Source organism: Ictidomys tridecemlineatus, chromosome 7, assembly GCF_052094955.1.
Source record: "Ictidomys tridecemlineatus isolate mIctTri1 chromosome 7, mIctTri1.hap1, whole genome shotgun sequence".
NCBI lineage: Eukaryota > Metazoa > Chordata > Mammalia > Rodentia > Sciuridae > Ictidomys > Ictidomys tridecemlineatus.
This window is the reverse complement of record NC_135483.1, coordinates 17,183,887-17,328,065: the sequence shown is the minus strand read 5'-3', so window position 1 is coordinate 17,328,065 and position 144,179 is coordinate 17,183,887. Positions and strand designations below refer to the sequence as shown.

At 43.4% G+C, this 144,179-nt stretch overlaps 1 long non-coding RNA gene across 2 annotated transcripts; it reads right to left on the bottom strand.

The window, feature by feature from the left end:
* Nucleotides 1-61,912: 61,912 nt before the first annotated feature.
* Nucleotides 61,913-131,655, bottom strand: LOC120892909 (uncharacterized). Of its 2 annotated transcripts, XR_013423830.1 has the most exons (5): nucleotides 130,924-131,655; nucleotides 125,628-125,746; nucleotides 125,027-125,216; nucleotides 123,442-123,632; nucleotides 61,913-67,281 (listed from the first exon to the last, which is right to left on the bottom strand). It is a non-coding gene; the product is annotated as an uncharacterized LOC120892909 (long non-coding RNA). The 2 variants fall into 2 exon arrangements; XR_013423831.1 differs by lacking the exon at nucleotides 125,628-125,746 and having other exon boundaries at nucleotides 130,924-131,653.
* Between the last annotated feature and the right edge of the window lie 12,524 nt (nucleotides 131,656-144,179).

Sequence of the window (144,179 nt, the reverse complement as noted above, 5' to 3'; positions counted from 1 at the left end):
CAGAACAAAAAGTTGGTTCTTTGAAAAAATAAATAAAACTGACAGACCCTTAGCCATGCTAATGAAGAGAAGGAGAGAGAAAACTCAAATTACTAATATATGTGATGAAAAAGGAAATATCACAATAGACTCTACAAGAAATACAGAAGATAATTAGAAATTATTTTGAAGTCTGGTACTACAATAAAATAGAAAATATCAAAGACACTGACAAATTTCTAGAGTCATATAATTTGCCCATTAAATCAGGATGATATACACAATTTATACAGATCAATTTCAAATGGAAAAAATAAGATCAAAAGTCTACCAATCAAGAAAAGCCCAAGACTGGATGGATACATAGCCAAGTTCTACAAGATATTTAAAGAAGAAATAATACTGATGCTCTCCAATTTATTTCGGGAAATAGAAAAAGAGGGAGCTCTTCCAAACTCATTCTATGAGGCCAACATCACCCTGATTCCAAAACCAGGCAAAGACACATCAAAAAAAGAAAACTTCAGACCAATATCTCTAAAGAACATAGGTGCAAAAATACTGGCAAAACATATCAAAAAGATCATGCACCATGATCAAGTGGGATTCATCCCAGGGATGCAAGGATGGTTCAAGATACGGAAATCAATAAATGTAATATATTACATCAATAGACTTAAAGAATCACATGATCATCTCAATAGACACAGAAAAAGCATTTGACAAAATACAGCACCCTTTTATGTTCAAAACACTAGAAAAATTAGGGATAACAGGCCTACATTATTCTAAATGGAGAAAAATTGAAGTCATTCCCTCTAAAAACTGGATCAAGACAGGGATACCTTCTTTCACCACTTCTATTTAACATAGTTCTTGAAACACTAGCCATAGCAATTAGACATATGAAAGAAATTAAATGGATATGGATAGGAAAAGAAGAACTCAAATTAGCACTATTTGCCAATGATATGATTCTATGCGTAGAAGACCCAAAAACTTCCACCAGAAAACTTCTAGAACTAGTGAATGAATTCTGCAAAGTAGCAGGATATAAAATCAACACCCATAAATCAAAGGCATTTATTTCTGTATATCAGTGTCAAATCCTCTGAAAGAAAAATGAGGGAAATTACCCCATTTACAATAGCCTCAAAAAAATGAAATACTTGGAAATCAACTTAGTGAAAGAGGTCAAAGACCTCTACAATGAAAATGACAGAATGTTAAAGAAAGAAATTAAAGAAGACCTTAGAATATGTAAAGATTTACCTTGTTCTTGGATAGGCAGAATTAAGATTGTCTAAATTACCATATTTCCAAATGCGCTATACAAATTTAATGCAATTCCAATCAAAATCCCAATGACATTCCTCATAGAAATAGAAAAAGCAGTCATGAAATGCATAGAAAAATAATAGATCCAGAATAGCTAAAGCAATCCTTATCAAGAAGAGTGCAGCAGGAAGTATCACTATACCAGAACTTAGACTATACTACAGAGCAATAGTAACAAAAACAACATGGTGTTTGCACCCAAATAAACTTGTAGACCAATAGTACAGAATAGAGGACACAGAAACAAACCCACATAATTACAGTTATCTCATTTTAGACAAAGGCACCAAAAACATATATTGGAAAAAAGATAGCCTCTTCGACAAGAGTGCTAAGAAAACTGTAAATCCATATGCAACAAAATGAAATTAAACCCTTATCTCTCACCATGCACAAAACTCAACTCAAAATGGATCAAGAACCTATGAAACCCTATTACTAATAGAAGAAAAAGTAGGCCCAAATCTTCATCATGTTGGATTAGGCCCCAACTTCCTTAATAAGACTTCTATAGCACAAGAATTCAATTAAAGAGTCAATAAGTTGGATGGAATCAAACTAAAAATTTTCTTCTAAGCAAAAGAAATAATCAGTGAGGTGAATAGAGAGTAGCTTACATAATGGGAGCAAATTTTTGCCACATTCACATCAGATAGAGCATTAATCTCTAGGATATATAAAGAACTCAAAAATTTTAACACCAAAAAAAACCCAAATAATCCAATCAATAAATAGTCCAAGGAACTGAACAAACACTTCTCAGAATAGGATATACAATCAATCAACAAATATATGAAAAAGTGTTCAACATCTCTAGCAATTAGAGAAATACAAATCAAAACTATGCAGAGATTTTATTTCACTCCATGGCAGCTATTAAGATGAACAATAATAAGTGTTGCTGAGGATGTAGGTAAAAGGGCACTCTCTTACATTGCTAGTGGGACTGCAAATTGGTGCAGCCAATCTGGAAAGCAGTATGGAGATTCCTTGGAAAACTGGGAATGGAACCACCATTTGACCCAGCTATTTCAATCCTCAGTTTATACCCATAGGACTAAAAACAGCATACTTCAGGGACACAGCCATATCAATGTTTATAGCAGCACAATTCACAATAGCTAAATTGTGGATCCAACCTAAATCCCCTTCAGTATATGAATGGAAAAAGAAAATGTGGTATGTATGCACAATGGAATATTACCCAACATTAAAAGGGAATAAAATCATGGCATTTGCAGGTAAATGGATGGAGTTGGAGAATATAATGCTAAGTGAAGTTAGCCAATCCCAAAACAAAAGCTGAATGTCTTCTCTGATATAAGGATGTTGATTCATAATGGAGATTGAGTAGGGTAGCATGGGAAGAATAGACAAACTTCAGATAGGGAAAAGGGGAGGGAGTGGAAAGGGGACATAAGGGTGTAGGAATGACGATGGAATGAGACAAATATCATTACCCCAAGTGCATGTATGAAAACACAAATGGTGTGACTCTACATTGTGTTCAACCAGAGACATGAAAAATTGTGCTCTATTTATGTAATATACACTGAATTGCATTCTGCTGTCATATATAACTAATTAGAATAAATAAATTTAAAAAAAAAGAAAAAGAAAATAACTATCTGAATGCCCTCTGAGAAATATAAATATGCTCTGCCTTGCTTCCTGCTCTTCCTGCATGCTGTTTTCTATGTCTGGTATTCCCTTCTCCTTTTCCTTTACACATTCTATACCTAACCACTTCTTACTCATCCATGAACTCTCTCCTCTGAAAAGTTTTAGGTGGGGCCAACTAAATAAAATGGCAGGTGTTACTTTGCTTTTTGTTTTTGTTGTTGTTTTGTTTTGTTTTATTCTTTGAGATAGGATCTCACTAAGTTGCCTGAGCTTGCTTCAAATTCCTAATCTTTCTCTCTCAGCCTCCCAGGTAGCTGGACTTATAGGCATGTGCCACCACACCTGGCTCCTTAAGATTTGTAATAATGACATTGCAACTACTTACCTGGTGAACAACAGAACTGAAGCCATACTTCCAGTTTCCTGATGGCTAGAGCACCTAAAATTACTGTGCCCCTCATTTTCTGTAGTATGCACCCAGCTGCATCCCCGAGGATTCCTGGTTCCACAACTTTTCTCAAGAAGGTCTTTAAAACAGTCATCTCTACCTGTGATGGACTAAATGTTTGTCTCCCCTCAAAGTTCTTTCTTCAGCCCTAATCCTCAGTGCAGCTATATTTGAAAAGGGGGACCATCAATATAATAAAGGTTAAATGAGATCATTAGAGGGCAGTCCTGTTCCAATTGAACTAATGTCCTTATGAAAAATAAAAACAGAGCTCTCTCTCACTGTCCCTCTCCATGGGCACCCAACGGGTTCGTGTGAGCACACAGAGAGATGATGCCATCGACAAGCCAGGAGGAGAGCCCTCACCAGAAACCAAGCACCCTAGCACCTTGATCTAGCACTCCAGCCTCCAGTACTGTGAGAAAATAAATTTTTGTTGTTTAAGCCCCCCAATCTGTGGTATTTAGATTTTGAAGTCTAAGTCAACCAAGTACTTCCCCAATAACTGAGAGAAATAAAAGCCCAGAGGGAATTTCTCCCCTAACAGAGGATCAACAGCTACCACCCAGACAAAGGAGCCCAGCAAAATCCGTTTTTGGCTACTCAAGCAGCCGAGTAGTGTGGGGGCAAATTACTTAGCCTTTATATGCCTCAGTTCTTGCATTTATGAAATTGGTTTCTTTTGAGAACTAAATCAGTTCATAAACAATAACTGGCTAATAAATGTTAGCTATTATTATGGATTGCTAATTGTATAATGACTAATTCTTCCAGAGAAAATCATTAACTGAACTCACAAATATAGTTAGGATTATAGCTAGGAATTCCTCTGTAGATAGGAATTCAACCCAAAAATAAAAAAGGAAGTACACACTCAATGTAAAAATCTGGTGAACTGTGAAAGCATAAACTGCACCAAGTCCAGACTCTGAAGCACAGGAGTGGGTGGTGGTGAATTGGATAATGAGATGCTGAACTTCCTCACTCTACACAGTTACAGATATTGAGGTTACAGATATTACAAAATGGTTACAAGTGGGACACCCTGCATCAATGCTTTCAGTTCTTCATTCCTTCTGTGTACTAGAATTAAACATCAGGGCCTTTTGCCCCAAGACTTCCCATGAGAGTAGAATGTTTTTCCACTCCATAGATGTGGGGTGATCAGATGACATACTTCAGTCATTGGGATGTGGGCAGAGGTGACAATGTGCCAGTCCAAGCCAAGACCTTGCGATGAGTCACACACCCTCTGGTGTTTTTGTGATCCATCCCAAGAAGTGCTCTGTCAGGTGGCTGTGACTCCCTAGCCTTAGGATGAAAAGACATGAAGCAGCTCTGGACATGACCAGATGCCAGGGTCCAGGCAGGGCAGCCAAAATTCACCTAAACCACAGTCCTCCTGCAGATCTAGGAGCTTGAGAATAAATGATTACAGTTTAAACCACCAAGATCTCCTTATTAATGCATCGGAGATCTTGCAACAGGTCACTAATTCATTCATAGTATATATTGACTTAGACTTCATACTGTTCTAGGAACTGGTGCTAAATGGGAGAACTAACCAGACAAAAATTCCCTCATGTACTTCAAATGGTAGCAGTTACGTGTGAGAAGTGTTCAGCACTCATGGATGCTCAGTCTACCTGGATAGAGAGACCAAAAAGTCTTATTTGACTGCAAAAAGGTTTTGATGCACTTTTAAAATTAATATGAGAAAATGTGTCTAGTAACTGTCCCACTAAGTTACACCCAAAGGAAATGGAATTTACAAAGACCAGGTGACCCACAGGGACACATTAAGCAGACAAACCTGAGATACCATGATAGGTTTTAAATAAAGTTCTTCATTCTGCCAGAATTACCTGGATGTTTTAGGTCCTTTCAGCTCAGGCCACAACTCATAGATTCTGGTTTAACTGGTTGAGAAATAGGAATCAGTTTGGGGTTTGTTTTTTTTCCTTAAATTTTCAGTTGATTTTAGTGGGCTGACAGACCCCAGACCTCTGTTAGATCTCTTTGTATCACAGATAGACGGCACTTAGCCAGCCACACATCAAATGCAGCCAATATGGTGGGTCTACAAATAATAGCTTAATTTGGCATGAACATCCTTTATATACAGAGTTACAAAAAAATTGTGCTGTGAGTGGATAATTATGAATGTAATTGTCATGTATGTAAGAAATAAATAAATAAAAATAAAACATATGTTGAATATATAATATACAAAATAGTGGCTTCTATCCTAGAGCAGGGAAGGCTGGGCTTCAGGATTTCCACATTCCCACCCAGGTCAGAGAGTCTACAGTCCACAGACCACTGCAGAAAGAGGACACCAAAGGAGCCAACATTGGCTCTCTTACAACTACTTAAAGTATTCCAGCTGAGGCCTCCTGTCCACAATCAAGCAGTTAAACTTTTAAATTCAGTAAATTTAAGTCATTCGTGACAGAATTGATATGAATGCTATGCCATCATTTGGGAGGGGGGTGGGATATATCTAAAGGTAGGTTCTTAAAAGCAGTGTTTCAACAAAGAAAACTTTGGTTAGGTCACAAATTTCACCAAATGCTATTAAAGTTATTTTACTAGCCTTGTTTTTTTCCCTGGAAAACAATCAAGATAAATCCTCCCATGTGCCAGGAAATGAACAATCTAATTCCAATTCTCATTGTCAGGAATAATTGTTTTCTAGTTGTGATTTGTCAACATTTCCAGGGATCAATGACTCTCTGGCAACATGGGCTAATTCGGAGGAAGAGTGGGTAGTTTTTTAATATATATTATTTCTTATCTTCTGTCAGATAATTTAGTTCGTGAGGAATAGAGCTCACAGAAAAAGATATCTGACATATTTAAGAAGAGAAGTCCTTCCTTCCATGTCTTACAACAACAGTTATGTATGTCAACCTTGCAGACAGCCGCTCTCCATCAACTGGGTGGTGGCCTGTCAGTTAGAATGCCTGGCCAGTGCAGGGTCATTGGCCCAGATCTATGAAAGTCTTCTTTATGTCTGTACACTGTTTTTTTGGAGGGGGGATTATTTAATTATATTTATCCTTTGTCTATTCCCAGATTGGATGGGACATAGTCACATAAATATAAACGAACACCACCAACACAACTTTAATTTTCTCCTGTCTTTATTACTTCCGACATCTGTATGTATTGCAGGATAGCTCTGTCCATTGCTTCATGGACAATGGAGATGGAGAAAGTCCAGAAAAAATTAAATTAATGACCAAAACATTTGGCCTGCTGCCACACAAAGACAGAGAGTCCAAAAGCAAAGACAAAGAGAAAAACAACAATAACAACTACAAAGGATGGAAAGGGATATGGTTGAAATGCATTAAACCATTACAGATGCGGACACAATAACTGACTATTGAGTTGGCAAATCTCCAATGCCAGTGCTGGAGAATACCCACCTTGAATTCCTAACAAGGAAATGTATATAGGGATTTCTGAGAGACAAAGCAATAGCCCTGTAAGACAGGAATTTCACAAGTAATGAGCCTGGAGCTAAGATTGAAGTGACTCACCCAAGGTTGCCTAACTAATTTGGAATATGTGGATATAAATAATAGCACCTAACATTTGTTAGGTTTGTACCATGTACTGGTTATTGCACTAAAGCATATTCAGGTTTTATTTTGCTTCATTAATTCTTGCAAAAACTTTTGAATTTGGTATTGTGTTATTATCTGCTTTATACAGATATGAGGAAGCCTGGACTTAAAGGACCATGGGAAATTCACAAAATTACACGGGCAGTACGTAATGAAAGGAATTTTGTAGCCAAGGCATCTGATTCCAATAGCCACACTTTTTAGGCCAACTAATTCCAAAACCCCAAGTCCATTTAACTTTTTTGTGTGTACATAATTACCTGTGTACCCAAGAAAGATTTATTACAGTAACATATACTTGGGAAATAGCAACACTAAGACTAAAATTTAAGGCTTTTGGATATAAGACTCTAGTTCTTTCCTATAAACCACAGTTACATTATTTTGGACAAACAAATAAGAATTTTTATATAGCAAACAGTATTATAAGCCTTGTTAAAACCAAAGTAATGGTTCAGGCTAAAATGCTTAGTAGTTTCTGGAAGATGATGTGAATTCATACTTGAGATAAATTATCATAAATTGGGACTTTGGAATATATCCATGACCTTTGACAGGAATGCTAAGGAAGACAGCCATGCCCACTCACTCCCCCTTGGTAGGCACAGAGGACTAGGTTGGCTTGTAGGTTCAACACCAAGAGCTGTCATGGCTCAGGGAGAAAAGAAAAGTCAAGAAAATAGAAAGATGGGCAACAGAGTTGGCTGGGTCTTTACTTGGGACCTGGTTACCAGATCACCAGGCCCAGCATTACCAAGGCACTGGATCTATGAAAATTATACAATCTTTCATTGGACTTTGGCTCTAATATTTCCCTGAGAAAGCATCAAGGAGGATTGGCCCAGTGGCCCCAGAGGGCCTGGTTCCTCAGGGCCTGCACCTGCACTTATGTTCTACTCTTGGACAGTAGCTGGTCTTACTGCATGCCTTGGCCTCTGTGGCTGGGTTGGCTCAGAGCTGCTCCCCATCTCTTGGCCTTCAGATACTGCTCTTTCTTCTTAAAGTTTCTCAGAAATTTTAATGGCTGGGCTCTGATCTTCCTTTTTCCATATCTAAAAGGACTTCAGTATTCCAAAGGACTTATGAAGCCAGAAAAATCCAATAAATACAACACCCTGAGAAAACTGAAATTCTTTCTTTGGTCACCTTGAATTGAAGGCTTATGTTGAATACAGAGTCACTTTATCCATTCGCCCTCTTAAAGCATCCCTTTTCAGAGCAAAATATTACCATTAACAAAAATATAGGGCTATGGAAGCTATTTCCTTATTTTTTTTTTAAAAAAAAAAAACCTCCTAGGGAGCTTGCATTATGTGTCATGTGCATGCCCTGAGAAAGGTATTGTGGGGAAGGTGACAATGAGAACACTTGCCAGCAAAGGAAACAGGGCTCTCCCTGCCCTAGTCACTCTAACCTGGAATCTCAAGTCCCACTGGTGACACGGTCATGCTGCTGCCTTGCTGTTGCCCTGATTAAATAAGGTAATCTATGTTAAAGTAAATGCTATGGGAGGTCAAAAAAGACACCCACTGCAAGACACAAGGACATATGCAACCCCCGTGGCAGTGAGAGTACAGGTGGGTGGGAGAGGCTTCAGGAAGCTACCTGGGATATCATCTTCTAGAATGCATCCCAGATGAAAAATGCTTATACTCTCCTAAAAATTGTCATTTCCCTACCCACACTTCTCTCCTTCTCTCCCACAGTCAGCGTGGAAGGCCCTGCTGTCTCTTAGAGATCGGGGTGCAACACAGTTAAGAACCTGTTGGATGGAAGAGGCCTAGACAATCAGGAGGCTTAACAGAGAAGGTTCATCTGAGAAGGGGCTGAAGCAGTCACTGTGGTCTGCTCAAAGATGCAGAATTTCAAGCCTTACTGCTGCTTGTAGCCCAAAGCACACAGGTCAGAAAAGAATGGTGTGTCACAAAACTCAAGCTCCTCTCAAATAAGCTCCCCCCACCACCCCAGGATCACAGCATCTTGGAACTGGTGTGAGTGAAGTAAACAAACATTATTCCATCCAGTATGTGTTTCCTCAGATCAAGTCCTGGTACCCAGAGATCTTTCAGGCTTGAAGATGCCTGGGAACCAGGCTGCTGGGTGGGGTTGGGAGAGATCAGCGAGATCTGGGCAGAGACTCAGTGCAGCCAGCCAAGAGCGGGAAATGCGTGAATGTGATTCCCACTCCCCTCCGTCTCCTCCTCCCTCTTCTGTCCATAAACAAAGTTTGGCTTTCAGTATCTAGGCAGGGGATCTGAACCAATGGGTTTGATTTGTTCTTTTTCCATATTATTTCAACACTTCTGCCTTAGAGAGAAGAGATTCTGGAGGTGGCAGTGAGTACTTCAATGGGACTTTATCTCATCAATTTATTTTGGTCCTGACAACACTCCAGCGGGACCCACTCCATGCATCCATCCCATCTTATAGATAAAGAGCTGAGGTTCACAGAGAATCAAAGACTTGCCTATGGGCTGTGGATGTGGCTCAAGCGGTAGCACGCTCGCCTGGAATGCGTGCGGCCTGGGTTCGATCTTCAGCACCACATACCAACAAAGATGTTGTGTCCACCGAAAACTAGAAAATAAATATTAAAAAATCTCTCTCTCTCTCTCTCTCTCTCTCTCTCTCTCTCTCTCTCTCTCTCTCTCTCTCAAAGACTTGCCTACTCACACCATAACAGGTCAAGTGACAATCCAAATCCTCTAACTCCAGTCCAAACAGTGCATTCCCTTTCTTCCACCTCTCTCTGAGATAGAAGAAAGGGAATGCAATGTTCAGCACAGAGACCAGCATGGTCCCAGTTGTGTGGGAAAATAAATAGAGCTAGCATGAAGACACCTCCAAAAGGTGAAAAAACTCAAAGAGCTAAAAATTTAATATTCCTTAATTTTATATCAGTCAGAAGACAGAGCCAAAGAGAGGACGGTAGGAAGCCTTTGGGTACAATCAGCTTCGAAGACTTTCAAAAAAGATATAACTGATTCTAGCTGATTTCTCCCCTCTTTCTCCTATTGCAAAGACCTGGTTTTCTCCTCAGAAATATCTGTAGTGTGCGGTGGTGGACTCCTGTCATCCAGGCTACTCAGGGGTTGAGCTGGGTGAGGCCAGCCTGGGCAACATAACAAGATACCCCTTCTCAAAAAACAAGAGAAGAGAAGGAGGGAGGAAGAAATGAGAGAAGGAAGGGAGGAAGGGGAAGAAAGGAAGGGAGGGCAAGAAAGAAAAGGAAGGAAGAGAGAGAGAGAGAGAGAGAAGACAGATTGATTTGCAGAGGAAGCACACCCAGCTCAGAAAGTCGCTGCAAGCTGACTATGCAATTCCATATTCTTCAAACGCGGTCATTACAAGATCATCCTTTACAAAAGAGGGCAGTCCTCTGCAAAGTCCCCATATCTACCTGTCCAGATCTGCCAAGAGAGAAACACAATGGCCTCCGGTGTTCTTATTGAAATTTTATTAACCAGAAAAGACCAAATTCAAATTGTAGGGAGGAAGACTGCCGTCTGTCAACACGCCTGGCCAACCCGCCACACAGCACTGTGATCTGCTGCAGTCCCACAGAAAAATCACTTAAGTCAAAGTCTGTTCCAACTTTGTGATCCAGGCCATTGTTTATTCTCGAATCCCATTAAATTCCCCTAAAAAAAACACTTACTCTTGTTAAGGTCTGTAAACAAGTCTAGATGGCGCCTGGCAAAATGCCAGAGGGAGTGGTTTGTGAAGTAACGCCAGCAAGCCATTAAGTGTGGAGATTCCTTATTGGTTGACTGCTGTATCTAGTTTATGCTAATTAAGATAAGCTGTGTGGAATGTATATATACCCCTCCTGTCCTACAATAAACGGCTCCCACTCCTGCTGTATCAATGTACACAAGTTGTTCGTCACACACACACACACACACACACATTCACACACACCGGTTATTTTGCCCAGCCAGCCAGGCTGTGGCATACTCTTCCCCAGACGTTCCCCATTCCCACAGGAAAAGAGTATGTAAGTTTTTGAATGATCCTGCGTTCCTAGGAACTCACGTTCCTCTGATTTTCACCCATGCTGTGACTTTCTCCTTCTGCCTATTAATAAATCTGCATGCCTTTTCTCCTATTTAATCTGTTATAGTTAGCCCTTTCCAATGAACCATTAGAAGGTGAAGAGAACATTTCCCTTTGCCCCTACACATGTTCATCTCTCAAGGGATCCTTACAACCTCCCTTCAGTAGGTTATCATCCAGTAAATAAAAACAAGTTTTACCAACCCCTCTTATGGGAAGTTTTGCAGACACTAAGGGGGCTGAGTCTCAATTTTTCCCAGTTTTGTATTTGAGGACGGCTTTGAAAAGTGAATAGGAGTTCATCAGGGAGAGAAGGCCATTTGACAGAGAAGAAAGATGACATTCAAATGCCGAGGGGTCAGGCTAATCCAATTCATGCATAAATGACGATCAGAATAATCACAAGGTATCAGCATAACACAGAGTTTATGGTATATTTGCAACATTCTAGACACTGTGATCACTGCCTGTATACATTATCTTATCTAGCCCCCACAATAATACTCATCTAATTATTATTATTATTTTATTTATTGCTATTCTATAAATGTGAAAACTGAGCCTCCCAAAAGTTGGCATATATCCAAAACCAGGTAGCAGAGAAGAGCTGAGTCAGAATATAAGTGCAAGTTCATCTGACCTTAGGTTCTTTTCACCTTAATATATGAAGGGGCCCCCGTGCTTGATTTTCGCCAGGCATGGGAAGTACAGGGGTCATAAATTGATGTCCTTGCCCTCAAAGTTGCACATGCCAGGTTCCAGCAAGATTTTCTTTAACATTCACCTTCCCCCATAGAAACCCAAGAAGAGACTAGAACTACTAATTCTAGCTTCTCTGTGACCTGTGTTCAAAGGATTTATCTTGTATTCCTTGGTGGCATTCCCACACACAATCAGATTCGCTGAAAAATCCTGTGGTCATAGGGGAGTGGGGTTTGCTGAGTGAAGCTGATGAGGGTGGTGGTTTAAACACTGTGTCCACCTTAGGCTTGCGGAGGACTTCTCTAGGAGTGTGCATGAGGTTTCCTGGACTCTGAAAGTCATATGAGGATGTACGAATGCCAAGACTCACAATGTTGAGAACTGCAATGCAAAGGGGAATCCCAAGGGAGGGACTTACATCTCCAAGATGATACAAAGGGAGGTGCAGGACATTTAAGAACTAGCCTTAGCTGTCCTTTGCCAACCTCTAACTTATGAGACTTCTACAAAAAGTCCTGGGCATGCAAGGAAGCAGATAGAAGAGCTCAAATTAAAGGACTCATCTGGCCTTGTCTCAGAGGGAAAAGCCTCTGACTGCTATTTCAAAGAGTGTCTTCTATTCAGTAAATATGTGCTAATTCCTAATATTATCATAAATATAAAATCATGCCATGAATGGAAAAATCTTCAGCATTATGTCACCTGAACCTGTGATTATACTATGACAACTCTCCCAATTTTCAAGATGAAGATTTAGATGAGACTCAAGATAGACAGGGAGTCACAGCTACTGAGTCTTGAATCTGGCTGATCTCCAGAACAGTACCTTTCCTGAGACTTCCTCTCCCTGTGTCTTTCCTCAAACTGGTCCCATTGGTCTCTTTGATGAGGCTTCCTATTGCCCTAATACAGGGATGGTAATGGTTAAATTTGGCAACTGAGCTCATCAGACACAATAGAATAGACTCTAGTTCTGTTTTTACTGAACTTTATAGAACAGTACAAGACACGGACTACAGGCCCAGAATCCTCAGTCCTTAGGGAAGCCAAGCTTTGTAAATACACAGCTTCTTCTGGCCCCTCACCTACAGGGATGAAACTAAGGTGTGCATGCATGACCTTGACCCAGAAAAGCCACAGTCCCTGTTTCCCATCACGTCTTTTTTCAGTCTCCTAGTTACATAGGCCCAAGGCCTGCACACCAACAGCATTCCCCAGCCCAGGTGCTGTCTCGTGAACTTGAACCGAAACACGGAGTGTAAGTCAGTTTCTCATCACTGTGACCAAACTACCTGCCCAGAACAAGTTGGAGGAGGAAAAGTTTATTTTGAGCTCAGAGTTTCATAGGTTCAATCCACGGTCAGTAAATTCCATCATTCTGAGCCCACAGTGAGGCAGGAGAACATGGCAGAAGAGTATGGTGAGGAAAGCTGCTCAGGTATGGTAGCCAAGAAGCAAGGAAAGGGGTGAGCTAGGGGACAAAATATACTCCCTAAGGGCACATCCCCAAAGATACACCTCCTCTAGCCATGTCCCACCTGCCTAGAGTTTCCACCCAGTGCAGTAGTCCTTTCAAATTACTAACCCATCGAGTGGATTAATCCACTAATTAGGTTATGGCTCTCGTAATCTAGTCATTTCTCCTCTGAACATTGCTGCCTTAATAAGAGCTTTGGGAGGACAACTATATCCAAACCATAACATACAACATTCCACATTTGCTGCAAGTCAGTAGATCCCAGTGGTACTGAGAAGATGGATTCCAAGGTCATTGTCCAAGACAGGCCTAACATTAACCCTTTACCGTAAATCTTATTAACACGGAATCTTCTCTTATCTGTAGTTGTATTCTCATCCAAACAAGATATAGGACCAAAAAGCCTGCAGATAGAGAAATAATATACTAAACACAGTCATGAACTGCAGAGGACACATAGTAATGACAGACCACATACATTATGGTGGCCCCATAAGATTATAATGGAGCTGAAAAACTCATATCACCTAGTGACATCATATTCAATGATAATATCCCAGCACAGAATGTTCCTCTGTGTTTGTGGTGATAGTGGTGTAAATAAACCTTCTGTGCTAGCACCTATACATAAGTATAGGCATACAATTATGTACAGTACCTAATACTCAATGATAATCAATGACTAAACTTTTATCATTACTTTAGCATGTGCTCCTTCCAATTATGAAAAGCTTGCTATAAAACAGTCTGCTGTTATGCCAGCAGCAGTCTCATCCACCCCATGTTTACCAGGACTGTCTTGCATCAAGAAGCCACCTGGAATGACTGGCCTATGCTACCTAGGTTGGGTAAGAACACTCTGTGATATACACAAAGTGACTAATGTGTCCCTCTCATTAAGCAAAGCAAGATGGCATTGCAGAGAGTGGCTTGTATCCATGGTCAAGAGAGTTCAAAACACCAAAATTTGGAATTAGAAAGACCTACTTAGAAGTAGCCACTGGCCAAGGCAGCTCATGGCCCAGCAGAGGCAGGACTGTCCTAGAGGAGCAGAGCAGAGGGCAGGCCTGCTCATGGGACAAGAAGGAAGGACCAATGTCCTGCTCGGCCTCCTTTGTATCAACTTAGCAGGTTAGAAATTGTGTACAAAAACAACAAATAGGTGGAAAATAATCTAAAATGATGAAAAGTAGTAAGACTGAAATAGTTTAAATATTTCTTTGTATGTGATCATTGATTCCACAGATCTTCATAGAGCATCTTCTGTCTTCCTGGCCTGGTTTTTGCATTCCTTGATTCCAGAGATCATTATGAAGCACCTACTGTTTTCTTGGCCTGGTTGAGGTGTTGCAGATACACTAGCCAACAGGATGGACAAAGTGCTTGTCCTTGTCCATCTCGCATGCCCACTAGGGAAACAGATGACTGACAGGTAACGATTGGAAGACAAACACGAGGACCTGAGTGATGAGTTAGCTGTGTGACAACACAGGGAGGGACAGAGCTGCCTTTTAGATCACATGGTCTGAGAAGGTCTCACTGAGAAGGTGACAGGTGGAGCCTCGTGCATATGCACCTGGAAGAGGACGCTTCCATGCAGAACAGGCTGGTGGATAGGTCTCTAGGGGAACACGTAGGAGCCCAGGTGGGTCTAAAAGTCCTGAATGAGGGGGAGAAGAGGAGGAAGAAGCCTGGAAAGTGGCTGTGGGAGATTCTCTGGCTGGATGGTGTTCGAGTCTTCCTGAGCTCTCTCCCAGGGCGTGTGAATTTCACTTCTGCCCCCCGCACCCCTCAGGAGGGAGAGAGACGAGGGGCTGAGGCCAACAAGCATGGGCAATCAGAACACAGGCATCTTGGATAGTCACAGCATTGCAATTTTGAAGAAAATGGATACATCATTTTTTAAAATGTCATTTAGGTGGAACTTAGAAACTGTGGATTCTTGCTGTTTGGATGTGTGATGTAATTCAGAATGGAAGAGAAAAATGACACCTCCCGGGGGTCGAGGGGAATCTGATACACATATTATTAGATGCTATTCCTGAAGTCTGAGCTACATTCTTCTTGCTGTCATTTAGGACCATTTGTTCTTGTTCTGTCCTTCAGACGCACATAAACCAGTGGATTGCTTGCAGAATAGCCCCTGAAGATCTGCATTTCCAGACTTCCACCAGGTCACATATAACAAAAGAGCAGAGCAGCCACCCAATATTCACTCCCAGATACTCACTTACTTTGTCTCTCTCTCACACACACAAATGCACACACACACACATACAGCCAACAACGTGACTACCAGGCCATCAGACTGGGTGTTAGGTTCTTCTCCCGGCAGGTTTATAACGTCATACACAGCAATCCACAAAGTGGAAATTCTCCTCCAAAACCAAGTCCCTAAACCTTTGCCTCCTGCCACCCTCCACCCGATACTGCTTCTCCAGCAACACCACCCTGCCCCAGGTCAACAGCCACATTGCTTAAGAGCTCCTGACCTCACAAACACCATCTCAGACATACACTGCACAATGAGCCAGATCACACAAGCCCTGTTGGACATTATCCAGCTCACCTGGTGCAGTTTGAAAGATTCCCAAATCTCTCCCAAGTCACACTAATGTTCACAAGTCCTGCAGAAACTAAAAAGTTGTCTTCTAACTCTAACACTTGGAGGCATTCTCTTCTCTTACTCTCTTTTCACGCCAGGTATGCTGGATAATCTTTATTTGTGCCTCCATATCCATTCCCCATCATTCTGTGTCCCACTGAGCCATCAGAGACCAGCACCCAGTCTCCTCCATTCTTTGACTTTTCATTGCTCTTTACTGAAATGGAGCTGCAGGAGGAGAGAGAGCAGAGTTCTTGCCTTGTCTGGGCCTTGCCACAACACTGAGGCTCTGATTGAGCATCCTTCTCCCATGTTCTCGTGGACTTAACACTACTTCACCCCTTCACTCCTTTGGCCCTAGGTATTAACAACTCCCACCTCTTGCTAGACTCTGTGCATCAACATCCTTCACTGATTCCCTTAACCAGCTATAGGTAGTTCCTTTATTAAAATCCCTTCAGGTACACTCTCTGAATGGAATTCTGTTTTCTTCTAGAACTTTGCTGACTTAGTCTGTTTTGTGCTGCTATAACAGAACACCTGAGAATGGATAAATTATGACAACTATGAATTTATTTTCCAGAGTTCTGGTGGCTGGGAAGTCCAAGACCAAGGTGCCAGCCTCTTGTGTCTTATGAGGACCTTCTTGCTGCATCTTCATGTGGCAGAAGGCACAGAGGCAAAAAGACACTGTCTTCATATTGCAGAACAAGAGTAGAAAACAGCAAAGCCAAGCCTGCAAACTCTTTGTGTAACATCATTCATTCATTCATCAGGGCTCCACCCTTGTAACCTAAATGTCTCCCATTAGGCTCCACCTCCCAACACTGTTGAATTGGGGATTAAATTTCCAAATCAGGAATTTTGTAGGCAACAAACCATAACATCTACTAATTAATACACCAAGCCTCATCGACATTCAGTTCCTTTTGTCTCTCAATAAATGGATCACTTTTCCTTCAGACACAAATCCAAGCACATTTGTCTCATTTTAAAATAGTTATAAGATTTACAGACACTAAGTCAATGCTCTTGAGGCTCCACCCATAGTTATTTATTTTCTTTGATCTTGACACTGAACTCCTTCCTGAGTTTCTCCAAAATTATTCGGTCATTTGTTCAAATGATATTTACTGAGGACTTCCTGATATCAGCCACCATAAAAACAAAGTGTGGGTAAAATTCAGTCCCTGGTTTTAAGTAGTGTGCTGTACAGTGAAGAAAAAAATACAACAAACTAGAAACATGTTAATAAGAGAAGAAAAGCAATGTAACTCACTATGAAGAGCAAGTCATTTAATCTCTAGGGGCCGAGAGCAGTGATGTCCAGTTGGAGATTTGAGGAATATGAATTCATGATGCAGAGAAGTGACAATGAGTGAGACGAACAGAACAGGAGAAAACGTTTGTGTGTGTAGCACAGAACCAAGTGTGGCCATCAGGGCCTTCTGAAGGACTCGGATTCTTTCCAAAGAGCACTGTGGGATCATGGAAGGGTGTGAAGCTGAGACATAGCAGAATTAGGTGTAATTCTGGGGAAGTTCAGGACAGCTGTGAAGAGGAGAAGAGTCTGAAGGGAGCAAGACCAACCCAGGCGTAAAACTGCAATGGCCTGACCTCAACCATTTCAGCCAAGACAGGAAGAGGCAGGCAGAATTAGAAAATAAATAACTGACTTTAAAAATATGCAGATGTCAGGATTAATTGGATTTGGTGACTATCCTCCGATGCAGATTTGGAGAAACCAATTGTCATGCCCAAAGCAGTTTAAGCAAGATGGTGCTGGTACCATCCACAAAGGTAGACTACACCAGAGGAGAAGGTCAAGGGTTAATACCCTTTAACCCAGCAGGTAGGAGAGGATGCCTCCACAGGCAGATGGTAGCACGCCCAGTGCCCAGGAAAGACATCTGCATAGAGTCACCCTGTTACTGGAATCTTCCCCTCTTCTATTGCCTTTCTTTGATTTGAATGTTTTTCCAGTTCCTAGCCTTCAACCTTCCAGAATGTCTAAAAATTTAACTTCTTTATAATGTCAGTTCTTGGCCTAATCAAGTTGCTTCAGTAACTCAGAATCCCTGCTCTCCTCATTCACCTCCAACCTGCTCCTCTGAGAAGACACAGAGCACCTTCCTCCCAAGTCCTCCCAGATCCCGGTATGCACGTAACTCAAGTGCAGCCCCTGACCTCAGCCAAGGTGATGACCCCCAAGTCCTCTTTAACATTTGAGTAGGGATTATTTTCATTAAGCTGCAGCCACATGAGTAAAGGATAAACATTCCCACCTGGAGGCGACATCAATCATTCATTCAGGAAGCCAGGGTCCTGCCTGGAGAGTAAAACCGTATGAAAAGAAATGGTGTCTCCTGCTAAAGAGCAGGTGTACCTAAGCTTCCAAAGCCCCCCCCACACACACCCTTTCCCCTGAGTGCAGCCCCCAGGAGCCCAGGATAAACCTAAATCAACCTTCCTCCAGCCAAAGCCAAATCTCTGCCAAAGAGTGAAAATTGTACTCACCGACCCAAGCTAAATCTTCAGCTCTGCTTTTCTCCTAGCCTACACCTGCAGCTGAGCCCTTTATCTCTCCCCAGAGACAGGAACCATTGAAGGAACACACAGGGCTCGTTAGCAACTGGACACTGGTGCTCTCCTACCCTTCCTGCCCAAAACCTCTCATTCACTTCACTTCAAGTCAACATTTATTTATTGAGCACCTGTTATGTTCAGCCTCTGTGAGTAGTAGCATTTCACTTAGTAAAACAAGTTACCATCTCTGCACATGCAGAGATTATTATTTGGAGGGGGATAAAGATATATAATGTACAATCATAATACATGTGATAAATAGTGTTTTTTAAATGCTAGGGAATGCAGGTGAGAAAGCAATAAATCCTGCTTATAATGGCAGGAGATGAGGCAGGAAGCATTTAGGGAAAAGCAAAAGGAGGAATAAAATCCATAAGATGGCAAAAATAACAAAACTAATGTGCCAAAACTGAAGCCAGGGTATATAGGGGGCTTCCTTTGCCATGGTAAGGAACATGAGCTTCTGTCTGCAAGCACTAGAAAGTGCTTCACATGCGTGCTCTCGGCATACAGTACTTGAGTTGCAGAATAGAGCTGAAGTGTGGTCCACAGACCACAGGACAAAGGCCACCAAAGCAAGGGCAAGAATTAAGATTGAGCCTTAACAAATGTGCCATCAGCATGATATGCAAGCACATGATCAGTGGGAGCATCAAGGTGCAGACAAGTTCAAATGTAGTCACATTTGTGGGGTGAGTTTATGTGCTTTGAGCTGGGGACTAGTATTGATTTGTGACCAATTGAAATTTTGAAAAAAAATAAATAAGTAAACTCATTCTTCACTGTTTATAATTCCATGAAGTACTGTTCCAGAAAGTTCTCTGTTGAACTTTAAGGTGTCCTTGGCCTTACACGTGAAAAAGAAGACCCACTGGGACACTAAGGAATAGCCTACTTAAGCAGTCAAGAGTCTCATTCCCCTGTTCAGAAGATAACATAGCTCCCCAACTACCCAGAGATCAAACCACACGGCAACAGTCATGGAAGTCCCCCTCCTGCACTGTTGGAAGATGCTCTTCTCTGGAAAGTTCTCTTTGAAAAAAACCAGACCCAGGGCTACAGATGCACCTCCATGGTAGAGCACTTCCCTAGCATGTGCAAGGCCCTGGGTCCCATCCTTGACACTGTGACAACAACAGATTGAACACTAAGAAGGAATTCAATTCAAATACTTACTGAACGTGTAGCAGTGGGCTTCACCAGAGAAGACAAAGGGGGAAGAGATGATCTGCCCCAAGAGGGTCACATTCTAATGCTGGAGCTACATTCTAACTTAGTGTTACTTAGAGGCAATCTTGCTTTGAATTTCTCCAGACAAGGACAGAGTAGTAAATAGAAGCACCAGCAGGGGAACAGAACTGTGCAATATGGAAAGGAAGGCAGGAAGGAATGGGGACATTCTCCGGGCAGTTCTCACTGAGGATAGCTATAGCTTAATCCTGCTGGGGACCCTGGAAATCAAGGTAAACCACCACTAGAGTTACCCCAACCAGGGACAAAGGTGACAGTTGTCTGCATACACCAGCTATTAGTGACATGAAGCAATTAAGGCTCCAGCCTCCAGAAAAATCCCTGAGACAGTTGAAGTCAAAGAGTCCTTCACCACAAGGTAAATTCCAAGGAGACACGGGCAGAGCACTCAGCTGCCGAATGCCCATCCATCCACCTGTTCACTTAGGGATTCAATCCTCGTGGTTCATTTAATGAGTGTCTGCTCTCCAGCAGGCACAGGCACCCACCTTTATGTGAACATATAACTTTAGAAGTGAAAGTGGACTAGGGAAAAAATCCTCTGTGAGTTGGGCACAGTGGTACCTGCTGGTAATCCCAGCAACTTGGGAAGCTGAGGCAGGAGGACCATAGCTTGGAAAGACCTTGCCTCCAAAATCAAGAAGCAAAACTACGCTGATGATGTAGCTCAGTTGCAAAGCACTGATGGGTTCAATCTCCAGGTACCACCATAAAAAAGGAAAAAGGTATCTGTGGAACTATTTAAAAATGCAGATTCTTGGGTGTAAACTGCAGAGGTTTTAATGAGAGAGATACTGAACAGGTTCCAGAAATTTGCATTTTTACCAAGTATCCCAGCAATCCTTAAACTGTATTTAACTGGAGAAATCCAGATTCTATCCAATCCTCTCAATTTATAAAGAAATGAAGACTCACATAAGATCATTATAACATGTCTACAGAGTTTTATACAGTTTTCAGGATTGTTGTGTCTTTGCTTTTCTTTCTGCCAAGGTGTCCCCTCTCTCTCTTAGCACATAGCAAGAGCTTATTCATCCTGAAAGAGCCCCCCTTAGCATCTCTACCTCTCAGGAATTTAATAAGGCATCTCTCCACAGCTGCTCACTCAAGTTGTACTCTATGGCTTTACTGTGGCTCTTCTTGTAATTATTATGACGTATTCCATGTCTCCCACTAGATTTTGTGGGTAAGATTTATGATGTAAATGCATATTTCATCTCTGATGACTTGTATAAATGCTTCCTTGATCCCAGAAAAGTAGATCTGATGAACTCACCTGGGTCCCAGGTCTCGGTGCCATCATTCCTGCCTGACTTGAATAGTATGGCCCATCCCGAGCTGGAGGCTGGGGAGAAGACACAGGCTGAACATCATCGGACTCCATGCAAGCCCCCCCACGGGAAAAGTGAAAGGCTGTCACGAGAGGACAGGGGAAATCCCGGGCACAAAAAGCTGAACCTGTTCTAAACCTCTTAAAAAATGAGATTATTGGTTTTAAAGAATTCTTCAACTCACAAATTTTTGTATATACCTATGTATCAAGCCATTTTCAATACTTTGAAAGAAACAAGACAGCATTTTAGGTATGGAGAGAACAAGGAGAGGGCTTTGGGAGTATCTGAGACACATTTTTATTTTCTTCATGGATGGAAGATTTTGATGCTTTATTGCATATCAAGGGAATCTGTAAAAATCTGGATTGGACTCCTATGACCCAACTATTAAACTGTCAACAATACTATATCATTTATACTCATTTTTGAAGTATTGGTTCTGATTGATTCTGGATTGGCCAGCTTCCTTTTAGACGACCAATTCCAAGGTTTTAGCATTTATCCTTCCGACTTGGGGCTCCTTTGGGATGTCTAACAAGTGCCATGGTGGATAAAAGCAAAACCCAGTTAATTCTCAAAAGCTTCAAAACAGGCAAAAGTCTGGATTTGGTGTTTGGCTCCCTTTCCACAAAACATATGCCTGTCATGCTCCGGCTTAGCTATCCTGGGAGGGAGGGTGGATGCCCAGACAGGCAGATCCAACACAGAGAACACTATAAAATAAACTTTCTACCTCTCTTCGCCTTTTGCAACAGTATTTTAAACAGAGAACAAGCCACTTGGTCCTGACATGTTGTTAAGCAACTTCCTGAGAACAGGGACCTTCTCTCCCTTGCTTCCTGGCATATCCCCAATTTCTTACATAGTCCCGGAAACACGGAAAACACATGTTAAACATACAAATGAAAGTAGAGATGAATGAACAGTTTCTAAAATAGTTCTACCCTCTCTTTACAAAAGCAGTAAGGATCTAAGTCATTCTACAAAGTTAACTAAATTCCAGTCACCAAGAGTAGCTATAATAGGTAAATATATTTGGCACTCTACATGTGTGTGTATTTATAGTGCATATATATGTATATGATTCAACTACAGCTCTTATCTGATGGTAGCTACTGAATGTGCGTGAAGTTCTAGGAGTAATGAAGGTGATGCCCAGGTAGGCTCCACTTGCCTCTATCCTCTAACCTTACCATATTCCTTACCCACCTGGGTACCATGCTGATTTTCACAGGCCAAGAGGGACTGGTTACTCACCAGCTTGGGTCAGAACTGATTGCTTCTATGTGCATTGATGGGACTCCCAGATTATTAGTCCCATTTCAAGTTCAATTTTGTTTCCACTTTTTATTTTGTTAACTTTTTTTTTTTGGTACCAGGGATTGTACCCAAAGCCACATCCCCAGCCACATCCACAACCCATTTTATTTTTTGACACAGGGTCTCACTTACTTGCATAGGGCTTCACTAAGTCACTGAGGCTGGTTTTGAATTTGCAATCCTTCTGCCTCAGCCTCCCAAGCCACTGGGGTTGCTGGCATGCTCCACTGCACAAAGTGCTTGTTACCTTTATGTATCTAAAAAACAAAAATAAGGTAACATACCCTCTGGGAAAAAAATCACATTCAAATTGAAGTAAGTAAGGGTAGGAAAAAAGCATTATTCTTTTGTTCTTTTTTTCTCAACCAATAATTCTGAGAGTGGTACTAAGTGCTAGGAATATAGCAGGAAATAAGTAAACTCTGCCTCTAGGGAGCTTACATCCTAGGCGACAATGGCAGAAATAAACTGATAAGTAAATCCAGGTGTAATATACAAAAGTGGTGATAAAGACTAGAACGATACTAAAATTCAAGGGGCATATGTCCCTTTAATAAACAGTTCACGGGGAGGGCCTTTCTAATCAGGTCACATGCTAGCAGAGAACTAAAGTAAGTCAGAGTGTGAACTAATTTCCAGAGAATAGCCTTTCAGCCAGTGAGAACAGCAAACACCAAAGCCCAAAGGCAGGGACATCCTTGATGACCATGGAGGAGACCAAGTGGTTAAAAGTTAGGGGCAGTGATTGAAGATCACTGAGGGGAGTTGGGGGCCTTTGGCCATTGGAAAAATTTTGGATTTTGCTGTGAGAGAGACTGAAAGTCACAGGAGGATTTGGAGACACAAAATGATTTCACTTTATCTTTAAAACAACTAATTAAAAATTGAGAAATAAGAGGTTGTAAGGGGCAAGGGCAGAGAGTCTTGGAATAGTCCAGGACCAGGGAAATACTGACTTGGACCAAGTGCATCATCAAACAGCTAAACTCGCTAATGCAGCTGAAGTGCCTGGAGCAGTGTCCAGGACCTTGAAGATCCTTGACGTCCTGCAGCTGCTGTCATTAATATTGTTAGTATTCTAATTTACCATGTGCCAAGAACTGGAGATACAAATCCTGCAGGTGGATCATTGGTTCTTTGGGGACTAAATGACCTGGCCACTTGCTGTCCCTTCTAGGATAGTTATGTATCATTTTGGTTAATTAGAAACCTTTGGGGCTGGGATTGTGGCTCAGTGGTAGAGAGCTTGCCTCGCATGTGCAAGCCCCTGGCTTCCATCCTCAGCACCGCATAACAATAAACAAATGAAATAAAGGTATTGTGTCCAACTACAACTAAAAAACAAATAAATAAATATTTTTTAAAAAAGAGAAATAAGCCTTTGTCTGATAATCCTGATTACACATTATTGAAATGGCTGCAATTGCAACTGATTAGGCCCACACCCTGAGGATCTGTGTGTGGGGGGGGGGGGTTGGTGGGGAGGGGCTGTGCATCTATACCTATGTGGGTGTGGTCTTAGATTCTCAAACTAATGTGACAAAACTCCATAGATTGGGTGTTTTAAGTAAAAGAAATTCATTTCCTCACAGCCTCAAGCCTGGAAGTCCCATTTCAGTGTGTTAATAGATTCCCTTTCTGGTGAGGACCCTTTTCCTGGCTTGCAGGAGGCTCCATTTCACTGTGTGTTCATGTGGTCCTGGTACTTTCCCACAGAAAGAGGGCATGCACACAATGCCAGCTCTCATAAGAGCACTAGTCCCATCGTGAGGGCCCCACCACCATGTCCTCATCTAAGTCTAATTATGTCCCAGAAATCTTGTCTCCAACACTGTCACAGCACGGTTGGGGAGTGCTTCAAGAGATGAATTTGGGAAGGATACAATCTGACTCTCAGCAGATGCACATGTCCAGCCAAGGATAGTGCTAATCTTCACAGAAGAAATACAAAGGGTCAACAAATACATGAAAAAAAAATATTCAACATCTCTAGAAATTAGACAAATGCAAATTAAAACAATACTGAGTTTCCATTTCATGCCAGGAAGAATGACAATAATCAAGAATGCAAGTAACAATAAATGTTGGTGAAAATGTGGGGGAAAATGTTTACATTGCTGGTGGGACTGCAAATTGGTGCAACCACTATGGAAAGCAGTAAAACTTGGAATGGAACCACCATGTGAACCAGTTATCCTACTCCTAGGTTTATACCCAAAGGACTTAAAATGAGCCTACTATGGTGAAGCTGCCACATCAAAGTTTATAGCAGCTCAATTAACAATAACTAAGCTATGGAACCAAGTTAGGTGCCTTTAACGTATGAATGGATAAAGAAAATGTGGCATATATACAGAAGGGAATATTACTCAGCCATAAAGAAGAATGAAAGTATGCCATTTGTAAATGGATGGAACTGGAGACTATCATGCTAAGTTAAATAAGGCAATCCCCAAAACCCAAAGGCAGAATATTATCTCTGATATGCAGATGCTAACACACAATAAAAGGAGTGAAGAGGGATGAGCAGAAGTTCTGTGGATTAGACAAAGAGGAATGAAGAGAAGGGAGGGAAAATGGGAAGAGAATAAATAGTAGAATGTTTCAGACAACTTTCCTATGTTCATATATGAAAACACGACCCGTGAAACTCCACATCCTGTACAACCACGAGAATGGATCCTAATTAGAATGGTATACTCCATGTGTGTATAGTATGTCAAAATATACTCTACTGTCATGTATATCTAAAAAGAACCCAGAAAAAGATACCTGTGTTTATCAAACAACTTTTAAAAAAAAAAAAAAAAGAGAGTGCCCAAACCCACCAGTGGAGAAGACCAGCTTCTAGCTGCTGTGCCTACACTGGTGCTCTCAGCATCCCTGACGTCTGTGTTCCCTTCCCACGCGTGACATTCCACAGATCTTTCCTCTTCCCCACACCTCTTTTCCCTTTGCCAGACTTTGCTAATTCAGACCCTTCTGCTGCCCTTCGCCACCTCTTGTTGATTTCTGAGTTGCTTCACAGAAGTAGGTATTGCCCCGGCATCTTCTCAGTAATTACACTCATCTCCGTGCCTTCCAAATGTTACCTCATCAATGTCAGAGAGCCCATCTGGAGCCCAGGGAAGCTCTCTGGAAGGAGGTTGCTCAACCAAATGTCATCTGCAATGAGGGAGCTGGATGACTTGCAGAAGCACTTGCTGGAAGTCCTGGGGCTGTGGCTCCGGGTGCAGCTGGAGAGGCCTGTGCCTTTTGATCCACCTATTCCCTTGTAAGGGAACTCTTTCCCCCACCCTGAACCCCACCCCTGTGAGCTTGCTCCTTTGTCTGTTTTGTGAGGGGCCTCCTGTGGAGACTTGGAGATACCTGACAGCCTGGGGATGACCTCTGAAGGGACCGACACAGAGCTAACTCTCTGAGCCCAGGTCAAGAAAGGAAGAGAAGCCAGCATCAGGGGACACCGTGAAATTGACTGACAGAATTGCAACATTCTAGCTGGGAAGTGGTGAGACGCCTCAGAATCTGAGTCAAAATGACTGAGCTGGAGTCTGGGTTTTATTCTGAGACCTGTGCAATCTGCTCAGTGCTTTGACGCTCTGAGTCTCTGCCTTCAGAGTCATCTTCGCACGGGTGTAGTGCGCTTGGGCAGGCCCATGTGCATCATGTGAGGTGACACTGCTGGGAGGCCGTGCAGTCTTATCCAAGAAGACACAGCAGCACTGGCTATCTGCCTGGACCTGGCGGGTCCCAGAGGGACATCCACATAATGCCCCACTTGGTTCTTAATGGTGACAACAATAAATTATCAAAAATATTCCCACAAGGAAAACTTCAGTTTTTATTACCAAATTCTGTCAAATACGTAGAAAAGGAAAGAAAAACATCAGTCTTGCACAACTCTTTTAGACAATGCAAAAAAAAAAAAAGAGAGAGAAATACAGCTCCAACTCATGATGTGACCTGCTACTAAAATCTGGGAAGAGTTCATCAGTAGCCATAATGCACACGGATACCCGTCATGAGCTGGCTGAACATGTTGGGGCAAAGCTGTTAAGCGCCTTCCCACCAGTGATGAAAGTGGCACTTGCAGAAGTCAAGGACACTTGCAAAGGCACAGGGTTAATATGCAGCAGACCAAGGTATAAACCCCTGCCTCTCAGACTCCAGAAATCCCCCCACCCATGTTGGTGGGGACTCCTTCTCCCCCTGAGTCCACAGGAATAGACTGTCAACAGGCAAATCTGATCTGCAGAAGGGGAGGGAGGGAGGCATTTTTAGGCTCCCAGGTGACAACCTCCCCTCCTTGAACACAGCAGCTTCCCGAGTCCTCACGCTTGGCCTCCCAGGTGGCCAAGTTCCTCTGCCTGGCCAAGACATGCTCCCCCCCAGGGAGCTACAGGCTCTGGGTTTTAAGAATGCAGTATCAGCTCAATTGAAACCACCAAAGTCACAGATGTTTAAGAATTTCAATCCCCCGGAGACACAGATGTTCTAGAAAGTCCCAGCTTGAAGCCAAATAAATACAGAGGTTGGTTTGACCCGTGGCCAGTGCATGTCTTGCTCATTAGTGAAACAGTGTCCTGGAAGCAGAGAAAATGGTTGTAGCTGAGTGGGAGCGACTAGAGTCTCATACCCAGGGCCACCTTCCCAGCCGGGCCCCACATGTACCCCTCCAGCAACCTCTCGTGGACCTCAGAGGGAGAAGGGAGGGATGGAGGCTGAGTTTGGGAGGTTCATTTTACAATGTCCATCTGTTCCAGAGCCTGTCCTGTGGTCATCGGTCCCATCATAGACCTGAGCCTGGGAAGGGAAAGACTTCGCCTCTGTCCCATCCAAGTCAGGGACAAGCCCTCCCTACTTCAGCTTCCCTCCTCCAATCCACAGAGCCTCCCTAGAGTGTGTCCGGAGTGACACCAAAGGAGCAGCCAGCTCCAAATCAGCCTCACAGTCCACCCACAGGCAGAGCTGAGAGGGCACTGTTTTTTCACCAAAACTAGGAATTACCCCTAGAAGATGAGCTGCTCTGAAATATAAAAACAGAAACAAACATCAAAACATCACTAAGTCCACAGACCAGCTTCCATGACAAACTTTTCATTCGTGTGCACATAAACATGTAGAACTAGAGACATACTGGAGCTTCTCCCAGCTCATAGTGAACCTTTGATGAATTCTTCAAAAGCACCAGTCCTCTAGGCAGGTGCAGGCCAGTGCAAGGGCTTGGCCCGTGGAGTAGGGACACACTTCAGACTACTGATGATCTCCTCCATGCCCTTCACCCCACTGCCACTCCTATGGCATCATAGGCAGATGCTTTGCTCTCTGGACACCTTATAATAGGAAGCTCCTGAGCCTAAAACAACTGAGTCAAACAACACAGGCAGAATCTCACAGGCCCAAGTTCGCATTTCAAAGCGGAAGTGCTAAGGAAGTCCAAAGAGAATGTTTTCAGATGGGAACTTAACAGAAGTACAAGGGAAGAAATAGGAACTGAACTGGTTTTGGCAACCAGCCTCCAAGAAGGCCACCAACAATGGCTCCCTCCTGGTTTCCAATGCCCTTTGTAGCCCCCTCCCACACTTCCAGGGCTAGCTTGTGTAAATAATAGACCACTGCAGTGTGTCTTCCAATGCCAGGTCATAAGGAACATTAAGGTTTCTATAAACACTTTCTTAGATCAGTCGCTCTGGGGAAGCCGGCTACCATTCCCTGAGGACAGTCCGACAGCCCTCTGGACAGGCCCTCACCGCAAGGACCTTGGGGATCCTTGTGTGAAGATTTTTTTTTCTGCATGAGAAAGGAAGAAATCTCTCATTTTCACTATAGAGAGTCTCCAACATGTTCCCATGCATCTGGTGTTTTCCAGAGATCTGCCAAGGGGCAGGAAGTAAAAAGCTGTTTGCTTCAGAATAGAAGCTTGTTTCACTGACCAAGTTCTCTGCAGGGATTTCCAAGGACCCCTCCCCAGCAGGGTTTCAACCACATCCTACAGAGCCAATGAGTAGAATCTCCTCTTATACCCACCTGGATTCCCTGGGGGCTGTGCAGAAATCACTTCTAAAGTCCTATGAAAAAGTCCTTCAAATTCCTATTTGCATATGCTTATAGTAGACCTTCAGGTGAAAGAGCTGAATTCCTTACAAAAATTGGACAGCCACAGGTGACCCTATTTAACTAAGGATAAGTACTTATGGAATTTAAGGGAAATTTGGGGATGGAAGTGATACCCTTAGGACAACTCAGATGCTCATTACCAGGAATACCGCTGACTAAAAGTGGGATCATGGATGTTCCTGTGGAACCCTGAGGGCACACAGCTCAATCTAAAACTTTCTTTTCTTTTCCTCTTTGTCCTGAGGAAGGAAGAAAGTGAGGATTCAGAGGTGGCGACTTGGAAATCCTAATATGCCATTTCCATTACAAAGTATTTGAGACACCATAATAACAAGAGGTAGTGAAGCCCCCACCCCCACCAGATACGCAAAGTACTAAGACTGAAGTGTGCCTGAATTTGTGTCCCCAAGGCACTGAGACTTTAAGAAGAATTTATGTTGACTGAACCCATCTGAGACCTAAAGTCAAGTGCATATTAGCTGAGTCCAAGAGGGAAAATGAGGTCAAGCCATCCTAGGCATCTGAATTTCTTTAAAGAATGCCTTAACCATGCACACCTTTTAAAAATGTAACTTGATATTTTATTAGTGTCAGTATTTTTAAGTTAAACTAGTCTATGTTTTGTTTTGTTTTTTTTTTTAGTTGACTATTACAGGAAGCCAGATTTCTTTGGGTCATATGTCATTGCTTCATCACCCTCGTGTCCCTGGCTGGCAACTAAGGGGGGAAATCAGGCGGAAAAGTCCAGCAACACAAATGCAAAACCTGAGAGAATGAATGAGAGTCAAAATACTGACACCTGTGTTGTAGGACGTGGGTGAGCTCTGCCCCAGCCGGCTCCTCCCCTTCCCAGATCCTTGTAAAAATAGAAAGTCCCCTTAAGACAACCATCACTCTCAGCCATCCTCTCTACCTGGAAAAGTACTGAGTAGTCCAAGAGGCCAGCAGTCAGATACCCAAATGCCCTGTGGGATAATGTGTCCTTAGGGAGACTCGGACATGGAGAAAACAGTAAGAGCAATAATTCTCTACCATCCCTCTGAAGGATCCTGTTTTAGTCAGCTGTTTCATTGCTGCAACCAAAAGACCCAACCAGAACGATTGTAGAGGAGGAAAAGTTTGTGAGCTCATGGTTTCAGAGGTGTCAGTCCACAGACAGCTGGCTCTTATTCCTCAAGGCTCAAGGTGAGGCTGAACTTCATGGCAGAAGAGTGTGGTGGAGGGAAGCAGCGCACATGATGATCAGACAGCAGAGAGTTACTCCACTTGCCAGATACAAAATATATACCCCAAAAGCATAGCTCCAATGACACACCTCCTCCAACCACATCCTATCCACCTTCAGTTACCACTCAGTAAATCTCAACAGGGATTTATACACTGGTTGGGTTAAGACTCTCATAACCCAATCATTTCTCCTCTCAATGTTCCTAATTGTCTCACACATGAGCTTTTGGAGGACACCTCACATCCAAACCATAACAGATCCCAGCGTCCAAGGCAGTTAGAAGTGACCCTCAGTTACTGGCATGTCCTCTTCATTGAATAGTTTTAGATTTATTAATATTAATTAGTTAGTGCCAGTATGTGATAATCAGAATCTTCACCGCCCCTCCCGACTGGACCCTTCTCAGTCAGAGGATTACACTGCCCACCCCAATCTTCTGCAGGCATGTGACTTGCTTTGGCCAATGAAATGCGAGAGTAAGCAATGAGACACCTGCCCCTTCTGAGCAGAATTTTCTGGTTCCACATCCCTCTCTCCCTGTGGTCAACGCCTCTCCTAGAGGTTACTCATTTGTCTACATCTCTGAGTAAACAGCTGAAACTGGTGGATATGTACAGTGAAACCAGGAATAAAACTGCAATTTCAATAGTTGGGGGGTTTTTTCAATAATTATTAATTATTTATATGTGTGATGTTATGACAATTGGTTTAGTGGAACCAAAAACTAAACAGATTTCTATCACCTAAGATTAGAGATTATACAAGCAGTATGTTGTATGTGACCTCAGTCAGAAGGCTCAGGAAATAACATCAATATAATAATGCATCTAAGAGATTTTAGGTCAAAATCATCTCATGCTATAAGCTTAATGCCAAGTTTTAAAAGACTATTATTTTATTTAAGGAAAGAACATTTTATTTAAGGAAAGAACAAGTCAGGTTATATGCCCAAGTGATACATTCTTGGCTAATTTGGAAAATAATGTTACTTTAATTTTTTTAATCTACCATATTTGCTTTGATTTTTCAATCTAAAAATCCTTAAAATGCTTTTCCATTCTGTTTTTATTATTATTATTTTATTTATATATGATATCAGAATGTAATATAATTCATATCACACATATAGAGCACAAATTTTTCATATCTCTGGTTGTACACAAAGTATATTCACACTGATTCGTGTCTTCATACATGTACTTTGGTTAATGATGTCCATCACATTCCACCCCATGCCCTCTCCTTTCCCCTCCCACCCCTCTGCCCTATCTAGAGCTCATCTATTCCTCCCATGATCCCCCTCCCTACCCCACTATGAATCAGCCTCCTTATATCAGAGAAAACATTCAGCATTTGTTTTGGGGAAAATTGGCTAACTTCACTTAGCATTGTCTTCTCTAACTCCATCCATTTACCTGAAAATGCCATGATTTTATTCTCTTTTATTGCTGAATAATATTCCATTTTGTATATATGCCACATTTTTTTATCCATGCCACATTTTTTTTATCCATTCATCTATTGAAAGGCATCTAGGTTGGTTCCACAGTTTAGCTATTGTGAATTGTGCTGCTATAAACATTGATGTGGCTGTGTCCCTGTAGTATGCTGTTTTTTTAAGTCTTTCGAGTATGGACCAAGAAGAGGCATAGCTGGGTCAAATGGTGGTTCCATTCCCAATTTTCCAAGGAATTTTCATACTGTTTTCCATATTGGCTGCACCAATTTGCAGTCCCACCAACGGTGCATGAGTGTACCCTTTCCCCACATCCTCACCAACACTTATTGTTGTTTGTATTCATAAGAGCTGCCATTCTGACTGGAGTGAGATTAAATCTTAGAGTGGTTTTGATTTGCATTTCTCTAATTGCTAGAGATGTTGAACATTTTTTCATATATTTGTTGATTGATTGTATAACCTCTTCTGACAAGTGTCTGTTCAGGTCTTTGGCCTATTTATTGATTGGGTTATTTGTGTTTTAGTGTTTAGCTTTTTGAGTTCTTTATATACCCTAGAAGATTAGTGCTCTATCTAATGTGTGAGGAATAAAAATTTGCTTCCAAGATGTAGGCTAACTATTCACCTCACAGATTAATTCTTAGGCTGAGAAGAAACTTTTTAGTTTGAATCCATCTCATTTATTGATTCTTTATTTTAATTCTTATACTATAGGGTCTTATTAAGGAAGTTGGAGCCTAATCCCACATGATGGAGATTAGAGCCTACATTTTCTTCTATTAGACGCAGGGTCTCTGGTTTTATTAGTTGTTTTTAATTGACAGATAAAAATTGTATATACGCATGTAGTACGACATGACATTTTGATATATGTATTTGCTGTGGAATGGCTAATTCAAGCTAATTAGCATATCCTCCTATCTAAAATTTGTCACGCTTTGACCAATATCACCCAAGCCCCATCTCCAACCTCACCCAATTCAGTGTCTGGTGACCCCCATTCTATTCTCACCTTGCATGAGCTTGATAAGTCACTGAGATTGGGAAGTCATTTGTTACCACAGCAAAACATAGCCTAAACTGCCTGATCTATAAACATAAATCAAACTGATTCCTGCCTTAGCAAACTAAAAAATAAATAAAAAGGAACTGAACACTTGCTACGCAAAACTTTATTAAAATATCAAACGCCTAACTCCCTCTTCAATCTTAAAACACACTGCAATGAAATACCAAGAGCTCACAGATCCCTTAGCAAATTATGCTGCATTTCCTAACCTTCAGATATTCTTTTGCAACTGGAATAATTGTTGCTATCTATATACTAACTATATATCTATTTATTTTTTTATTTACTGACAATTGTATAATATCAATTTCAAAGGAAACAAGGTAGCACTACAATCTATAAAAACCCACATCATTTATATTAGAGCTGGAAAATAAATACATATTTTTAAAGTAAATGGACCTGCATCCCATTTGGACTGTTCGCATAGTAGCCATGCAAATCTTTTGGCACTTTGGGGAACCCTGCTGCCATGGGCCAGGCACTGCAGTCAGAGCCCTGGGTACTGGCTTAAGCTGTCACACATTGTGCAAGCCTGGACAACTTCCTCTAGACCTCAGTTTTTTTCTCAACCATAGAAAGAATTGAGACTATAAGGTCCTACTGTATTCTAAAGTCATATCATCTACTATTCTGAGCTTCCTGTCCTACTCATCCTCCTGACTGTTGTGGTTAATAACCACATGCATGTGTGAAATTGCTGATAACCTCCATGAGGAAAAAAAGAAGAATTTAGCTCAACTCTAGGCTGGCTTCTATTTATGTGGTGCATACATTCCCCATCTGAAGAGATCCTATCAAATCAAGGACACATCTTATTTCATCTTCCTTTATGTTTTGCCAACAACTTCTTACTAGGAGCTGAAATTCTCTCATGATTCCAAAATGATGTTTCCTTCTCCTCCCCATGGGGTGACTTTATTTCCCACTGTGGCTTAGGAGAATAGAGGAAGGAAATCATAATTCCACCTATCAGGCCCATGCTGGCTCTGAATCAGCAATGAATTCCACATTGGTTATTCAAAGCAAAGAAGTAGCTGCCCATTTGAAGAACAGACTCTTTCTACTAATTCCAGAGCTTTAAATCCTTTCATTGCCCAAGTTCAGAGGACTGCTATTCTTTAGAAAATGAACATATGTAAAACAGGCTTACATGAAAATTATAGATTTTGGAACCTGGAAGTACCTTGCAGATCATGTTTCAGCAATGTTGTACAGATGAAGAAATTAAGTCCCCAAGCCCTGCAGCTAAGAGGTAGAGATCTGAAACACGGCACAGGCAGATCCTCAACAGACTCCAGGAGTCAGCCTCTGCCAGGTTCTGTTTGTTGGACTTCATTCAAATCAATTACCTCTCTTGGCCTCAGTTGCTCCGCCTATGAAATTGAGGATCTTATAGGGTTATTATAAGAGTCAAACTAGATAGATTGTTAAGTCTTAAACTGAAAGGTTCAAATGAATCCCCACATTGTGATTCAGTAGTTCCAGGGCAGGAGAGGCGAGCAGGACACAAGTCTGCATTTCTAATAAACCTCCCATGTGGTGCCACCTCTTTAAGTAAACAATCATGGCCTCAAAGCAATTCGACAGTAAGGACCACAAATTCATGGTCCTGATGGGATTACTATAGCTGCTGCAGAATGGGGCCAGGGCTGGGGATAGAGAATGCACAGTGGCATCATTGGAGCCTGTAGTGGTAACCCAGCCTTTGCAATGAGGAGCACTCTTCAATTCAGGCTCCAACAGGAGAGGACTCTTCCACTGATGGGGGGTATAATACATCCTGGGCTCCACATTGACAGTTACTAGCCAGATGATAGAGGAAAAAAACATGAAAATACAGAAGACTCAAGTGAGGAGGAGGACAGAACTGAGTGTAGCAACTTGCATTCAATTATCACTGCCTAAGAAGCAGCAGCCACCATTCTGCAGAGGAGCATTACGATAGGGGGATAGAGGCACATATTTGAGGCCACCCCCCAATTCATATGATGTAGCCCTAACCCCAAGGTGATGGTATTAGGAAGTGAAGATTTGGGGAGGTGATTAGATTCATATGAGGTCAAGTGGGTGGGGCCCTCCTGATGGAGTTAGTGCCCTTACAAAAAGAGACATGGGGGAGTTCTCTCCCTGCCTCCCCTTCTCTCTCATATATATATTTTTTTCTCCCACCCACTCCACAGGACACAGCAAGAAACAGCTATCTGCAAATCAGGAAGCAGTCCCTCACCAGATACCAAATCTGCAGGAACTTGATCTTGGACTTCCTAGTCCTTGGAATTGTTAAAAAGTAAACAGCTGTGGTTGAAGCCATCAGTCCCTGGCACTGGTCACAGCATACTGAACTGAAGAAAACAGGAAAATATTTCTCAAGCCATGAACTGTATAGAGATTTGGGTCTTCATCTATGCTGTGGGCACGGGAGCACCAAGCTAACCATAATCTCCATGTCAGTGCACTCAGTCCAGGGATATGCTTGAGAGAGAAAGAGGTGCTATTCAATAATTACATGGCCACAGTGGGCATGAACCAGCACAGCCTGGGCCAACCAGGTCCCCTGTCATTTCAAACAAAGAATGCAGCTGGGAAGAGGACAGGACTTGTGGACTTTGTGAAGAAGCAGGAAGGTTTTATAAGTACCAACAGTAAAGTACCTCTGTAGCTGTCAGGTATGAACTATAATCTGAAATGGGCATGACATCCACCAGCAGGCCACATGACTTAACTTAACCAGCAGAGTCAATCAACAAGCTTTTCCTGCAAAGAGCCACATAATAAGTATTTTAGGATTTGCAGGCCAAATACAGAAACTGTCATATATTCTTTTTATTGTTTTTGAAGGAAATATTAAAGCCATTCTCAATTCCAAAGCCATACAAAACTACACTGCAGGCTGGATTTGACCCTGAGCTAATCGCAGGAAAATCTGTACAACTGCATGAATTTGAATCCTGGCTCCATTGAGCACTTATCAACTGAGTAATCTGGAGTAAGTCACTTAATTCCTCCAGACTCAGTTTCCTCATCTAGAACAGGTCTATGGTGATAATAATGGCTACCTCACTGGGTTTCAGGAAAAAAAAAATGAATGTAGGTAAAGTGTTAAAACAGTGCCTAGCACATGTGTAGATATGTTACTGTTGTTGTTTACATTTGGGAACATGTTGTTTTTTACTAAATGTGTGCTTATAGATACTACATATAGATACATATAAATATAAACATTCAGGGAGACTGAACAATGACTTCCAGCTCCTCTCCTCAGGTGGTACTGTGCTTCTAAGAGAAAGGAAGTTGTACTTTTATGTCATACAGACCCTTTCTGGAAAGATCTGAAGATCCTCGCCTGACATGCCCTGTAGAACCATAGTCCTCCCCATATAATCAACAAGTGAGATGACAGACAGGATATTGCTGATGCGTGCATGAAATGAGCTAATGTAAAGCAAGATGGGTTTCCATGTGTAGCTTTAATAAGCAAGTTGTGCCACAAATTCATCATACCCTATCTTGTATATGTAATTAAATAAAAACATCGTGTGAGTAAATGAGGGCAAGATTTTAATCAAATGAGTACATCGTGAAGGAAAGGAAGCATTGCATTGTTTTGTTTTGTTTTGTTTACTTTAATTCCATTAATAGATGGCTTCAGGCCACACAGTGAACCCAATGGCCTATGTCAGGCCTGGCTGCTGGTCCAATGCATGTCTTCCATCTAAAAAGACAAAAGAGAGGAGATGTAGAGATTGACTTGTACCTAAGCTTAAATCTGTGCATCCATCCACAAAATACCAGTTCAGGCAATCTCTCAGACAAAAACCCCAGCTTCTGACAATGTCATTTTTCAAGATAAACCAAATCACCAAGGAATTTGAGATAAGTACACCACGATTTCTACCACCCCCTAAGACTGGATGATACCAATCACTTCAGGAATGGGTCATATGGAGCACCTGATTTGACACTATGGCCCCTATGGTGAATAACTAGAGGACCAATAAGGGCCCAGAGGTGGGGTAGGAGGCTACAATGTCCACTTCCCACATCTCACAAGTCTCTGACATCACTCACAGGACCCAAAATCAGAAACAGCCTCACCCTTACCATTCATTTTGAGTTGCCAAATGAATCTGATGATTATTAAGAACTTACTTATGTGCCTGGCACCATGCTAGCTATCCTTCATATATTAACTCAGCACACATGCAATGACCTGGCATGGCGATGCTATCCTCTGTTTTGCAGATTGTAAGTTAGACCCAGAGACATTAAACAGTGTTCGAGGTCTGCTGGATTTTGGATGAAGTTCAAATGTGGTTTCTTCCCACCAGTTCATGCATAAGAGGCTTGAACCTCAGTGTGGTGGTGATGAGCTCCAGGGTTCTATAAGAGATTGGATCCAGTGGGAGGTCCTTGGGTCCCTGGGAGAGCTGCTCTCAGAATGCACTGAGGGAGCTCTCATGGGACCTCTGAGCTCTCCAAGAGCAGACTATCATCAGGATGAGCATGACTCCTGAATTGCTCTCTGGCTTTCCTGCTTTGGGATGTGCTCCTGCACACACTCCTGCCGTCTGCCATGGGCCCCTATCCAGAGCTGGAACTATGCTCTTTGAACTTTCAATCTCTAAAACTGTAGTTTAAAAAAATACATGTAAACTTCTTTTCTTTGTCAAGTGAGCCTGCCTTCATTATTTCATTAAATTTAATAAAAATAAATTAAGGGCTAATACAAGGTCCTACAACTACATGTCGTGGAAAAAGGATTTAAGCTCAGGCCCTCTCTCTCTCTCTTTCCACTCCAGCCTGCTGCAATTCTGAGTATTTTCTGTGCATCCATCCACTGAGGGTGCAGAACTCTGGGTGAAGAACAGAGGAGCATCAGTATGTAACAGTGAGCCGGTTTTCAAGAATTTTTATTCATTACAAGATAGGAAATCAAGTATGCAATTAAATGAAATTAATTGTTTTACTTTCCACAGTGATAAAAGACAGAATAGTTCAGTGTCCTTTTATCAGTTACATGTCCCAGATGTGTTTTAGGAAATGTGGTCAGCATAAGCATCTGCCCCTAAGAGGTTTTTCATTTGCCTGTCATGTGTGTGCAAACAGGCAAGAAAGCCTAGACATTCCACAGCAGCAGCAGAATGGTTTCAGTTAAGGACTGGTTGGTTCAGAGACATTGAGATTAGACTAGTTTACACTAGATCAACTGAAAGAATTAGCTAGGACTGCTGGATCACAGACCAATCACAGCTCTCCTCAAATTGTCTCAGGTGTGTTCTCAATCACCTCCTGCAGGTGTGCTCTGCCTATTAAGGAGGTTGCCTTGCTTGACTATAGTGCCTTTATAAAAAGACTTTATAAAGCAGATTTTAGTACATACACAACTCACCTTGGGACCTTGTTAAAAAAAAAAATAGAACCTGATTCAGAAGGTCCTGGATAGGGCCTGAGAATTTTCGTTTCCAAGAAGCTTACAAACAAAGCCAACACGACTGGTCTGTGGACCACACTTGGACCAGCAAGGATCCACTGACAGCTTGCTGCTACAAATAAATAAATAAATAAATAAATAAATAAATAAATAAATAAATAAATAAATAAATAAATAAAATCTATTGTCTCACTTGTGATAAATCTTCTCACTGTAGTAATGTTTTTCATAAAAAAAGTTATCTTATGCATATTTCTCTCCTGAGAAAAAAACGATGCATCTTTACAGAAACTTGCTTTTTCATGTATTTCGGTAGCCTGGAAATTTTCCCAGTCAAACATAAAAAGCTTTATGCATTACCATTCACTGGTCCATTCAACTAACAAATATTTCAGTGAGTGTCTACAATGTATCAGGTAATGAACTAGATGCTAAGGATACAATATGGGCAAAAACTCAATATTCTAGTAGGAGAGACAGAAATCAAATAAGCATAAAAATAAAATTGTAAATACCATGAAGGAGGGACTCTAAATATAAAAGAAAAAAAATTCCAGAAAAAGAGATGGTTGGGCTACCCTCTAAAGAATGAGAAGCACATAATAAAATGAAAAAGAGATCTAGGGTAGGGACTACAAGAGAGAGGTTCTAGAAAGAATTATGTGAAAAAGTCTGATGGTAAAAGGGAGAGTAGAAAACCACAGGACTTGAGTGGGAAACAGGGGAAAGTGGTATAAATCCAGGCTGGACTGAGAGGCAGGACCAAAACACTGTACAGAGCCTCGTCAGCCAGGTTAAATTTCCCCAATGTCTACAAATGGAGATATGGGAACCTCTGAATTGTTCTTAACATGGGCAGATTTTTGTCTGCCCAATAAATCTGGCTTCTGTGCAGAGTTTATTGGAGTCACTAGTGCTGGTCCTAAATACACATCCTAGTTCTACATCTTCAAAAAACACTAAATTGCAAATATTTTCCATAGAATGATAGCATGTTACCCTAATATACTTGTGCCAATTGCCCATTTATTACCTCTCACCTCCAAATCTACTCTTCATGATCTTCTCTGAAATAATGAAGATGGACCCTTGAATCATTTCCTTTGCAAGAGCAGAATGGCATGCTCTGTCAGTACGGGTCACTTGAGGGACATTGCAGAAGGAGAGGCTTCCTTCCAAATCGGATTCATCCATGTAGGCTCTTGCAGTATGCAGTTTTTTGCTGTAATGCCCAGAATTCAAGAGGACATGGCATCATCCCATGGGCTGTTTCCTCCACAACCCCACCAAGTGCAGCACCTCCCAGGTGGAAAGCTTCCCCAATGCCCCAGAGACAGGCTTCCAGAAAGTGTTGCCAGCAGAACCCTCAGCAAACTGCTCCACCATCTGTGAACTACAACCACATCATCTCCAGCTGGCTCTGGATCTCATCCATAAGGGGAGACCACAATCCACTAGCCAAAATAGTGTAACTAACAATCACATGCAGGAAACTGAGGGTCAAAGAGATTGTGGCACCTGTTGAGGATAATAAGAACTGTATGAAGCAGAACTAGAAGTTATGTCACTATCTGATGCTGCCTTGTCCCTCACATCCCACGTAGCTTTAATGTGTTTGTTTATATACTATCTTTAATATTTGAAAATACAAAGTTTTGTTTACCCCTGTAACTGCCACAGCACTTAGCAGTATTGATAGAGTCAACACAGAACTATGAACACACACACACACATACACACACACACACACACACATACACACACACACACATCCCTTCATCTGGCTCTGTCCTCAGATTCCACATCAACCATTACTTCCTCAGGTAAGCCAACAACCTCATTCAGCACTGTTTTTCATACATACATCCAACATCAATCTTTTGAGCACCTACATCATAATTTCCACACTTTATAACGCCTAATACATGTGTATGATTATTTGATTTGTAGCTGTCCTTTTGCTTTATTTATTTTCTTTTACATATTTATGTTATGCCATCAGTAGTCCCATATAGAAAAGATGATAATGCACAGAGGTGAAGCTGGTGACTCATTAGTCATTCTTCAATTCAACACCCAGCCCTCGTCTGCCCTGTGCTGAGAGGTTAGGTGTGCAGCTATGATAAAGGCAGACAGGGTCCCCACTCTCATGGAGCTTTCAAACCAACCGGAAAGACTGACTCTGTGAAGGCTATCACTTGTGAAATAGAGGTAAGAAAACATATAAACATAAAGTTGAAATGATGGTGGGGAAAAAAAGCAAACATTTTTTGGGCATAGAGTCTATTTCTGAACAGGATCTTCTAGACAAAGTGCTCTATGAGTGTGATGTCTACTGTTAAGTCATTCTACTGGAAGAGTCCACGCTGTCTTGTTAGGTTCCAGGCTCCCACCTCCCATGACCAGTGGAATCCCTGGAGACTGTAGGTCTCCCTTCTAACCCACTCCCAGGTCTAGAGAAGAGCAGAGTTACCTTACCTGTGTTTCCCAGGTTCTTGACACTGTTTCTATCACCAGCTCCCTAAATGCCAAAAGTCTCTCTGCCTGCTTGGGGGTTAATAAGAAGCAAGAGTCTTGGACAAGCAAGTCACATGACCAAATACAGAGTCAATATCAGATAGTAAGGATGTAGGGAGGTGTGGAAAAATTGAGAAGCATCCTGCAGCAAGTGTGAGACCAGAAAAGAGGTGCATCGCCCACCTAGGGAGGACAGCCTTTCAAGTATAACCTGAAGAATGAATGGGAATTAATCCCACAGAACAGATATTCCTAATGAATAGGAATTATTTTGATCATCTATGAGTAGAGAAAAAAAGGAAAATATTCATGGCATAATCAGGTTTTAAAGTTAGGGAGTGAGGTAAGAAATCTATGAAAGGAAAATGAAGATGCTAATACTAAAGAGTAATAGAGTAAAAGGTAGAAGCTGATAAGAATAAAACTGGAAAGATTTTTAAAAGGGACCAAATTATAAAGGACATTATAAGTCATCTTAAAGAGTTTGAGTTTTATCGCATGTGTAACATCATCATATTTATATTCTAGAAAGATCTTCATTGTTTCAATGTGAGGTGGGAAACCTATGAGAAGGTATTTTAATTCAAAAGAAAGCTAATAATACCCTCACCAAGAATAATAGCAGTAAAGATGAGAAGTATCCAGATTTTAGATAAGAAGTGAAATTAATAGCACTTGATAAGAGAATGTGTGTGGAAAAATGGGAGTCAAAAGATTAATTTGGGGGGCTGGGGATGTGGCTCAAGCGGTAGCGTGCTCGCCTGGCATGCGTGCAGCCCGGGTTCAATCCTCAGCACCACATAACAGAGATGTTGTGTCCACCGAAGACTAAAAAATAAATATTAAAATTCTCTCTCTCTCTCTCTCTCTCTCTCTCTCTCTCTCTCTCTCTCTCTCTCTCTCTCTCTGTCTCTCTCTCTCTCTCTCAAAAAAAAAAGAAAAAGAAAACATATCTTAAAAAAAAAGAGATTAATTTGGCTTTCCACTTTGGGAACAAGAGGAACATTTATGGCTAAAGGTAGCATGATAAAGGTACAACACTTGGGATGGGAGATAAGTATGATTTGAAATAGTTTGAATTGGAATTCTCCAAGAAATGATTGTATATTTTTTAAGAAAGTTCGACATCTAGGGCTGAATCTCATCAGAGACATATGGGCTGGGGGTACATGAATGTTTGACACACACTGGCAACGGCAGCCATCAGAGGCCATGGGCTCAACAAATGCTTTTTTGTTTAAACAGAGAAGGATCAGATACAAGCCCGGAAACATACTAGTCTCTGAGGTATAAGACGAATAAGATGAGTCAATCAAGGAGACTGCCTTTGCCTAAAAGGTGGTAAGAAGCCAGAGGAAGCCCAGGCATGAATAACAGAATGCTCCGAGGGCGTGATGGTTTGGATGTGAGGTTCCCCCAAAAGCTCACATGTGAGACAATGCAAGAAGGTTCAGAGGAGAAATGACTGGGTTATGAGAGCTTCACTCCACCAGTAAACTAATCCCTGATGAGATTAACTGAGTGGTAACTGGAGGCAGCTGGGTGTGGCTGGAGGAAGTGGGCTATTGGGGGTGTGGCTTTGGGTACCTATTTGTATCAGATGAGTGGAGTCTCTCTCTGCTTCCTGATCATCATGTGAGCTACTTCCCTGGGCCACACTCTTCCACCACGACGTCCCGCCTCACCTCCAGCCCTAAGGAATGAAGCCTGCTATCTATGAACTGACACCTCTGAAACCATGAGAAGTGTCATAAATAAAATCTTCCTCCTCTACAATTGTGCCGGTCGGGTCTTTTAGTCACAGCAGTGAAAAAGCTGACTGAGACAGAGGGTGTGGGCAGCCGCCGCCAATAAGGCTCAGTGGTCCTGTAAGGTTAGGACCAGAAGGAAAACTCCTAGCGACAGAGCTTGGTAAGTCCACCTAGGGTGGACATTTAGCAATACAGGCAGATTGGAGTGGCTGTGGAGGGAACGAGAGTGTAAAATATAAAAGCAAAATTACAGAACTATTTAAACAAATTTGGTTGGGAAGGTCAAAAGAGAGATGTGGAACAAGAAGAAAGGAATAGAAGATTAAAGGAAGGTTGATTTTTTTTCTTAAAGACCTGAGCCTGTTTAAATGCTGATGAGAAAAAGAAGCAAAGTATAAGACAGAGAAGAGGAAATAGGGAAAGTTTAAAAAATAATAATAATAACTGTCTTAGACTTGCTCCCTTCTGGGACCTTCTCTTCTGGACTCCATCTCCACCAGTCTCAGGCACTTTGCCTGATCTCCCCGGGGGGCTTCCCTGGGCAGAGTGACCACATGCTAAGGCCACACATTCCAGGACTGTCTGGCCCAGACGGCCCCACCCCAGCCATTGGCCGCTCACTCACTTCCCTGAGCTCATTGATCATGTCTTTCCCATTCTGCTTCATAGGAAGGGCTATTTATCACTTTGGACCTTACAATGTGAACTTGAAGAGAACAGCTTTCTGACAATTGGCCCAAGGAGCAGCACCACCCAAGGAAACAAACAGCCCCTTGGCTCCCAGGACCTCCCACCCCTCCACGACATCTCCCGTTTTCATCACTCGAAGGCAGCCCCGCAGAAACCACGCGACGGCATTAAAGAGCTGGACAAAAACATTTTGTTGTAAACAGGCTACAGATGCCAAAATGCATTAACCCTCCCTCTTTGTATGTCATGAACGGAGACCAGGAACAGCCGTGGCTGTGGCCTCTGAGCATGCAGGGCAAAGACAAGGAAGGAAGAGGGAAAGGCTCTTCCCAACACCCATTTGGAGTGGAGTGAGGGTCATGGTTGTTTCTCATTCTGGTTGTTTATGAAGAATAGTGATCTTGATTTCCTTAAAGATGAGCTGAACAAAATGACACATCTTGAAATGATCACTCATTCTGCAGGAAGGGAACATGATAGAAACCCAAAAGCCTGTTCAGCTTTTATTCCAACCTCCTTTTGTATTTATAGTATTTGCCAAAACATATTTAATCCTATAAAGCCCAAGATGTACATTTTTTTTGGCTCGCTCCTAGACAGCCTTAGTCTATTGGAAAAAGATGTTGTATGTCTTCCACTTCTAAAGCGAGCGTCTCAGAATGGCCTGGCTGGGGAGGGCCAGAGAAAACCTACAGAGGAGAGTCCAGGGATCTGGACCCGATGGCCCGATCACACAGGGCATGGCCCGAGAAAGGGCCACAGGAAACTGAAAGAAATCCTGGAGAATGGCAGCCAGGGGAAGGGGCCATGTTAGCATGACTGCCACGGGCCCCACCCAAGGAGATGGGAGCTCCAGGCAGAACTCCACATCCTGAGCCGCAACCTGAGTCCCAGGAATGAGGAGCCTTGCCTCGAGAAGGCCTCTGCACACTCACATGGACCTGCCACCACCCCACAGGGACGATTCCTTAGGCTAATTAACCCTGCACAGGTTCACCCAGACCAATCAACAGAAGCTCTGCACGGCTGCCATTCCAAATCCTGACCTGCAAAGAAATACTATAAGGTCTCTCCACAAAGCTAGTAGAAAGCAGGACTCGGCTCAAACCCTGCTGAGTCTCTCTGGGAATTCATTTCTCTTTCCTATTTATTTATTTATTTGTATGTTTGTTTGTTTGTTTGTTTTTAATCTAATGTTTTCACTGTTCAGTGATTTGAGAGTCCACCTGCCAATGCCAGGGTGGCCTTGGGCTGTAGCACCCTTCCTTCCCTCATCTCCACATGTACACCTTTTCACCCCGCTTCCTCTGTGTCTCAAATTCCTCATCTGTAAAATGGGAGAATAATACTCCCTACCTCACCAGATTGTGGTCAGGTTTAAAGGAAGTCATGCCTCTAAGTCACTTAGCACAATAACTGACCTCCAACTCCACAAATATTAGTAGCTATTGCCCTTCTGGTTATTTTTGTTCATGTTGATATTTTTGTTATTTTCCTCGGTGATCCTCAATCCCAATGAAGGCAGGCATTGATTGTCCTTTGTCTATCTCCACAGTAATGAGAAAAATATCTCATGGATTCACTTTCAATAAAAAATTGTAGAAAAAAAAGGAGAAGAAGGATTGAGGGGAGGGGAAGAAAGGAAGAGGGGAAGGGAAAGAAAAGGGAGGAAGGAAAGAGTGGGCCATGAAGTCAGCTCCTGGGTGTACTGGGGAGAGCAATAAGGAGAACAAACCCACGTAGATACACCGAAGTAGAAAATAATCAACAAAACTAACAGGACAAAGTTACACATGGAATGCAGGCATACTGGAGACAGAAATGCTCAGCTGGTCTATGCCACTCGCCAACTGGGCAAACTTCGCCAAGTCCCTTGACTTCTCTGGATGTTAGGGCCCATCTCTAAGTAGAGACTAGGAGATCAAGAGGATCGAAGCTGGTTTGGGGGGCATGATGGGTTGGAGGGCATGGTGTCTAAGATTTTTCCCATCTGTGAATATCTACACTTTAAGGTCACTGTGACCTTGGAAGCAGGCCATGAACCTAGCAGAGAATCCTGTGGCTAGCTGGCGCTCCATGGGAAGGACTGTGAGGCGGGAACAGGATGGGAGAAATGGGGGTGATGGCAAGAAGGCAGGAGAGAGGACAGGGAGTATGACACAGAGGAGAGTCAACCCATCGAGGAGAAAAGCAGACCTGAAACAGCCCTGAGCATGTTCCAGGCATCAGGCAAGATGCCTTCATGTGTACTTTCTAGAACATTAGACTGGGGGCGGGGAGGCTCATATGAGAAAGAGGATGGAAGGGCCCAGCCAATGTTTCAAAATCTGCAACTCACATGGGGAAGAAATAGAAAATGGGAACTAGGAATTCAAACATTATTGACACCTTGGAGATGTAGGGAAAAGCAGCTGCTATAGAGAAAACTATCATGGAATCATATGCACATAATGGCAAGGGGGGCCTGATAAGGTAAATTATGGAGCTTGAACACTTTATAAAAAAGAGCTATTGATAAGGCTTTGAAGACCAGAGTCGAGAAGAATTAAAGAGATTCATTGCTAAAGCTGTTTTCTTCCAAGAAAATTCTGATTATAAGTCAAGTCTGGCCTTCAGAGTAGAATTTAACATCTTCCTACCCTCCTTAACCCTTCTGGGGCTAAATGCACCCTGGAAGATACATGAACATGCCCATCTCTGGATTTTGGAATTTTGCCAGTCCTGGTCACCCCCTCCTTTGCCTTTAGAACTGTGTTCCCATCACTATTCCTCAACACCTTCCCTGCCTCTTCAAACTGAAGATTGACTTGAACAGTCTGTCAGAGACCACCTGGGGAAATGACCTGGGGACATCACCTGTAGCCAATCCACATGTCCACCTCAATCTCCTACAAAACTCCTCACCACCTGAGGCTCCGTGCCCCAGACTCCTACCAGGTAGAAGAGTGTTTCACAAACCCTTCTCATCCATACAGGCCTCCAGTCTGGGAGCAGGAATGCGAAATGAATGGGATGAACTGGGTCAGCAAATCCTCACCTGGTTTTCCAGAATCATCACCAACAGCAGGAGCAAGGGGGCAGAATTTCCAAGGATTGCTTGGAGAGGGATAACTGAGAAAGGAGGTGTGCTTTGATCCCACTGATTTTCTTTCAGTTTGTTGCATGCAATCTTTGCTCTTCCTCTTTCTGTAATATTCTAGTTTCCCGCCTTCGCTTAGCTTTTACCTTTTATTCTTCCATTAGAACCAAGCCGCAGCATCTCTTTATAGTACTTTCCCTGACCACCCACTAAGAGACAGGCTGCTCTCCAGCACCGTATTCCTTTGTTTTAGAGAACATCTCAGTTTATGAATATTCATGCATCAAAGTCATTATACGACATTGTCTCCCCCACTGTACAGCAAGATCCATAAGGACAAGGAGTTGTCTCTCCTTGCTTCACAATTTGCATAGTACCCAACACACGTGGACTTGATAAATATTTGTTCAATTTATGAACCCAGAGAGACAAATAAGAAGGGGCTTAGATCACCCCCAAAACTGCACAAAGTTGGTAGCTGCTCAGAGGTTGCACCATCATCCTGACCCCAGAATTTGGGGCTGAAGTGATGGTGGGGGTGACTTGGTCCACTCCAGATCTGCAGTAGGAAGCCTGGCACAGCATCAACAACTCCCATCTGAACACTCTTCATTTTCTCCACTCCAGAGATGCATGTTGAAACATCTATAACTCACTCTTCAAAGGGCCAGTTACTCCTCAGAAGAACAGTCTAAACATGAATAAAAATGAATTTTAAAATACTCTAAACCAAGCAACCTTGGCCATATAAAATAATATGCCTACAACTCCTTGGAGAATGCTATCAAACTTAGATGTGGAGCAAAGGACTCCAATGATGCCAGCACCGCCCATTCTGATCCTTTTCGTATAGCCACCAAAGGAACAAGATGCCCACGGGCAACAAGACTTCCCCCAGTCTTTTCCCACTAGTATTAACAGCAGATGAAGAGCAGTGCTATAGGGAACATTGGATCTCGAAAGTCTTGGGATAATGGCTGGATTGTATGATTTCTTGATGGAGCAGCAAAACCACAAAAGAGCTAAAACTAGTCATTTACCAATAAATAAAAATGATACATTTTGCAAGATAATTGCACATGAAAATCCATTGAACCTGAAGAGAACTTGACACATGCCCCCATTCCGGCATTCCTATCAAACCATCGTTATCAGCAGACAAGCACAAGGGACCAGGCAATTTGGAGATCAACAGTTACACGGCTCCACTCTTCTAATGGAGGAGGAGGTACGTAGTATGATGGATGAACACAGGTTTTGGAATTATGGTGAACATGACTTGAATTTCAGGTCTGCTACTTGCCGTGTTGTGCTATTAGAACTCCATTGTCTCATCTATAAAATGGAAGTGGTATCACCTGCACCATAGGGTCACAGCAGGGGTTAATTAACCATAGCCCTTGGGCCAAATTTGGCCCACAACTGGTCTTCATAAATAAAGTTTTATTGGAACACAGCAATGCCCATTCACATACATATCATCTATGGCCATTGCAATACTACAATAGCAGAGTAGTTATGGCATAGACCAAATGGCCCATTAAGCCTAAAATACTATCTGGTCTTGTAGAAAAAGTTTGTCAACTCTTGTTGTAGACTGTGCAAGTTCTGATCCCGGCCTAAAATAAATTTCTCTATTATATCTCACCTGACCAGCACCTTCTCTTTCTTCAGAGTCATTGCTTTAGAGCCAATTCACTTTACCTCCAAGATCTCTGGCTCTGTGCTCCGTAGCGTCACTTTGTTTAGGACTCACCACATTTGTAAACACTGAGTCACTGTCTGCTTTTCTAATTCAACTGCTAATTCCATGAGAGCCAAGGTGACATCTGCATCCTACACTCTTAAAAGATTCCAGTAAATTTTTTCATTGGTTTCTTCATGATTCTTCTCCTTTATGTTATCATCCCGCCTTTGGCAGATATTCCTGGCAATGGTAAAAGTTTTATGTCGTATTGAAAAATCCCAGTCCAAGTGAAAGTCATTAGAGCAAGAAACCTTCAAATTCCCTATTGCAAGTTGTTGGCAATGAGCCAACACAGTCACTAAGGCTATGCAAAGGGACTCTTCTTAGAACCCAGATTTACCAACCAACATCTATCACAAATCTATGCTGCGAAACACTACTTAAGAACTGTGACAGATACAAAGAAATACAAGACTCGAGTCCCACCTGATTTCAGGGCCACATTCTGCACTCAGTCCCCAAGGCTGAAACTTCATGTCAGAATTCCCTCTGGAGGACTTCAAGCTAGAGATAACCAGAAATCCCCCCACGAAAACCACATGGCCACGTCTCTTGTCATTGAAGAGCAGATGAATATTTCACTGCTCGAGCACCAGGTGGAAGAGCCAGCTTGTTTTCAGGGGACACTATATGTGAAAATATACCCTTGTGAATGCCACATGCATGTCCAGGGAGGCAGTGTGAGAGGCGGCAATAACTGAGACCAACTTGCCAAAAAGAAGATTCACATCACATTCACTGTCACTTTGGACAGAAGGCGCTCATCAACAGAATGAGATGGAATAGTTTGTGGGTTGCAAAGTTGCTCAAGGGCTGGCGCTCTCTCTCTCTCTCTCTCTCTCTCTCTCTCTCTCTCTCTCTCTCTCTCTCTCTCTCTCTCTCTCAACACACACAGCCAAGGATGTGTACTTTACATAATTTATATATTCCTATGACATGATTCTGCCTTTGTACATCACTTCCTCCCTCTTCTGGTTATCTACCAAAACACACAAAAAAAATTATCTCAAAACCTGGAGACTCACAGCAATTATTTTACAATGGTCACAGTTATGCAAGTCCACAATTCAGGAGAGTTTAGCTGGGGGTTCTGGCTGGGGATCTCTCCTATGGTGCATTCAGGTTTTGACAGGGACTGCAGTGGTCTGATGGCTGAACAGGACTGATGACATTCAGTGCCTTCCTCACACGGCCGGCAGCTGATGCTGGCTGCAGGCTGAGAACCAGGCCAGGACTCTCCATCAGACACGCCTCTCCATGTGGACTGGGGTTCTCTCACATGGAAGCTAGGTTTGAGACGGGGTCGCCCAAGGCAGAGCCCAAGCATGGGCATTCCAACAGACCCCTTTGAAAGCAGCATGGCACCTTCCACCAAGCCCCTGAAGTCACAGGTCACCCTCCACACATTCTGTTGGACCTGAGGCAACAAGACCAGCACAAATCCAAGGGAAGGGGAATGAGGCCCCACCTCACCATGGGAGAAGGAGGTCTGGCCATCTGTAATCAGCCATCTTCCCTGTGAACAATGCTCACTCCACCCTCATCTCTCCTGGACTCTCAGAACAGCTTGTTATCGGCTTTGCCCTGACATGAAAACAAAAATTTATAATATGCAATACTAGGAATATTTTTATCAATAAAGTCAAATAATTATGTATTCCAACCATGCTTGGAGCTCAGATAGAACCTCTCCACCTGCATTGCCCATGGGGGTGCAGGGGAGGCCCCAAGAGGAGAACCACACTACAGTTACATCTCCTGCCACAACCAGCGGGGGACAGTGCACGTAGCCTTTTCTCTGTTCAGCCACTGACTGAACAATAACATCAGAGGAGAAGGTCTAAGGAAATGGGTTCAGTGCTCACGTGTGGAGAGCACGTTGTCATTTTCAAGGTCTTTCAATGTGTCAACACCGAGAGCAGGTGGGAGTCATAGGCACCCCTGGCCTAGGGTCCCCCAGAGCAGAACCTGAGACAAGGATTTGGATGGACAGTTGACCTGGGATGTGCCCCAGGGAGCACTGGAGGGTCAGTCAGGAAGGAGAGGCAAGGGGCCGGAGCGCACGGAGGAGCAGGTCACCACTGTGGGCAGTGCGGGTCAAGCCCACTGGAAGCCTCTGAGAGACTGTGTGGGGCACATCGCAGGACAGTCCCCCTGAGGATGAGAGGCTGCCCAGACTCCTGCACCACGTGACTAAGGCTGCTTTAGGCCCTTGGCACTCCCAGCCTGCCCCCAACACACGGCGAGCACTCTCCAAAACCAGGGACAATGCTCAGGAAAAAACACAAAGGAAGCTGTCAGTGTGCAGGCGACCCCCAGAGTGGACTGAGGGGAGCAAGTGGTCACCAGGGCTGTGCTGTGCTGAGGGCTCCAACATTGTCTCTATTTACCCCCACAATTCTGTTGTTCTTTATTTTGTGGCTGTTTTACAGAGGAGGGAACTGAAGCTCAGACAGGTTAAGTAACTTAGCCAAAGGCCACACAGCTGATACAGGCTCATCTAATTCCAGCCTCTGGAAGCCCAGAAAGAGCATGTGGTTTGCAGGAGCCACCTGAGACCCATCCATGCCACAATCAGAAATGAAAACCACCGTCACCTCTGGTTTGTTGCCATAGTGCGCCTTTTGATCCTCTCTTACGGAGCTTCATGCCTTGCGAATGCCACGCCTAGTGAACAGCTTAACCCAAAACATGTACGTGGTTTTTGACTCAGCAAGGCAGACAATACATGCTGTAAGTCAAAACACGTGTCATCTGTGCCGTGCTTTAGGAACTGGAGATACTCTTTCCACCCCCAACTGTGTGGAAACAGCCCAGAAGGAATCTCCCTGGCAGAATGAGAATGTACTCTGGATGTACAGAAGACGAGGGACGGGGAACACAGGCCCACGGGGGCTCTCCTGTTCCTGGAATTCCACTTAAGACCGGAGCACTGGCTCCACACCACGGACATGCAACCTAAACAGAGTTTCTGAGCAGCGGGGAAGTGAATGTTTACTAGAACCAGGCGGGACCCCCGAGAGGGGCTGATGTGTAGGTGGTGGGCCATGTACGCGGGATCCTGCAGGACCAGAACGTAGCTGGACAAACTATGACAGGGGCAGAAGAGAACCCACATTTTAAAGCAGTGTCTAAGTATTCACTCTCCTGCCGTTTTCCTTATCACATCCAACCTAGAGGTGAGAATCTTACCATCCATCACCTGAACTCAGCCACAGAGCTCATAAGATCAGAGTGTAGATTTCGTCCTTCCCAGCGTGCCAGACGCCAAGATTCACTCCATCATACGTCATGGGCTCTGCTGGGCACTTAATAAACCCCTGCCCCATAGCACACGTCAGCCGCAGTGTGCAGACAGGACTGTTCCTACTTACACGTGCACTCGGGGCCTCACACAGGGCCTGGCCCAGACCAACTCCTTCTGGGCTTGCCCAGACTGTTCACAGAGGAACAAAACCCGCACGCAGAAGAAACAGCCCTGTCATTGGGGTGTCATAAAGTTACGGAGCTGCATGTTCCCACCATTCGCATCTGTCTGTCCCTAACAACATGGATTCCCAGATGTTATGATTTGGATCCTAAATGGTCCCCAAAGGCCCTAATTTTAATGACATGGTTGCCATTCTGTGTGCTCCTGAGAGGTGGCAGGAGGTTTAGGAGGTAAGGCTTACTGGAAGGAAGTTGGGTCATTGGGAACATGACCTTGAAAGGGATGTTGGGACCTGAGCCCTTCCTCTCTCTCTTTGATCCCCAGTTGCTGAGAGGTGAACAGGTATCCTCCACCACACATTTCCACCATGATGTGCTGCCTCACTATAAGGCCAAAGCAAAAGGGTCAGGTGACCATGGATGGAGACCTCTGAAACCAAGAGCTGAAATAAATCTTTCTTCCTTATAAATTGATGACTTCAGGTATTTTGTCACAGCAACAGAAAGCTGCTGAACACACCAGGATAAGTCATCACTATGGGGCTTTCACAGAGAAGATGGGTCTGTCTGAGAGGAGGTAGCTGCAGCTAAGGAAAGAGCCAGTCATGGTGGAGGGACTGGGACCCAGTTCAGGGTTGGCACAACAGATGCTAAGTGAACTTGTCTGGTTACAGTTGTGATTTGTGGAAGAAAGAAACAGGAGAAAATATAGAGAAGTTGACTACAGTCACACCTGTTCTTAAATGTCAAGTTATAGCCTTCAAACATTTAGGGTATAATAATTTCACTACTAGGTGCTCCTACGTGTCGGATTCTGTTCTCTCAGTGTGCAATGGGATTTCGCAACCTGGACACTATTATTCTTCTGGACCAGATAATTCTTTGTCATGGGATCCTGTCCTGTGCATTGTAGGAAGTTGAGTGGCATCCCTGGCCAGCATCACCACTCAGTACCAATAGAAAGTTCCTCCCAGGTGTGACAACCAAAAACATCTCTCAACATTGCTAAATCCTCCACAAAGCAAAATCATCACCAGGAAAGAGCCATACTTTGAGTTTTTTGTTTTTGTTTTTGTTTGTTTGGGGTTTTGGTTTTATTTGTTTTGTTGTTGCTTTGGTACTAGGGATTGAACTCAGGGGCACTTGACCACTGAGCCACATCCCCAGCCCTATTTTGTATTTTATTTAACGACAGGGTCTCACTGAATTGCTTAGCGCCTCACTGTTGCTGAATCTGGCTTTAAACTCATGATCCTCCTGCCTCAGCCTCCCAAGCTGCTGGGATTACAGGCATGCGCCAACACACCCAGCTCAAGTTATTTTGATTTTTACAACTCTCTAAGGTGATTACTGTTATCTTCTTTGCTTTATAAATGAGGAACTGACACATAGAGAAGTTATGAAATGTGCCCAAGTTCAGTGAGTTTATCGGGTGTACAAAGAAGCCCCTTCCCCAGGACAGGTTGATTCAGAGTTGTGACTTATTTACTAAACCACAATTAACATGTCAAAATACAAAATGTTTTAAATGCACAATATAGTAAACTTTTCAACTGTGTAGAAATTTATAAAAAGTAGTATGACAATCAATGACAGTCTGAAAATAATAACAAAAATAATAACAATAAAGTTTTAAGACAGAGAGGCGAAATGGGAATTTAACTTCTTTAACATCGTTGTCATGTTTTAAGTACAAGTGAAGGGTTTGATGGACTCCAGGCAGAACCTCAGACTGTATTTATCTTCCTGCTTTCAAGAATATCTGGCTGAAATTCATCCACTCCCACTCCTTCTTTGAGCCTTGACCGCCTCCCTCAGGAAGTCCTCTCTGGCTGCTCCCCCCCCCCCACTCTGACCTCCGCCATGGCTCCTGGTGTTTCTCTCCCCTGTAGACACAACGGCATCCTACAAAGGAGTTTGTCAGTCATGAGGCCCCACTATTTTATCCAATATGTTTCTCTTCCCCCCTGAAACTAATTTACTTGAGACTGGACAAAATTATTTCAATACTTGAATCCCTAGCTACCAAGGTATCTAGCAGGAACAAAGGACCTAGAGAAGGAGGATGAGGAGCCCCGGACACCCTCTCCTACCCGTCCCCTGTGGCCTCCCATTCTGCGAGGTCCCAGACTCTGTATCTAAATAGAAACAGGTAAAGCAGAAAAGAGAGATTAAAAATGAAGAAAAAAAATCACCCTTTGCTTAATACAGTGCTGGGGTGTGCTGTGTCCTCTTTAAACATGTCCTGTGTCTCTGTGGCATGTCTTCCCCATGTAATGCAATAAACTATAAAATCAGATTATGCAGTAATGGTCCCCATTTACCACAAGTACACTTGATGCATGTAGTGACAGCACCTACTTATCATCTATTTCCCCAACCACACTCTTTGTCCATCACCCCATCCACAATCCTCATATGATCCCAGTATCACATATGCCTGTCTCAGTTCCCTCATCCATGAAACCAGGATCACCCCGGGGACTGCTTCATAGATCTCCGTGCCCATCGCAGGGTTCAGACACACAAAGAGCTCAAAACGGTGTGACTGTATGTAAGGGGCACTATCATCCCAGTCACCTACTTACAGATCAGGAAACTAAGGGCATTAGGATTCAAATCTCCCTCATTGTCTGCCCCCAGATGATTCACCCACCAAGTTAAGTATCCGAAAGAAGGAAATTAGTGACTGAGGCAAAGGATCAGGCCTGAATCAGCTGGCTTCCTTCCCAGCCCACGTGTTTCCCACGGACACAATGAAACCTGGAGAGAACAGGCGGCCTTCGCCTGTCCTTGTGCTTTGGCGCCCTCTACTGGCCTGATGCCTCACTGCTGGGAATCCTGTGGGGGCAGGGAAAAAAGGACCGAGAATTCCTCTGCTCTTTGCAATAAAACTTTCCTAGACCTGTGTCCACCTGTGTTCTATTTTTTTTTTAAATTTTATATACATATATAGGAACAAGCATGGGAAGGATTCTGAAACAAAATGAAACTTGAGGGAAGAATATTAAAAATGAAAATGAGCTTATTACTAAGAGGCAAGGCACTGTCATGTTTATGTCCCCATTTAATGCAGTTTAGCCTGCAGGCAGTGGTGTGAGCAATCAGCCATGGGCTGCAAAGCAGAGGAGGAGCTGGAAGTCACTGAAATAACAGAGAAGGCAGTCTTTGCACACATGTGAATACACACCTATTCTGGTATATTTATCAATGGATTCTTCAATTTTTAGCACATCTGCATTCTAATACCCTTTATGTTTGAAGTTTCACATCAGAAAATTGTTGGACAGTTGTCCCCAAGGCCAGTGCAGCATCACAATGGAACAGGAATTAACTCCACCGAAAGCCACCATGGGCCAGGGTCTTCCCATATGATATCTCATTTAACCCGATAAGGCAGGAATTATCTTGCCCACTTTGTAAAGTTCTGAAAACTTCGGTAACTTGTCTACAAAGCTGGGCTTCCCTCCATGAGCCATCTTACCTCACGCCTTGCCGGGGTTGGCCCCTGTGAGTTCAGTTACCTTGGACCCCAGAACTCCCTGGCCACACCAGAAAGTGCAGCAGATGCTGAACCATGCTGTCAGCATCTCAGATTCAGACAATTAGCTTTCAGCCCTTAGAGGCAGGCTTTGCTGCTGTCTGTTGAAGGGAAAGAGCTCACATCTTGCAAGGGGAGGAAGCTCGATGCTGAAGGCGAAATCAGATTGGCTTTCCTGGGGTGACTCGGTTGTTCTGAATCATCCAGTGAAAACAAGCATCTTGCCATCTGGTAATCGCCTTGGGGCCGAGGTGTCAATCCCCTCTCCTCCATCCTGCCCTCCTTAGGAAAACACTGGCCCTGGGTGGTCCAGATGGCCAGAGGCCCCTGCACAATGAACAGAGGCAACTGACGCACTGGCGACTCCCTTGGCCACAGGAAGTCCTCCCATGTAAAAATACACTCGAGGAGGTTTCCCCCTCCCAAATGGCTCATTAGAGGGTCAGCGCCTTCGGGGAAGGAAGGCGTTGGAAGACTTCAGGAACTATCTGTGCTCCACCCCCACCTCCTGGTGATGAATGTGTCCACGGTGCCCACAGTCTGCTGTGCCAACCCCCTGCATCCATTCCTATGGGACCCTGGAAGATCCTCCTCAGCAGGAAAAGAAGGAGAGAATCTTTTGATTATAGGCTTTGTTCTATCTCAGGTTGTTCTCTTCCTACTTCCACTGATCACTGACCTTGATAGAGCTGTCAGTAGAAAAGCCCTCGCGATGGGCTAAATATAGCAAACTCACTCTCCCACTGGAGAGTCCCTAACAACTCTAGACAGGGGGGAATCCAAGGTGAGAGGCCAGAATTTACCACCAAGTAAGGGGGGGACTGGTTATCCCAGTTCTCCAGACCACATGGCTGCTAGAACTTCTGCCAGGCTCCTCAGAAGACCTGGACAGCCTCCTGCTGACCAGCTCACCCCAAATCTCCTCCACTCACATGAGAATTGAGAGGTCATGAACCAGAATGAGAGGCAGTCAAGGGTAGTTGTATGTGGCTTGAGACAACCAAGTAACCTCTCAAGCCTTTCCATCCTATATAAAATAAAGATGGTAAAAGTACCTATTTAAAAGCTTTATTGTAATGATTCAACTCATTAACATATTTGTCTGGCACATAAGAAGCACTTAATAAAATTGTCATTCGAACATTAATATTGATATTGATATCAGTGTTGATTTTATTATTGATATTAATGTTGATTTTATTATTGATACCTAGATATTAGTATTACAAAGATCAAAGCAATATTTGCATATCTTTGAGTCTAAAGTGCATAGTTTGTCATCTATGGTAGGAACTCAGCCTCGGCACTATTAAGGTTTTGAGCCAGATGAGTCTTAGCTGTGGGGGGCTATTCTGTGCACTTGAGGGTATCTAGCAGCAGCTCTGGTCCCCAGAGGCCAGCGGCGCCTTCCCTCCAGTGGAGACAACCAAAAGCATCTCTCACCATTGCTGAATGTCTGCTGGAGGGGCAAAATCCCCCCTGGTTTAGACACACACAGAGCTCAAAACCGTTGTCTACGTACTCCTCCACTGTATCCTGCCCTGCACCAGTCACTCAACTTTTGAATTTTCACTTTCTTTAGAGATTCTTTAGAGTCTTCCTCATTGTCTCAAAATGCTCAAAAGATCCCTTTGTCCCACTGGTACATTAGAAATCTTTCCGAGAAGAGTCCCTAGCCTATTCACGGAGCCTGTCATTATTCGGTGACTCACCAGCAGGAAAGAGAGGGAAGAGGAAATGGAGCAGTGTGGCTGTCCAAGGAGTAAGTCCTGCTCCTGGGCTCAGGGGAGAGGAGAGGTGAAAACGGGGACGCTTCCTGCCAGTTTGCGCACAGCATCTTGAGTGCTCAGTCATCTCGTTCAGATGAGTGCTCAGAGACAAGGCTCTCAATGCCAACCTGCTTTGTTCCCCTCGACACTGTATGCTACCGTATGCTGTTCCCATTTGTAGACGAACCAACAGAGAATCCCGAGCCCACCTAATCACAGATGGTGACAAGAACTAGGTGAAGGCCAGGGGTGTGATGTCACCTGAAGAAAAGGAGGGCAGAGGTTCACCAACAGTCCCAGAGAATCCTGGACAAAAGCAAAAGCAAGAGTCACCAGAAACAAATGAGAGAGCAGAATAAATGTCACAAGCTAAAAGAAGAGACCAAGGCCCAGGCCCAGCCAGAATGCACTGATTTGGGTGCTGGCTCTGGCCAAATCTCCGAGAAGCGAGTGACCAGTCGTGAGGTTCCAGGGAGTTGCTTTCACCTGAAACTGAAGAATCGCATCTTCAATCCTTCAGAAAGGACCTTTCTGGTGCTATAAAGGCAGTGTGGCCAACAGGAGGGAAAACAGGTAGGAACTGAGCAGAAATAACAGAAGAATGCTACCAACGCCGCTGGAGGAATCCGGGTCTAAGCTGGACACCCACATGCATGGAATGTCCACCCTGAAGTCTGTCCGGCTGGAGAAAAGCAGGGTATAAACACTAGCCTATTCACGGAGCCTGTCATTGTTCAGTGACTCACCAGCAGGAAAGTGAGGGAAGAAGAAATGGAGCAGTGTGGCTGTCCAAGGAGAAAGGCCTGCTCCTGGGCTCAGGGGAGAGGAGAGGTGAAAACGGGGACGCTTCCTGCCAGTTTGCTCACAGCATCTTGAGTGCTCAGCCAGGTCACCTGTGTGGCTGTTGGGGCTCAGAATAAATCACTCTGGGGCTCAGCTCTGCGACTGATAGTTGGGCAACCTTGAGTGGATCATTTTCCTCCTCTGAGGAAATGTCTTTTTTGGAATCCTGTAACAGCACCTGCCTTAAGTAATCAGGCATGAGGTGTCCAGGAGGAGAGAGGATTCCAGACAAGGTAACTTTACTATCTATCACAGTTGAAGAAGAGAGAGTGTCAGCACCCTCCTCTATCAATAAAGAAACAAGATTGGGTTTTGAGGACCTGACACCCAGATTCCTGGCCCATGGCAGAACCAACTGTCAATGAGAACCCGTGTTCAGAGTCTCCCTCATTGTCTCAAAGTTCTGGAAAGATCCCTTGGTCCCACTGGCTCATTATGAAATTTTTCCGAGAAAAGTCCCTGGAGTGCAATTCTATATCAAAGGAGGAAATAAACCTAATTTTAACTCAGCATCACTACTGTCAAGGCTCAAGAGTCCTAGTACTGTCCATTTCTACTCTCCTCACCCCCGCCCTCATCCCCTGGCCACAGGCACAGACACAGGGGAGCTCCCACCAGCCTTGCCAATATGTGCTATTAGGGACAGAGGAGAAAGGCTAGTCTTCCACGGGCTCCAGGGAATAATCCAAACACATTTTCAAACCTGGTGTTCAGAAAAATGTGGTGCATTTAGTGAAGCACATCCCCCCTTCCATCTCTGACTCCAGAGTAGCCACCAGGGACATCTCATCCATGTGTTTCCCATTCATTCAAGTGTAACTCACTAAAACTCTGCTGAGCAGTACAAGGCCAAGACAGTTTTGTGTGCTATATCATTTATTAATTTTGTTTTTGCTCCAGAAGCAGTAAATTATATTTTACTGAGAGAAAATGATTGCAATCCTCCAAACATTTACACTTGAGCCAAGCACAGAACCTCCTCACTGTACCGTAGTGGAATTGTGCACAGACACACTCCAGCTCTGCATGGGCAGGAATTCTCTGCCAAATGTCTTGAAAACAAGATCCAAACAGTATAGTGGGGTTTTACATTTGGGAGACAAATTCTATTCCCATAAAACAAACAAATTACAGGATATAAAATGTGACAATGTCTTCTTGGTTGTTAGAAATGTCCAGAAGGTGCACAATTCTTAAGTAGTTGGAAGGACCATATCAGACTTGTTGTGGAGTGTAGCTTGTTTATGTTTATCAGCAAAGGAACTGAAAACTAAAAAAAAAAAAAAACAAACACTAGTATGAGAACAATATTGCCTATGTCTTTCTTCAGAAATTTTATCTATGCTTGATAGTAACTACTTGATTTCCTGCCTCTTAGTTTCATGGATAAATCTGTTTTGTTTATAAATGAAAAATTGTTGCTCAAAAGGTTCTACAATTTTTAGCTAGCTAGTTTGGATTTCTTCCTGTTTCTACCTTCCTCATTTTTAATAGTCTGAAATCAGATTAGATCCTTAGTCTCTGCTCACATGTCAATTCCTGTTTCCTACCTTTAAATTGAACTCCCAGGTTTACAAAAGAAAAAGAGATTTTAGAGTCAATAAGAATCATTCAAGCTCAGCTTTCCTACTTCCAACTTTGAACAAGTTGTTTGCTCCTTTGAAACTCAACTTCCCCCTCTGTCAAATCCTGTCTACCCTCTTTCTGGCTTCCAGGGATGGAAATGTTGTCCATGCTCTAAATGCTCCTAAAAATGGAGCTCCCCAAAGGAGAGAATAGGTTGGAAGAAAGACTTAAGATGGCAAAGAGCACAGATCTAATTGACCCAGGAATGTCAGATTTCCTCAAATTTATATGGTGTTTCCCAGAAGTGATGGCTCTTGGATTTTTAATGCTGCTGCTTATTAAGCAAGAAGAAACCAGGAAGGAACACAAAATCCTATTTGGAGGTAGTAGACAAAATAATCCTACAGAGAAAGACAGAGAAAAAAAGGGGGGCACATCCTGATTCCCAGAACCTTACATGGTAAAAGGAATTTGCAGATGCCATAAGGATCTTCAGATGGGGAAATTGTCCTGAGTTATCCAGATGAGCCTTCGCAATCCCAGGGCCCTTGTAATTCATTGAAGGAAGAATCAGAGTCAGGGATCCAAAGATTGTTGACTTAAAAGATGAAGGAAGGAGACTTGAGCCAAGGGTGTGAACGACCCTAGAAGATGTAAAAAGCAAGGAAATGGATTCTACCTTAGTCTCTGGAAGGAGCACTCTCCTGCAACACCTGCACTTTAGCCCCATAAGATTCATTTTGGAATTCTGACCTCCAAAACTGAAAGAAAATCACTTTGTTGTTAGAGCAATGGTAGGAAACTAATATAATTTGAATGTGAAAGTCCTAACTGAGTGGTCAAGTGTGTATGCATTTACCCACAGTCTATGGGAATCTAAAGGTATAAAGCACCCCAAAAGCTCTGTTTCCCCATGACAAGGGACTGGCAAGCTCCTCATAATCCAGTTTGATACTTTACCCCAAAACATAGCAGCTTCAAACAATGCACATCTCTCATGAGAGTTTCCAGAGGCCAGGAAACCAGACCGAGCTTAGGCAGGTCAACAGCTTTAAGGTTCCTCTTGTTCAGTGATTCCACAGGTTACTGGTGAACAAGTTCTGCCTCCTCACACGTTGAAGTATAACATTAGAGAAGCACCCAGAGGCAAGCATATAAAGCAGGGCTTATTTAAAAGGGGGTAACATAGACTTCTCCCAGGAGGAAGAAGGGGGCCCTAGTTGGTATCCTGTTACCCCAAGAAGCAAGGCTTTCTGCTTTTTTATATGTCTTAGGCTTCCTTTGTTCTCCTGCCCTCTTCCCCTTATCTCTCTCCTTCCTGTACATGACAAGGCCTACGAGATACTCTGTGGGATGGCCAAAAGGTGAGAAGCAGATGGGAGGGGGAAGAGCCAAATGGAGGAGCCCAGGACACATTAATTAACAACTTTGACAACTCCCCATAGGGAGGGGAAATTCCTGGGACAGGTTACCTTAACAGCAGGTTGGAGTAGGGGTAGGTTATCTTGATAGGGTAGAGGAAGGGCTCTGAAGGCATTTCAATCCCTCCAACTCAAATTGGCCTCCTTGGTCCAACCTGCCTATACCAACTGCCTGTCTAATTCTGGCTTCACAAGGATGCAATGAGGGTGTCAGATGGGCACAGTCATCCAGAGATTCAGCTGGGAAAGCTCCGTCTCCAAGCTTATTCAGCAAGTGACTGTTGGCAGGATTCCGTTCCTTCTGGGCTTTGGGGCTGAGGGCTTCAGGTCCTTGCTGTCTGTTGACCACAGGCCATACTCAGCTTCTGTTACTTGGGCCTCTCCAATATGGCAGCCCACTTCATCAAAACAAGCAAGAGTGAGAATCTCCTGGAAAAATAGTAGTCATGGTCCTTTGTGAGCTAATAACAAAAGAGACATCTACGAACCTTTACTGTATTCTGCTCATGGGAAGTGAATCAGCAGGGACATCACTCAACGGGAGGGGACTAACCAGGGCATAAGCACCCAAAGACAAGGACCACCAGGGCCATCTTGGAGGGTGCCTAACTCACTGTTTCTGAGGAAGCCAGCCAAACTACCATTCCCAGTTCTCCTAAGGCAGTCACATGACTGAGTTCCAGCCAACAGAACATGAACAGAGTAATGCAACATTTCCAAAGTCATTTCCTCTCCACCAGCAGGATGCAGAGAATTGACCTTGGAAGCCATATGTTGAAAATGGCTGAGCCAGGAGATGGAGGAAGATTGAGAGGCTGAATCAGCAATTGAGCGGGATGAGCAGGCATCTGCTGATCAGCGACACCATTTTGAACCTTAGTAAAGAATCACTTTCTATCATATTTGAGCCATTCTGAATCTGGAGACTGTTGCTGCTGGTTTAATATTACCTAATACATGTTCCCAGAAAATTAGGGAGTAGAAAGGGTCATTGGGGATGAAAGAGCAGCACCCCATACAAGAGCAGAGAAAGACTGAGTGATTTACATGGTCAAGGGCTGTGCTGAAGGGAGAAATTACCTCCCCATGACACTCAGATAATCCACACACATGCTTTCTCCAGATATCTAGGATAGAATCTATCTCCCCCCTCCTCAAAAGAACATAAAACCCTTCGTGTGAATGTATTTCTTATGAAAAATGATGATATACAGCTTTGGATCCAACTTAGACTGATATAAAAGAAGAAGAAAAATCCGGGCAGAGAAAAGCACATTGGAGACAAAGAGAAGAAAGATAGAAAGTAAGATCCAGACAAAAAGTAAGATCCATAAAGTCACAGAAATGATAAAGAAGACTCCAGAGAAAATACCAGCTATAGAGATGGGGGTTTAATCAATTTCAACTAAATCGTCAAGGAATAGCATAGTCCTGGATGGCATCTGGGCCATTATGTCTGGGCCACTGGGTAGACCTCCAACAGAGACAAGAGGAAAATAACAAGAAGGGCCCAGGTTGATTCTAGGAAAATGTTCGTATCTAGTAAATCTGTGCTTGAGAAGTAAGGAATACGACCAAAGGACTTGGCACTGGTTGAAGCAGGTGGTGATTCCTAAAGTGTTGCTACCACAGACTTCAGTGGATGATCCCACGAGTAATAATCACAGGGGGGAGGCAGAACCTCAGTGGATGCGGCTCCTTCCAGGAAGATCCCTCAAGGATACGTCAGCTATTGACTGACTGACCCTAGTCCACAAAGAGCCTCATTCATTTTAACAACAGCTTTGAGCAGCACAAAACTTAACCATGTCATTCATCATCTTATCATTTCTGGCAAGTAAAAATGTTCGTGTCATACTGTAATTCCAGAGTTTCACCTAAATTGTCACCTTATGACTTCTGGCTAATCCTCAAATCAAAACAGATCATGAAAGAAAAGACATCCGACACCCTAGAAACCATCAGATCCAACCAACAGAATGTTTGAAAGGGCTTCAGAAGATAAGTTTCAGATGTGTTTCAACAAGCAGAGACAAGCCAGGGTGATTGTATGGGGTCTGCAGGGAAGGCCTTGAATAATTAGGCATGTAAGTGTTCACCCTTGAATCAAACTCTCCATTTCATCAGTCACCACCCTGTCACAAGGGACCTAGTGAAAGACAGGACTAGTTGCTTGTCTGAATGGAAAGCAATTCATTCAAATCAGCTTCATGTCTTACTTCAGAAACTATGGACTCCAATGGCCCAGCAAAGAGCCACCCACTAGAGTGGACATGTGAGCTATCTGTTTCTTCTGTGCATTCTATTTGACCCAAAAATTACTGCTTAGATTATAGATAGATAGTATAAAAATAGATGGATGATAGATGGGTTGATGGATGGATGGATGGATAGGTAGAAAAGATGATAGGTAGATAGGTAGGTAAGTAGATAGATAGATAGATAGATAGACAGACAGACATACCAACCTACCAGTTCACCATCAGGAAGATGGACATTGCTATGTAGGGATTTGGGTGGTGAAGAAAGGGGCCAAGGTTAAATGTTCTCTCTGATATGCAGATGCTAACACATAATGGGGGTGGGGAATAGAACTACTTTGTATTAGACAAAAGGGAATGAAGAGAAAGGAGGGGGGATGGGAATAGGAAAGACAGTGGAATAAATTGGACATTGCTTTCCTATGTTCATAAAAAGAATACACGACCATTGTAACTCCACATCATGTGCAACCACAAGAATGGGAAGTTATACTCCGTGTATGTAGGATATGCCAAATGACATTCTATTGTCATGTATAACTTAAAAGAACAAATAAAAAAATAAATTAAAAAAAAAATAAAGAGGGCAAGGTGAGGAACCCCATCACTGGTATTAGACAGTCAGTCATACAAAATACTTAGCCAAATTCACAGTTTACACCACTTTCACACTAGCATCAGCCAATTTACTAATGGAAACTGCAACTTCTACTAAATTGCTAACTTTTCCTGCTTCCTCCAGCCATGGACAAAATACAGTCTTCCCTGCTAACAATCTTGTTTTCTCCTCCACTACACCTGCAATCCATAAAAATCCAATTGAAAATAAGTAAGACATTCCATTTGTCCTTGGACATTGCTAGATAGAACCTGGATATTCAATCCCAGCTCTTTACATCTACAACTTACATCCTTCCTCTTTTCCTATTTTAATGTCAGATTTCAGTTTTATTAGCCTTTAACAAACGACCTTTGTTTGAAGATGCCTTGCTCGGATCCATTTGGAAAAGATGATTATTTGAGTGATTGATTAATTTCTCCAAAGACTATGGTCCCTGGAGTGTGCTCTTCAGCCATCACAATTAATTGTGGATTGTTCAGTGTGTTGCTTCAATTTTATCTTAAAGCATTTTGGTATCTTGCTTTCTCCTTCCCTATATCTCATCTATCTCTGTGAAGCACCATTGTTACAAAAGACTAGAACTCTGCCTCATGTTTCTGACCCCAACCACAAAGGCTCTTCCAAGGGCCTGAATATAATAGCAATTATACTCAACATTTACGGAGCATTAGCTGCATAACAGGTGTGAGGCTAAGCACTTTTACACAGATCACCTCATCTCATCCCCATCATGACCCTTTGAAGCAATATTATTATTATTACTATTATTACCCATTTTAAAGATGAGGAAACTGAGGTTCAGAAAGGCTAAGTATATTTTCCAACCCTTAAAGCTAGTGTGTAATGGAGCCAGGACCTGAAGCCTGCCTGCCAGGCCAGAACCTTTGCAGTTGGCCAGCTCACCACGTGGCCTTAAAATACCAGGAGTCAAAATGAGCAGTCCCTAGGCAAGCTCTCCCCATCATTCATTTGGGTGAGTGCAGAATGTCATGTTTCGAACACCCAATGGGCTTATGTTTAATCCTCCACCCACAGCCCCATTCAAACCTAATGATTCTGCTGAGTTTCCCCCATTTGCCCTAGAACATTCTCCAGTCCCTTAGGTTTTTATTGTGTTGAAATATTCTATCACTGGTTGCTTAAAAATAAATCCTATGGGAAAGTTAAACACGGAGATTTTATAATTATATGAACATGGCATGAGGTAGTTTGCAAAGCCTGTCTGCATAGTCAACTAGACAGGGGTAGTGTAACCCTTCTTCCTCCCACCCCACCTGATGGAGGGCAGCATGTTTGCAGCGAAAGGTCATGGCCAGGCCTGCTGTGCTGAACGCTCAAGTTCAATAGTCCAGCAAGAGTAAGAAAAAAAGATCAGAGCATGTGCTTATGAAGCTGTGATGTAACAACAAATTATGGAGTCCAGTGGAGTCAAAGGAACCCTCCTACTCCAGTCATTGCTTTTACTACTATCAAACCAGGCCAGCGTCGTCACCCAGTCCAGCTGTACAGGTAGCTCTGAAGTGCAAAGATCCTCCCTTCTGTCGATGGACTTGCAGGCATGGGTACACAGATGCATTCTTTCTTTTCTCTAATTAAAGTAGAACCACATTAGATAATATTTATATTTTGTGAATATGATGTTAGAACTATCTTAAAGATTAATTGTACTAAATTTATCATCCCCAGTTGGATTTCTCATCTCATGTTACACCCAATATTACAGATTGGCTCCCCCATCCGACCCCCATGTGGGACACCTTCCCGTGCACTAGGCTAGAAAGCTAAAAGCTTCATTCTCCAAACCCCTTTGTATCAAGGTTTCCCAGTGGCCTAACTCCTCCCAAGCAAACACCTTCCCCTTGAGACCTGAAAATCAGGGAAGGCCATCAAGAAGCAGTGTCTCACTTCATTGTGGCCAAATAACAGAGACATTTGCTTTTCCTGTGGCCACTGTCTCAGGGGTCCTGGTGTCCAGTGCCAAGCTGCCTGGTAGCAAATGCAAAGGAGAGAGCTCTACTTCTGTCCTCTGCACCCGTGGAAACTTCTTCCCTCAACCATAAAGTTCTCGCTCTCAGCCATAAAGTCTTGCAATAATTTTTTCTTGGTCTGCTCATTCATATCAAACTAGACCTTTGGAAGCTCTGCATGTCCAGGTACTAATGGGTCCTGAAGTGGTCCTTTGCTAGGATCTCGCCTCTCAAGACAACACCTCTCCAAAGTAGCCAGACACATACAGAAGAGTGGATTTAACTAGAGAAAACGCAGCCTCCTGAGTCCCTGTGATTACAGGTGAGCACCTCCACTCCCAGCTGAATTTCCTTTATGGATCTCAAAATCACCTGAGAGTTTATCCTGCTGAAGATCTGTGAAAGAAACAAAGATAGTGGTCACTTACACACCCTTCATTTTTTATTCATTCAAAAATATTTAATGGGTGACTGTTAAGTGCAAGGGATAGTTTCAGTTCTGAAGAAGCTCAGAGTTTAGTGAGAGAGACTTTCAAGGAAACAGAATATGTTGAGAGGGCAGAGCTCAATGCACTGGGCTCCCAGTTTAGAGAGTCTGCTATAAAGGGGTCAAAACAAGTTTTTCCTGAGGAAGGAACACCCCAGGCTTAGTAGTAGTAGCTGACCAAAGTGAAGAAGGACTAGAAAATAGTTCTAGGTGAGAGAACAACATGTGCAAAGGCCCTGAGGTGAGAAAGCTGAGAGAAAGGCTCACTCAGTGTTCACTGCAAACTGTCTCAGGTATGAGATGGGTGTTCTGTTGAAGTAGGAACCAAATTACAAATATGTTTGACATACTCAGCTTGAACTTGATCGATTTCAATTTGAATGAAGACTTTACTGGCAGAGTATATTTTGGAAAGGGGAAGAGAAATGTAATCGAAGGGCAAAGGGGGTATGAGTATGTGAAATCAGGCAGAGAAGAAATTCTCCAGGAGAGTTGAAAACTCCAAAAAGGAGCTGCTGAGAAGCCAGAGTTGGGGACCATACATGTGCATATATAACTGGTCCCAAATCTGGGGGGAGACAGAGTCCAGAGGTTGTGCACAATTTTAAAGGAGGCAGAATTTCCCTTGTCGCTTCATAGATCAGCCACGTGATGTTGCCCCAGGAGAGCAAGGGACCCAGAATTTGCCCACTGCAGGACGGAAAGAAAGTAGCTGAGAAAGAGCAGAAAATAGAAAATATTTACCCAGTAGAAGGAGCCCACGCTACCTCCAGGGCCTGGCTCAGATGCTTCCGGAGCCTCTCCAGGACCCTGCTGGCTGCAGCAGGTTCTGAGTGACTAGTCAGAGGAAGGGAAGCCCCCATCTGGAGCTCAGAGAAAGGAAAACCCAAGCCAGGGTGCTGAGTGGGAGAATTTATGGCTCATCCATTTTTCCCCTCACTATTAAGATCAATGCCCCAATGCAGCTCACGCAAAATCCTAGTCTACACCGCTGGTTTGAAAGTGATGTGAAATTAAAAAGCCCTTTTCCAAACATCTCATACCAGAAAGCCAAAGCCAAGTAAAAGACGCAATTACTTCCAAGCTGAATGCCTCTCCTGGCAAGTGTCCCCCTCTCCAGCTGTATGTTGGGGTTCCTTGTCTCCATGCATTGATAGATTTTTAAATCCAAACATGATTGTTTCTTATAAGGGGGGAAAGACTCCTAAATTTTAAAGGAAAAAAAAATTCCCTCACAGATAGAATGCAATAACAATGGAGAGTTTGAGAAGTTCTAAAATTAAAAGAATATTTCTTTTAACCCTTGGCAGTTACAGGCAGCAGAAACAGGATCTATTTCCTAGTTATCCATCAAGAACAAGACACTTGCAGGGAGACTGTCTTGGGTTTGAACTCCAGTTCTTATTAACCCACCCACTCTCCTGAGTCTCAATTCCCTCATCTCTACTGCAGGTTACAATAATCCCTTCCTCTTGGAGTAAGTCGTTGTGAGGCTTCAATGAAGAAGCCAATGTTATCGTGAAGCACAGGACCCAGGTCACAGTGAGAGCGCCTCCCACAGCGGCTCACTCTTCAGCTGATTGGTGATTTCTCTGATGTAGGTAAACCCTGCTGACGAGGCAGGTGCAAGATGAACCTGGACAGTCATGGTTCTCATTGGATTCTGATTCCCACTGGCCCTGTATCCTACTTGCTGATAATCAAGGAACGGCTGATGGAGGAAAGTTCAAGAGCAAATGAGAATAATCTAAATGGAGACCACTCATTGCTTAACATACATTCCTTAACATGTTCACTCACTGCTTTAACACATCCCAAGTTCACTTCCAAATAGCTGAAAGATTGGCAGAAGCGGAGGATAACAGGTTGATGACTTGCAGTGTGACCGTCCACGTGAACTTCTTCTCCGTCTTTCCAACGGGGAGATATCCTGTCAGAGAGTCAAAGAGAATTCCAAAGTCTGTTGAGAAATTCTTATTTCTTTTTTTTTCAAATTTTTTTATTAGTTGCTCAAAACATTACAACGATCTTTGTCTTTTTTTCCTGTGAGAGTTTAAACCTGGATCTTTGTCTCGATGTGAATTTGTCATGCTACCACCACCACCCATCTCCACCCACCCTAGAAGAGTGGTACAGGGGTGACAAAAGTTCCTGGAGTAAAATCACACACAGAGCTGGTGTGGGTTGTGAGGCTTAACTCATGGTATTCGGGCTCATGAAGTCTGGCACAGGCTCCTGAATGTGAGAACACTCAGATTCATTCTTCCCCAATAGTGATGAAGAAAATAGGACAGTGCTTAACTTGGTACCAGGCATGTAATAGACACTCAATAAATGCTTCTTCAACTAAGCTGAAGTAGAAATTAGTTTCCATTAAAAAAACAGATGTACTGAAATACACACTCACACACACACACACACACACACACACACACACACACACACGAACCTGCTCAGGATGTCATTTTAAAGGAATGAAGTGCTAATAATACTACAATGTGGATAAACCTCAAAAACACTCTGCTAACACATTATGCTAAGTGAAATTAGCCAGGTCTAAGAGGTCACATGTTGAATGATTCCATTTATATGAAACATTCAGAATAGGTAAATCCACAGAGACAGAATACAGATGGGTGGTTGCCAAGGGCTAGGGCAGGTAGTAACAGGAAAGGGCTGCTCTGTAGACACAGGTCTCCTTTGGGGATGATGAAAATATTTTGGAACTAGATAGAGGTGCTGTTTGCACAACATTGTGGATGTTCCAAATGCCATGAATTGTACATTTTAAAATAACTAATTTTATGTTACATGACCCCCATCTCAATTAGAAACCAAAAAGTCTTTGGCCTGTTTTTAACAGCTACTCTGACTGATCTGATCATGGTCTCCCTGACCTTTCCCACCCCTCACCAACCATCTCCTGCACAGCAGCCCCATGACTTCCTAATTCCTACAAGATCTTACATGGGAAAAAATAAACAGCACTCCATCAGGGTCAGATTAGGTTTTGTGAACCAAAAACTTAATTAGTGTGCAAGAAACAAATTACAATAAAGTACAAATGTTCAAAAGCTAATAAAATACTAAAAACATCAAAAAAGCATGCTTTTTTTGGGGGGGGGTACTGGGGATTGAACCCAAGGTGCTGAGCCACATCCTCCACCTTCTGTTACATTTTACTTTGTGACAGAGTCTCATTCAGTAGCTTAGGGTCTCATTAAGTTGCCTAGGCCTTGCTAAACTGCTAAGGCTAACCTCAAACTTGCAATCTTCCTGCCATAGCCTCCAGAGTCATACTGGCATATGGCGGCAATATGCTGTCTTTCATTAATTAATTATGGGGCATATAGCTACAATAAATTTTCCACATTTTTTAGCTACATATGCTTTGATTACCTTAAATATTGTTTAATTTTATCTCCAGGGGAAATATATTACCCAGTCTTACTCTGGCATAGCTGATTGAAATTTGCATTTTCATTAATAATTAATAATTAATAAAAGTTTCTTCTAGCTTCACAACTATATATAGCTTTATATATAGTTCTATATTTGTATAACTAAAATGTTATAGAAATTTCAGGATTGTGGTGAATACCTCTATCAAGTGTGTTTCATACATGAGCTCTAAGATATCAGAGCTTTTTTTCCTTATGTGATGACTAAATTTAACTATTCTCACATGCTTCCTGAGCCATGCACCCTAGGACAAGTTCAGTAACCAGACCACCTCCATTTTAGAATTTTATGTTAGGACACATGTTTAGTCAGTCTGGTGGACAGTGGAAGTATTTCTGGAAGTCAGCTCAGGAGACAGCCAGTAAAAACAAACCCATGTACACAAGTGACCATAAATCACACAAATATATCCCACTAAACACAGAACAAATGTCACTGCAGTCCAATTGCCCCTTAGCTGGATCCCAGGAAAGCCTGAGGCCCCTTAGCAATGCCTAGCAATGTTCTACAGAGGGGACAGTGTGACAGAGGAGGGACAGGAGGAGGAAAAGGCAATCATTTTAATCCACTCCATTTCAAATACCTTAATTTTGCATATTGTCTAAAAGAGCCAATGAGCATGAGAACAATGCTAGGTTCCTGCAAAGTTTTGGCAAGTGATGCTCCAGAGACTTCAGCTCCACTGGCTTCCCTGGAAACACACCCCTGTTCTGAAGGGAGGGAGGGAACAAGTTGATCTTCTCTTTATCCTTTTTTTATTTTTTTAAATAAATGTCTAAGTTTTAAGAAGATAAAATATGCACAAGGAAATTCAAAAGTCAAACAGTACAAACACTTATTGCAGAAATAGCCCGATTTCTCCTCCTCCTAACCCACCACCAATGTCAGTTCCTCACAGACCCTTCCCTACTTTCATCTCTTAGAGTTGCTACTTCTTGAATGTGTGTCCATGTTTCAAAACACCGTGCTTATTCTGTGTGGTTTTGGAATTACCCACTTTGGCCATTATTTATTTTCTTCCTATTAAGGAAAATGAAAATTTCATTCTCTTTTGCCAATAACTCACCTGATTCCTTCCTTCTTTCCCCAGCCCACAACAATGGCTTCTCCACAAAAATCTTCCCATTCCCAGTTTTATATATGTGCATTCTTACACTCTGATGTATCTCTCATTTGATTTCATTTCTCTTTGTGTGTGTGTGTGTGTGTGTGTGTGTGTTCATACATGCACTTTGGATAATGATGTCCATCACATTCCACCATCATTGCTAACCTCTACCCCCTCCCTTCCCTTCCCACCCCTCTGCCCTATCTAGAGTTTATCTATTCCTCCCATGATCCCCCTCTATACCTGATTATGGGTCAGTCACCTTTTATCAGAGAAAACATTCAGCATTTGTTTTGGTTTTTTGTGGGAGAGAGGGATTGGATAACTTCACTTAGCATTATTTTCTCAAACGCCATCCATTTACCTGCAAATGCATTTATTTTATTCTCTTTTATTGCTGAGTAATATTCCATTGTGTATATATGCCACATTTTCTTTATCCATTTATCTATTGAAGGGCATCTAGATTGGTTCCGCAGTTTAGCTATTGTGAATTGTGTTGCTATAAACATTGATATGGCTGTGTCCCTGTAGTATGCTGTTTTTAATTCCTTTTGGTATAGACAGAGGAGTGGGATAGCTGGGTCAAATGGTGGTTCCATTCCAAAGTGCCAAAAACATACATTGGAGAAAAAATAGCCTCTTAAACAAATGGTTCTGAGAAAACTGGAAATCCATGTGCAACAAAATGAAATTAAACCCCTATCTCTCACCATGTACAAAACTCAACTCAAAGTGGATCAAGGACCTAGGAATTAAACCAGAGACCCTGCATCTAATAGAAGAAAAAGTAGGCCCTAGTCTCCATCATATAGGATTAGTCCCCAACTTCCTTAATAAGGCTCTATAGCACAAGAATTAAAATCAAGAACCAATAAATGGGATGGATTCAAACTAAAAAGTTTATTCTCAGCAAAAGAAACAATCTGTGAGGTGAATAGAGAGCCTACATCTCGGGAGCAAAGTTTTACCCCTCACACATCAGATAGAGCACTAATCTCTAGGATATATAAAGAACTCAAAAAGTTAATCACAAAAAACAAATAACCCAAATCAATAAATGGGCCAAGGACCTGAACAGACACTTCTCAGAAGAGGATATACAATCAATCAACAAATATATGAAAAAATGTTCATCATCTCTAGCAATTAGAGAAATGCAAATCAAAACTACTCTAAGATATCATCTCACTCCAGTCAGAAGGGCAGCTATTATGAAGACAAACAACAATAAGTGCTGGTGAGGATGTAGGGGAAAAGGTGCACTCATACACTGTTGGTGGGACTGCCAATTGGTGCAGCCAATATGGAAAGCAGTATGGAGATTTCTTTGAAAATTTGGAATGGAACCACCATTTGACCCAGCTATTCCTCTTCTCAGACTATACCCAAAGAACTTTAAAACAGCATACTACAGGGACACAGTCACATCAATGTTTATAGCAGCACAATTCACAATAGCTAAACTGTGAAACCAACCTAGATGCTCTTCAATAGATGACTGGATTTAAAAAATGTGGCATATATACACTGTGGAATTTTACTCAGTAATAAAAGAGAATAAAATCATGACATTTGCAGGTAAATGGATGGCGTTGGAGAAAACAATGCTAAATGAAGTTAGCCAATCCCCCCCAAAAAATGCTGAATGGTTCCTTTGATATAAGGTGACTGACCCATAATGGGGTAGGGAAGGAGAGCATAGGAGGAATAGATGAACTCTAGATAGGGCAGAGGGGTGGGAAGGGAAGAAAGGCGGGAGGGGGTTACCAATGATGGTGGAATGTGATAGACATTATTATCCAAAGTACATGTATGAAGACGTGAATTGGTGTGAACATACTTTATATATAACCAGAGATATGAGAAATTGTGCTGTATATGTATAATAAGAATTGTAATGCATTTCACTGACATGTATTTTAAAAATAAAATCAATTAAATATTTAAAAAATTATACATGTGAATATAATAAATAAAATATACATTTAAAAAGTTGTAAAATTAAATATTTAAAAAATTATACATGTGAATACAATATAAATAAAATAAATACAACATTAAAAAAGAGTTGTAATGCACTTTGCTGTCATATATAAATTTAAAAAAAAGAAAATCAAAAGATTGCATATAAACAATTTAATAATGCATCTCAAGTTCCTTGAAAAATAACAAACTAATTCCAAAACTAACAGAAGGAAATGATTTAAGATCAGAGCTGAAATCAATGAAATTAAAAATTTTTTAAAAAATACAAAGGAAAAAAAGAAATGCAAATCAAAAATACTCTAAGATTCACCTCATTCCAGTCAGAATGGCAGCTATTATGAAGACAAACAACAATAAGTGTTGGCAAGGATGTGGGGGAAAAGGCACACTCATACACTGCTGGTGGGACTGCAAATTAGTGCAGCCAACATCATTTGCATTTCTTAAGTCAACCCAACTTTTTCTTGAAACAAGTCAACATCCTCATTCATTTAACAGCACATCTGCCAGACCTTTTGCTAATGCAAAGGACATATGAATGAGGCAGGGATATGGCATTTGCCCTCCTAGACCTCACACTCTTGAGTGAGGGCTGATAGAGGCAGACAGAGAGGGGAATTTGCATGAGGTGAATGGTATGATGAGCTTCGTGATGAGAGAAGTTTACAGGAGAATGAAGGGAGTCCTTCCCAGGCCATAGTATACCAGGGAAGGCATCCCAGAAGAGATGGCATGTTCATCAAGACTTGAAGATTAAACAGAGACAGCCCAAAAAGACTCTTTGGGAAAGAGTGCTCCAGGCAAGTTCAAAGACACAAAGGAAAGGGACAAGAGAGTGGTTCAATCCAGATAAATCTTCAGTCTGTATTTCTGCCTGAGAAATGAGACACCTGCTGTTCCCAGCTCATCATTGGCAGCAATCATTTATTGTTTCTAAATATTTGTTTAGTTATCAATGGACCTTTATTTTATTTATTTATATGTGGTGCTAAGAATCAAACCTAGGGCCTCACATATGCTAGGCAAGCACTCTACCACTGAGCTACCACCCCAGCCCCAACAATCATATATTAACACATGAATTTTCAATAAATAAGTCCTTCATTATCAATACACTCTAAAATAAATAAGTGAGAACCAAGAATCTACATTTGCAAGGAAAAGAACAAAACTGGAGTGAAATCATGACCCTTCAAATGAAATATCCCGGTCACTTGCCTGGCGGGAAAAAGCCATCATATTAACTAATCCACTTCTCTCCAAACCTGAGTCAACTTAGCAGCTACTGACTGCCAGGAATGTGCTGATGTGGCACTGATATTAAAATCGATTCTAGTCGTGACAGAAAGTGCCAGTTCAGGGATCTGCATGTGCCATTTTCCCCGTATTCACAATAGATCTACAGGGTGAGTTTTATGACCCCACTTTCACACCTGAGGAAACTTGGCTCAGCAGAGTGAAGAGATTTCCTTAGCCAAAGTGTCCTGCTTTCTCTGCCAAGTGCGCCCTTCTTCACTTCCGTCACCTGGTAAGCTCCCACTCCTGCCAGGAGGTCCCAAGTCCAGACGTTAGTATTCCAAGTCCACCGCTGTGTTCATGATACCACACGGGCTAAGCGGGCCTGCTAGACCCCTCCAAGAATCTTTCTCCAAGCCCCCCTTTCTCCCTGTCCTAGAGCGTACCTTCTTGCTGACCCCCTCTTGATGCTTTTCTAGTAATTCCTCAAATTCTGGGAATGTGTATTATTTCCTATTTCTTTTCTCCTTTCCATCAAAATGAACCTGTTCTCATCAGTCCCATAGCCCTGCCAATAAGAGCAGGGTGATATTTTGGAAAGCATAGAGTAGGAAAAACTCACAAAACTAGCCAGGACACCTGGGTTTGTCCCCTACCAGCCATTAATTTCCACATCTGTAAGTGAATTATTGTACAAATTTAGAGGGGGATGGTAAACATAAAAGCTCTGAAGAAATCCGTATGAAGTAATTGAGATGATAAAGCCATTTGATAAAGCTATTTGAATAATGATCATTCTTCCTGAGCCAAAGCTCTTTGAATCTCACTCCGTTGCCTCTTTAGTAGATGCTAAGGATTTAATGTGGTTTGCATTTGAACTGAGAGCTTTCAATATACCTTAAGAGAATGACTCAAGTCAGCATTTCAAACACTTGGCAAGCTAACGTGGAATGTGCTGGGACAGGATGACCCATCTTTATAGAAATACCTCAGATCCACTTGTAGGGAAATCTGCCCATGAATAGGGGAAGCTTTGGTCCATGGACTGATCTACATTCACACAAAAACTTCTGTCCTAGGCACATTCTCTAAAACAGATGACGGTCTATGACCACCACCAAGTCCTAAAGGGATCAGGAGTCAGACACGGATGATTGGAGATTTGGGATTCATCCATCCCATCTAGATGATACAGGTGAAATACTCCAGTTTCCTGCAGGTGTACAGATCATCAGGGATGGGAAACAAGGACACATCATCTGCCAACTCCTTCTTTTCCCAACAGGAAACTGAGGCCTCAGGAGATAAGGCCACCTGGCGAAGCCCCTCAGTGACAGGACTGAGACCATCCGGCAATGATCATTCTTCCTGAGCCAAAGCTCTTTGAATCTCACTCCGTTGCCTCTTTAAACATCAGAAATTTTCAATACTTCACATTTGATCTACCAGACTTATCTGCCCAAGTCTCAGGGTTTCACAAAAGTCTAACTAAAAGAACTATGTTATGGTTTGAATGTGAGGTTCCCCCAAAAGCTCACATGTGAGACAATGCAAGAAGGTTCAGAGGAGAAATGACTGGGTTATGAGAGTCTTAACCCAATCAGTGAATTAACCCCCTGATAGGGATTGACTGAGTGGTAATTGAAGAGGTAGAGTGTGGCCGGAGGCACTGGAATTGGGGTGTAGCTTAGGGCTATATATTTGTATCTGGCAAGTGAAGACCTCTCTCTCTCTCTCTCTCTCTCTCTCTCTCTCTCTCTCTCTGCTTTGTGATCACCATTTGGGATACTACCCTCTGCCACCCACGCCATGATGTCCTGCCTCCCCCCAAGCCCCAAAGAATGAAGCCAGCCGTCTATAATTGATACTTCTGAAAATGTGAGCCCCTAAATAAACATTTCCTCCTCTACAGTTGTTCTGTTCAGATCCTTTCATCACAGAGGCAAAAAATCTGACTAAAACAAGTCTATGATCAGACTGTCAAAGAGGAACACTTAAATCATCTCAATGCTAATGTGTTACTTTAAAAGAGACACTTACCCAAAATCTGTGGCCACAGAGGATCCAGCAAGGCTTTCTTTCATCCATTTGTTTGTTGAGCAATGGCTATCAGGGGACCTAACATCGGAGCCCTATCTAAAGGAGGGCCAGGAGTTGGCCAGGTGAGAAAGGGCACACTGGGCAGAGACAGCCAGGAGCTTCATGTGTTCAGGAGGTCAGTCCCTGGAACTGGGGTGTGAGTGGCTTGGAAGATTGACAGGAGACTGTTCCAATTAGCTATTGCTACATTAAAAGTTACTCCTGAAACTTAGAGGTGTAAAACAATTATTTTATTCTAATTGATGATTTGGTGGATCAGGGATTTGACAAGGGCTCAGTTGGGAGATTCTTATGCTCCAGACAGCATAATTGGGATCACTCCCTGATAGCCAGCTGGTGGGTGGTCCCATCTCTAGAGTACGAATGGCATTTTGGCCAGGGTGGACCAAAAAATAGGCACAAATAGAAATGTCAACAAACAGAGCCCCTGTAGTTGTGCTCTGAATAGTTTCAGAGCTTCCAGAGGAGGGCAAAAGAAAAGATTGTAAGAACCAAGATGTGGAAGTTTCCTAAGGCTTGGTCTAGGAACTGTCACCTCTGCCATATTCTATTGGTTAAAAAAAAAAAGTCATAAAACCCGTTCAGAGACAAAAGAAAGTCACATGGGACCCCCCCCCCTCATTAAGGGAGGAGTGTCAAAGAATTGCCTCTATCTTTAAGATACTATGGAGAATATTCTGGAGAAGAAATCCAGTACCAATTGAGAAGGGCCTTGTGAACCACCCTAACGAGTTCGTATTTTATTCTGTTTGAAAAAAAAATACAAATTTTTCCTAAGCAGAGAAGTTTATTACAATTATTTTAAGAATAATCACTCCCAATGCATCACAGATGATGAGTGAAAAGAGAGTCTGTTGGTCGAAAGATCACTGAAGAAGCTGCCCCAAGAGTCCAGCTAAGTACATTGCTTCTTGACTCCCAAGTCAATCCAGGGTGTAATAATCAGGAGAGGGAGATGTGGCTGTTAACTAAGCATCCAGCTGTGACTCACCTTGTTCATGGATAAGATTTGGTGAGCACTTGGAACAGAAGGAGAAAACAGAAGCAAAGGAGGAATTTCAGGCATGTCTAAGCTTCTAGCTTAGGAGACTCGGCGCATGGTGTTACTATTGACAGAGATGGACACCTACTGGTAGCTTATTAGTTCAAAGACTTGGTGTGTTTATTTCTATCATGATTCTCTGCTCTTAGGAATGCCTGCCTCTTTCGAATCCCTTCCACCTTCTGTTCACTTCCCCATCCCTCTCCTGACACACATACCTATAACTCATGCGCAATGCCCTCTCTTCTATCAGCAACTCAGCACAGTCCCTGATTCATGCATAGTTACTCTAAACCTGTGGCTTTTCATCTCTCAGCTCACAAGACGTTCAAGGCCAGCTGCTTAAGAATCAGTTACAGGAATTTTTTTCTTCAAAAGTTCACTTCCTGATGGCCAATGCTGTGGATTCTGGTCCAGTAGGCTTGAGGGGCTGCCAGGCTCAGGAACCACAAGATTTCACTAGGTAGAGACAGTAGGTCATAGAAATCTGTGAAAGGTGCTAGTGGAACCAAAGCCCATCACTATTTTAATGCTTCTAAACATCCCCTGGTGACATAACGTGTCTGAAATGGCGAGTGTGGGGTTTGATGGGGAGCAGGATGCTGTCATGCTGTTCCTCTCTAGTCGGAACTTCACTCTGATCTTTTATCATAGGCACATATGTTTTCAATACCCTCACATGTGGCTGCAGTTAGACCAGGAAACACATTCCCTGCTAGTTGAAAGGTTTGGCCTCTCTTTCGCGCCCACCAAGCATCAGTTTCTATCCTCTGCCAGGGAGACCCCAGGGAAATAATTAATCAGCCCTCCTGCTTGAAACACTCCCGGGGCTTGGGTCATAAGAAGTACAACAGATGGCACAGCAGCAGCCTAGAGATCCTCTCCCTCCTCCAGCCACCACTGCTGATTCAGCAGTGCCCAGCGGGTTACTCCCACAAGCTCCTGCCACCTATTCCTAGAGCTTCTTTCTGATCCTGTTGGGTAATAAATGTCACAGCTCAAGATCTATCCAAGCAATTATGATGGGCAACCTCATAGAAACATCCATAGCCTGGGACTAGACACAGATCTGCCTTCCAAGTGGCCAGACCCCATTAGCCGGCTGGGTTTTAACTAGATGAATGGTCCTCGGCTACATCAATGCAAGGCTGGGTCAAGCAGCTCTGCTCCACCCCTCCCCTCTCCCACCACTCTAGATCCCACCTCGAGCTTCCAAGAAAACCCAATCTGGAAATCAGTGGGGCAAGAAGACGAGAAGATACTCAGGTGGAAGCCCTGATATTCTGGTTTTTTTTTCTTTTTATTATTTTTTATTTTATTTCATTTTATTTTTTTGGTACCAGAGATCAAACTCAGGATCTCTTGACCACTGAACCACATCCTCATTCCTATTTTGGATTTTATTTAGAGACAGGGTCTCACTGAATTGCTTAGCACCTTGCTTTTGTTGAGGCTGGCTTTGAACTCGTGATCCTCCGGCCTCAGCCTCCCGAGCTGCTGGGATTACAGGTGTGCACCATTATGCCCAGCATCTGTTTTTTTAAGGAAGAATCTGAGATGTGATTTTAATTCTGCACCATTGGAAATGGACTGTGTCAAGCCGTCTTGTTCCTAGTGCTCTATCACAGAGCCTGGAGCTGCCTCACCAGGCTGAAGTTCCCACTTAGGTTTGTTCCCATGGTACTTCGTCCCTCATCAACAGAAACCTTGTGAGCCAAGCTGAATAGGGTGATTGTCATTATTGCAATTGTAGAGATAGGAACCTAGCCCCAGAGAGGCCCATGCGGCCCCAGAGCCTGTATGAGACCCAAACAGAATTCAAACCCAGGCCTGCCTGGCTCTCAGCCAGCGCCCTTAATCGCCTGAGCTATAGTAATGACCTCCTAACCTGCCTTCCTGCCTTCAGTCTTGCCTCCCCAACTCCACCCAATACACTACTTGCATGAAGTATTGCAGGAAGAAAGACTGATGTCTGTCAATATACCAGTGTCCTCTATTTGAGTCCCACTAAGATATATTCACAATCAGTTGTCTGTTTTGAGCCAACCAACTTTGTCCCAGGTCACTGTGTGTTCTCCAAGCCCCTAAAAATCATTTACTCTGCCTCCGACATTCCCCATTTGTCCTCTCTCCTATAGAAAAAATTATATAAGTTTCTGAATCATTTGGGACTAGTGGATAATCTTGCTCCTGTAATTTCCCCCATGCTCTGATTCTTCCTTTTGTTCACATTAATAATTTTCTACTCCTTTTCTCCTATTTAATCTCTTTCTGGTTCATTCCAGCAAATCTTCACAGGGTGGAGGGGAGATTTCCCCTTGTACCTGCAATAGCCATATCTATCCTTCCTCTCCCCACCCCCACCACACCTTTTCTTTCTTCCTTTCTTCCTTCCTTCCTTCCTTTCATACCAGGGATAGAACCCAGGGACACACTACCACTGAGACACATCCCCAGCCCTTTATTATTTTATATTATTCTATATTTTTGCTAAGTTGTTTTGGACCTCACTAAGCTGCTAAGGCTGGCTTTGAATTTGGGATCCTCCTTCCTCAGTCTCCTGAGCTGCTGGGATTACAGGCATATGCTACTGTGCCCGGCCGTATCTATTCATTCATCCATGCCATCTTGCATGATGCAAAGTTGCTGTTAGAGACAGATGCTGCAGAGCTTGCAAAGCCTAAAATATTTATCACCCAGCCCTTAACAGAAAAAGTTTGCCAACCTATGGTTTATATAGTTCTGACTTTTTCCCCTTACCAAACAATGCTCCTGTAACAGCTTTATGAATAACTTTCTCCTTCTTTTGAATTATTTTCTTAGGATCAACTCCCAGATATGGAAGTAAGTCAGAGGGTATGAGGGCTTGGGTGGCTCTCTATCTGTGATGTCAGATTGCTTTCCACAAGGATTGTACCAATTTCCACGGCCCCAGGAGGTATGAGGATGCCAATTTCCCCACACCCTTCTCTAATGACACAGTAGCTCAACCTTGAAATGTTCTAAACCCTACCCACTTCCATTCCTGGAAATGGCCGCATGTATGACTGTGCATTTCATCTCAGTCCAATCACAGAGCAGGCAGGTCTCTTGGACACTTGCTTTGTGAGATAATGTGCCCGTGGTAATAAAGATGTCAAAACTGAGGCTGGTCATGTTCATTTGCTGGGACCACAAATACCTACTTGGATCATTGTTATCTTTAACACAGCCAATTCCTGTGTAAGCTCATAATCTCAGTTTTCAGAGATAAATTGATAAAGTCACTCTGTTCAAGAGATGAGCATAACTTAAAAAAAGTCAAATAGCCATCAGCCTTTCATTTTCCACCCTGTGTGCTTACCTACCGTGAACTGAACTGTGTCCCTCCAAAATTCCTATGAAGGATCAACCCAAGTGTGATAGGATCCAAAGGTGAGGACTTCAAGAAGTCGCTAGGTTTCCATGAGACCATGAGGGTGGACCCCGATGGGATCAGTGCCCTTGCAAAAAGGGCCAGGAGAGAGCTCTTTTTTCCTCTCTGCTAGGAGAGAACACACTGTCTGCAAGCCAGGAAGAGGGCCCTCACCAGAAACTAAACCAGCTGGCACCGTAATCTTGGACTTCCAAGCCTCCAGAAGTGTGAAAAATAAATGCTTGTTGTATCAGCCATTGAATGTGGTATTTTGTTACAGCAGCCTAAACTAAGACATTTCCCAACACTTTCATTTCAACATGAAGAAATAAATGTCCCATGTGATTTATAGCCGTTCCAGGACCCATGAGGTCACCACAATCTGCAGATGCTCAAGTCACTTGTACAAAATGGCATAGTATTTGCATATAACCTACCTATTCTTTAAATCATTTCTAGATTTACTTAAAACATCCAATACAATATATGTAAATAGTTGTCATAATGTATCATTTAGGTAATGATGATAAGAAAGAAGTCTGTACATATTCCATACAGATGCAGTTTTTTTCAGATAATGCCAGTCTGTGGTCGGTTGAATCTACAGATGCAGAATCCATGGATAGAAAGAGCTGACTATGTTTATTGTTCAAAGTCACATGGATAATTAATAGCACATGTATGACGAAAACCCCTTCAATTGGTCCTGCCATTGTGCTATGTAGTTCATCAATATAGAAAGCAATACGGAGTAAATCAAGCTCCCCCAATTAGATTTTCCTTTGTTATGTACAATGATAGATTAATCCAATAGTGGCCAAATTGGAAGGATTGAAGGTCTTTTTGTTGTTGTTGTTTAGATCTATTTTTATTGGTATGTCATAATTATACATAAGAGTGGGATTCATTGTTCCCTATTCATACAGTTTCCTCAATTTCACACAACCTACCCCCCTCCCAATGCTTTCTCTTTCCCTTCTCTCCTCCCTCTACCTGGTCTCTGTCCTCTACTTTATTGGTCTCCCTTCCATTTTCATGAAATTCCTCCCACCTTCTTTTCCCCTTTTTTCTCTCTACTTTCCACACATTAGAGAAAACATATGATTCTTGACTTACTTAGTCTGTATTTTTTCACTTAAACTAATGATCTCTGGTTTCACCCATTTTCCTGAAACAAAAAAGTCATGATGAAATGCAGAATCTTGATATTTAGAATATGTTGTTGTTTTAACCTGCTGTTGCACATGTGACAAAAAAAAATTCATGTTCACTGCAGAAACTCTAAAGGGTTCAGAAGATAAAAGATGCAGTTTGAATCTTTGGATGTATCTGTAAATTTCTGTCTTTTAATACACACTTATTTTGGCGTAACTGTCTATTACATAGTCACCATTGCTTAATGATGGGGATACTTTTGTTCTTACACAAGTTCACCATTGTGGGAACATCAGCTTCAATATGATGGAGCCAAATAATGAAACTGAGCGACTATGAATGCCCTGAACAGAAAGTCCTATTCAACAATAAGGCAATAAGGTCTCACTTTAAAAACTTGCAGTTACTGGCACAGCATGTCTAAAATACGACGGGTGTTTTAGTCAGGTTTTTATTGCTGGGACCAAAAGATCTGACAAGAACAATTACGGGAGGAAAAGTTTCTTCTGGAGCTTGTGGTTTCAGGGGTCTCAGCCCATTGATGGCCAACGCCATTCCTTGGGGCCTGAGATGAGGCAGAACTCCACGACAGAGTGAGAGAAAGCAACTGGGAACATGGCGTAAGGAAGCAGAGAGAGAGGGACTCCAGTTTCCAGGGACAAATTATAACTCCCAAAGGCAAGCCCCCAGGACCCACCTCCTCCAGCCACAGCCAACCTGCCTTCAGTTACCGCTTAGTTAGTCGCTATCTAACTATCTTAGTTAGTCAGGGGATTGACTCCCTGCTCCGGTTGAGGGTCTCCTAACTCAGTCACTTCACCTCTAAACCTTCTTGCATTGTCCCACACTTGAGCTGTTGGGAGACTCCTCACATCTAAACCCTAACTGTGAGGAGAAAGGGGAGAAGGTGGGAGAGGCACCGAGTCAGTGACTACTAGGCACGTGTCTCCGTAAGAGAGTATTCATCATCGTCACTTCATTTTCTATGTTGGTAAAAATCCACCATTTTGTGTTAACAGTAGAAGCAATGGCCTGATTTTCCCCCATCTAGGTAGCCAGGTTTGTCCTCCTGACAGTTTTCCCACATTTCCAAAAGCCACAAATGATTCTCCAGGAGGAAAGTGATCTTCCTCTCTGCATCAGCCCTGCAGCCCCACAGTCCCTAAGCTTATGCCCACAGACTACCTTGACAAGTTCTGGAAGGAAATCAAAGGGGAGAACCCCAGACCCTGGCCCCAGCGCTTGCCAGCACCTGTCTCTCCAGCTTCCGCAGACTGGCGTTAGCAGTCACAGCCATGTTTCTGCTTTGGTGACCCCTGACTCCTGCTTGAGTCTCCTATGGAACTTGTCCAAGAGAGAGAGCCGGAACTATAAGACTTAACTTCTATCTCCACCTCAGAGAGTTCATTAGAAACCCAACTGGAAAAACCCCTCCCCTCCTCCTGATCAGAGTGTACACAAAGGCAGCAATTGAACCTCATAACGGAAATCAAGGCCTGGGTTATTGAATATCAAAGCTCACCATGGGGCCTCCTGCTCCTACCTCACTTCTGTTGCCTTCTTTCTTCCCTCTGAATGCTTCTACCTCGTCGCCCAAACCTCCCTCCTGGCTGGCTTCTCACTCCTGGCATTCAAATTAAATTCAGAACACACCTGGCTCACAAAGAACCCTTAGTAACATTTTATTCAACAACTGTCCACTGAGCACCTACCGCCAATCTGTCACCTCTGAGGATTCAAAAACGAATGAGGTCCAGCTCTGTTTATTATCTAGAGCATGAGCAACAGATAAAAGAAAAATTACGATTCTGGGTACAGTTATAGTGCAACTTAATAAGTGATATGACAAATACCTAAGTTGTATTTCCTCTCCTAACTCATTAACTGTGTGACCTAAAGGCCTGGGTTTTCAAATTTAAAGAGGAGGCATTCAAATCTCCTTTCTGACATATATTATTGGGGAAATGGTTTAATTTCCCTAGGCTCCATCTCCTCATCTTTAAAATGAATGTTAAAACGATACTAAGAGGATCTCTGTGTGTTAGCTTTCTGTTACTGTGACAAAATAACTGAGATAATCAACTTAAAAGAAAGAAAGATATATTTTAGCTCACTATTTCAGGGATTGCAGTTCATAGATGCTTGTCCCTATTTCTTTGGGCTTGTGGTGGCACAATACATCATGGAAGAGCATGTGGAGGAGGCCTATTTGCCTCATGGCAGCCTGAAGCAAAGAGAAATAAGCAAAAAAGGGCCAGGTTCTCAATATCCCCTTCATGGGCTCCTATTCCCTAATGACCTAACTTCCCTCCACTAGACTCCACCTGTGACACTTCCCAGTAGTGTCACAGGTTGGCAACCAAACCTCCAGCAAAAGAGGGACATTCAAGTTTCATAATAACTTCTGTGTAAAATTGAGCTGAGATCATGTTTGTCAACACCCTTTGTAAATCCTAAAGAACCTTCAGAAGAGGATCTGGCAGTCCGTTTCTCACTGAAAGTAAAAGGTCAGGGCTGTGTGTGTAATGGGGGCCTGGGTTGAGACTCAGCTGATCTCTCTTACAGCTTTGGATATGCCTGGAAGATGGACGGTGTGGGGTGAGAGTCAGAGGACACCCCAGAAAGACTCCATCTACAGCAAGAGAACCAGGAGCCAGACAAGCGCTTCCGATCTGCATGGATGCCCCACTCAGATCAGGGGAGGTTCTGAGATTCCTCAGGAGCATTTTCTGTGTTGGGTTTTCCCACTGGCCTCCAGGAACACCCTAGAAACAGGGGCTACAAGAAACAAGAGGGCCGTTTCCTCAGCAAAGGTTGTCAAGGTGCGGCACAAGGTCGAATGCACTGAGGGAAAAAGTGACTGGGAGTGACCAAGGGTGGAGGAGAGGAGGCCTCCCACCCTACAGAGGAGCGCGGCAAGCTTCCTGCCACTCCGTCGTGGCCCCAGAGGCTGAGCAGGCTGAGCAACTGGGCGCTGGCCCATTAGTGGCCTCAGTGGTAAGCGATGGGCAGAACCCTCAGGAGACCTGTTGTGGGTGGGGAGAGGTGGGGGCCCACAGCCCCAAAACAATAGTACAGCTGTTGATACTGTGACTTTGATTTAGCAACCTCTGGTTGGAGCAGCCTGGGACACCCAGATTAATTACAACCATTTTTTCTTAGTTGTGTTCAAAGTATATTCCTGACAGAAAATTTGCTGCCCTGTAAATTCCATATCGGGGGAGTAAAAGGCAAGCAAAAGACACTTGGCTCTCACTCCCTTTCGTTGCCTAAAATGTTTAATGGGTGAGGCCAGATGCCTGGCGTGCACTGCAGTGACAAAGGAAAGACACCCAACAGGGGCTGGGGCAGGAAGGGAAGAGGGAGGAAGCCGGACACAAGTGGGAAACCACAGAAAGAGAACTTGGAAGCAAATGCCCAGCACGGTACAGGACGCCCTTGGTTTTCCAACACTGCATCTCTAAGAAGAACAGGGGAGCAGCCTGCCCGGGGGCGTGGATGTCAGCACCACCCCACGCTGAGGCCAGCCAGGCATGGCCCAGCACCTGGGCTCCCATGAGCCCCGCACTGGCTGGGTCCAGCTGGAGACACAGATCTGAAAGGACCTGCTCCAGCCTCTTTCCTTTGAGCTCTCATCCCAATCTCCAAAGCCAAGCACCTGGGCCTTCAGAAGGAGGCAGACCGCCGGGGCCTGTCAAATGCCCATCAGCTCTGATTCTTGCTTGAAGCCTGTTCAAACAGCAGACTCCCTTTCATTCTCCGTGTAGAAAGGAGAGCTTTTCTCAGACTTTCCCCCATTAATTTCTCTACCCCGTAGAAAAGAAGGAGTCTTTCTTTTCCCAACAACAACAAAAAAAAAATGAACCGTTCTTCCTGGGTTTTGTGTGATGAAGGAGCAAGGCACATCAGAAAACGGCTCCCAGAGGGGATGATGGGAAACAGGGACTCAGCCGACTCCACTCTGCTGACAGGAGAACTGTTTCCCCTGAAATATTCTCCTTTACTCCCAGAACAAACCCTTTTCTGCTGAGACAGGCAATTCCACAGAGAGCAACAGGCCCAATGAGAGACTAGCCTTGTTCTCGACCTCGGTGTCTGCCAGAGCCCTGCTGGAGACTGTCTGCTGCATTCAATGGAAGAGAAAAAGAAGAGAAAAAGCTCAAGAAGAGAAAACTTCCAGAAATGAGGGCGATGCTGTGCCCCTCCTGCTTCACCTGAGCCAGCACAGGCCTGTGTGGCAGGTACTTGCATGACAAGAGAAAATATTTCCAGGATTGTTTCCTGATCCTTTAAATATGTGAAAAGCATTCTTAGCATCTGAGGGCCAAGGCCAGAACAGGCAGAAGCCAGGTTTGCCCTTGAGGCCACAGTTGGCTGACCTGACCTGGGTCTTGGGCTGCTCCACCAAGGTCCATCTGCCTTGTCCTCTTTTAAAAGTCTGGCTTGCTGAGCTTTCTTCTTTTGATGACTTGTTATCTAACTTGATCTCCAAATCATCCGATGCTCTTATTCAGTCTACATTCAAGTTCTAGGTGCGGTCAACACACACAGAATGGAATTTAGTTCCTGCACACCGGCTGAAATCGTGTTTTAAAATGTATTTAGAACAGTTGGCAAACCACAGAGGTTTCAACTGAGAAAGCACATTGAATATTGAAAGATCCTCATGATACTATATCAAGGGAGAGAAGTTACCCAACCCATACACTATAAGCTATTAGGACAACCGTGAGCCACCAAATAGGGTGATCTTGTTCTTTATAAGCAGACACACTTGGACTTGGCTATGTCCCTCATCCCCTGTTACCTTGGGCAATTTCCTTAATGTCTCTGAACCTCACTGTCTTTACTGGTAAAAACAAATAACAAAATGCATCTTATAGCAGGATAAAAATTAATATAGGGAAGGGATACTTACTAAGTGGTAGTTATTGTTTCTGTTAGATTTTTAGCAATGAGGACACTGAGTAGCATATGGTCTACTCTTTGGCAGGTTGGAGAACTTCCTTCATGATGGAATGAGAGAGGTGGATGGCAGCCCCCTCCTCCCCTCAAAATGTATTTCCCCTCTAGCATCCTACGATTGTGGAGACCTCTATGTTTTAAAGGTATTAAAAACAAACTCTAGCTAAGCATCACTAATTCTAATACTATCTAAATAAGAACTTTATTTATACAAGCTCATGTAGTCCTTGAAGTCTGGAAGGGAATCAGGCAGATGTCATCTCTGTTTTGTAGATAAGAAAACAAACAAAAAACTTGGACTTGGAGTCAGAGAATTTGAGGTTGAGTCCCAAGTGTGCCATATGAGTTCTATGGCCTTTGATTTGTTATTTTCTCTCTCTCTCTTAGCCTCAGTTCTTATCTGTAAAATGGGTATCCAGTATTATAAGAAAGTTTTATTTGAAGTACCTAGTATAGCCACTAAGACCTGGTAGGGGTCAATAAATACTAGATCAAACTGTCAGGCAAGATGACAAAATCAGACTTCATCTGGCCAAATGTTGACATACATTTCTTCAGGCTATTTGTGGTGGGAAATGTATCAGACAAAATGACTTAAAAGTTTGAGTCTGCCCCAATTCTCAGGGGGTTGGTAATTTCTGTGGGTCTGCAAATGTATAAAATTGCTGCCAAATCCCAGAACCTACTGACCTTTGGAATGCTTTGGTCAGACTATTATAATAAAGAGTCTTGTATTTTCCATTCAAATAGATCACTCCACCTAGTGTGGACTACAAATCTGGGAGGCTATATAGAATAAATACAGGTCCTCCCAGTAATGCCTTACAGGAATGCATTTTAAAAATTACTGACCTATTCAGCAAAATTTTCCTAAGCACCTACTAGACACCAGGTACATGCTAAAAACAACAGATGCTAAAATGTATAAGATACTAGCAATTCCAACAGTGTAGCAGGCAAGAGATTTGTAAGCAGGTGCAATGGAATGTGACTAAGATTATAATAAGAGAGAGATTTAAGAAGTGCTGTAACTAACTTTCCCTAGGAAGTCAAAAAAGATTTTACATATAAGGTAGCATTGATGTGAGTTGACAAGGATAGATAAAGCTTGCCAGGTGAAGTAGAGGGTCTCTAGAGGATGGAAACTATTCTAACAAAGGCCTAGAATGTTCAGGGAGTTACACCTGGGAAAAGTTAGTCATGTACAGCTATATATCTGGGCTAGACGACTTTGTCTTCAAGTAACAGAAAAGCCTAACTCACAGTGGTTTAAATGATAAGGGTATTTTACCCAATTACCTAGAAGAACACACTGAGTATTCATAGGCCAATGAACTTGGCTGCACATCCTTTTGTAGTAGTCAGCTCTTACTAGGTTATGCTGCATAAGAAAACAACTGCACATCTTCAGGGTCTTCCAAAGCACATGTTTAGCTCTTGCTCATGACATTTCAGATGAGACTCACTGGGCTCTGCTGGACTTAGTTGAATTTGAACAGGCTCAGCCAGTCTCAGCTCAGCTCAGCTCTTATGTCATCCCAATCCAGGGTCTAGGCTTCAGAAGCAGCCACAATCTGGAGACTGCTGTTCTCACACTGCACTAATACACTTAAAGACATCTACTCACAGCCAAAGGCACAGCATGCCACCTGGCCAAGGGCAAGGTCAATAGTGTGCATCAAGTGTGGAAAACATGGGTCAGGAAAAGAGAACCTTCCTATAGTATTAAAAATACTAGTAAAATCTATCACTTCTGTGGTCTGAATGTTCGTTTCCCTCCCTAAATTCAAAGGGTGAAAGCTAGTACACAATGTGACAGTACTAAGAGCTAGGACCTTTGGGGTGTGATTAAATCACAGGGATCCTTCCTTGTGAATGGAAATTTTGTCCTTATAAAAGTAGTTCAGTATGTCAATATGTAAATCAATGGAAGTGTAACTGATGTGATTCTGCAATCTGTATACGGGGTAAAAATGGGAGTTCATAACCATTTGAATCAAAGTGTGAAATGTGATATATCAAGAACTATGTAATGTTTTGAGCAACCAATAAAAAAAAAAAGTAGTTGAGGAGAGCTTTCTTGCCTCTTCTACCAGGTGAGGACACAGCAAGAAGGTTCTATCTATGAGAAAGAGGCCCTCAGCAGACACCAAATCTTTTGGTACCTTGACTTTGCACTTCCCAGCTTGCAGAACCATGAGAAATAAAGTTATGGTGTTTATAAAGAACCATGAGAAATGAAGTTCTGGTATTTACAAAGTTTGCTTTGGTTTGGATATGACACGCCTCCCCCCAAAAAAAATCTTGTATGAGACAATGCAAGAATGTTCCAAGGTGAAATAATTCGATTGTGAGAGCTGTAATCGGATGAGAGAATGGATCTATTTGATGGATCAATAATTTGAAAGGACCTACTTAGTGGCTGTTAACTGGAGGCAGGTAATGTGTGGCTGCAGGAAATACATCACTGGGGGCAGGGTGCCATTGGGGCTCATAGTTTGTCCCCGCCCTGCCCGCCCCTGTCCTTCCTGGCTGCCATGAGGTGAGCAGTCTTCCTCGGCCATGCCCTTCCGGCCACCATGACGTTCTGCCTCACCTCTGGCCCACAGCAATGGAGCCAGCTGGCCATGGACTGAACCTCTAAAACTGTGAGCCCCACATAAACTTTTCCTATTCTAAGTTGTTCTTGTTGAGTATTTTTGGTCACAGCAACAAAAAGCTAACAAAAACAGAGTGATTTCCACTTGCTGCTCACGATGTGTATCCATCAGGCCTGTGATCCTTGAAGGGGGCAATTTGGTTCCCCATGAGATGATTGTTCCCGCTTAGGGGGGCAGTCTCATCATGGGGTGATCTGTCTGCAAGACTCTTCCTCTGTTCCTGGAAGGTGTAGGGCAATGAGTAGAGACGGCTAGCTGCCACTTCAGGGGTTCTGGAACAGGACATCATAAAAGCTGGCAAATAAATGTCCCTACCAGCCTTGAAAATGACTTAGTTCCTCTAATGCTGGTGTCTTCAGTCTTGAAGGGAAACCAGATAGGTTAGGTGAATGTAGGGCAATCACCTTGTATCACACTTCTTAAGTGATTAACCTGCATATGTGCAAAGAGAGCACGAATCTAACCTGAAGTTTAAGGTAATAAAGGAGACTCTTTCCCAAATTAAGCTTCATCTTGACACTTCCCCTGACTAAATGGATTGTCACTATGTCCACAACGGTCCACAGACACTGAAGACCCTTCAGGGTCCAATTGCTACACACCTCTTTATCCTCTTTTCCTGTTACCCCCAACACACACGCCAGCACCCAGTCCAGCCACGGTGAACCACCATAACCAGGCTCCTCGAGTCTGTGCACCTTCACGATCACAGGACTCCCCAGCCCTTTCTACCTGGCCACCACCCTGGCTGCAGGCTCATGGCCTCTGGGTGCTCATCATCCCTTTGCCCTCCTGGACCATGGAGAGCATCCAAATTCATGCTGATTATTTGCTCACCTGCCTATGCAGGACCCTGGAGGGCAGGGCTTTTAGTTTAACCATCTCTGCCACCTCAGTACCCAGCATAAGACCTAGTACATATTTGCCAAAGAAATGACTGGGACCCAGAGAGGTCAACTTATTTCCTGAAGGTTATTTACTCACTTGTTCAGTAGATGCTGATGGAGAGCCTGCTGTGTGTCAGGTATTACTCTGGGCCCTGGGGAGGCCGCTTTGAACAATACAAACCAAAAGCCCTGCCATGCATAGCCGGCATTCTAAGGGACAGAGCTGCATTCTAGGAGCATTTGACGGCCAACACATCCGAGGGGAGAGTCCATCTGTTTGTTTCCTCGTTCATTCGTTTCTTTATTCATCTAATGAGCAACTCCCTGCCAGCTATTCTGTTCTTATTCACATCACAGACACACAGACTCACACGCACACACACAGACTCACACACACACACACACACAGACTCACAACACAAATCAAGTACTGGTTTCGTGTCTATGTCTCCTCCCAAGGCCCAGCCCCTCAAAAAACTAGACCAATGCAAGTTGCTGAATAAATATCTGATAAATGCCTGGTATCTGGGCACACAGGGAGGAAAGGCTGGCAGCAGGGCACCAAGTCTGACCCTTCAGGACATTCCAATGGAACTCAACTTGAACCACCTTTTTTCACATGCAAGATCTTATTTAGAGAAAACTTGGAGATACATCCTCGATACTTTTATACGCAAATGTCGCATCCTTCGTGCCTCAGGAGCTTCTACGGCCTTGCTCCTGGGTCATGGAGGACCCTTAAAGTGACATTGTCAAACCCTCTCTCTCAGAGACAAGATGAGAGCCCCCAAAGGACAAGACGAGCAACCAGGCCCCTTTGACACAGAAGGCAGGGGTTCCCCTACACGGGAGCAGTGTCTCCAGCCAACACCAAGGGAGTTGAAGGTCCCCAGGGTCCCCCCAGGCTCTAGTGAACTCTTTCCAAAGGGAAAATTCCTGAAGTTCCTTGTCCCCCTCTGGAAGCTCTGGCACAGAGTTCTGTCTGTCCCCAGTGGCGACATGCACGCCACTGTCATTCTGCAGACCCCATCTGGGGTTTCAAATCCCTTTATGTGGGAGAAGAACAGCTGGGCAATTCTCCCAGTCTGAGCCCGCTTTGAAATCCATGGGAAATCCATATCTAATTCCAAATTCCTCCCTGGGGCTCTCCTGCTTCCTCACGACTCAGGGCCTCATCCTCACACTCTGATTAAGGGGTGTGTGACTGAGCCTTGTGGGGTGCAGGCAGCCCCGCTAGCAGCTTGTGTGTCTAGGCTCCTCAAACTGGAAAGGCCTTTAACTTAAAGATCCACAGCTGCCCCCATTCAACAGATGAAAAAACTGAGCCCCAGGTGGATTCTCTTGCTAGTGCTATCCCAAGAAAATAACACCACAGACTGAGTGGCTTGAACAACAGGAAATTTATTTTTTCACCTTCTGGAGGCTACAAGTCCAAGGTCAAGTTCTCCATAGTGTGGTTTCTTCTGCAGCCACTGTCCTTGGCTTCTCCTTGTGTCCTCACTCGGTCTTCCTGCTGCCTGTGCATCCCTTATGTCTTTTTTTTTTCTGGGGTATGCCAAACTTCCTCTTCTTATAAGGATAATAGTTCTCTTAGATTAGAGCCTACTCCAACGACATCTTTAACTTAATTACATTTTTAAAGGCTCTGTCTCCAAATACAGTCACATTCTGAGAGAACAGGGTTCAGAGCTTCAACATAGGAATTTTGGGAACCACAACTGAGCCCATAGCCTTAGGAAGCTCCTAGGTCCCCACCCCTAGTCCTCTGTCAATTGTTTCTCCCTCAGCACCCAAATCCCAGATGGGCCTTCTCTGGTAGTCAGATTCAATGCTGCCCCCCTTTAAGATACTCTGTCCCCAAGACTCTATTTTCTTCATAACTCCTGTAGTGTTTACTGTGAGAACAGCCACATGCAAGACCTTGAACAAAGTGCAGGCTCCTTATCTTGGCTAACAAGGCCCTAATGGCTGTAGTCCCTACTGCTCTTGCTACTTCATCTCCATCACCCCGGCCTTCTTTCTGTCCCTTGAATATGCCAGCCTTTCTCCCCTGCCCCACAGCCCATTGCACTTTTCCATTCCTTCCACCCAACACACTTTTCACTGGAAGGCTTTGTGCTGCTCAAATTAATCTTAATTATCAGCTCTTCAGAAAGATCCACCAACTTAAAGCCACCACCACCCAGTTTCACATAACTGTACCAACACATCTGAACCTCCTACAGAGCAGGCCTGATATTGTTCCCGTTACTAATTCATTGGCTTGGTAATGTTCAAGTCAGCCTCCCCCCAACTCTACCCCACACCAAGAGGCAAAGTGACAGTAAAAGAGTGGATATTTCTGTCTTGTTCACAAACACATCCTCTGTGCTCAGACTGTACCTGATCCATTGCAGGCACTCGAAAAAGTTTATAGACTGAATGATGAGGTAGATCAGAGTATCTTAATTGCCATATTTTTGACAGTTTGAGCCAGTGTTATATACTGCATGTCTGTTCCTCCAAAATCCCTACCCCCCAGTGGGGTGCATATTTGGAGGTAAGACTTTTGCGGAGTCCTTAGGTCTAGTGGAGGTCATGAAGATGGAGCCCCATGACAGGATTAGTGCCCTTACAGGGAGATGAAGGGACAAGAGCTCTTCCTCTCTCTACCATGTGTTGATACAGGGAGAGGATGAAGGTCTATGAGTCAGGAAGTGGCCTTCACCAGCCCCCACATATGTTGACATCCTGACTTCCTGGCCTCCGGAGCTATGAGAAGTCAACGTTGATGGTTTAAGCCACCTGGTCTCTGGCACTCTGTCATACCAGCCCAAACTCACTACAGCAGCCAGATTGCCCTTTATTGTCCTGTACGTTGTAGAATGTTCAGGAGCATCCTTGTCAATACCCACTAGGTGACAGTGACACCCACCTCCCAGCCATTGCAACCAAAACCCTTTCCAAACATCGGCCAACATTTCCTATGGGCAAAATCGCCCCAATTGAGAATCACTCATTAGGCTGCAAGCTCCCAGACATCAGGAACTGTGTCGGGAACCATCAGATTCCTAGTATCTGCCCAGGGTAGATGAGTCAAGGTTCACTGAAGAAAGAAAGATGCAAATTATTTCACAAGTAGCTAAAAAGAGATCAGTTCTTTCAGACTCATTCTTTCACTAGAAATTGGGCCATTATTTACGTGAACTTAAATTAACTCACATCCCTTTGCTCAGCGTCTGCTTCCTCATCTGTTAAACAGAAACATCAAAAATTCCTACACTGTGATTCTGCTTCCTAAACCATCCAGTATGATGCAGATGTGCTTCCTAAACCATCAAGTATGATGCAGATGTGCTATTAATTACTGATCCCCAGAATGTGCATTCCTACTACCTCTTATTAAAGTCTGCCTGAAAAAGCTTCAAAAGAGTGTGTTCCTCCCAATTCCCAGAGCCCAGCTTTTGTATTTCCCTGGCCCTTCCCCCTCCAGGAGTTGGGGTGCTTTCTGGATGTTGTAAGCTTGTGTCCTCCATCCCATCTACTGTTCATTAGGCTCAGACTCACAGAGAGGTCTCCATCTCACACAGCTCTTGGGAAAAGGTCTGCCCTGAGCAATGTTCTCATAGGGAGACCTGGGTTGTTTGGGATGCCTTTACCACTCAGTCTTCAGAAAAAGCATTTTCCACCTTAAAAATTAACCTTCTGCATGGTCTATTGATGCACCAACCTTTTCTCAAGAATCTCCCAGACAGAATTGGCCTTTTCCTCCCTCAACCAATTATACCATATTGTTTATGTCTTTAGCATAGCCCTCTGAAGGTACCTTGTATCAGAGAAGTAGAGGGACCTTCAATTCCAGCTAGAGTGTGAGCTGCTGGGGAGGGCTGGGATCCAGCAATGCTGGAGCAAGAGATAATCACCCTCTCCCTACCCCCAGTTAGAACATCCCAGGAGGAAAAAAATAGCTATCAGAAATGCGATACCCTAAGAATTGTGAAAGTGCATGAAATCTGCTCTGTAAATTAGGACAGACAAGTCGCATTTCTAAGAACTCTAAAACAGTATAATTTACAGTATGCATTTTTTTCATCAAAGCAAAACCACAACCACATGCAAAGTGAACTCAGAGCGCCATCTCATGGAGAAATGTGCCATTGCCCAAGGATCTCATGCCCTTCCCAGCCATGCCCCCTCCTGGGGACAGACAAGAGGGCCTTGTTGCCTGCATGTCACAGTCAGCAATGGCATCTGTCTCTATCAGCCCTTACCTCCGTCCCCTGTCAACCCAGACCAGGGCAGCAGCCTGGGCCGCAGCAGAGAAGCTCTGATAAGTCTTGCTGCCTATAATCTGGAACCAATCTCACTGGGATGACCTGGGGCTCACCGTGTGGCCTCTAAGCCACAGACGACTTCAGTCTGGCTCCTGACATATGCTCTGGCCCTTTCCTGGGCCCAGGTCCCGTGTCAGTTTCCACTGAAGTTCAACTCTTCTCTAAACCCGAGTTTGGGGCGTGAAAACCTACACCCAACACAGCTCGGGCTGCCCTGGCCCCGCCCAGAGCCTGCTGTGAAGAAACTGATTTCTCAGAGCCAGAAGCTGTGACCGACATCCTGGCTTCCCCTCTCGAGGGGTGCCTCATCACTGAGTGGACCCCCCTGTCTGAACACACCTGCCCACACACCCAGGAGCTTGCCACATTCTTGGGACACTGCGGGTTCAGTCCCGACTATGTCCTATGGGACGGGTGCTCCTGTCAGGTTTCCCAGCACCCAGGTGTTGTCATGGGCTTCCCCTCCATCCCAGGGCCATGATGTCACATCTCAACATACCGCTCCCTTAAGCTGATATGAGTTACAGCACATCCATCCAAACCAAAGATCCCAGCATGCCTTGCAGATGACAGGTGTCCTCCAGCCGGCCCACGACTGGAGACGCAAGATCACCTCTATCATACACTGGGTCTGATGACAGCATCTCAGAAGAATCATGAAGAGGGATGCTAGAGTAAGGACCACAACCTCAAAACATGCCTGAGTCAACGGCGTGGGTCAGGTGTAAGACAATCAGGTTGCAGTCTGCTCTCCTGAATGCCCCTGGGATGGTTAATTGTATGTGTCCCTTTTCCCCAGGTCGTGGTGCCCAGATATTTGGTCAAATATTATTCTACTGCTTCTGTGAAGGTGTTTGTTGGATGAGCTGAACATTCAAATTAGTGAACTTTGAGAGAAGCAGATTACCATCCTAATGCAGGTGGGCCTTGTCCAGTCAGTCAAACAAATACTGATCTCCACCATGTAAGAGAAAGTTCTGCCAGCAGACTCTCATTAGACTCAGATTGTAACTCTTTCCTGGGTCTCCAGCCTGTCTGCCAACCTTGCAGATTTTGAATTTTTCTTCTACAATCATGTGAGCCAGTCCCTTGAAATAATGAATCTCAATCACCCTCTCCCTCTCTTTCTCTGTATATACCCTCCCCAATGTATATGCCTCTCTCCCTCCCCCCCCAATTCTATTTTTCTGGGAAACACTGGCTAGTATACCCACCTGAAGAAACTAGCCATTATTACTGAGATTCAACTAATCCTGAGAACCTAAAAAAAAAAAAAATCTTTCATGCATTACCAAACTTGGGCCACCAGTTGGGATGTTTGAGCTAGAATCAAGGCAAATAGAACCAGACTCATTCTCAATCAAAACTGCATAATCTCTGTCCATCCCACATGGCACTTTATACCTTTCACCCCCACCTCTCCATGCCCACCTCCCATTTCTTGTCTTCCTCAGACCTGAGCCTTCTGCATTCTGTCTTCAGCCCTGATTCAGAAAAGGAAACAGACAATGTAATAATCACATGGACCAGACACTTATTTGTCAATAATCCTGTGTCATGGACACCAGTGCCCTCCTAGGTTCACAGATGAGAACAAGCTGGGAGAAGTTCAGAAACTGGCCTAAGATCAGACAGTAGACTGAGTGCCGGTGACCAGTCCCTGGACCGTCTGAGTCCAGAGCCCAGTGCCTACCAAGCTGGCTCAGGGAACACCCTCTCATAAATAGCGGTTTTCAGAAACTCAGCCTGGTTTGTCCATCTCCAACAAAAGATGAGCACAGCAGCCTTCCGCGGCATCCCGGGGGGCTGTCAGGGTTCACCACAGAACACAGGCACACACATGTAAAACTCATTGTGTTTCCGCAGCAGAATAACAACTTTATCACCCCAGCGTAACCAGAGCCCCCACACAGCTGCAGCCAGAGCAGTAAATCGAAAACGAAATCTGATCCTAACACCCCCGTGTTTAAACCCCTTTTGTGGCTTATGGACCTCCTGCCTCTTGTCAGTAGTTTCCCTGGGCGGCAGAGCCGGGCTGAACCTTCAGGTGACCAGCAAATGGCCACACTGAAGGGAGAAGGAAGTGATGCCGTGCTGGGAGCCCAGTGGGGCCAGTAAAACGGGGGACCTTGGGAGGCATGATGGAGAAGGGCAGTGGCCATATTCCTGGGCAATCCTTCCCAGCAAGAGGATGGACATGGCCTGGTTTCTCTGCCCTTCCCAGTCTTCCATGTGTTGTATCGTCATTCTCTTTCCAGAGAGAAAGAACCACTAAGCTTTCCCCTGCGTTTCCTGCAGCTCCGGTGGGGAAGGATCTTCCAACTCCATGAGGATCTTGTTTCCGGTTGTAGGTGAAAGGGTTACTCTCACCCCAGCCATTTCTCAACTCAGCCTCAAGTGGGACTTCACGCAGCCTGCAAGCTGGCTCTAGAGTGATTTTTGGCAAGAGGGGGACTAAAGGAGGCCAGGCTTCCTGCCAAATTCTGTTCTTGTGAAACATCAGTTAGCCCATTCTGACCAGACGTATAAAACAGTCTGTAATAAATGTCTCCTGAAAATGTGGAGGGAATTTTTCCGTCTTTACATGCTAAGGTTATGAGAGAGTCATTGAAGCACAGAATTAGTCATGTAAGCTGTGGAAACCAAGTATCTAATCAAACCAAAAAAGAAAAAAAATAGAGAAAAAAGGATTGCCAGAAAGTTTCATTCATTTCATCTATGTTACTTTCCAGTTGTCACAAAGGTCAAAGATTAATTTCATAAATCTGTTTGAAAAAGGGAGAGGAGACTGCTGAGGATCTAATGGCTTAGGAAAGATACCAGTGGATACAGTCAGTTAACAAATGCCGCCCAGTTTGACAATCACACCCAGCCCAGGAGGATACCTGGGAATCAAAATGTGGGTAGCTAGGCAGGCCCCAAAGTTTTTTGAAATAGTAGACCAAGTATCTTAAGGTTAAGTAACTTATTGAGGAGAATCCAGCCAAACTATGAGCAAAAGGAAGCATCTGGATCCAAAGGTGGTATCTTTTCCAGGCACCAGCAGTCTTCAAACCGGGCTAACTGGTCGCAAAGACCTTCCTGACACACGTGGGCATGAATAAAATAGTTTTAGAGAAAACAAGTTCCAGATCTACAATTACCAATTGGTATTCTTTCCTAAGATTGATCTGTGCGAGAAAGCACCTTAAGCAGCAAGCCCATTCTCCTCCCCAGCCCCTCCTGTTCTTTATCCATTCAGCAAAATAAGACACTTCTCAGCCATATAAAGATGCAACCAGCACAAGGCACCAAAGAGACACCTCAAAACGCTGGTAGCTGCAGAGCCTCCATGAATAAAGAAAAGTCACCCCCACCCCATGTTTATCATTAATAAAAACATTTCTAATAGTCTTTTACTTCCGTGGTAATATGGAAAATGTACAGTATCTGCACATACATTATTTTTATCAATTGGGAACTGATAACGTAATGATAACTCAATCAAAAGATATTTGTTTTGAAACTTTGAGCATCAGAGTCATGCTAAAAAAATCATTGCAATTTTTAAACATATTTTCTTTTGCAGAACTATTTCATAGGTCATCAATAAACACCTTTTAAAACCACCTTTAAAATAAGCATTAAAATGTGGCATTGCAATAAGAAGATTTTGTGATAGGAATAGAATAGAAATATTATATTTAACATGAAAAAATATGATGTAGCATTTCCTACTACTAAATAAAAGCCTATTCATATTATTTTCTTTAATTAGATGATATTGGATGTCAAATGACTTCTATATGCCACTAGATTCATTTAAAAGAGTGATGCGCTATTTTATATTAAAATGTTCAATATTTATGATGTTAGAAGTTTCATCCTTTGAAGCTATTTAAATTTATGAAGAGAAGAATTATGTCCATTTAAGAAGTATGTAAAGGGGTATATAATTTTTCAAAATATTTTTGGTGTATAAAGGAGAAAAAACTTTGAGGATCATTTCTTTTTAGTTTCTTTCTGGATGAGCAATAGAATTTGGATAAAGAAGAAAGAATTCTGCACCTGGAACCCTTTCTGGCCTCTGGACTAGTATGTCAGTCTGAGTAGTACAGTAATAAGCAGAGACACCTCACGCTCAGCAAACCAGTCTTCTCTTCCTGGAAACACAGTTAATGATGTTCCAACACTCTGCATCTGGAGGAGGCTATGCATTTGGGGTTGTAGCCAATGGAAGGCAAGAAAAAATTATGGGTTCTTCCAGACCAAAGTGACTGGAGCAGTTTGCTTTCCTTGTGCTTCATTTTCTCATCTGCCTGCTGAAGACACCAGCCAGACTTGAAGCCATCTGATAAACACAAGGTGGATGAATCCCTGAGTTGCTGGAGGGACAACGCAGAAAGCCTCCTAACCAAGAAGAACTGTAGTAAACTGTGCAAATAAGAAATATGTGTATTCACGTGTATGAATATCCATGTACATATGTATGTGTGTGAGATCATGGATTATCCTGACTTTTACACACTAATACCCCTAGATATGATTTGATTCAAAAGTGTGTTCTTGACAGATTTAAAGGCTTGCTCTCCTTCCATGCATGGGTGGGGTTCCCTTTAAACTACCACTTCTTTTGATCAGTCTGAATTTCACATGAGCATCAAAATCGTGGCAGTAATACAACTGTCACAAGTTCCATATCCACAGATGTTGAAGTTTGAATATTGGAGAAATGCCAAGGCAGGACAATTGTCACGAGTCCCATATACACAGGCATAGAAACCAAGTTTCATTTAAAAAATAGTAGACAGACTTCTCCACAGAGAAGGGGACCCAGAGTTGGTATCCAAAGAAGTGGGAATGTCCTGCCCCTTTTATAAATTTTAGATCCTCTTTGTTCTCATGCTGTCCTTTGCCCTTATCTCTCCCCATCCTGCCTTTGGCCAGGGGATGTGGGGGGGAGAAGGTGGGAGGCAAATGAGCAAGTGGGAAGGGAGCCCAGAGTGCTTCATTAACAGCCTCTGGGAGGAACAGCATAGGCAGGTAAACTTGGTAAAGGATGGAGATGTTAGCATTTCAGTCCCCCAGAGGCAGTCTCCATCTTCCCAGACCCAAATCAGCTTTTACCTCCCCTATTCTACCTGATCACCTACCTACACCAATTGCCTGTCCTCAATTCTTGCTTCAGCGGTAATTACTTTAGTTAACTCGTATATTGATCAATTGGTTTAAGCAAACATTCATCTGAATTCATGATTGAAACCTAAGCCATTTCTTACAGACTCCAAACACAGTCATAGAGAAGTGTATTGATCTTTAAGTTCCAGGAAGTCTAATCCAAGTATTTATTTTCTTAACAATAAGTGATCATGAAAAAAAAAAGAACTATGCAGGTTATATTTCACATGTGTGACAGTAACAGGCATTATTCTGTCTACCAAATAAAATCTGAACACCTCAGCCTGGTGTGGGTGTTGATTTTATGTGTCATCTTGTCACGGGATGCCCAAATTATCTAATTAGACACCACTTCTGGATGTGTTTGTGAGGGTGTTTCTGGAAGAGATTAGCATCTGAATCTGTAGACTGAGGAAGCAGGTGGCCCTTATCCCCAATCCTTTAAACAGAACAAGTGAGGGCTGGACTCACTCTGCCTGACTGTAGAGCAGTATGCCGCAGTCTGTCTGGGCACAATTCAGGAGCCACTTGTCAAAAGAAACAAACTTTATTTTTAGAACCACACACACCAAACAAAACAGCTCCTCAGGAAAAACCTTCAGAGCCCAACTGCCACCACCGGCTTCCCACAAGCCTCTCAACCTCCCCCACTCCTCCTGCTCTTGAGGCCGATTGGCTGGGTCTCGTGGGCAGAGCCAAAAAAAAGTCCCCCAATGAGCAGCTCCGTGATCTGAAAGGGCGGGGAAACAGCCCAATGAGCATCACTGCAGAGGAGCCAATCAGTTGGCAGCTAGAAGTTGGTGGGGCCGCTGTGAGCCAATCATCAGCTGGCAGCTGGAAGTTTGCTGGGGCCCCTTTCGGCTGTGGCTCTCAACAGCAGTAGATCTGCCTTCTCCTGCCTCAGTGCTCTAAGCCTTTGAACGCAATTGGGATCTGCACCCTGGGTTCTCCGGCTCTCAGCCCTTCAAACTACATCAACAGCAGTCTTGGATCTCCAGCTGCAGACAGTAGATCAAGGGACCTCTCAGACTCCATAATCATGTGAACCAGATACATGCATATAACAATATATTGAATGTGCTTGCTTGCACACGTGCGTGCACACACACACACACACACACACACACACACACAGTTTGTTGTTTCTCTGGAGATTTACTACATGTAAGCATTCAAGGCTCTTCTCAGTCTGATCCTAGTTGGCCTTAACAACATTAGTTTTCAAAACTACACTTACGTTCCTTGTGTTCCAGCCAAAATTAATTTTTTTTCTTTTATTAGGCTTAGCAGAATCATCATTGTTAGGTAGCATTTATAGAGCCTCAAACCTTTCTGCCACGCATATCAATATTTTCCTAACTAATCTTACAGCAAAGCTTTTAGGAAATGGTCGTGCCAGGTTTAAAAAAAAAAAAAAGGTCTCTCCTACTTATATAAATTTGTTTGCTTGTTTAATAAAATTAAATAAATGTCAGTTTGCCTTTAGAGGAAGGGCCTTCTCGGAGCCTGTGATAGGCTAATATTTAGTTAGACTCTGGCATTTTCCAAGGCTTCTTGGCTTGTGTGCCTTTTTCCCCAGGGTACCTGTTCACACCTGCAGAGCACAGCCTTTCTCAGCAGCTTCTGAGGACAATGGCTGCCTTCTCCCCAGCCTTTTCCTGGTGCCACTTCTCCAATCCTCTAGACCCATATCTTCCTGGGTCAAAAGCTTCCCCATCATCCCAGGAAAGCTCTCCATGAAGCTTTCCCCAAACTCCCCTCCTGCTGATCTGCTCCCCACCACTTCTGTTCGAGAGCCCCCCTCACCTTGGTTAGTTCTACCATACACATCGTATCCCCTTCACCAAATGGTAAGCAAAACCAAATATTCTTGGTAGGTGTTCATCAAAAAAATTTTTTGGTACAGTATATGTGCATTAATTTTTTCTATTGTAATGATTGACATTTCAAAGCATAAATAACACAGCTGAACTTCTAATGATCTAACCCATCTGGTTTGGCTCTTCCATGTATTGAATGACTCTAAAAAGTGTGCACAATTCAATATGCATCAGCATGCCAGGTCAAGACCAAGTTTTCCTGAGAAATCACTGGCAAGAATTTTTGTGGAATATAGGTTTAAAAAAAGTCACTGGCTTGTTACTTGAGCTTAATATGATTCTGGCTAAGAAGTGATTTCATGAGTCACAGCTTTCTTTCCTATAGCACCAGTAGCCACCTTGCACAATGTACTAATGGAGAACCATCATTCCAAGCAGCAACAGAGGAAAGATCAGGTTCTGACCCATGCTGAGTTCTTGGAACAGCTGGGCTCTCTGAAGCCAGGCTGACACAGCAGAGAGTGTTTGTTCTGGCCCTGACCACCACAGCTTCAGAAAGAGGAGCTCACATTTCCCCTGCCCTTCAATTGGTGTAATGGCTTAACAGTCATTCTTATCTCATCACCCAGTGGGTCTTTGTTAAGCATAACTCTGTGCCCAGCACAATCACTTGTGCCTGCCCATTTCTTTTAAGAAGGATAACTCACAACAAAAGAAGTTGTATCAAGAGATATGCAAGGGGATGTGTAACCGACATGATTCTGCAATCTACATTTGGAGTAAAATTGGGAGTTCATAACCCACTTCAATCTAATGTATGAAATATGATATGTCAAGAGCTTTGTAATGTTGTGAACAACCAATAAAAAAATAAAAAATTAAAAAAAAAAGAGATATGCAAGGGCTGAGTTGTGGCTCAGTGGCAGAACACTTGCATCATACATGTGAGGCACTGGGCTCAATTCTTTTTTTTTTTTTTTAAAGAGAGAGTGAGCGAGGGGAGAGAGAGAGAGAGAGTCTTTAATATTTATTTTTTAGTTCTCGGTGGACACAACATCTTTGTTGGTATGTGGTGCTGAGGATCGAACCCGGGCCGCACGCATGCCAGGCGAGCGCGCTACCGCTTAAGCCACATCCCCAGCCCCTGGGCTCAATTCTTAACACACAGGAAAATAAATAAACAAACAAAAATCAAGATTAAAAAAAAAAGATACAGATATGCAAAAGCCCTTGTGGTAGAGGCTGTAATGCGTCCATTACGTACACTGATGAAGACATGAGAAACAATGGGTCCAATTGTATTGGAGGAAGAAATGTATCCAGCTGAAATTCCAAATTTCCTCATCTCCTTTACAATTAAAAATGACTACAGACTCATTTTGGCCAAAGATGGTTAACAGAATGTGTGGAGCTTCCAGGAGGATTTCCTTAAAGGAGCCGACTCAGTCAGGGAGGTCACTGGCTTTTGTCTTTTCTTCTGTCCTCCATCCTGTTCCCTGAGATGCTGCTATAACAACTAGAACTCCAACCACCATCTTGGACCGCAAGGTAACCTTGTGATGGAAGCCTTGGAACAGAAAGATAGGAGGCTGGCTTCTCAATGATTCTACAAGGCCACCATTCCAGCCCCGTTGTGTCCACTCCAGTCTTCTTTGACCAGAGAGAATAAGTTATTACTTAATGATTTCTATTACAGAATTGTCATCTGGCCCAGTTGCCATAACAAAATACCGCAGACTGGGAGGATTAAATAATACAAATTCATTTTTGTGCAGTTCTGGAGGCTACAAGTCCAAGATCAGAGTGCCAGCATGGTCAGATTCTGGTGAGGGCTCTCTTCCTGGCCTACGTAGGGCCCCCTTTTCCCATGTCTGCACAGAGCAGAGAGAGGAAAAGATCTCTTTCTTCTTAGTACAAGGTCACTTATCCTATTGGATTAGGACCCACCCTATGACTTGAGTTCATCTTAAATTACTTTCTTAAAGTCCTTTGCCCAGATTCAGTCACATCAAAGTTAGGATTTCAACATATGGACTTGGAAGAGATAAAATTCAGTCTAAGAACGAGGCTGAGTTTCCTGGCCCTTGGACTTGACAGGTTCATGGTTCATTAAAAGTTGGCCTGAACACTATAGTAAACCTCAAACCAACATTGTCTGGCCCAGACAGTAAACCATCATAGTGTGTCCTCTATACTGGCTGTTCTTCTTGTATACATATTATGCTCAAGACAGTGGGGAAGAATGATCAATGTGCACCAAAGAGGTCATTAACAATTGAGCATTGAGAGGGACATGTATACCCTCCACATAACTTTGAGAGCTATTTCAGGCTCCGTGACTTAGGCAACTGCCTGGTTTTACCTACGTGCTTCTAGATTTCGGTCTCCTAGATTTTAGCTTGTTCACAATTCTTTTCTCTACATGCTCTCATCAAGGGATACTACAACCAAGAATCAGATGAGGAAAATTCTGTGATACAACCTCCAACACTGAAAAAACACTGTCAACAAACTGGGCCGTTTGCCTTAATACCACTCTAGAGGGAGGAAATCTGGTGATCTGTGGATAGATGTGCAGATGCCAAGGTCACTACATAGGTTGTACACTGCAACATTCAAGATGGTGGCATTCACATGGTATGCTGTCACTCATTGATGTATGATCTATGTAGAAGCCACCCTGTCCTCACTGTTCAGCAGGCAGAAGCCAAAATGCACCTAATAGCACTGCTGGGTCTTTTGGCCCATGGAAAGGGAGGAAAAGACAGTGGGGAAGAATGATCAATGTGCACCAAAGGGGTCATTAACAATTGAGCATTGAGAGAGACATGTATCATCAGCATGCAGTTAGGAGCAATTGTAAGGTTGGAGTTGAAAGAAAGCTATTATTATCATTCTCAGTGATAATACTAATTCTACATAATTACTACAGCACATTTATCCATGTTTCTCACTTTCTACAACCTCTCTGAAATATGTTATTAATATAATTTAATACATAAGAACGTGAAAACTCAGCCTTCAAATATTTTCCTAAGATACGTTAGTCTACAAGAGGAAGAGCAGGGATTCAATTGATGGGGTTTCCTGTCCTAAAGCCATGCTGCTTCTACTAGGGGTTCACCCATTCATGGCCTGGGTGCTAAGTATTAGTCTCATCTTTGTTTTATTATTAAGGAAAATTAGAAAAACCACTCCATGCATTTGCCCAAGAACAATGACAGAATCTGCACTTTGAACCCAAATTTGGATCCTGGGTTCTCTCTACCACCAGCAGGTTACATTTCTCAAATCACTCTTGCTCACATGACCTTCAAATCAATTCACCTAATCCCAATTCCAGAGTTATTTTCCACATGGAAAGAGCATCCTGAAAGGAGTTGAACCATAAAGATCACAGGAGCCTGTGCAATGAGGAAGCTCATTTAAGCACTTCTCTGGAGTGCGCTAGTTCACCTTCCATTATGTCTAGCACCCCCTGGCTGCTCAGTGCGACACGAGGCACAGGTCTTTGCCACAGAGAAGGACATGCTCTTGCCTGGGGAGACAAGAGCCAATCAATGCAGTTTGGGGACAACTTTAATTCACCAGTAAAGGCTGCTAACAGGACAAGCTTGAAAATAATTTGTGGGATATTACTCATTTCAGAAGAAAGGAAGACAGGGATGGATTATCAATGTTCACCATGGAGACATTGATAGTTGAGAATGGGGTGGGGGAAATATTGTTATCAGCCTACAGGCTGGATGACCCAGGTACAGCAGGATGGGACCCTTTCTAGTGCAGAGAAATCCAAAATAGAGAGCAAGGTGCAGGACTACCCAGAATAAAGATGTGAAACCAGGAAAATTACATTTAAACACCCTTCCTCTCATCCTTGTCTTCTCTCTACACCCCCAAACACTCACAAACTTACATGCGCGCACACACACACACACACACACACACACACACACACTCCCATGGACTCAGATCAAATGCAAGTCAGGAAAACCTGAAAGAGCAGGCAACTTACACAACAGTGGTGGGTAGGAAGATATAGGTATGAACCAGGACTTGGGTAGTCCTATGGCTTTGCCTAAGAGCTCATTAGAGGAAGATAATTTTTACTGGGGTTGATGGAGATGGAATCCAGGGAAGCCAGGGGAGCAAGCTCAGACCAAGAGAAACCTGAAGATTGAACTTCAGGGTCAGAGCTATCACTCGCCAACAGCACTGATGTTTGCTCCAGCCAAAACACCCTGCTTCCTGTTTCCTGCACTTGCAAGGCTGAAAAGAGGATTCGGACAGCGATTATGAGCAAGGGCAAGGGACACCACACTGCCGACCTCAGAAAAAAAAAAATGTGAGAACTGTTCGCCCCAAGATCAGGGTCAGGTTTTCCTTTTGGTTGGTCTGTTTTGGTTTTTGCCCAGATCTTTGTCTTCGGCAGTTCTTATCTTGGGGACTTGACTTTTGACACTAGACACCTTTTTAAAGTTATAGTCCATCTACCTACCAGTCATCCCCAGTGTAAAAATGAGGTTCTGAAAGGTATATTTTTCACAGGTACATGGAAAATTCGTGCCAGAGTTGTGCTGAGAACTTAAGGTGCACTCTTAGGAGACAATCTTGCTGTAGAAGATTAACCTTTAAATATATTTTAAGTAACACCTGCCACCTGCTACCTGGAGTCACCACCCCATTTCTCAAGACTGTTCAATAGCATAGAGTTTCCCTTGGACCAGTTTACTAGATGGGATTGGGTTTGGCTATATGGCACAGAGAAGCTAACAATAAGTGTGCATATTGCTCACCAACATAAAATCAGCGAACAGCAGACATCTAGGGATGGTGAATGTTTAGTCAGATTTTTCACTGCCGTGACTAAAAGATCTGACCAAAACAACTGTAGAGAAGGAAAAGTTTATGGGTTTTAGAGGCCTCAATCCATACACAGCAGACTCCATTCCTCAAGGCTCAAGGTGAGGCTGAACATCTTGGTGGAAGAGTGTGGCAGAGGGAAGCAGCTCACATGATGATGAGGAAGCAGAAAGAGAGACTCCACTCTCCAGACATGCCCTGCAATAAACCACTTCCTCCAGCCACACCCCACCTGCCTCCAGTCAGTTAATCCCATTCACCAATTAGGTTAAGGCTATAACACTATCATTTCTCTTCCAAATCTTCTTGCGTTGTCTCACATGTGAACTTTTGGGGAACATCACGTCTAAACCATACACTGAAGTAGTCACACAAAGTTGTCTAAGACTCAGGATTCTACTAGCATGTCATGTCACCATCTCTGGAGGTTAGCTCTGATCCTCAGGGGACCAGATGCTTTGCTGAGCACTACCAGCCTTCACCTTTGACAGTAAAGAAAAGGAAAAAATAAGAAGAAAGGTACACCCATGCCTCTTAAGGACCCTTCCTGTGTTTATTCTCAAGCTTATCTCGTTGGCCAAAACCAAGAGAATCTGCAAGACTAATGCACTAATGGGATTTGAAGCAAGAATGAGAATTAGCTGAGAGAAACAAGAGGAAATATTCCAGGCAAACCCTAGAGGAGGAGCTACGGAAAGCTAAGGCATGAGAAACAGCTCCTGGGTCAGTGGTGATGGAAGACAACCCGAGGATCTAGGTCTGGAGGTGGGGTGGAAGAAGCATCTGCTAACCACTGAAGACCTCAATACCAACATCTTTATTGTGATCATGCATTCAGTCCACACTTCGGTTCCTACTGTATGGTATGAGCTAGGCTGACATGAGAGAGAAAGAGTGACCCAGCCACTAAACTCATGAGCCACTAAACTCATGAGGCTTACGCTTCAGAAGGAAAGGAAAGCAATAGGCCATGACAGCACAGAACAGCGAAAGATCCCTGCTATGGAAGCAGCACCTAGAGGGGACTGGAGATGGAAGGAAACAAAGGTTTTATTGCTAAAAAGCCAAGCAGCACAGGTCTCAAAGGAAAGGCTCTGCTTTTCTGGGGTCCAAACCCTTCTAGCTGTGCATCCTGAAGGCAATCATCATCACCGTACCCAACCTCCTGATCTGTGAAATGGGGATACTAATAACAGCAGAGACTCCCTACCAGGACTGCTGAAGGGGCCAGGTGAGATATATGAGGCCTTCAGTATGGCGTCTGGCATGGAGGTAAGAAGTCCCTGCAGAGGGACTGTTAATAAGATGTACAGGTGCTAAGCTAAGAGGTAAGGAAAAGCAAGAGCTGATGGGGATGGGGAAACAGAGATGTTCAGACAGAAGGATCATCATCTTCAAAAGGCCTGAGTCCCAGATAACTGGAAGGAAAGGGGCACAAGGTAGAGGGAATAGAGAACACACAGGGCTTGCAGGCCCTGTGGACCCAAACCAAGAGCAACAGGAAGCCAGCCAAGCAGGGGAGCTGACATAGTCAGGCTTGCGTCTTAGAAAGATTACCGACTGCTATGTGGTGAGTGCACTGGCTGGAGGCAACATGGAAGTCCAGGTGCCAATCAGAAGGCTCTGTAATAACCCCAGGGACAGCCAGGTGATGCCTGATCCAAGGCACTAGCAGTGAAGCTGGGAAAATGGAGATGGATTCAAAAGATACTTAGGAATTTGAATATACAGGACCTATTCATGGCTATATCCACCTGACTTGTGTGCTGTGGATAGAGCTTGGAAGTTTTTCCTGAGTCCATCACACTAGTCCCTCTTAACAGAGAGAGCCAGACTGTTGCATAGAAACAGCATAATTATCCATCAGCAAAGGGCATGTATGATTTCTCTCTGGTAGAAGTAGGCACTAACCAACCAGATTTAAAAAAAAAATGACTCGAGAATTTAGTACCAGAAATTGAATCAAAAACAGATCTGAAGCTAAACAACTCTTCAGTGTCTTCCCTGTCTAATGAAATGCCCCATTTCAGCTCCACCCGAGGCCCCAGATAAGTAATAGTGTTGTGCATGTGGAGTACCATTCAGAATTTATCCCCCAACTAGGACATTTTTAAGAATGAAAATGATTTGATGATGATGATGATGATGATGATGATGATGGTGATGGTGATGTCAGGACAACAGGCAGAAAACTGGGGCATTTCTAGACAACCCAAGATTCATCCTTTCCAGACACACACATACACACACACACACACACACACACACACACACACACACACACACTTTTGCAACAACAGCCTCTGACTTCTTCCTAAGGAATTCCTACCCAGTGCCTTCTGGGACTGTGAAGGCAAATTCAGGTACAAATCCCCTGTCTAAGTTAGAAGGGCTGAACGAGGACTTCGAATTTGACCAACAAGGGCACAAACATTTATAAATTGACTTTCCAGTTCTTCCCACCAGTTCTGTGAGCTATCAGGTGCCACTGCAATAAATTCCTATTATTTTGTGGGAAAAAAAAAACCCAATTGATAGAATTACCATAGGCATTAAAACACACAACTCTGAATCTAAATTCTTCCTCCAACATTCACTAACTCTGTGTTCTGGCATTAGTTTTCTTTATAAAAATTACATAATGTACATCTTATCAAATAGTTTTAGAAACAAATGAGATGATACGTGTCAAGCGCGGTACCTGGAGTAGCCATCAGCTAACATTCATTTCCTTCCAACCTTCCTTCCTTCTAGCTAACACTGTGTGGAGTTTATTTTGATATTTCAAACCAATATTAAAGAAAGTAGTCACTGGAATGGCTTTAAGCTCATGTAAGCCAAGCTAAATTACAATATCCAACTGAAATTCAGTTGTGTTCTGGAAAATTTAAGGAAAAAAATGAATTAAATCATGTAAAATGTTCCTATCAGTAAGGACAATCCAGGTTACACTGAAGTCACAAACAATCCCAAAATACTAGTGGCTTTTAACAACAAATGTTTATTTCTTGCTCACAATACATTTCCATTAGAGTTGACCAAAGGCTCTGATGAGGTCCATCCTCACTGGGTATATTACTCAGTGAAATATAGCAGAAAAACAGAAGTCATGGGACATATACTGGTGGGATGGATAAGGCTTGAGCATGTCCCATAAGGGTTTGTCTGTAGGAAGCCGGGTGCTCAGTGTGGCAATGTTAAGAGACGGTGGGACCTTTAAGATGTGGGGCCTAGAAGGAAGCTCTGGCCTCCTGTCTGACCATGTGATCTCTTCCCCTAACACACACTTCTAATGTCAACCACCTTGTGCGGCTGTCTCAGGAAGAACTCCTTTTCGTGGGGGAAACCTCAGTTTTGCTCTTAAGGTTTTCAACTGATTGGGTCAGGCCCAACTTCACAACAGGGAAATCTGCTCTACTCAAATCTACTGATATAAATATTGATCTCCTCTGAAACAAACAGCTTCAGGCAACATCAGATTAGTGTTTGATCAAATAACTGGTCACCATGGCCTAACCAAATTGATACCTAAAATTAACCATCACACCCAAGCTAAAGGATCAGCTGCCATCTCAGGTTTGCCTGTCACTGTATGAGAGAGAGAGAGAAACACGGCGAATCACACTGGCTCTTGACATTTTCTGTCAGGACTGAGCCACATCACCTTAGCTCACATTTCGTTGATTGCAGCAAGTCACACAGCCATGACCAACTCCATTTTCTTTGTTCTTTTTTTTTTTTTCCATTTTTTTTAATTGATTGTTCAAAACATTACAGAGCTCATGATATATCATCTTTCATACATTTGACTCAATTGGGTTTTGAACTCCCCAAATACATAATGCAGACTCACTTCTGTTACATACTCACATTTTTACATAATGGCATATTACTTAATGTTGTTGTTGTTGTTGTTTTCTCCGGTACCTGAGGGGGGTTGTTCTCTGGGGAGGGTTAGTTTGTTGTGTGTTTTTAACTCTTTTGTGTCAGTGCCAAATTTAGAGCTTCACAGATGCTAGGCACATGCTCTATTTCCTTAGGCCACGCCCAGACCTAACTTTTATGGGGTCAAGAAAGTATCCCACCATGGGGTCAGCACAGAAACATAAGATTAATGAATATCTTGGTGCCAAATAGCACCTTCACACCATTTTTTTTTTTTTTTTGAGATAGGGTCTTGCGTAGGGTCTCACTAAGTTGCTGAGACTGGCCTCAAATTTGCAACCCTCCCACCTCAGCCTTCTGAGCAGCTGGGATTATAGGCATGCTCCACCATGCATGGCTGACCTTCATTTTTAGAACCAGTACATCCATCTTAGCCCTTCCCTTCCTAACTATACTGGCTGAATCTCTGTTTCCACAGAAAATCCTTTGAAGGAAGATGGGACAAAGGACAGCCATTGATGAAGCCCCTCTCATAAGCCTTCTTACCATGGGAGAGAGGTCCTGAGGTTCTGAACTGTCCACTGGGAAAAGCAGCACGCTTTCTCCTCTGCGTCTGTCCTGCACACTAGGAACCTATGAGACAGAGGATCATATTTCTTGCAAGCAGTAGGCAGAAGTGGGGCAGATGGAAAGGGCATCTAAATTATAGTTTCTGAAAGGATTTTTCAAGCATCTTTATCCTGCTCTGGGGCTTGTGCCAGTTTTGCCTCCTGGGTTTGCCCAGAGGAATTTTATAGACGATTTTATGGAAGAAGGTGCACAGTCAGCTCAGGAGTCACCACTTTCCTACCTTCTACTTTTAAAAAGTAGATTGGTTGATTTATTTTATCCTTCTGAGGCAGCCAAGCCCAATTAGCATCATTGTCCGCAAATAATCCATGCTTCTCTTATGAAATAAAAGGAAAAGAGGGCTTCATCACAAAAGGTAGGCAAAGTCAGGCTAGTTGCTTTCCTTCAACCCCACTTGCTAGCTGCAGGTGGCTTGAACAACCCACTGAGAAGGGGGAATAGAGCTGTGCCTGCTAATGTGATAACCACACAGTAAGAGTCCCACTTCTTAGGGTGAGTGAGGATTGAATGAGCTAATAATGCCTGTGAAGGGCTTGGTGGACAGCCACTGCCTTGCTGGGTGGACACAGATGCTCTTACAGGCAGTGATGCCGTTGGCTGCACATAGCTGCTCGGGGTTCAGCTCCCAGAGGTGGATAATCTAAGGCTTGACTCTGCAAGTCACTTAGCCTCTCTCTACTTCTGCATCCTCATCTCTGACATGGAAATAAGCATAGTGCATCGTGCACAGCACAAAAGATCTCTATGAAAGTGAAAAGTTGATATAAACAAAGCAGAGTAACTGGCCCAGCGTGTCTGTGCTGTCAGCTGCAGCTAACAAGGGGATCAGGCCCTGCCCCACCGCGGTCTCTGCCCAGTTCTTTTTAAAATCATACTGTCTTTTTAGGGAGAGTAGTTTTCAAATTCTGCCCAAGGACCCTAGGTACCCCCAAAGAAGGAAAAGAAAGAGTGACATAGAGCCTTATCTCCCCTATCACCCGAAAAGAACTGTTTTTATCTATTTCCAAAAGGGAGATAGTTTCACTATCTAAAAGATCCTGCTACGGAATAATATTTGATTATTCCTCCAAAAAAAAAAAATCAGTTCAGCTTATCTGCTTATGTTCAGATAAAGTCATTAAAAAGTAAGATAAACAGAAATAATGATTTATTCTTGGTTCTTTTATTCAATCATACATTGATTCATTTTTTTTCATTCTTCATTTGTACATCTTTTTGGACAGGTTTCCAGGTTACAACATGAGACAAACAATACAGATCCTAGGACCTGCAGACCACTTTCCAGAAGGAGGGTCAGACAAGGGAAAAGAGATTTTGCTTTGGGATTATAGGTGAAAGAAAAGAGTCTTTGTGATCAACAGCGACTTCTGGAGAGAATGATATGTAAAATGAAAATTAAAGAGCTGGTATGGAGGATGGGAGAGGTAGAGGGGGCGAATTTTTAGATTTGGTAGCCCAAAAGTAAGAGAACATGGTAAATCTAGGAATGCAAGTTGTCCAGCTATGCGGGGGACAAGAGATAGGACAAAGGAGGAACAAAGTACCCCCATCCCTCATGTATAAGACAGCCCCTGCAGCCTACAACCTTGTTTCATTTGCAGGTTGTAAAATCACTTAATGATTCATCCAAGGGCCTGGTACCCCAGCACATGCCCTCAAAGGAACAATTTCCTGAATGATTCCTGACTCTTTAGCCAGGATGCTCTTGTGCTGCTTGAACTTAAGGCATACCCAGGAGACAAGAAAGGACGGGGCCCCCCATGAGAACCCTGCCAGACAGAACACGCTGCAGCTGACACAGCTCCCCTGCCTGTCGGCAGAACTTGGCTCACTGGCTCCCCAGAGGGGCCCGTTCCTGAACAAAATCACTGAGCTGTGGAGAGGAGGCCTTTGCAAGGCCATGAAAGTCAAGTTCTTCCCCAGGCTTAGGCTGGGAAATATGAAATCTGCTGGTCAAATTCAAGCTTCTCCAAGCAGGTGCAAGTGTGAATGTTCTCAAATTGTGAACAAGGCCATGACTAATTCTCACTTCATTCACTCAGCATCCAAGCCAAGAGTCATAAGGTTCCCTTCATGCATCCCAGTGAAAATCAGACACAGGCTTCGCCCAGCAGGAACCTGGACACGAAATTAAGGTAAAGAAGTGCTGCTATCCTTGTAGCTATAAAATCATAATAATAGCAATAACTAATATTTACCTAGTGCATACTCCGTGCCAGGTACTGGCATAAGCATTTTGCATAAATAGAATCAATTCATTACAGAAACTGGAGCCAATTTTATAAAAATGGAAAGATACCCAGAGAGGTTACAGGTAGGTAGAGATAAGAGGTATAAAATGACAAGGAGTTTGCAACACCTGAAAAACAAAATAAATATCCATATATTTTTTTTAAAAAAAGTTGTCATTTTTAATAGAATTGGCTGAGTAGACTTCAGATCACTCATCACACATAAACCTACCCAGAGGCACCTACAGCATATCAGGGCAAAGTGTTCTCAGAGGAGCAAGTCTAACAGCCCTGACAGAGCTGGGGAAATGCTGTGGTTGTCAGGGAGAACGCATTCAGCTAGAGGAGAGCAGGAAAGTTCTGGGGAAGCCGTGACTCCCGGGATCCTAAAGGATGTGCAGGGGTACAGGACAGCAACCCAGGTTATGGGAACAGGAAGATGCAAAGCAGGGAATGTTGGAGCATGTCCAGGGAAGAGCAGGAAGTGGATTGTTCGCCCCACCGGATTCCAAAGTGGAGCCAGAAGCCTGTGCCCACCTTGAATGCGAAGGGACTATTATGGTTTAGATTTTAGGTGTTCCCCCAAAATCCCATGTGTGAGACAATACAAGAACATTCAGAGGAGAAATGATTGGGTTATGAGAGTCTTAACTCAATCATTGAATCGATCCCCTGAAGGGATTAACTAAGTAGTAACTGAAGACAGGTAGGGTGTGGCTGGAGGAGGTGGGTCCCTGGGCGCATGCCCTTTTGGTATATAAAGTAAAGACGTGCTGCTTGGTGAGCTGAGCTTAGTCTGTCTGTCTGTCTGTCTGTCTGTCTGTCTGTCTCTCTCTCTCTCTCTCTCTCTCTCTCTCTCTCTCCCCCCCCCACCCTACCTGGGCATCATAAGTGCTACTTCCCTCTACCCCACTCTCCTGCCATGATGTCCTGCCACACCTCGAGCCTTGAGAAACAGAGCCAGCTGTCCATGGACTGAGACTTCTGAAACCCTGAGCCCTCACATAAACTTTGCCTCCTTAAAATTGCTCTTGTCAGGTCTTCTAGTCACAGTAGTAAGAAAGCTAACTAAAACAGGGACCATGCAGTCTCTCTTCTGGTATCATTTGGGGCTATCCTAGCTTCAACTATTCTTCAAACTCCAGAATAGTAAATGTGTTTCATCAAGGACATCTATATTGCCCTTCCTACGGGAAAATATCAGATCTTAAAAGAAAGAAAACCTTACAACAAAGAGCATATCAAACAAATGGAGAAACTATAGAAAAGAAGGAATACTGTGTCCAATTTTATTACAGAAAATTTCTGACAGAATTTTCCCAAATGCTTATAGCCTACTTACAAACTGACCCAAAAGGGGAGGGAGGAGAGATCCACAGCGCAGCACTGAAACATACTAATGTAATAAAACTGCACGACATGGCACAAATATATCCATCCCTGTCCGGTTAGTTGTCAAAATAGATCATTCTTGGTTCTGTAAGTCAGGTTGCTCTTGTGAGAACCATATCGCCAATACTGTTGCTATAGAAAGGGAAGACTAAACATTGATTGGCCTCCCACCGAAATATCAATGTGGTGGCCCCTGATTTTTCAGAGGAGAAGGGAGCAAGGAAAGATTAAGCACCCTTCATTTCCTAGATCTTGATTTCAGGGCTTCCCGTGGGAAACCAGAGCAGCCTTATCGCCAGACTGGCAACCCTTCAAAATCCATCTTTTCTGCTTCTAAGACAAATCTATATGTCAGCACCAGCAGAAGCAGCAGGGATCCCAAGAACTTAGAGCCCTTGGCCCCACAAGGGTGGAATTCACTCCAAAAGCCCTGACTGTAAAAGTGGCCATCCAGCAAGGAGAAAGCAGAGTGTGCAGAGGCAGGTGGGCCTGCACTCAAAGGCCGGCCCCTAGGAGGGTCCCAGCAGGGATCCCATTTTGAGGGCAGGAGAGGTGTTTTTGTTTGCATTTGGGTCCCCCTAGTGGAGTAACCAAAGTACACTGGCTTTTTCTCCCGAAAAAAGGCATGTGATGAGATGGAACTTCTCCAAGTGGGGCTAAAACCAGCTGCCAAAACAGGTGGATGCCTTTCCCCTACCTTCCCCAGGACTTGAGACTGACTCTGCAGCCAGGCAACCAATAAATATGTAACTCACATCTACTGTTTACCCAGCTTTGGAGGGCGAAGGAAGTTCACAAGGAACTGTGCACCATCTCTGTGTCTCACGGTGTCCGAGGTAAGGTGAAGGGTTGGGAACGAGATTTGCAAACACCCATTGATGAGCGAACACTCTGCATTGAGGTCACTAAGTGCCAAACACTGACAGGAGGTCACATTGTAACACAATGTTTCAGAAGGAGAGTCTTGAGATGAGACTTCCCAGGTCCCTCTGTGGGCTCTTCTGCTTGCTAGCTCAGTGATCTTGCACTGTTTCATTCAACAAATACATATTGAGCACCTAATATTTACCAAGCACCAGTTTACACAATAGGGGTACAACAAGCTAGGCCTAAAAAAAAAATCTGCCCTTGTGAATCATACATTCTTCATCAGTGAGAAAAGGATGTTCAAAGAAACTATTCCATAATGATATGGAATTAAATAAGATAACCACAGTATTTGGGCACGTAAAAAAGAATAGTCACATTGCTCCTCTGAGAACACTTTGCCCTTTTGTTATCACTCTAAAGACAGACTGGGATTTTTTTTTTTTTCAACATTGTAAGTCAAATGAGCAGCCTCCTAAGCGGGAGGAGAAGCAGCTCACCCTCTAACTAGTTATGAATTCCAAACATCTCAGGAATAAAATTCAGGTGGTTAGAGGAGACACTTTTCGCTCTCTGAGAAGATCCTCATCCACAGGAGTGCAGATCTGATGGGTCAAATTCTCAGACTCTTACTGGGTCTCACAGAGTTCTCTTGTGTGCAAACAATAGTGCCTAGGTCTATCTCTCTGGCCAGCCCATTTAATCCCATTGTCCCCTCTGTCTGTACTGCCTAGTAGTCCTGGTCACATACCTCAACATGCTGGTCATGGCCCCCACCCCTGTAAGGGGACACAATGGAGTACAATCCTGGGACATGGATGTGGAATTCCACAAAGGCCCGAAGCCTCCTGTGCAAGTGTCTAGCAGAGATTTTACTGGAAGGACTTCTGGAAAAGAGGAGGTGCTGTCCCAACCAATGTAAAGTCACCCCGTTTGGAAATTCCTCATTTTTGAAAACTCCAGAAGAAGAGGAGTAATTGAATCAGCAGTGCGAGATCTGGCACTTCTGTGTCCTGTGCCCCAATACCATTCTGTGTGTAAAGATGACATCTCTATCCCTGAGAAAGATTAGGTCTCTCTGGATGTCATAGATCCCTTTGGGCTTTTGTATTCTAACCCCCAATGTTAAGGGACAAGAGAAAGCAGAATTAAGGAGTGGAGAACATAAATGTTTTTCATGATGTTAGTTAAACTTTGGAAATTGGCATTAATATAGACATTTTCTGAATAAGTTTAGTGGGGCGGGGGGGAAGCACAAGGCAAAGAGTAAAAAGTGACACACGTTTGAACTCAGAAATCCAAGCTGGAGTCCTAGTTCTGCTCTTGTGATAAGTGACAGAGCTGACAGCCAATAGTTCCAGCTCTCCCCGGCACTCGGGAAATGACCCTTCCCTCCTCCCTTGGAGTTAGGTGAGGTCTGGTGTTCTCTTTGGCCAATAAAATGTGACTTTAGTCAGATTTTTTGCCACTGTGACTAAAAGACCTGACAAGAACTATTTTAGAGGAGGAAAAGTTTATTTGGTGCTCACAGTTTCAGAGGTCTCAGTCCATAGACAGCCAACTCCATTGCTCCAGGCCTGAGATGAGGCAGAGCATGGCAGAGAGTGTGGAGGAGAAAGCAGCTTAGGAAATGACCATCGGGAAGAAGAGAGAGCTCCACTCACCAAAGACAAAATATAAACCCTGAAGTCTTGCCCTCAGAGACCCACCTTCTCCAGTCACAGACTACATGCCAACAGTTACCACCCAGATAGTCCATATCAGTAGATTAATATACTGATTAAGTCAAACCTCCCATAGTCCAATCATTTCACTCCGTCTGAACTTTCTTATATTGTCTCATACATGTGCTTTTGGGGAACACCTCACATCTAAACCTTAACAAATATGAGTGGGAAAACGATGATTCTCTACCTAATAGAAAACTATAATTCTCTACCTTTAAGAACCAGTGCCTGATTCTCTGTGCTCAGCACTTGCTAATATAGGATTAGAAAAGTTCAGAACTCTAAAGCATTACATGGAGGACCGTTTCTCCCCAGGATTTTCTAAGCCCACAATGGACTTTACACCTTAGATACTAAGGTGTTTTTAAGGCTCATCTGTTCCCCAGATTTTCAGGCTTGCTTGTTACTGAGCAGAACCTAGTCTTTCCTGACTGAAACAGCTTCTTCCTAACTGTAGGATGTGGAGTAAGTTACTCAACCACTCTAACGTTCAGTTTCCTCATTAGTAAACAAAAAAATTTCCTCGTTGGTGATAACAGTTCCCAGCTTTATTGTATTAAAGGTTGCCATGTACCTTCAAACGATGCAAATCAAATCAAATCAATTCAATGTATATTAACTAAGTGTCTCCTGTTGTCCAGGTACCACTTTAGATGCTAGACAAACAGAGATAAATAAGCAAAGTCTCTGCCCTTCAGGAGATCACAACCTCTGTGGAAATCACTGGGCTTGTTCTCTAACTATCAAAGGTGAAAAGACAGTCTTAGAAAACTCACAACTTAAAAGAAAAGACAGATAAGAGAAATCCCTCTTGCCAAAAATCAAAGAATGGAAGTGAACAGTATCATTCCATCTGTTTTATTCAAACCTACAAAAGAAGGCACCAGTGGCCTAACAGGTATCTGCAAACATGCAGCAGGTCCACTTCAATTAATCTTTGAACTCAGTTGTCTGTGCTCGCCTTGATCTCATAGCCTCTTTTTCTCAATATGTACCTCTAACCTAGACTTCTGTGGCAGGCTCCTGACAGGCATTTCTCACCATCAATTGGACACTTTCACCTGGACATATTAAGAGCACCTCCAGCTCAGCAAGTCTAACACCACACTTAGCATTTCTCCCTGAAATGCCAGCTCCTCTTCCTCCTCTCTTCCCATGCACCCAGCTCCTGGGATTGGAACCTCACTGTCATCTTTACCTCCTCACCTTCCCCACTCCAAGTCCAAATCCAAATTTTCAAGTCCTAGCTACCTGTCCCAGATCTTTTGCTGCCCGTGTCTCCTTTTCTATGCCATCTCACTCCTATACTATTGCAAAAGTTTTAAAAGTCCCACTTCCATCCCTCTCCCAGTCTTCTTTAAATGCTGTTTGCATATTTTGTTCTAAAACTGTTAATAACTCTTCTTTTCCTACCAAATTAATTTAAAGTACTCACCCAGCTTCAAATCTATCCAAATAAATTCCTGAGACCTTTTCAACCAATCTTGATCAAGCACTTTCTGCATGTGTCAGACCTGCCCATTGTGTGGACCCTGAGGATGCTGAGAGATGCAGATCAGTCTCTACCCATCAAGAGCCTCCATTCTGAATGAAGGATTAGGGTGGCCCATGGAAACACATTTCTTGAATCTTGGAGAGAACCTGATACAGGAACATACCATAAACCCAGTTGTGACCTCTGTGAATGCCAAGGTCACACTTCACTTAGGCTGTTCCCAGCCAATGGTTGGGCAAGGACAATCATTACAGCTAACCCATTCCTGTCCAATGTGAGGTTTTCCTAATGAGCAACTTGGGCTCAACAACTCTCCATTGACTTGACCAAAGTTTCCACATGACAGCCTTTGGATTCCCCAGTTCTCTTCTTTCTCTTTTCAAAGATGTCAGCCCAGCCTGTGTCTGGTGTCTGGAGGCTCCCTGGGCTATTCATACCCATTCACCTTTATCCTTCACAGGTGTTCTCACTAAATCCCCTGCTCCTCTAATTCCCACTTGGTGTCTTCTTCTTGGTGGCCCCAAAATGACACAGAAGCAATCACATAAATGTGGAATTTCAATTCAAGTGAGTACTGAGTTAGACACGGTGTTGTTGTCCCCAGAGGAGAAGCACCTCTAGCCAAATTCAGGGAAGGTAGCTTCAGAGATGTTAGGACATGGGACCAGGCTGAGGACTGAAGGGTGGAAGTTTGATTTCATTTGCTTCTACGTTTCTGGGAGTACTCAAACCTCAAAATTATCATATGTATGTATGTGTGTTATAGAGATATATATGTGTGTGTGTGTATGTATATATGTATGTATGTATATTTAGAGAGAGAGAGAGAGAGGAGAGAGAAAGAGAGAAGAGAGAGAGAGAGAGAGAGAGAGAGAGAGAGAGAGAGAGAGCCTGAATGTTTATTCCATACACCCACAAATTTCCTTTATCATGGATAGTATCTCACAGGGAGCAATAAATAGCTCCATTTTTCCATGCTTGAAGTCCAAGTTAGAAAACAGAAGTTCCAGGTGGAAGTTCAAAATATTCCTTCTATTATTAGAAAGATAGGGGAGGAGGTTTCCCATGAGAGTCAAATGGACCTGATGACTAGATTCTCCTCTTTGGAAACCCCCTGAGGCCACTGGTGGACAATTGAGATTTTGTTTCCAGAAGCTTCTGAAATGGGTCAGAACAAAATACAGGTACACTCAACGAATTAATAGTAGTATTTCTACTTATTCTTCTCTTATTAAAGAGAATTATTTTAGAAACCGTTCTTTTTTATTCTATCTACTAGCAAACAAAGCCAGGCTGCTTAGCACGGCTCCTGGCATATGCCAGATACACAGTGTGCCTTGGGTTGGATTCTAATTTCACACGTCTTATATTAGGTGGAAGCAGTAAGCATGATCGAACCCATCAGCCATCTAGGAAGCTAGAGCTACTTGTTTCTCTTTTATGTAACTCTTAAGAGACAAAACTGATGTTTTATATCAATCACCAAGAAAATGAAGTCAGAGGCCTGGGCCTGGCCTTTTCTCCAGCCCCTGCCCCTCCTTGTCCCTCTTGCCCTCAGGAAAGCTTGCTCCTTACTGGCTCCATCCCTCTGCCCTGGCACCTGCCAAAGAAGGAGCAGATGCTCACTTTGGCGAGCCCACTTGGCCACAGCAGGCATGCTGCTCCTCTCCCACTCTGCACCCTGTTCATGCCCAGGCATTACGTCAGGGAACCCCAGGGGCTAAGGCAAGCCCTGCCTAAGTCAGCCAGACACAGCTGGCCCTCCAAAGAGTCAGTCCTGACATTCTGCCATCTTCTGGTCGTCTCCACCCAGGAATCCCTGCTCACATTCCATTCTGCCCTCTCCAGTGCCCACAAATCCCTGACTCCACACTTGCTTCTCTCTCTGTGGGTAAGTCCTGCCACCACCACATCCTGGGGACAGGGCTTCTGTTCCCTCTTTTGCTCGCCCCTCTTTTGAGAGGGCAGGGAACACTGAGGGCAATGGCAAATGGGAAACATCTCCATTCCGCAGTGGGCATGAGTTCCCTGCCTCGGGAGCCCCACACTCTCACAGACAGTCCAGCCGCATCTTTCCTTCTCTGGCAGATGCCCTGCCATGCCTTGACCAAACCTCCCGTTCTCTCCTCCACTCCCAGTACTGTCTCTGCTTCTCCAAATACCCAGGGACAATTTGATAATCCCTCCCCTGTTATCCCACAATAGTTTCCATTTACGTCTTAACCAGGTTCCTTGATCAGAGTTTGAGACAGAAATTCATGCGCAGGAGCATTATTAACAGATGCTCCCGGTACCAACACCTGAGGGATTGGAAGTCATAGAATTGAGCAGAGAGAAGCTAAACTGTGATACAGTCATACAAAAGCCCCAATTGGTCCTATGAGGAGATCTGGAGCTGAGATGGCCATTTAGTGTTGCCCCACATGGAGACACGGGAGCCAGGCCTTTGTGTCTTGCATTCACATCACAAGCTGCCCTTGGGGTAGGGACAAGATCTTGGTTGAGACTTTATTCCACCAGTAGCAATTCCTGAAGAAAGACTCACCTGAGAACCACCAGCAGCCAATGCCCCCAGCAATTGGAAGAGAGAGCACCTGGGTCCTTGATAGAGATCTGTATGACACATCTCAGCAATGGCTGCACATTTACCACCTAGAAGAAAGAATTTCACTCTTTCTTTCAATAAATATTTATCAAGAATGCAAAGCCCTGGGAATATACCAGCAGGCAACTATCACCAGAGAGCCCTTCGAGGGCAAGAACCCTCTCTTTTCCTTCTGCATCCAACACTTGAGAGTCACACAATAAACACCTGGTGGAGGAAAGATTGATGACCAGACTGAAGAGGGACCCACAAATGGCACTGCTTTTCCTGCCGAGGTTCATAATTATTTGAGAGAGAGGTAAGACATTGGAGGCCAAAATACCATCTTTATTACTAGCAACAGGTGCTACTAGACAATGTTTGTGGGAAATTACAGGAATCACTGGGAACCCTAGAGGTAGGGGGACTTTTCTACCCAGTCCTGGGAGATACTGAAAAACCACAGACCTGCCTCTAATAACACAGGAAGATCAGAGAAGAGCCATTTTCTCTGAAATTCCAGGAAAAAGAAGAAGCTGAGCTAAGAACAGCACCTCATCTGTTCTCCCACAATTTATGGTTAGAGACAAGTTGCCCCTCCTTCCCTACAAAGGAAAATCCACAGTATTCATAAGGATCATCAGCATTAGGGGAAAACTTTACTTCTAATAAATATGCCCAGGCCAGCCTAAACAGAGAGCACTATCCAATACCCAATTCCAATTATCAGTAAGGCCAGTTCCAACCATGACCCTGCCATTTACCTGAGCCACCCACTAGCCCCCTGCCTAATACCAAGTGCTGTTAGGCTTTACCTACAACCTTGACTTCTTACCTAATATAAATGCAAGAACTTTAAGATTTAAACATATTAATAAAAATCCACAGCATAAATACTTTAGGCTGACATCAACAGGTAGCAAATTTGGAGTGTGTGTGGTTGCTATGGAAACAACTCCTGTACTGAGTATGAGAACCATTTCCTTGGGACCCAAGTTAATCCCTGGCGTGAGACCAGTAGCCAAATGCCAGGGAAATCCACCTTTGTGGAAAGGATAGTGTGATGCTCTTGACTGGATCACAAGATCAGGAATTGGCGGCACACAGACATGAAGTAAACAGATTGAATTTGACCTGCATGTTGGTAAAAACACAATCAGTTTTCTCCCAGCACTGTACTGGCAACAAAGAGTGCATAACTCAGTGCAATTAAGCTTGCACCCGGACTGGGGCAGAGAGAGAAGGCGATGTAGTTTCAGATCAAGCTTCCAAGCCTGCGGAGAGTCCCAATTGACATCTCTCAACAATGGCTCCTCTGCTTACGATTAAGGTGGGTAAAGCCGTGGTTTCACGCTTGGGGAGTGAAGGCAGGCTCACAGACTGCTCCTGCTCAGGTTTCCCCTTCGCAGAGTCTAGGAGCGTTTGCACTCCTGTACTTTGAATTACAGCTGGAAGAGGAACTTCTAGGATCCAAATTGCTCCCTTGGCTCAAAATGAATCAAAGCCAGGACTATGAGAACTTCGAGTTCAAAAGCACCCAGTGGCATACAGCTTTCTAGAGCAAAATGGGCAGAAGGAAAGGCTATATCTCCTTGCTTTGGACTGTGGGCAGAGAAAATTAATACAAGGCATATGTGAATAAAATTCAAAGTGGGATTAATCACATATTCCTGTCCTTCCACACTTGACCTTCTCTGGGACTCTGTCTTAAGAAAGTGCCAAGAGCTTCAAGCATATTACTCAACCTGTCTGAATTTCTCCATTTCATCATTTGTAGTATCACCTGACAATGATGATTCAAGTCACTCTCTATTCTAAAATATCATGCCTATGATATGGAATATCTACTGCCGAGCATAACTACTTATTAAATGAAGTAATGAATAGGTGAAAGTGATTGAATGAGCAATACATTAATAAATGGATGTTCAGTAATTTAAGAGGAATATCTCTACTCAGATTCATTTTCAATCAGGTTTCTGAAAGAAAATTACCTTTCAAGCCCTAAGGCTCCCACTGTATTGTAATGAATTAACTTCTCCCTCTACCTCTATAATGGTACTAGTTATCTACTAACTTTGGGAGGATTGAGAAGGTCACTCTACTCATCTGGGTCGATAGGCGCTTTGCAAAAGGCTGTTTGACTGTAGAGTAACCAATAACCAGCTTCCACAGCAGCCAGCATTCACTGAAATGTCCAGGTGTGTTCTAAGACTCTCATCACCAAGTCCTATGCATGCTGTGTGGACAGGTCTGTCCACCAGCCCTGTGATTACGTCACAGTGTAAAATATCCAGCTTCACATCCTGCAGAGAGAGAGGATTCTGCTGGCTTGAAGTGCTAAGCCATATTATGAGAGGGCCATGCAACAAGGGCTGCAGGCTGCCTCTAGGAAATGATAGTGGACCCCACTGACCATCAGGGACCTCAGTCCTATAACCACAAAGCACTAAATTCTGCCAACTTCCACATGAGAATGGAAGAGAACCCAAATCCAGACAGGAACACACCCTGGTCGACCCTCTGGTTGCAGTCTTGTGAGAGCCCAGAGGACCCAATTAAGCCATGTGCAGACTCCTCCAAATACTGTGAAGTAATAACTGTATATTGTCTACATGTTGCTAATTTCATGGTAATTTATTTATACCACAATGGACAACTAATATAATATTTAAGGGGAAAAAAAACATCAGCCAAAGGGGTTAGAGATGAGGATCCAGGGATTCCTCATTTATCAAAGCAGTAAAATGGGTATGTGGGGCAGGGCATCAGATTTGGTGGGATGCTGAGAGTCAATCCTCCTCTGTGGGTTACAGGCGATGTCACTACAGACACTCCCAATATGGGGGCTTATTGAGACTGGAAATAATAGAAACCATGTAGCAATGTTGAACTATCAAATGCAAAGCACAGTCATCCCTCAGTATCTGGGGGGCATTGATTCCAGGAACACCCCCCATGGATACCAAAATTTGTGGATACTCAAGTCCCCTATATAAAATGACACAGTATTTGCATATAAGCTCTATACATCCTCCCATATACTTTAAATCATCTCTAGATTACTTATAATACTTAATACAATATAAACGCTATATAAACTTTATTGACAAGAAGAACATCAGTACCTGTTCAGCACAGGTGCAATTTCTTTTCTTGAATATTTTCCATCTGCAGATGGTTGGATGTGCAGCTGTAGAACCCATGAGACAGAGGGTCAACTGTCATCACAAGTATCATCATAAGCAGTGAGGTTAGTGTGCCAGCCAGGGGCCTGACCCACAGAGTATGACTGCCTTCATCAAATCAACCATGGTTCCTGGAGGCAGGACAGATGGACACCCAATGAGAATAGTAATGTATAGGAATCAAGAACGGGAAGATCAGGAGGCTGAGGGCAGATGCCCTGTAAAACCACAAGTGCATGCCCACTTCCCGGGCAGAAGTAATTCTCCTACTCAGAACCTATTGACTAGATGAGAGGTAAGTATCCCATGAAGAAAGGCCCTACAACCTCACTGAGGTATAAAATGACAACTTTAGCTCTACCTTCAGAGTGTCCTATGGCCATTTATTTTATAGCCATACACTGGGGGAAAAAGAATTCTTAGAAATTCTGCACACATTTGGAGATAGAGCCCAACCTGTTATTGAAGGGCAGGAATCTGAAATGTCACTGTGACCCATCTCTAGCATGAAGACATGCAGGGACAGGCAGGTAAAAATGGAGTTCTGCCCCAGCTCCAATCATGGAGGATCTCTTGCATCCATAGGCTCTCCTAGTGGTCATATCCCCGGTCTCCAAATGTTCAATTAAAATGAAAAAACTTGGTGGTTGGCATGATTTTCAGCTTAGTTCCTTGGCCTGTGAGTAAAAGCTATTGAATGTGAAAAACCAGGTAGAAGCCTCCCACCTCTCCATGTCTCATGCCATCCAAGAGGGTAAATTAAAAACCATATCACCTCCTGGGGGAATAATTTGCATTAGTGCCACCCTCAATATGCAAAGAAAACAGAGGTGGTAGCCCCCTAATATTCCTACTTAATTTACCCATATGACCCCTACAGAAACACCATATCAGTCCTAAACAATGACCATGGTTTCCTAATCTTAGGCCAGCAGTATCCCCAGTTGTCACTGCTGTTTTGAATGTGGCACCCCTGACAGAGCATAGCCTCAGGCACATGGTCTGCAGCCACTGATCTAGCTAAAGGGTGCTTCTCTCGTACTTTTGAAGAAGCTATATCAAAAAGCAGTTTATATTTATGCAAGATGGGCAAGGATACGCATTTATTGTCTAAATTAACTCTCCCACTCTACAATATAATATAAGTCTGGAGGAATATGGAGCTTCTGAACATTCCTCAGAAAATCACACGGGACTCCTGGTAATTGAACTAAATGAGCGAGCAGTGGCAATTGTAGCAATTGCATGGAAGCTTTCAGTAAAACATGCAGTTCTGAAGGTGGGAAATAAATCCAAAAATATTCAGGAAGCCACATTGGTACAGTAACATGGGAACATCTTCCCCCAAGTCAAATCACTACATCCCCCAAGTCCTCTCACTAGGAAAGAAATGCTCTCTTCAGGGCCTGAGGGAAGTCACATATTTCTGTGGCCCATTGTTACCCTGCTGGCTGAAGTCTGTAGTAACCCACTGCCATTGTCTGGGATCAATATAGTTTTCGTAGGGATTAGATGGGTGAATTACATGGAAATATGATGGGATTTCCACTTGAGTGTTCCTTGTATGTTGAAGGTGGTGCTCTGACATATTGATGTGGTTGACCAAGACAGATGCCAGCTTACAGTAGGATTTAGACCAGCAAGTCCAACCTGTGGGGTAAGGAGCTCTGCCATTGAGCCATACCATAGAGCAGACCCCATGGTTCCAGAGGTACCTGCAGAAGAAAAAGACAATGTATAGGGTTTATTACAAGGACAAATAAGAAAAATTACAGCACAGAACCCCCAGTATTTTGTGGCAAATTTATGCTGTTTGGTTACACCAAATAACAGCACACCATTCCAAAAACAAATTCTTATACACTAGTAGAGATGGAGCATGCAACCATGGATATCCACAGTGGTACAGCCAGAGTCTCATCCTGAGCTGGATTCCATCATAATCACAAAGCCATCAGGTCAGACAATCCAGAAACTATTAGGTAAGGAAGGACACAGGGTGACTAGTGATATCAGAGGGCACAAAGAAGCTATGCAAGCAGCTAGCCCAAATCTCCATCATTCACCCTGGTTGCACTGAAACCCTTCCCCAACTCAAAGCCTGGACAAGTGGGGAGTGAGTTTACCTGATGACCAGTGACGGAGTAGGAAAAGGCTAAGTTTGGTCTCACATGAGTTTGGCTCATCATGTGTATCTGAGCCAAAAATGGACTTCTGGCTGAATCAGTCCCATTCAGATGTTGCCCTGAAAGACAGTAGTGAGAGGAAGTTTTCCTGGTGTCCAGAGCTTCAGGGGGTATGACTAGTCACCCATTTTGTGTGGGTAGAGAAACAGCCCAAGGCAAGAATATGGGCATTGGCTAACAGTTTGCCTGACTGGGGAGAGGCCTGGAAAGAGAACACTGGAGGACAGAGGAAAAGGAGGTCTGGGGAAGAGGCATCCGGATGGACCTATGGGAATGGAAAGGAGTTTAAATATCCTTATGATACATCTCAGTGCCACCAAACAGCATCCACCATGGAAGTGACATGAAACAACCACATAAAGAAAATGGCACAGCCAGGTAAACTCAGCCCCTAAAATCAGCCCTCATACTGTCACAACGGAGGTGAAAACAGTGGCCATGGTGGCAGGGATGAAGAATGTGCATGGTCCTGACAGTATGGGCCCATTTCCCAAGGCATCTAGCTACTCAACCTGCCAGCCAAAAACAGTGCTGAGCTTCCCATGTGGTGCGATCCTCCAAGGATCCTAAGTAGCCACTTTGGGGCAAGTAGACCACATTAGATCCCTTCCACTGTGAAGGGGCAGGAATTCGCCCTGAATGGAATCAACACACATTCCCCACCCGGCACAGATTTCCCATCACAGCTACAAGGGCCCTGGCCAGCACTGCTCTCCAAGGGCTTACAGAGTGTTAATGAGATCTTACAGTATGTCACTCCAGTCCAAGGGCCTCCACTGTACAGTCAAGGAGGTGTAGCAATGACTTAAGATCCATTGGTTCTCATTCATACCGCACAACCCAGAAAACAGCCAGTCCATCAGCAAGAAGAAGGTGCAATTCAGAGCTGATCCTCTGCTATCACGGATTGCCACCTTCAGGAGGAGGTACATTTCCTAAATCAAAGACAACATCATGGTGCTCTGTATTCATGAACCCAGGAACCAAAAGCTAGTGTTAGGGGTGTCCCCATTTAGAGTCACTCCCTAGTGAAACACTTACTATGGATTGATGAAAAGCAAATGGATCTTAGCAGAGCAAGGAGTGACTTTTGTGAATGCTATGGCACAGTGTCCAGATGCCCATTCAGGACTCCATCCCCAACTTCCAGAGGAGCTGGCTGCTGGTGGCTCATAGCTACATGCCTCTCTGGGATTTATTCTTAGCTTAAAGAAGTTGCCTGGCCAAGGTCATACCCTGTACAGGGAGACCTGCACTCAATGACTGTTCTTGTGTACCCCCTGCCTTGAGGCCAGAGCACCTGATATTAGCTGCAGCCTCCGTGCAATTCCATCAAAGCAGAACTTTCCCCTCTGCCCAGCCCTGGTGTTTTCATTTGCTCTTTCATTTCCTCTCGCTTCTTTACAGGTGTTGTTCCAATGCATGTTCTCCAATAAAACTCCTGCATATAAATTTCCTCCTCCGTCTGTTTCCAAGGGACCCAACCTAAATCATAGGATGAAGACATGGGAAAGGGAAGAATTCTACTAAAGGATGCATCAGTGAGTGGACTCAGGCATCCTAGCTAGCCCCTGAGAACCTCCACAGGATCCATCTCAGATGAAGCCCCATCAGAAGTAAGGAAACTGGGGCATGTAGCCACCAACTCCCTGCCTTCTTCATTTCAATCTTGCTCCTGGGAGTTAATTCCTCGATACTTCTCACCGGCCTCCCACAGGGACTGAGCAGGCTGCCTTAGCCAGAGATCACCCTTGGGCAGCAAGAAAATGATGTCTGTGTTAGGATTCCCTGGCCATGGAAAGAAACTGTTCACCAAAGCTCCTGCCAACCTCCTGGATGCGGAGAGCTTGTGGATGGACTACAGACATCATCTCACATAGCTGCTAGCAGAGGTGGTAATACACACGTTACAGGATTACCATAAAGAATAAACAAGATTTCATACATTGGAGTTCTGAGTACAATGTCCAGGGGAGAGCAGAGATTCAGCAAATGGTCATCACAATTCCTCTGACAGTTCTGCATCCATATTTGGTGGTTCTTCCAGTGGATATTAGACATAATGTTATTTTGAGATAATGTCTCACATTATTGGGGAGGATAAATCCTTTTAGAGCAAGAGCTTGGAGTTTATGTAAAAATGATTGAATCTTGAAATAAAAGCCCTGGACTAGTGATTTAGACTTGACTTTGTAAAAACAACTTAATGTCACTAAAGCTCAGTTTCTTTGTTTAAATATGATAACAACAGTAATAGTACATATGGTAAAAGGTCCATTTTCTGCTCCTCCCCACTTTTCCTGCTGGGGGAAAAAAAATAACTTCTATTCTCTTTGAAATGATGGGTAGTGTCCAGCTTTTATATACCACATCAAGGAAGAGAATATTACCTGAGTGGAGAGAATGGACAAGCACTGAATTATCAAGGCAAAGGCTGGGGGATATCTCAGTGGTGGAGTGCTTGCCTAGCATGCACAAAGCTCTGGGTTCAACTCGAAACACCAAAAAATAATTAATTTAAGAAAAATTAAGAAGAAGGAGGAAGAAGGAGGAAGAAGAAGAAGAGGAGAAAGCTTTACTAAAATAATCATTTAAACACCAAATTTAAAAGACTTAAACCAAAGGTTTATTTCTTATTCATTGCACAGTGTAATGTGTGCTAAGTGTGTCAAGCATCTCTCTTCTATCTTGTAGCTATGTCATGTGAATCACGTGGTTCCTAAATTCACCACATTGTCAAAAGATAGTGACCCAAGGTTCTCAAAACATTTTTTGAGAGCCAAGCTTAGAAATGGCCTTCACACTAGCCAGACCCAGTCTCATGACCCTGGTCTTGCATAGCAAAGGAGAATGTCTCCTAGCTTTTAGGACACCTGCTCCAGGTGCTATTGCTCTTTCTGACACCTTGCAGTTGGGCTCAGCTACATCATACACTCAGTACGCATGAGTACTCTCCCTTCCTGCTCTATGTGACTGGCATCTTGACAGGACAGTGATTCTCCACTGCATGACTGAGAAGGTGAGTCAGACCTCAGGAGCTACAGAAGGTAGTGCTCAGGGTCTAGGTCTAAGCTAGAGTCTCCAAGGCAGGTTTACCATCAACAAAGCTGATGTTCCCATTCCTGTTTGACTCCATTGTCCCCTGTCAGGCGAGTAATGCTGGGGGAAGACCAAGGAAGCAATAGGGAGACATACTGCTGGTACCTCAAGAACCAATCTCAAAGGAACATGTGAGAACCTTTGGCCAAGTAAGGATTGTATGATGAAGACAAAGAAAGCTCAGACTCTAGAATATGACAAATCTGGTTTGGAATCTTGTCCCACCATTGACCAGTGACATGACCTTAACCAAGTGAAAACCTCAGATTCCTAGCCTAGTTTTAAAAAAGCATATTACTAACATAAAGAACTTTTTGCCAAGAATATCATAAATAACTTATCTATAATTCTTCTTGGTGCTGGCATGGTGCCTGCAACCAATGAATGATAGGTACTATGAATCATTAAACTATAAAGTGCTGTGCTCAAATGCCGGCAGTGGTTATATGACCTTGGGACAATCTAATTAATCAAGTCCTTTGGACCCAATGACTCAAGGACACATGAGGGGTCCTCATGGAGGGTTGGCAGAGAAGATTTGGATTCTTAGAGCTCAGTGAGTATTCTTGTGACAGTTTCTTCCTTCCACCAGGGAAGTAGATTCACCTACTTATTTTCTCTCACATTGAGTAGGTGGTGATCACAGGGTGACAGGGTGGCCCAGTAGTGAAGCAGCTCAAGCCAGCCTTTTTCCTCCCCAGTGGCTCAAAAAATTACCTGCCCATTTTACTAATTTAAATTAGTGACTCTTCAGAATAAAACCAAAAGAATGAAGCAGAGCAAGTTCCAAGGGAAACTGGTTTCCTGGATGCAATTCCCAAACCAAGGCTTCAAGAAAGGGCAGAATTGAAGAACAGAGCTCCTACGGTTTTCCCTGTCTGTTAAGGTCTGTAAACAAGTCAAAATAACACCTGGTATTTTGCCAGAGAAATGTTAAGAGTTCGTAAACAAGTCTGGATTGTGCCTGGCAAAATGCCAGAGGGAGTGGTTTGAGAAGTAACAAAAGTGAGCCATTAAGTGTGGAGATTCCTTATTGGTTGACTGATGTATCGAGTTTATGCTAATTAAGATAAGCTGTGTAAAATGTATAATTACCTCTGTTGTCCTACAATAAATGGCTCTTAAACCTGCTGTATCAAAGTACAGAAGTTATTCGTCATCCCCCCAGTTATTCTGCTGCAGCCGGACTACGGCACCTATCTCCCTACACACATCAACCCCTGAGAGTATGCAATGTAATGCATTAGAAAGGCAGTGACGTTTATTTAGTCCTTCAACCACTTTGAAATGTTAAAATGCAGACTATGTGCTAAGTTTTATGCTAGGACCCACTGGGGATCCCTTGTCCTCACTATGTTTCTTTGTATAATAGTGTGGTACTCTCTTTGCAGATCCGTGAATATGGCTGAGACACCATAGCAGGAGGCATGCCACTCTCCTGCTCTGACCACGTTGGGGCCAATATCTTGACTTCAAGAGTTAGTTGGGTCCAGCTATCCCACATAACTTTCTTTGCCCAACTTCAGAAATTCAAGCTTTCGTTTCATATAGACACAACTATATGAAGACAATTAGCAGACAAGGACAAGGCTCCAAGTTACCCTGGACTCCATGTACAATTTTAGGAACAACCAACTTGAGTTTAAAAACAACACTGCAAATAAGTGGAAAAATGTAAACTCTAGATTAACTAACAAAACCATCAGAGGTATAAACCTTCATAGCAAGTGTCAGAGATCATGAGTCCCAATCTACCTAAGGATCACTAAGGATCACTTTCCAGGAATTGGAAGAGATATTTATGAAATTTTCCCCAAGTTCTACTAAGCCAATTTAATTTGAATACAATGGTGATAGATACACAGAGATAAATAGATGGATAGGTAGATGGGTAGGTAGGTACAAAAGTAGATATTCCTCTGTGATTTTCTCCCCCTTCATCTAGGTATATAAGAACAGAGGGAAATATTTTTAAATCAAATAGCAACAAAATATCACAGCCACTTCACAGTAAAATTTTTCAGCACATACCCACAAAATGCAACTGACACAGCCTCCTTGCAAATATTAAAGAGGCATCTAGCAAATGACACCCACAGGCAGCATTCCTTACTTACCCAGCATGAATAGCACTTACCCTTGTTGCTGAGTGATCAGCTCTTGGCAAGACTGTATCATAGCAACATTCAGCCAGAGAACTTGTATAGGTAAGAAGCATCCTTTTGGGTGCCAAAGTTGTCCTAGCTGCAAGATGAAACAGAAGGAAACTCCCAGCTGAGTGGGTTAGAGACTGGATCTTAGAGACCTGAATGGATCACAAACTGGATATAACTTGAACTTCATTCATTCATTCATTCATTCATTCAGCAAATATTTACTGAGCTAGGTACCAAACTCAGAGCCACTATGCAGAGATGGATTTCCAAAGTCTTTTTCCAATCTAACTGGGGACTTTAAATGGTCCAGCTCTAGAGATATGGAAGCATTTATCAAAACTGGCATCTCCCAATTTGGACAACCCCTTGATTCTCTTGTCAATGACCCTGACGCATATCAATTTTCTTGGTGCAAAGAAACATGGTTGTTCTCAGTTGTTCTCGGCCCTCCCCTTGATCTCTGAGAAAAGGTCACCATGGAAATGAATGAGGAGGGACATGCACTTGGCAGGAGTCGCTGAGTCAGCCAGACTCCTCCTGGCTCCCAGTCAGGGCGGCCTCCTCGCCCCCCTTTACAGAGGCACGCCCCCCTGCCACTTTGCTGACTGCTGAAGCTGATTAGCATTCTGCACACTCTAGCAAATTGAGCTTTGGAATCTCACTAGTCCCCTCAGCAAAATATCAGGTGGAAGTGGAGCAGATTTGAATGCAAAGGATGATTACATAATTTGCCTCAGTCCCAGGACAGAAACTCCACCTGACTCGGCTAGCTCACTTCTTCCCTTTCGCCCTTTTCCCTGGCAACCCCTGGAAAGTATTCCCACAGCCTGGCAACTAATCCCACATGTGCTTCTTCTTTTTTACCATCCCAGGAAACTGCATCATGGTTCCAAACTCAAATTCCTTTAGCTTCTCATTACCATGTCAAGGGGTTTGAAACTGTACTTAAATTATGAAAAAAAAAGGTCATACTTTTATTTTTTATTTTCTAGAGCTGATCTAAACTTCATGATTCCCATCCCACAGAAAACAGGACTCCCCTATGGGAGGCTCGTTGGTCTCTTCCAGTTTCAGACAGCCTCTTCCAAGATGAGTTGCTGGGAGGTAAATATGTCTCTCAGGGGTTTCTTCCCTGTCTAGGGCAGAGGACAGCTTTTATCTCCCTGTGTCTGGAGACAGAACCTCAGATGTAGGCCTCCTGAGAGGCCAGTGGCTCTTTGCAGGCAGGCAGGTCCTGGAACCCAGTACAGGTATCTCCACTGCACAAAGACCTCCCCCACTTTGGGGAAATAAGCTGACACCAGTGATTGAACTTCATGGCTGGCCCTTTGCTATTAATTCAAATGTCTCCGTATAATCAACCCTGATGCAGGCCTCTGCTAAATGAGCAATTAACTCAGGCTTCGTGACTCCTAGGCTGGATCAAGTTCCCAGGGCTCTCATAACAAATCCCCCACAAATTGAGCGGCTTAACACAACAGAAATGTATTCTTTCACTGTTCTGGAAGCCAAAAGTTCAAACTCAAGATGTCGCCATGAGCTGGGCACAATGGTGCACACCTGTAATCCCAGTGGCTCAGGAGGCTGAGGCAGGAGGATTGCAGGTTCAAAGACAGCCTCAACAACTTGGAATGGCCCTGAGCAACTTAGACTCTGTCTCAAAATGGCTGGGGATGCAGCTCAAGGATGAAGCACCCCTGGGTTCAATCCCTATTACCTAAAAAAATCAGATGTCATGGCCCCGCTCACTTCAAAGTCTCTAGGGAAGAATTTTTTCCTTCCTCTTCCACCGTGGGAAAACACCTAGGCTTCCTAGGCTGTGGCAACATCATTCCAATGCCTGGCTCCATCTTCCTATTTCTTTGAAGAATTCTAGTCACAGGATACAAGGCCCACCCAAAATCCAGATGATTCCATTTGGAGATCTTTAACTCACTGATGCTCATCAGGACCCTGTTGCCACGTAAGGTCACATTCACAGAAACAGGAGATTAGGATCTGGACATATCTTTTGGAGGTCCCACTAAAGCCGTTACACTCTCCAAGAGCCACCTGGGAACTAGTGGGTACCTTCCCCTTCTCCCCGTCTCACAGGCTGCCTCAGTGTCCAGTGGAGCTGCCTCCTCTCCTGTTTCTGCCCCGCTGCTCAGGAGCCGCATTGAGGCTGGACATCTCTGTACATGCTGGCAAGCCTGAACAAGAGCTGATTCAGCTTAAAAAAATATCTAGAATCTTACCTGGAGCAAGCCTTCCAACTCCCTACTTCTCTAACTTCCTTAGCTGCTGCTATGGTTTAGATCTGTAAAGTCACCCAAAAGTGTTCATGTTTTGAAAGAATGGTCTCCAATACAAGGTTCAAGACTTTTAGGCAATGATTAGATGGTGGAGGCTATCATCAGTGGATTAATCCATTTGTTGAATTAGTAGTATGAATGGACTGCTAGGTGGTAACTGTAGGCAGGTGGGGCAAGGCTGGAGAAGTAGGTCACCAGGGGCATGCCCTTGGACTATGTCTTGTCCCCTGGCTCTTTTCTTGCTCTCTCTACTTCTGGCTTCCATGAACCAGCAGCTTTCCTCTACCTCAGCCTTCAACCATGATCCATGATGTTCTGCCTCACCTTGGCCCAGAGCAATGAAATCAGCCAACTGTGGACTAAACCTCTGAAACCATGAAACCAAAGTAAACTCTTCCTCCTCTAAGTCATTCTTGTCAGATATTTTGGTCACAGTAACAAAAAGTTGACTGATACAGCCACCTTCTTCCCTACCCTCGGGCCCATCTTGCCTCCTTTAGAGGAGTAGGGACAAAGTGAAATGAACTCAAATTCAGAAAACCTGAGTTTGAACTCCAGATCTGACATTTACTAATTATGTGGCCTTCGACAAACCATCGCTCCCATTCTGAGCTCTTCCATGCCACACTCCATGAGAGAGACATCCAGCCCTTCCATCTCCTCAATCAAATTGACAAAGCCTTTCCACCCAGGAGAACCCAGTACCCACAGTTCTCACCAAGCCACAACTCCCAGCTCCTCTGATGCTCCAGTTAAGATACTGACAGGCCATTCCCAAGTCCTGCCCACAAGTACCACAGCTTGTGGGCTACCTACCAGTGTCCTCTACCCATTTCTCAGCCTGATCCTGTTGAGCCACAACACCAAGGCGCTCCATGGTGGCCCTAGCTACCCACATCTGTCCATACTCTTAGGTGGTGATTATCCTCTCAGACACCCACAATCCGTTCCATCACCATCCTGGATCATCTCAGGCACCATCAGGAGTCCCATCACCAGATGGAGGCTTATTTTCATACTCCCTGGGCATCCACTAATGAGACCATCGCCCTCTCCTTGTCTTCCCTGGAACCTCTGCACAGAGCCTTCTGGAACTGAGGCTCTCACCAGAAAATGTCCCTTCACCCTCAATCTCTGATCATCCCAGTCACCTTCTTCCTCCAGCTAAAGTGGAACCCACCTCTGGTTGCTCCACAGGTTTCTCAAGCTCCGAAGAGCTTTTCCCCCATAACTTTTAGCCTCGGGGTGTGGAGGTGGGGCAGGAATCCTCTCTGCTCCCTGTTGTTTTCTTCCAAGAAACTTTTCTTTCTTGCTTCATTACAAAAGCAAACTCCTTTGAAGTTTAATTGAACCGGCCTTATCATCTCCCACGCCCCTCTTCATAATTCACCAGGTGACTCCGTGCTGGCTGACTGTCCCCCTCTCCCTCTCATCTTTCCTGGTGAGTTTAAGATCCAACCCCTCCATCTTGCCCTTCCCTGTCACCTTTTCTCTTACCCCAGCCCAGTCACCTGCTCATGTGAAGGAAATGAACTGGTCTCCTCCAGGCCACGCAGAGCCTCAGAAAGCTGACCTGGCGGCACTTGTTCCGTTTTCAGTCAACTATGGAAAGTCCTTCTGCTTTCCAGGCCCTGACACCATCACGGAGTCTCATAAGGGTCTCACCCATAATGAGCCTGGAGAGAGGGGCTCAGGAAACAGGTGGATTCAACACAGAGAGAGACAAAGCCTTTGCACAAATGAAGGTCAGCACGCAGTGGGGAGGCGAGGGCAGGGGTGGAGGAAAATCCGAGAGGCAGCACTGAGGATAGCCTAGAGGTATACACAGGAGGCAAGGGGCTAGTTTAGCAAGAGCAGCACGTGCAAAGCAGTGGATTGGAGTGGGGCTGCGAGGAAGGGAGCTCTTCAGAATAAGAGTCAGGGGTCGGAGATCATCAAAGGTTTTAAGTGCATTGCCAAGGAATTTGAATGCAAGCTACGGTGGGAGCTATGAAGGATTTTGAACACTGTACTAGATCCTTTCCCATGATTTGTTTGTGGAAAATACCGGCTTTCCTCCCTGTGCATGCCCCATGCTCAATTCTCTGAGAGGTGGCCTCCCTTTCCCTTCCTCCCCTAGAATCTTCCCTGGCCTCATGACTTTTCTTGTCCTCTAGAGTATGACCGAAGTGACACTGTGTCAATTCTGGGGTTAAACCAGAAGATAGATAGGCGGCCTCTCTGCTTCTGAGAAGCCAGCCACCATGCTGTGAAGATGTTCAGACTCCTGAATGTGTGGGGACAGAGAGGCCACATGGAGGAGCAGTGAAGTGCCAGCAAGTGCACACGACCTTTCTGAAGCACTTACCCAGGCCCAGATGCCAGGTGAATGCAGCTGAGCAAGACACCCCCACCCCCACCCAGGTACCACAGGGGACAGGAGAACCACCCAGCAGGCCCTTCCTGGACTCTTCATCCAGCCAGCAATAGGAAATCATTGTTGCTTTAAGTCACCAAGTTTTCCGATGATTTGCTTCATAATGAAAAACAAATAAAACTCATTTTGTCTCTTTTTCAAAGCAGTCCTAAAAGAAAATAACATTCTATTTAGATGTGAGGAAAATGAAGCTCAGGAGAGCTTTCACTTGTTCAAAAAATCAGAGCTATCAGGGATTCCAAGAGACATCTAAGATGGAACTGCAGGGCCCACGCTATTTTTTTTTTAATGCTTTTATTAGTACGTGATAGTTACACATAATAGTGGGATTCATCTTAACATAATCATACATGCATGAAATTTAATTTGCTCTATTTCCATCCCTACTGACCTTCACTAGACATGCAGATCAGCCTCAATTTCAGCTAAAATGTTGGGTACAGTGAGCCTCTGTGCTGATGAGTCTGGAGTCCATTCCAGTTACTCAGGGCCTTTTCTTTACTGTATATTAAACGTTCAAAACACTGCCCTTGCCTCCGAGTACCTGATTCTAAGAGGCAAGGACCATAATTATCTTTGAAAAATGCTGGAAGTCTTTCAAGCTTATAGGAAACATTCCCCCCAGCCTTGCTTTCCTGACTCCCCAAACTGGCTCGCTCAGGATACAACCAGGACCTGAGGCTGAGCCACAGGAGTGACACCTGGTGTCCCCAGCTCCCGTGGCATCTCACACACAACCAGAAACGGCTGTCAGCAGCCGAGCCCCACAGGCCAAGCACAAATGCATGTGGAATACATGTGCGGTTCATCTCCTCTTCACTTCCCACCTTCTCCTCACTCCACTTGGTAGTTTCCGCTGTCTGTTTTATTACTCTGGAAAGCCCCTCCAGAGTATTATTCTGAAGTAAAATTACCCCATTTAATTCAATGTATTGTTCTTGGAAGCAAGTTTATTTCCTATTCTTGATGTTGGACAGTAAATGAGAAGCTTCTATTTTTTTCTAACATCTTGTTCCTCTAGGGTGGAGGGAGATAACAAATGGATAGAATTCTCTCTCACTTGTGGAGCCTTTGCCTTGAGCCTAGATGGACAGAAACGAAGAAATTTCTGCACAGATTTTACTCCACACACTCAGAAGACAAGACGGTGGACCAGTTAGGCTCAGGCAGTGTCTTCAGGGGTTCAGGTAGTTGTTCTCCTGGACCGAGTGACTCTAAGCATGAGATACACATGATTTGGTTCCATAACTATTTTAATGGCTCCATTCCATACACGAGAACTGCCTGTGCAAATCAAGGGAGGCATGGGACGTATAACCCAAAGGACACGTGGGTGTTTACACGCCAAGCAGACTTTCACCTCCCTCATGCAACAAGGTCACCCCTTAATGGCCTGGCAAGTGCATTTGGTCCAATGTGACCCTGGACCTTATTTCTCATCCAACTCAACTTCTCAGCAGCAGCCAACATTGTCCATTTCATGGAGCACATTTTCCCCTCTGCACTTCTGGAACATTCCACACGTAATAAAGTGTGAGCCTGGGAGGAGACTGAAAAGAGTGTGGCATCTCACACACAACCAGAAATGGCTGTCAGCAGGCGAGCCCCACAGGCCAAGCACAAATGCATGTGATAGATGCGTGTTTCATCTCTTCTTCTTCTCTTCTCTCCGAGTCTCCTCTTCTTTCTGACCTTCACATGCTGCTGAGCCCCAGGGCTCAACCTCAGCGTTCTTGTTTCCTCTGTCCCCTCTCATTCTCTGCATGATCTCATCCAGCCTTGTGCATTTGAAGGCAGTCTATATACTAATGGCTCCCAAATTTTATCCTAAGAGTCAATGTTATTAGGAATCTCTCCCCCCACGTGTCCAACATGGAATTCCTCTCTCCCCTTCACCTGCTCCTCTCTCGGTCTTCCTCACTTTAGCAAATGGTATTCCTGTTCACCAGCGTGTTCCCTTCAAAACCCAGCATTCCTCCTAACTCCTTGTTCTTTCACACTACACCTTATTGAATCATCATTTATGTTCACTGCCTCAACTGCTACCACCCCAGCCAACGCCAGCTTCGTATTTGGTTGACTATGGTTTCCAAGTACAGATGTCCTTGACTGATGATGGAGTTATGTCTCCATACACCCTTTATCAGATGAAAAATATCATGAGCTGAAAATGCATTTAATACATCTAACCCACCACCCACTACTTCTTAACAACACAGTACCCTGTAAAGTATGGGTTGCTCATTCTCATGATCTCATGGCTGAGAAGGAGAAGCTGTGGCTCCTACCACTGCCCAGCACCTCAAGACATAATCCAGCTCCAGGAAAAAATCCAAATTCAAAGTACAGTTTCTTTTTTTATTTTTTTATTCTAATTTGTTATATATGGCAGCAGAATGCATTACAATTCATATTATACATATAGAGCACAATTTTTCCTATCTCTGGTTGTACACAAAGTAGAGTCACATCACTGATGTCTTCATACATGTGCAGAATGGCAGCTACTGAGAATACAAACAACAATAAGTGTTGGCAAGGATGTGGAGGAAAAAGTACACTCATACATTGCTGGTGGGACTGATAATTGGTGCAGCCAATATGGAAAGCAGTATGGAGAGTCCTTGGAAAACTGGGAATGGAACTACCTTTTGACCCATTTATCTCACTCCCCAGTCTATACCCAAAGGAATTAAAAACAGTATACCACAGGGACACAGCCACATCAATGTTTATAGCAGCACAATTCACAATAGCTAAACTGTGGAACCAACCTAGATGCCCATTAGTTGATGAATGGATAAAGAAAATGTGGTATATATACAATGGAATACTATTCAGCATTAAAAGATAATAAAATCATGGCATTTGCAGGCAAACGGATGGAGTTGGAGACGATAATGCTAAGTGAAGTTAGCCAATCCCAGAAAACCAAATGCCAAATGTTTTCTCTGATATAAGGAAGCTGATTCATAATGGGATTGGAGGAGGAGCATGGGAGGATTAGACAAACTCTAGATAGAGCAAAGGGGAGGCAGGAGCAGGGAGGGAGAATGGGGGTAGGAAAGATATTGGAATGAGATGGACATCATTACCCTAAGTACATGTATGAAGACACTAATGGTGTGACTCAAAGTACAGTTTCCACTGAATGCAAATCACTTCCACACCATCACAAAGTCAAACACTGTAAGTCGAGCCACGATAAATCAAGAACCACCTGTATTCGCTGCTCCTCTTGGGAGAGGTTTATGCTTCCCACCCTCATTAACGCTAGGCTTGCCAGATGACTTGCTTTAGCCAATGAAGTGCGATGCAAATGATGTTTGTCACTTCCAGGCAGAAGAGTTCAGAATCAGCATGGTTCACACGATCTCTTTCATCTCTGCCATGAACCCAGCCATGTTCCAGATGGAGCTGCTCATCAACCCAGATCCTAGAGTGGAAGGATGTGGAACAGAGCGGCCAATCATGAAGGGTGTTACTGCAGCATCCGTTCACCCTGGCTACTCCCCACCTCCCTGTCAGTGACCCCCTTCCACACACTCAGGAAATTCTCCACATGATAGCTAGAGGGATATTTTGCCAGGATAAATTAGATCAGGAAACACTACCAGGTATCTGATAAACCTAAAAAATGTCTATTGACTAAACACATCAATGAACGGATGTGATTCTCTCCTTTACTGTCTGTATTCACTTTCCTGAATTCAGTTTCTTTTCATATAAAATGGAGTTGATATTCCCTGAATTGCCCATTTTATAGGGTTATATGAATGTAAATATGCCTTCTGAACAATCAAGAGTTATAAAAATATTAGATCAAATTATTGGTATCTTATTTGAGAAACCAAATATTCTTTGATCCATTTCTGAGAAAATTAAACTTTGTCTCTGATGACCTTTACCTCTCCTTTCTATTACTGTGTCCCCCCGCCAAAATTGTACATCCTTTTCTCCCATTAAATCAATTGAATGAAGATACTTTTTCTTATTCGTAGAGTAGAAAGTATAATGTCAACCTGGGCCGTCTCCCAGTCTTCCAGATCTGACCTAAAAACATTCCCCAACCTTCCAAGGCTCAGATTCCTCACATGTTAAGCAGTGATTATGGAGAACCAATCCCGTGGGCTGTCATGAGGCTGAAATTGGCTGTGCACGTGAAGAACCTGGAGGATGGTGTGTCCCAGTGATCTTTCAATAATGATGCTATTGTTATTCGATTGACTGCCTGTGCAGCTGATGTGAACATCTGCTTCATGCATGAGGCATTGTTGGTGGCAGGGATGAAGCTCTGGAAACAGGAAGATCGACTGAATCAAATGAGGGCAGCATGCCAGGTACTGAGAAGGGTGCTTGGAAGCTAATAGGTGCTAAAGAAATGGTGGCCATTGTAAGTGGAGTTGGTGGTGGTGGTAAGGATGGCAGAAGTAGGTCAGAGCAATCATAAATTCCAACAAAATGAACAATAGAGGTCCCTAGATGTAGTTTCTTTTGCCTTTCCTGCACTGGGATGCTGTTTAGGAAACTTTTATAGAAAGCTCTTCCTAACCACTTTCACAAGTGTTTTCCTGATACTCAGAAGCATAGGCCCAAAGACACAATTCCTGTGGCCGAAATTTCCACCCTGCCCCACAAAAAAGGGATAAAAGATCCACGGGTATTAGTTATGATCTCAAAGTCCAAACCAGGCTGAATGAAGTCTGCAGGCACCATGGCATTGTTCTCCACCTCAAGATCAAAGACTAATGGTTCCCAGCTCCCCTATAAATACTACCTGGGCTCTTGACATAGCATCTCTGCAAAATTGCAATGTACTGCTAACTAAATACAGACCATCCTCACTCTCTTTCTCTAAGTATAAAACGGAATCCAAACTTTGATTAAGCATTCATAAGATGTCCCACTTACTAATTCTCTCTGGGGCTCTCTGTTTTAATCCAAGAATATAATAGGCAGCAGCTCCAACTTCCAGCATCTGTTATCAGTTCTGCAAATGTGGTTCCAGTTCCTTAGAGTCTAATGCCAAAACATCTTCCCACTCTTTCCATAAAATCATTGAGTGCTATAAGAGAATACTACAGACATGCAGGTAAAGGTGGTAGATTGAACATACACATTCATTCTGCTCCCTCCAGACATCCCAATAAAAATCACACTAAAGGAATTTTTTTTTTAAGTCAGCAAACTTCAGTGACAAAGATAACAGGAAAGAACATGATAGGATAAAATCTGGAGACCCAGAACAGGAATGGTGAAAACTCATCTAGCAGACCTAAGAAGCCTGACTCAAAACAGTTCAAGAAGCAACCCAACTATTAGAGTCCGGACATTGTGAAACTCAGTTTCACACCAGACATTGGTGTGAAACTGAGTCTGTTCACACGTGATTGGTTTAAGAAATAGCAAACCCTCCCCAGACTCCCTGCCCCTTCTCCAATCCAAGGGACTGGAGGGTTATTACCTGGAAAGGATCGGGCTCAGTGGGACACATGAGGCATTGTTGGAGGCAGGGATGAAGCTCTGGAAACAGGAAGATCGACTGAGAATCCCCATAGGGAACAGGAAGAACCCTTCCTTAGCCCCCAGAACACAGGGAGCCGGACTTAACGCCCCCCTGCCAGAGATAGGAGCACATCTGTATTAGAAAATCTATGTACTCAAAAAAAAAAAAAGGCTTAGAAATGTCTACAGCAGAATCCCCCTGAAGAATCAGACCAACCAAATCTCCTCACAAATAATGACGTCCACAGTTAACGAGTTCCACCCCAACACACTACACTTCCAATTAGCTTTTAAGAGCCCCATGTCAAAATGTGAGCCTTAGCCAGTGATCGCTAGTCCTCTGAGGAAATCTGCTACCTTGAAGAAACATAGAGGCCGAAACATTGGGGATCGGACAACTTCTAGAATACTCAGCAGGAAGATAAATAAATAAACAAACTTCAAAAGGAAAGTGCCATTAACATCCTCAGCCATTATAAGTTCTTATAGTTATTAAAGTTGAAAGTACACGCCAGCAGAAAGAAAACAATTGTAGTGCTTAGAACAATAAAATAAAGTGCTTAGAAATTCAAACTATGAAACAAAGAAAATTTCAATAGACAAGGCAGAAGATAAAGTTCTCTTAGAAAGTAGAGTGAAAATTCAAAGAAACAGAAGATATGAAACAAAAGACAAAAGAAAAACAAAAAATTAGGAGTTGAACATTTGACTGAAGTTTCAGAAAAAGAGAACTTGTAAAATAAAAGATCTAAGAAATAATTCTAGAACTCTCCTGATAATGGAGGGCCTGAGTTTCTAGAATGAAAGGGTACATTAAATACCTTATACAATAGATCAAGATAGGGGAATAGAAAAGCTCATCATTTTGAATTTCCAGAACAAAAGAGACAATCTTACGATTTTCCAGAAAAAAAAAAAAATATATATATATATATATATATATATATATATTACTCAAAAGATCAGGATGACTATGGATCTCTCAATTGTTACCCTAGAAACTAAAAGATAATGGAGCAATGACTTCAGAGTTTGATAGAAAATCATTTCCAGCCTAAATTCTATGCCGTTCAAAATTAGCAATTAAATATTAGAGTGGAATACAAACAGTTCAGACACTCAGGTCTTCCTATGATTTGGATGTGTTCTGCCTCCTGAGGGCTTTTGTGTTGGAAGCTCGGTCTCCAGTGTGGCCATGCTGAGGGGGGAGAACTGGCGGGAGGTGGTGATGTTGCTGGGGGCACTGCCCTCAGGAGGGATTAATACTGGTCTTGAAGCTGTTAGGAGAATAGGCTGCTATAAAAAGAGCAAGACTGGCCCCTCTCTAGATTCTGGCTTTCTCTCTTCCCATGATCTCCCTCTTTTCACACGTTCCCACCATGCCATCTGCCAAGTTGTCTGTGATGCAGTCCAGATGGCCAAGGAATTGCTGGTGTCATGGTCTCAAACCTCCAGAATGGAGAGTTAAGTGATCCTTTTTTTAAATAAAGTATCCAGCCTCTGGTATTTTGTTGTAACAACTGAAAATGGACTAATACAGGTCTCAAAACATTTACCTGCCATGAACCCCATCTCAGGAAGCTATTAGAAAGATTGTTTATCTAAAATTAGGATGCAAACCAAGAAAGAAGAAGAGATAGAGTCTGTGGAATAAGAAAATCAATCCAAGAAAGAGAGAGTGCAAAGGGAGTCCCTGGGATGAAGGTGAAAGGAGAACCAACCACAAGAAATGGCAGGGCACTATGGATGCTGTTTTTCAGTACACCCTTTGAAATTAGTTGATCCTGAAAAGTATGCACATGTATAACTTTGATGAAGATTAAAAAATGAATTTTAAAATGATCATGCATCATCAATAAATTAAAAGGATGGTTTTGATTTGGCTTCCTTTGTTATGTGCACACATAGACACATAGCGCCATTTGGGCAATACATTTTGCAAAGCATCGAAATGCATGAAAATATTTCAGAGAAGTGTTAATGATGGCCTAGGCCAATCTGTCTTTTGTAAATAATTTCTCAAGCAAGTATACTAATTAGAGCTAGGATAGGCAAATGATACGACAATCCATCAATCAGCAGCACTTGCTGCTCATCTATTGAATATATAGTAATAGGCATTGCACATTCTGTGGTGTAAACAACCAAGTGTAAGACAGAGTTCCTGGCATTGAAATGTCTTATCTTTCAAAGGAAGACATGGGACATAAACTTCTGGAAAGTTAAATAACAGCACAAATGTATAAATAATGTTTCATTAAAAAGTAAAAAAAAGATGTCACAAAATAACACATAACTTTTGCTAAATAAATGCCCAAAACTACTGCAGTGTCATTGAGAAGAAAAAGAGATCATGATGCAGAGAAGGGATCTCAGAGAAAAGAGATGAGAACAGGTCTTGAAAGACAGGCTGGATTTGAACTTGTGGAGAAAAGGAAGTGTGCATCCAGGAAGTGTGCTGTTGGCCCCGTGAGAGTCCACCCAGATGTGTGGGTGGGAGTCTGCCCACCAAAATGTGTAGGCGATTAGCTTTTGGCCTGACAAAAACTATTTGTTCAGAAACAATTACTTCTGTCACCCACAGTGAGGCCAACGAGCCGTCACGTGTTCTGCCGAGATGTGTATCTATCATTTTATGAGATTAAAACAAAAACAAAAAAAAGTCTCACAAGTGATTTTTCATCTGTGTTACAAGCCTGAAATCTCTGGAAACAGCAATTACCTCTTAGCAAAATCATTAATTAGGACATTGCCTTGATTCTATCGTAAATTTTTTAAGAAAATGTTTGAGAACCTCTGTACTTTGATGAAGGCATCAGAGTGTGATTTACGGAGGAAGACGACGCTCTCCAGGGGGATGTAAATATGTAAGGCTTACATATTTATAAAGCTCCAACACATTACCACTGCTTTCAAAACCAAAGTGACCTCGCTTCAGACATAAAAACAGACTCTGTAGGTAAATTAACAAAATTAAGTGTTCTGACATTTTCGTAGCACTTAGATACCACAAAGAAAAATA